The 144,179-nt window shown below is 37.2% G+C and overlaps 5 protein-coding genes and 1 long non-coding RNA gene across 7 annotated transcripts in view; 5 read left to right on the forward strand and 1 right to left on the reverse strand.

The window, feature by feature from the left end:
- The window catches only part of LOC135779741 (uncharacterized), a 4,209-nt gene extending 2,286 nt beyond the window's left edge, over nucleotides 1-1,923 (reverse strand). The window contains exons 1-3 of one of the 2 annotated variants that reach the window (XR_010544849.2): nucleotides 816-1,923; nucleotides 467-609; nucleotides 279-375 (exon numbers count right to left, since the gene is read on the reverse strand). This is a non-coding gene — a long non-coding RNA (uncharacterized lncRNA). Of the gene's footprint in view, nucleotides 1-278; nucleotides 376-466 lie in introns of both variants that reach the window. The other variant, XR_010544848.2, reaches the window with a different exon arrangement.
- A 22,236-nt stretch (nucleotides 1,924-24,159) lies between these two features.
- On the forward strand, nucleotides 24,160-86,576 carry fgf11b (fibroblast growth factor 11b). The gene is made up of 5 exons (XM_065290631.2): nucleotides 24,160-24,719; nucleotides 59,675-59,785; nucleotides 68,680-68,783; nucleotides 82,588-82,786; nucleotides 84,364-86,576. The coding sequence occupies exons 1-5, from the start codon at nucleotides 24,527-24,529 to the stop codon at nucleotides 84,495-84,497; spliced, it is 741 nt and encodes a 246-aa protein (XP_065146703.1). The 5' UTR covers nucleotides 24,160-24,526; the 3' UTR covers nucleotides 84,498-86,576.
- Nucleotides 86,577-99,598: 13,022 nt separating this feature from the next.
- Nucleotides 99,599-104,075, forward strand: cldn7b (claudin 7b). The gene is made up of 4 exons (XM_065290630.2): nucleotides 99,599-100,092; nucleotides 102,078-102,242; nucleotides 102,455-102,539; nucleotides 102,682-104,075. Exons 1-4 carry the CDS (start codon nucleotides 99,870-99,872, stop codon nucleotides 102,839-102,841), a joined length of 633 nt encoding a protein of 210 aa, XP_065146702.1. The 5' UTR covers nucleotides 99,599-99,869; the 3' UTR covers nucleotides 102,842-104,075.
- A 6,036-nt stretch (nucleotides 104,076-110,111) lies between these two features.
- Nucleotides 110,112-112,997, forward strand: ponzr2 (plac8 onzin related protein 2). Its single transcript, XM_065290629.2, has 5 exons — nucleotides 110,112-110,272; nucleotides 110,372-110,427; nucleotides 110,700-110,813; nucleotides 110,987-111,141; nucleotides 112,086-112,997. The coding sequence occupies exons 3-5, from the start codon at nucleotides 110,708-110,710 to the stop codon at nucleotides 112,206-112,208; spliced, it is 384 nt and encodes a 127-aa protein (XP_065146701.1). The 5' UTR covers nucleotides 110,112-110,272; nucleotides 110,372-110,427; nucleotides 110,700-110,707; the 3' UTR covers nucleotides 112,209-112,997.
- Nucleotides 112,998-115,588: 2,591 nt separating this feature from the next.
- On the forward strand, nucleotides 115,589-119,795 carry LOC135779737 (placenta-specific gene 8 protein-like). The gene is made up of 4 exons (XM_065290628.2): nucleotides 115,589-115,742; nucleotides 117,192-117,299; nucleotides 117,512-117,699; nucleotides 118,009-119,795. The coding sequence occupies exons 2-4, from the start codon at nucleotides 117,200-117,202 to the stop codon at nucleotides 118,234-118,236; spliced, it is 516 nt and encodes a 171-aa protein (XP_065146700.1). The 5' UTR covers nucleotides 115,589-115,742; nucleotides 117,192-117,199; the 3' UTR covers nucleotides 118,237-119,795.
- A 3,234-nt stretch (nucleotides 119,796-123,029) lies between these two features.
- Nucleotides 123,030-125,764, forward strand: LOC135779871 (cornifelin homolog). The gene is made up of 4 exons (XM_065290774.2): nucleotides 123,030-123,150; nucleotides 123,894-124,002; nucleotides 124,141-124,328; nucleotides 125,011-125,764. Exons 2-4 carry the CDS (start codon nucleotides 123,906-123,908, stop codon nucleotides 125,245-125,247), a joined length of 522 nt encoding a protein of 173 aa, XP_065146846.1. The 5' UTR covers nucleotides 123,030-123,150; nucleotides 123,894-123,905; the 3' UTR covers nucleotides 125,248-125,764.
- Nucleotides 125,765-144,179: the final 18,415 nt, after the last annotated feature.

Below are 144,179 nucleotides of genomic sequence, written 5' to 3' on the forward strand. Positions count from 1 at the left end.
TAAATGATTGTAAGCACACAGTTGACGGTACCCATTAAATTCCATCATATTTTTTTATTCCTACTATGGAAGTTAATGGTCACTATCTGCTGTGTGTTTACCATCATTTCTCAAAATATTTTTTTTGTGTTCATCAAAAAAAAAAAAAGAAATTCATACAGGTTTAGAACAACATGAGGATGAGTAAATGATGACAGATTTTTTATCTTAAGGTGAACTATCCCTTTAAGGCAAACATGGTTGGAGAAAATTTCAGTAGTTTGCATTGTCAACATTACCTGGTATTCTTTGATCAGACAGCTTGCATCTTCACATGAATAGTACATGAATCAGGCACTTCAGCAGGCTTTCTCTTCTGATTTCTACGTCCAGACTCTACAAAATGTTCAAGATGTATTGTTTATTTTAGACCAAAATACTACTAAATTAATTGCCACAAGCAATTTTGTTCGCATGCAACCAATACCTGATCCATAACTTTAATAGTGTCCTTAGTTTTTCATGGAGGACTCCACCTTTGCTCCTAATAACATGAGAGCTCTGTCTTTCCAAAGAGGCCATAAATCTTTATTTTCAAGGTAAGATCGTGATGCGCAATTCTGCATTAATCTGAAAGTAAGAGAAACAGAAAATACACTTCTGAAAAAATTATTTCTAGAACTAGTTGTAAAATAGATATACACACAAAACATTGAATGAATATATAATTAGAGCATCTAAGACATTTTCAAAAGCACTACATCCTATGGTAAAAACTATGGTTAATTCAGTACAAGTCACATTTTAACATTTTATAATAAAATAAATGCTTTTACCTCCTCTGGCAATCTTTCTTGCAGTTCTTGAACAGTAGGTTGGTTTTCCACAATCTCTTGTCTGCGTAAGGCAAACGTCTTTGTCATAATGTTTGCTGATGTCTCTCCAGGGATGGGATATGATTGGCTTGAACAAATAATAGATAATTGCTAGACATTTACATGTTCACTACATCTTGTGACATAAACAAAAGTTTTTATTTAAAAAAAAGAATACTGTGGAGATCATTTTGTTTGTATGGACCCTGTCAAGAACCGAAAGATTTTATGTTTGCTCGTCTCTCCACGTGTGCAGTTTTGAGTGCATAATATTACACAGAAACGGAGCGCGAATTTCAAACAGCGCTTCCGGAAGGAGATGCAGCATAAACAGTCGCATTGCTCTATTGGCCAAATGCATTTTAATCGACTACAGTATGAGGCAAAGTAGAAAAACTGTCGCTAAAGTTTACACATCAAGAGTTCTGATCTTTGAAGGGCATATAGACACTTTCATCCGCATGCGTATATAAACTGCCCACTTTAGCGCCTTTTTGCGGTGAAATTGTTTAAAATCACTTTGGTATTAACATCTGCAAGCCTTTAAAACACGTGCAAATGATTAAACGTTTCCTATTTTAATTTGCGCATTAATCCGCGAATCGCATGTGAGCCGAACCGTCATGCTCAATCAACTGCGATCCGACCGGTACACCACTAAGTAATACTAACCGTATGTAAAACAACAGTACAATCACACATGTATAATGTTAATAATACGCCAAAACGTATGTTTAAAATTACTTACCAATTTTCTTGAATCCCATTGTACGACGCGGAGTTCATCCATCGGTGCAGTGTATAACAAGATGGCGGAAAGCTGAACTTCAGCTGAACGTCCTCACGCACGACCAGGATGACGTTACGTAAGTCACGTGACAATGGAAACTAATATTTTTACTTTAATTTACAGAAATTTATTTACTTTACACCAACAGGACTTACTTTTAATTTAAATCAAACACATTTTTTACATAAAACTGATGGCTGGACAGAAAATGTATTTTTTTGAGTTAGATCAAATATAAAAACTTCTTTAGAGTAATGACATGCGTTGTGCACTTTTTTCAGTGTACCTGGTTGCCTTAAAATCTTGAGTTTATTCAACTTAAAAATATTTAAAAAATTGCGTCAACTAATATTTTTGTGTTAAATTAACTGGTAATTTAAAATTTCAAGGCAACCAGGTATAACTTACTTTTTAATTTGAACCAACTTTTTTACAGTGTACATATTTGTACCTGTGTGTACTTTTTGTAGGGTACTAGTGACAGCTTAATACTTTTTTTCTGAGAGTGTAGGAAGGTGTGGGTTTTATTTGAGAAATTTTGTTATCACCTTGAATTAAATTTTTTTAAATCCTGTAAACAACTGGGGGCAGTACAGAGCAGTTACCATAGCAACTGGCAATTTGTCCTCAGTGAACCACAGAGGACTGATGACCACGATTGACAAAACTTCAAATTCTCTTAGTTATTTGTTGTTTAGTTTCTACAATGTCACATCTTTATATCAGGTCTGTGATTGCTGTCCTCCGGCATTCTCATTAAAAGTAAAATGTGAGTGACATTGCATAGTTGTTGAGCTTTGATTATAGTCTAAAATATTCATCACACAGGGAGCAAAAGACTTTCTAAATGGCCTATACTCCTCCTCAAGTGTCACATGTCAAAAAAAAGGGCATTTTTACAGCATAATATCTCTATATAACCAGATGATGTTTTTACAACAATGAGGAAAAGACGTTTCTTTTATTACATAATCGGGTGAAAAAATAAGATGCAGCTTTGGATTGAATGAGTACACATTCAACTCAATGTGAGTTTGGACGGACAGAGGACTCTTTCAATGGGCAAGAGACTAAATGTTGTTTTATATCAAGGTTTCAATCAGTTGCTATTGGCTGTGGTCAGGAAAGACGGTGTAGAAGTAAACACAATATTTTCTTTTGGTGATTAATTATCACATTCAATTAGATTAGAGATAACTCCTTCTAGCGAATCTCATTTACATACAGACGCAACTTCGTAATAACAGTCGGTAAAACACACACCCACAAAAAAGAAATTCACATAATCTCCAGTTAGCCAACTCTTTTCCCATCATTTCCTGATTAGTGTCCCCAAGGCTCCCCATTCACTCCCACCTGAGTGACGGGTGCTTAAAGCGAGGAAATATAATGCACGGGAGAAATCACAGGTTTTCTAATTGCTGTACATCAGCGACGTCTTCCTGGATAACATACCAGATGCCTGCCGCACCTGCATCCTGCCAAATCAACCAATTCGGAATCCATAGGAGTCTCTGTCGGCCCCAGGAGCCATGCTGATTAATCATTAAATATGAATCATTTGATCGAATAGAGATGCGTTGAATCGTCCATGTCTCTGATTTACACAGCTGGTAAGCAGCTGTGGCGCTGTTGCCACCAGCAGAGGGAGGCAACAGCATGTCCCATTGCAGGGCGTCCCGTACGCCTGTCTCTGGTTTACTTCTCGCTTATTCTCTCTCTCCCACTGTCCTAATCCATTGGAAGCTCTGTTTGCAAGAGATAGTCACGCTTTGAGTAAAACTATCAGGAGAGTAGGGATGTGGAGGGGCGAGAGAGCGTGCAAGAGTGATTGTGGTTGGAGTTGCTCTCCTTAAGGACATGGCTGAGACGCTGTGGTCCTGCTGGCTCTAGATACTTTGATCTGGCTTTTCTATCCTGTCCTCTCTCTCTTTTTTCTAATGGATGGATGTGGGATGTTATTTCACACAGTCAGCACAAACCCAGAGCTTGCTCACTTCACCTAAGGGTCCGATGGATGACATTATGCACCTCCCGTCTTCAATTCCTCAGTATTTCCCCAACATTTCCTTTCACATGGACATTATCTGATTAGGCTCTGTATTCTTTGTGCAGATTTTTTCCTCAAAAATCTTATGAATTAATGTGATCATATCATTGACAACAACACTATCAACTGCCAAATGCAGGCAATTGCAAACTTTGCCTTTCACTTTTCTATTTATTTTCATTAATATTTTCGGGAAAAGGAGTGTTTACATGACGCATACATGAAGCAAAATATTCCTTGTGCATGTAAACAGTCGGAGATGATCTCTTTTTAGCAGCTCTGGAGGGGGCCAATGGCTTTGCAGCAGAGGGCACTAAACGCATTTCTGCATGAGACACAACTGGGGGTCAAATTTGAAAAACGATTAACAGCGCGGCTAAATGATCCATACAGAGCACACTGCAAACATTAAAGGTGTGAATCACAGGGAATAAGAGTGAGGAGTTTATAAAGTGATGGTCCACAAGTTGATATAGCTGGAGAGTGATTTACCATTAAGAAGATGAGAGAAATTATATTAGGGAAGATATTAAAACATGATTCACTCGAATACGCACGCGCGCACATACACACACATATAAGCACATGGCACCAATCTGCTAAGGATAAGCAGATTAAGTACAGTTTTTAGTTGATTGCGCATGGGAGTGGTCCCTACTGACATCCTAGATCCACCAGTCTGTCTTGCTTATGTAACCAGCCAATATTTATGTTACCCTGCTGTCAAAACACTGTCTCAAAAGTGTCACCATACTCCCAAAACACCAGCTGAGTCAGTCAGTCAGTTAAGATGAATTAATTACATGTTTAATGATTTTAATTTCACGGTTATTATGTTGCAATAACATGTATTAAGTATTAAAGTTCACATATTTCATCTCTAAAAAAACCTTTATTTTGTGTATTTGGTATAACACAATTTGTTTGCATGGTTTATGGTTAAAAAAACACATAATTTTCCACATACCGTACATTTTTGTAGCTCCAGATTTCACTCTCATCCTGATATGCACAGATTTGAAAAGCACTGTGTCCCTGATTGGCCAGCTAATATGTACATTGTGATTGGCCTGAATACCTCTCGACGTCAGCAGGAAATGTGACGCTCCTTACCAAGTTTGAAAAATTCGCTCACAATGCAATGCTAACAGGAGTTAACTTACAGGGTGTGAGTCCGAAGCGGGAGGAATTATGATAATGTTGGTCTTGTCTACATCACCAATCCTAGGAAGTAAACTGTTGCCTACAATCCGTGTGTTTGTTGTAGTCCAAGAAAAGAGATTTACGTTGGAGACGATAACTCGCGTCATCGTTTACTTTGGGGTTATACCTTTTGCAAATCGTTAACATGTACTAACACACACTTACACAAGAAATGTAAAATCGTGAATTCGACCTTATGTGCTCTTTAACATGTATATATATAAAAAGCTCAGATGCAAAAGACGCCACTTCCGTCAAAAAGGAGATAGTGATATTAACCGAATCCTCTCGCCATGTACAGAATTATAAATGATAAATTCCTCAAAGACTTCCGGTTATTTGCAATGTTGAATCTTTAGTGATTTTGTTTTCTGTCTTGTCCAAAGAAGTGGATATTTTTGTCAAAAAAGCACTGTACTTTTTGAAGCGAAAGACAGTCAAATTGCTCAACCTAACCTTTAGCGCCTGATATAAAAAAAAGTTAATTTACAGGAAAACATGTCAGATGCATGTTTTGCATCTAAACTTCATTCATCACTGACAGTGTTATTTAGCTTTAATAAGAAACTAAATTAAGTTGAATCAACAAACCTGCAAAACTCAAGCACAAATTTTCCGATTCACAATTTTACACATCGTTTGGTGTGTAAGTGTGTGTTAGTACAGTACATGTTAACAAAGGTACCAATCCCAATGTAAACGATGACGTGAGTTATCGTCTCCAACTTACAAATTGTAGGCAACAGTTTACTTCCTTGGCTTGTTGACGTGGACACGACGATCATTATTATAATTTCACCCGCTTCTGACTCACAGCCTGTAAGTAGTCTATGTTTTCATATTTAAAAAATTTACTTCTGCCTATTTAAAAACACGCACCGGCCCGGTGGCGGGGCTTAGGGAGCGTTTTTACGTGTTTTTGTACTTTGTTTAACATCAAATATTCAATCAACAATCATAAACTTTGCAATATTTGAAAGTTTAAACACTCAAAATTCATGTTCTGAGCTTATTTTTGCAATCAATACACTGGTGTGGAAAGGGTTAAATGAAATGCAGACGGTATTTAAACCATGACTCAAACACGAGTTTTGTCCTGTGCAGAGTAGCCCTCGTTGTTTCTACAAACACAAATGCAGACATGGTTTTATGTTTTAGTATCCTTACCTTACCAATCTGTTACCTCCTGATCAGCTTGGCCATCTGCATTTTCTGGATCAGATTCGGTTCCTATTGGAAAAGACAATATTAACTCCTGTCATTATTGCATTGTGAGCCAATCTTTGAAACATAGTAAAAAGTGTCAAATTTCTGGCTGACGTCAGAGTAGGGATGGGACGGTATGAAAATTTCATATCATGAATATAGTGACCAAAGTCATCACGGTTATCAATATTATCATGGTTTTGTTAAAATGAGATGTAAATGTTCGAAAAGAACTGATATACACACTGAAAACATTTGAAAAAGTTTTATTTTTGAATACAATACATTATCCCTTAAATGCCTTCTTGTGCAAAAAACTATGTTGCATGTGCGTGCAAAATCACGGTAATCAAACACAGTTGTAATTATAATTACATTTTAAACGATAATACTAACCGTCAGGACATTTAATCGTGGTTAACTGTGAAACCGGCAATCATCCCATCCCTACCTCAGAGGTATTCAGGCCAATCACAATGTACTTGTAAGCTGGCCAATCAGAGGCACAACACTTTTCAGAACGATGATCTTTGTACAAAATCAATGCATTTCAGGAAAGCAGGGCATAGAGGAGCAACAATAATTTACGCTATGTGGAAAACAATGTGTTTTTATGAACCATAAACGACGCAAACACATTGTATTATACCAAATACACACAAAAACATTGATTTTTAAGACCTGAAATAGGTGTCCTTTAATAACTTACTTTTAACATGCGATCGCTGCCTGGTGATCCTGGGGTCCATTGTGGGCAATTGCTTCAACCCCACTCTCTTTGAATTCACCCCATGATGTTCTCTCTTTAAAATAGCTTCTACATATTTGGTGTAGAGTGGAAAAGAACCTACAGAGGATTCATAACAGCCATCAATCCTACAAGACGGTAAGGAATAGACCCTCAAAACAGATAGTCTTTCAGAGCATCAAACCCACTTGATTTATGACTTGAATTTTTCTGACTTGTACAAATGTAATGCAAGGTAAGCTGCACTTTAGTTTATATATAAACCACTGCTTCTGTAGACAAAACACTAAAGTCAAGTTTTCATCACTAATACTGTTATAAACAGAGAATTATGTTGTAAAGAATTCAAATGTAAAATTATCATTTAGGTTTTGACAGAAAGCACATTTTATCATATTTTCTCTCCATGTAGCAGCTGCACGCAAGTATGACTCAGGTTCTCTTAGCAGGTGCGTGAAGGGAACGGTTAGGAGGGAGGACACCTTGCTGGAGGGAGGGGGGTGTTCGCAGCATGTTTATCAAGGTGCGCTGCACCGAGCCAGCCAGTGTTTCCCCTTCTGCCTCTAATGTAATCCATCCATCTTTCAGTTCGCCCTTGTTTTCCGCTCACCCTAATATGCCCCCCTCTCTCTCCTTCTCTTTTTGTGAGTGTCATGCTCTCTCTCTCAATTGTTAGTGCATTCGTCTTCATTAACAGAGTGAAAGTATTAATAGATTCAGAGGCAACACATAAAGGGCGTTGCAGTTACTGTAGGTTTTAGAGGGGAATTTACTGAGCAAATAAATCGTTATAATAGAATGGGGTACTCGCGCCTGTGTTGTTGTCTGTCCCTCAGCTAGTGCCTGATGTGTGGCCGTTTAATTTCCCTCCACCATGCTCTCGTTTCTCTAAAAGGGTTTGGCTTGAATTCAGAGACTTTAGCCCCTCTGTAATTGGCCTAAAAAAGTGAGCTCTTATAATACCGTGACTTAAAGCTGGGCAGAAGTGACTGCCGTTTATTCTCCTCCATACTATCATATAAGCAGATGAGAGTTGTTAATTAAAACGTCCTTAAATTATATATTTCTCTTACATCCGAAGAAAACTCTGGGATATGCAGTAATTGGCCAGCCATCTAAAGCTTTGAAGTGAAATTGCTTGGATGAAAAAGTGGATTAGGATTCGTCAGAATATTCCTTTTCTTTCCTTCTATTTTATCTTCCCTCCTAAAAACAGCACTTGTCCCTCAATAACCCTCTCTCTTTTCCTCTCTGTGCTTCCCAGCATGAGACACCACATCAAAATGTGCTACTCTTGCAGAAAAAAAGAAAAAAAAATCTATTTCCCGCTTGCTCCCGTTCACTGGTCTCACCTCTGCCCGGCTCTGAGGCGTTGAGTTTGGCATGATGTGTTCTCCTGCGAGGCTACACTTGCTGCTCTGGTGAGAGATTTCACACAGCTGTGCCGCTGGGTGTAGATAAACGTAGCCAGCAGAGTTCGAGTATACAGCACTCTGTGGAAAGATAACAAAAGCGTTCTCCATAACAACTGCTGAAGTGTGAAGTAGCTATATGTGGAAACATTATTGTGTATATAATGTATAAAGGAATAAGACATACAAATCATTAGATATTAAAATGCTTGCTGTCAGATCTATTTATATCTATGTGTCGTGAAGAAACAACAAGAAGTTACCGGCTACTCGTCATATTTTAATTTTACACCCTAATCTGTATAATGACCTCATAGTTTGTTTGTGGAAGCAGCTTATTATGACATACAGTTACGTGTTAGGGATATGCGCCCTCTAGCCAGCAGCTTAAAGTACTACAACCTGTAGTTACGTTTCAAGGTTGTTTGCCTTATGCGTCAGATAAGACTAATTGTAAAATTAGAAATGGTTTTATAAATATTTATGGTTTAAAAGATATTTTGGAGCCCTAGACTAAACCCAAGCACATAAAACACGACACGTAAGAAAAAGTACAGTCATGGGTATTTACTGCATAAATTGACCAATAAACAACAGTATAAAAGTATTATGGTGCGTTCACACCAGATGCGAATGAAGCGTTAAGCGAGAATGCTTTGTGTGCGATAGACATCCTGCGGCGCGAATGACGTGGCCTGAATTTGACGCGCGAAAGTTGAAAAATCTGAACTTTGGCGGATATTCGTGCCACGTTAACCAATAAGGAGCCTGCTCAAAAAGTGACGTGATTATGACGTAGTGAGCAGAGGCAGAAATCCGAAACATCAATACAGGACAAAATCATTGCTGTATGACACATCTTCGTACTTTTATAGAAACAGTAATAAAAAGGATCTTGCTTGAAAGAAAGTCGGATAATCTGGTAAGTTGTAAAAAACTAAATTTAAGCTATATATTTATACATATTGAGACTACAAGCTAGCTAAAGCCGGCAAATTGTGCATATTCATGTCTGAATTTTACGCGCGAATGATGCAAGTTAACTTAAAATGTTCAAGCATCTAACTACGCGCGAATAGCGTGATTTATTCGGTTCATTCGCATCTCCCATTGTAAATCTTGCGAACTGAAGCCATAAGATCACTTTATATGAAGAACTCAATGCACACAGTCAGATCTCATTCAAACATAAACCAGAACATTAGAGAATGACGCAATTGGTCACAGCCAATAGTGGTTCACATTCTTAGCTAACGTAATGATGCAATTGGTCACGAGACACATGGTATTTTACAATCAAACATATGGTATTGCTTCTTCTGCCACCAGTTTTTGAATAAGCGTACACACCCGATCTGAGATTTATAGCAGATAGTGAACGCTTTTGCGTCTTTTCCTCATATTAATCAATTGTTTGACCTTGGTACACTTGGAACATTGACAGTGTGTTATTTTATTATTATAAATACATGGGTACATTATTTGCTCAAAATGCCTGAATAGTGTGATGTATAATAAAAACACAATTAATCCTGGCAGTTTTAATTGTAAATCATATCCCAATACATGTCATCATTGCAAAATTATACCCCAATATATCATTTCATACCTCAATATATTAAATCTGACCTGCTGCCGGTAGAGCCGCTAATTTAGTAAACATGGGCCGTATTTGGAGAATAGACCAACAACCTAAACAATTCTGTGGGTTGGAGGATAGGTTGACCCCATTTAGATTATAACAAAGGCATTTTAATATAAAATGTAAAAAAGAAGTATAAAATTTTGTGTTCAGCTGAAGAAAGTAAGTCATAAATATCTGGGAAGGCATGGTGATGAGTAAATTGTGAGAGAATATTTGGGTGAGCTATTCCTGAAGGTATAATGTTGTCCAGTGATAATACCATAGTTGTTGGATAAATACTACAGTACTGAAACCACAAATAATACGTTTTACACACCGGCTATACAGTAGGCCAGGGGTAGGCAAAGTCGGTCCTGGAGTGCCGATGTCCTGCAGAGTTAAGCTCCAGCTCTAATCAAGCACACCTGAACAACTAATCAAGGTCTAAAGAGTCACCTGAAAACTACAGGTAGGCAAAGTTTCATCAGGGTTGGAGTTTAAATCTGCAGGACATCCAGAACCGTTGTGCCCTCCCTGCAGTACACTATGAGGCGATGATGGGTGTTCTGAGGACACAGACAACATTGTGTCCTCAGTACATGTCCACGTCTGGCTTCAGATGTGAAGTGATGTAATGATTTCTACACACTTTGGCTGGAGGTGAGTGGATGAGACAGAAATGTGTGTGGGTGCTGACAGCTTGATCACCTCATCATGTTTTTAAGGGCTTCATGCACAGGTAACAGGAAGTGGTTGAGACAGGAGGTGGATGGAGAATCATTCGATAAAAGCCCTTGAGAAAGTCTCGGTACCGCAGTGTGGCAGCTATCTCTCACCCACGCACTCTTGTGAAGCACAAAGCATCTGGGGACTTATTTGCATTTTTACAATCAAATCTGAATATTATTATCCAGTATTAGAATCTGTATTCACAGGGCCCGGTGGTTCGGCTGTTTAGCGATGGCTTTCCTGGTGTGACGGACGGTTGTGTGCACCTGTGTGTGTCCTTTCTTTAATGGAGAGTTAGGCAGGAGTGTCGCAGAGGAGGCTGGGATTTCTCTGACGGATCTGAAAGGTGATCAGATATCAGGCAGAACACATCAAGGGCAAAAGGAGCAGAACGCAGGGATTTCCACCTTCTTTTCATAATCCACATCCGTTGAGATGCAGGATTTTTACATATTTTTCCTACCACAAATTGGTTATGTCACACAAATATCCTGATTTCCATATTTCAAGTCACAAGACTGGCGTTGTTTGACTTTTAAAATGGGAATCTGAGGCGTGACCTACCGGAGTGCAAAGATGAGACTGTTGTGCAACGCAACAAGATTAATTTCTCAACTCAAAATCATTTAATAGCCTTTACGCTGGTAGAGTAAATGCCAGTATTAAATTGCAGAGTCTTGGCAGGCGTTTCCACGCTGGCTCTGTACTATCATGCCGACCTCACAGGAAACTCACTGTTCGGTTTTGTAACAAACTTGGACTCTGTTCATATTACATTTATGGCAGGTTATGTAATAACTTTTAACAAGGAGACGGAAGTGATATTGTTTAGAGAATGCAGAGCGTATTGCAAACGTTTAACCGACAGCTCTGATCCGAGCACATGCACGCAGATTACACTTACACGCTCGACGCAAGCCGCATGGTAGTCTGTCTGGAATTAATTTCACTTTAGGATCAAAGGTAAATTATTAAAACAGTTGAGCTCCATAATCCAGTCAACACGAGCAACAGAATCCCACCAAAGCTCAGAGGCATCATGGGATGTTGTATTCATCTTATGTGTGATTTGCATTCCACGCATTGGTTTTTAGTTTTAAGTTAACCAAGTGTGCCGCACAAGCCCTGAAAAGTGAAGCCAAAAGGTCTTGTTCGCCCCTCAGTGACTTGTCCCAGTATAGGTCATAAACCCCACCTCCCCCATGTTATTCAATGGGACTTGAGACCAACTACAAAATTGAATTACACTTCAATTATCTTTTTTCCGAAGCTGGTTTCTGTCATTTACTGTAGTGGGGTAAATTCCAGTGTTTGTTTTTAAAATAAGTTTGTTTTTAGTTAGTTATTTAATGCTATAAAAAGGGTGGGGCCTTGATTTCACAGCTTTACTTCCTGAAATCGCTCCTATGCAGACTCAAGACCCAAGATGTCAGCGCTTTATCAGGACACTGGCAGATTCACTTTACACCAATGGAAGAGAGCAATGGGCGTCTTCCATCTTTTTTTACAGTCTATGGTTTCAACAGAAAATTAGCCAAGAACACCCATGTAAGGGGTGTAATTTACTTAATGTAGTGATGCTACAAACTCAGCCACATTTTTAAAGTAGTTAAAAGTGACATTTTCAAAGGCATTATAGCAGCTGTGCAACTGCAAAACCCTTATTCTGCACAAATGCTAATTAGCAGTAATTGACCTTTTTCCCAACGTTCCCAACATTAAAACTGAAAACAAATGGCTCTTTTTAATGACTCTAAATTTTCCCTAATACATTTCCACTTCTTTCCAAAACACTTGAGAAAAGGTTGTCTATCATTTAGGAGTGTTGTATTTATTTTTCACCTTTGAGTTTCAGAGCGTCTGCATAGTGCTGCTGTGGGCGTCCAAGCATCATTGCGTGGGACGGCCAAGGAGAAGAAACCTGACGTTGAAGCTGTCACAGTTTAAACAGACGTTCAAGTGAAGAATTGTTCATCCTACGGTGACTCACAGATGACTGACACACTGGGACGAGATAAAGGGGGCGGGTACAACTGAATCACTCTATAGAAAGTGGTGCTAGAGAGTCAAGAGTTGTGGGTATGGAGGAAAAACTGCAGAGAAAAAACAGAGTGATAATTGAGATGCCAGGTGAATTTGCCCAGTCATTTTGAATTATTCATGCGTAAGCCAGGAGAGAAAGAGGCAGAGAGAGATAAAGAGAGACTGCAGAATTAAAAACAGAGCAAATAAATGAGTGCGGCTCTTTAACCTTACTCCAGTGATTCAGACCTGAGCCAACTGTGAATGTACAACCCACTTTCATGGCAACTCGTAACTATTTTATACTTTTTTATTTCATTTGTATGTTTTAGTACACTCTGCTTTCACTCCAGTGATGTTGGGTTTGGGGCGGGGTTAAGGATTGGGCTTCTTTCTTCTTTTATAATTTACAATTTACTTCATATCAATTCAAACAAATTAGCCACCTTGCAAAAAATACGAATTCCCATTACATCAGACTCAAATTTATACAGTGCTAGGCATTTACTCATAAAACAATTACTCATTACATCACTTTCCCCATATCTTGTTGTGTGGAAAAGGTTTTTGGCTAGGCAGTCATTGGGTGGCTCACCAATATATCAAAGTGCTTCTAAAGGAAGCAAGCAGGACCAAGTGCTTGTGGGGAAATCCTTTTTAATTAAGGTGGTTGTTTTAGCATGGTCTTTCATGAGTGATGTTGTTGTGCCAACCTTCTACAATCTTAACCAGACCTTATAGCTGGTCTTCAAATAATACTACTAGGATACTGAAACCTTAAGGCTCCTAAGTGGTGTCATTCTTCGCCAGAGGGCAAAACGACCTTCAAAACCAATAAGGTACACCCCCTTTATTTTTAGAGGTGGGGCTTAGATTGAGTATGTAAAACGAAAAAAGGTTGCCATGTCAAAAAAGGCGGAGCATCAAAAAACACCCCATGCAACAGCCACTAACCAATGGCAAATCAAGGTTGTTTACCAGCTAGACCGAACTTTTCCGTAAACTTTGATCTGCACAGCTGTAGCAGCAAACTTTGATTTGGTTTCATTTCAGCCAGATTTTATACAAAATGACGTCATAATGTTGCATTATTCTGTTTCGCTTGAAGCATTTTGATGCCATTACAATACACAGTTTATAAGGGTCATCCTGTGCATCAATCGTATTAGTATGGGCCATTTGGTTTACACCTTTACAGACATAAATGTTGATTACCTCAGTTGCAATGAAACTCATCTGACTACACCCAGGACATTTATAAACTTTCAAAGGCATATTTTTCTTTATTTAAATCGTATTCCCACAGAGTGTGATAACACAAAGCCTCTTTATTAGGAGATATCTAACAGACAACCCAAGTGCAGTGAGGCATGTTTCCAAGCACATGATCTCAAAACGCCCCATAAACGGCACACTTTAAACAAAGATGTGCAAAAAAGCAACTTCTTATCAGCTGACCTCTTAATCTCCAGACACTATTTTTGAAAGTCTGATCTTTCGAAGCTTGATATCCTTCGTCCTCATTCACTAAGATTAAATGAAAATGAGTGCTAAAAAGTTGAATTTGATAATCCACAAAAGAAAATGTAATACTGATGGTCAGAAGAGTAAATGATGTTAAATTAACTCCCTTGCAGCACATGTACAGTGCTCAGTGTCAAAGTTTTTAAAAGAATAATTTTTATGCTTTATCTCTATTAAAACTGCCTGTCAGACCTCACTTTATACGGCTCTTCTCTCACACATCATTTGCTTCTAAAGCATATCTCTTAAAATGGATTTGAGCCGTGTCAGCCAACCGCTAATGCCTTTACATAATGCCCTTCAAATATTTTTAATTAAACCAAAAATAAAGCATAAACTGGGGGTGGCTGACATTCAGCAAATGGCGGATAGTTTTAGACTGTTTGAGTACATCGTGAGTCTATTAATAGTGGACCGGCATGGCGATGTTTACAAGTGGCATTTAGTCATGCTTGTACTCGATTAGACAGATGTGAACTTCTCATCTAAACCCGCATTACCGCTAAAGCTCCACACAATCGCGACAAATTACATCCGCGCTTCCGTGAACGATCTAACTCGTTGTGCTATTGTGAGGATTAATCTCCCTTTGGTAATGCTGACCAGACATGCAACAGTCTGCCTTTCACACTCTTCAATCCTGCTTGTGTGTGCATGTCGTTAATGCCTCTAAACAAAGATCTGTCAGCGTTTTTATACTACAGTAAATGTCTTCTGGGTGTCTAACAAATATGTTTTGCTAAGTACCTATCTCCATTTCGGTTAATACATTCACTTTAATTGCAAGGAGAACCTGGTGACTCCAATTATGGATCCACTGACAGACCCACGAAGTTAAATCTAAATCAGCATTCATTGTGCTTTTGCTTCCGTCATTGTCCTGTCAGGGTTGCCAGATCAACGTAACAGTCGTAGCCTAATGGTTAGAAATCCGAAGGTCAACCGTTCGAGTCTCAAGGCCGGAAGGTTGTGACTGTGGTGCCCTTGAGCAAGGCACCATCGTCGCTTCTAAATGTTTAGGTTAGGGTGCCTTGAATTTAACAGTTAACAGTACCGATGAGCCATTACCAAGGTAAGTGCACCAGCTTAAATGAACGTGAAGAGTAAAGGAACGAGAAATGTGTCCATGAACACAAATTAATACATTATATTTCGTGATTACGACAAACTTTCATAAGACTGGGTTGTGTTAAAACACAGCATGTGCTGTACAGTACAGTAGAGGTTTAATTTATAAGCTTTTTCATTTTAATGATGTCTTTATATTAAATTTAAACCAACCAACTCATTCATCACAGCAGACTTTGAGTGAAAAGAAGAGTTAGGGCAGAAGAACGACTTTAAAACCTTAAGCTCAGCTATTTCTGCCTAGGGACGAAACTGATTTATTGGACGTTTGATTGAACGATTTTCACAGAGGAGCAATAAATGCATCATAAGTAACAGATGTGTCATAATGGCCAATATAGCAAGCGTCTGTTTTGTCATCTGATGCTCTTTGATGACAAAGTACAGATATTTTTCAAAGACACTTTGATTCTGATGATGAATTATGGCGGAGGAAGAGGGAAATGCAGCAAATTTGTTACTAGCTTTAACCGGTTTAAATTGGTCTGTGATTACTTCACCGGAGTGTCGACAGGTTATGTATTATATATAGGTTATATATATATATATATAAAAGCCAGTAAAAGTATCAAAATCAACTGAGGAACACATTCTGTCTTCTTTGTAATTAAATAAAATAAATCCTCAAATATGAAGATCTACGGTACAACACTAAGGACCAAACAAAAAATGCAAAAAGTGAAAATTTTTATTTTTTTTGTTAAAGTCCCAATAAAATCAAAACTGGCAATTATTGTGTTTATTATAAAAACATTATCTGTGTAAGTCTTTTGTTTATTCATGTGCCCTCATAAACTTCAATCAAAATCTGAAAATGTACTTCCGCCCTTTTGTGGCAATCATTCTCTGATGACATCAGCTAGACGGCTTGGGTGGGAGCATCAGTTAACTCCGCCCCCTCCAACAGTCTATAGAGACAGAGCACAGTTATGCAAATTTAAAAACTATGCCCACCGGGGGGAAAACAATCCAACCGTCTCCATTGATTTTGTATTGCGAGAGGCCGCCTCCTTGTCTTTTCTGGCTTATAACAAAAAACAGAATAATGCCTAAAAGCTGCTGTGTGACAATATGTACAGCCATCAAGCCAAAGAACCCAGAAATATGTTTTTATAAGCTGTCAAGCTGTAAAACCCAGCCTTTAAGGAGAAAAAGTGGATCGCCGACTACGTTTCCCCCTAGTGGGCGCAGTTCTACTAATAGGAGAACTATGAAAAGTTGCCTGTTTCCACTTTTGTGTCTTTAAACGCTAGTTTTTTTTTTTATTTTTTTTTTTGAGGTCGACAGCTTATAATAACTTATTTCTGGGTTTTTTGGCTTGTTAGCTGTATACCTTGTCACACAGCAGCTTAACAGTATTATTCTGTTTTTAAGTTTAATCTGTAAATAAGTTTTTATAAGCTGTCAACCCCAAAAAACGAGCGTTTAAAGACACAAAAGTGGAAACAGGCAACTTTTCATAGTACTCATATTAGTAGAACTGAGTCCACTAGGGGGAAACGTAGTCGGCGATCCACTTTTTTCTCCTTAAAGGCTGGGTTTTACGGCTCGACAGCTTATAAAAACTTATTTCTGGGTTCTTTGGCTTGTTGGCTGTACATATTGTCAGACAGCAGCTTTTAGGCATTATTCTGTTTTTTGTAATCAGCCAGAAATGACAAGGAGGCAGCCTCTCGCAATATAAAGTCAATGGAGACGGTTGGATTGTTTTCCCCCCGGTGGGCGTGGTTTTCAGGTTATGACGCGTTGCGCTCTGTCTCTATCTGCTAACAGTTCTAACAATCAAACCACAGTGGAAAACACAAGCCACGCCTACTTTTTTCCTCGCATGACATTCCGTTTCACACCACAGCACTAAATTTTGAGTTCATGGGTACTTTATTGAAGGATAAACTAATATTGTACGAAACTTAAAGCTCATAATATAAACCCAACTCATCCAGTCTTTCTTCATGGGGTGGTAGTTTGTTTTAGGGTGTACAGAATGGCTAATCCAACAGTTTTGTCTTTCAGTCTCACTTCATGGTTCTTAATTACTTTTTTTTCTCAGAGCTGCGTGATATCTCTTGATCAAAGTGTCTGCCTCAGATGTACTGCATTGGGTACCTTGAATACTAAAACATCACAGATGTGCAGGGGTACATAACAGACACCGACGTCTGCCCTTTCTCTCTTCCACACACACACAATCACGCACATTTCCGCCCACAGGGCTTAACTGGTTCTCTCGTCGATCTCCATCAGTTTTTTGCTGAGGCTGTTTGGAAGGAATAAAGACTTTTCTCTCCAGATTTACCCTGATAACAGAGACATCATACATGCTAAAGTAAGCAAAGGCCTAGAAGATTTAGATTCAAATTAATCTTTCATATTTGCACTGCTTTTGAATTCCTCATAGGACATTTAAATAGGAGAAAAGATGAGAAGGATTAGGATGTGCAGATACCAAACCCAGAGGTGTCATATTCTCACTAACATTACCTTGATGTCTGCCGTTTAATATCATTTTATCTGCTTTGAATCACAGTTATTACAGTAACACCATTGATATAGTAAATATGGATCTTTTTAACACTCCTAAGATGGTTTTTCATTAATAGTATTTTTGAAGGTGCTATGTTTATCATGGTAAATTATTGTAATGGACACTTTAAAAAAAAGCTAGTGTCGTGTTAGTGTGAATGCAATACAGTTTTGTCCATTAATCAACCTTTAGTGACAGAAATGTGAAGATTTCATCATCAGTCCTTCATCATTAGAGGCCTAGGTGACATTGGTGGAGCAACAGTATAGCTGCACTCATTTAAAGTGCACTTATTTCATTGATAAAAAGAACGCTGTAATGTTTTTGGGTGTGTCCTTAAAAATGAAAATGAGCTGATCTCTGCATTAAATAGCAGTGCCTTGTTTGAATAGTACAGATTAAGGGGCGGTATTATCCCCTTCTGACATCACAAGAGAGCCAAATTTCAATTACTTTTTTTTTCACATGCTTGCAGAGAATGGTTTACTAAAACTAAGTTACTGGGTTGATCTTTTACACATTTTCTAAGTTGACATAAGCGCTGGGGATCCAATTATAGGACTTAAACATGGAAAAGACAGATATCATTTTATGATATGTCCCCTTTTAAATTTTGGGCTCTGTCATACACCCGGCGCATTGATAATCTTCACGTTTAGCACCATGTTGTTTAAATAGCAAATGCATTTGCACCCAATGTTGCGCCGATGGGTATTCTGGTTTGAAAACGAGGTGTGTTCAGGCGCATTGTTGGCGCGTTGCTATTTTGAGGCAACTAAAATAGACTATGCCATTAACCAACAAAAACCTGCTCTAAAGTCTAAAGTCAATGGCGCAATATGTTTTTTTGTTATTTAAAGAGTGCATTATTATTTGCACTTCTATGACTGAAAAAAGGCTTTTAACTCTTTCCCCACCAGCGTTTTTAAAAAAGTTGCCAGCCAGCGCCAGCATTTTTCATGATTTTCACAAAAGTTTAATGCCTTTCAGAAAATGTTCTTCTTTAAATATATAAACAAACAATATATCAGATGAAAGAACAGACCCTCTGCTTTTAAAAAAAAAAAAACGTTTCATCCTACCTTCATTAGTTCTCTTGTAATCACCTCTCAAACATGGGTAGGTTTCTTCAAAAACACCCAATTTTGAGCAAAAAGCTGAGATAATTCCATTTTTGCGAAGGACTTTTGATAGAGATCAGATGCAGAGCGATCTTTAAAACGTACGGAGTACTTTCTCTTTCATGTGAGGCGCTACTTCCTGGTTGTATAAGTTGCGGAAACACGGAAAATCTCGTCATTGGCGGGGAAGCGTTTTCTCTTAATTGACGAGATATCTCGTCAATGACGGCAAAAGAGTTAAAGGTTTTATTACAAAAATTAAAGTTTCAATAAAAATGAAAACACCAAATTTTTTAACATTATTCTTAAACTGGGGCCTGGGGGTATTCTTCCTCTGCTTAGTTTTTCAGTTTACAAAGTGCGAAGACCGTGCGCAGTGCGCATTAGACAATGCGCTTAGATCATTAAAATAGGGCCCCTTGAGGGTTAATTTACCTTAAAAAATATTAGTTGACAACACATTTTTACAAATGTAATAATTATTTTTAGTTAATATTTTAATCAAAATTTAAGGCAGCATGAACACTTTAAGTTTTAATGTTTTATTTAACTAAAAAAATCATTTTTTAAAGTGAACACTAATCTGGTGGTGTCAGTGAATCACTGTTAATTAAAGCCTAATTAAAGGCTTGTCTTGGTACATAGTAGCAAATAAATCTCTAATAAGACGCTGACCAAAAGGTCGTCCAAATCATTTTCGAAACAAAAGTCGAAATATCATGCACACTTACATAATGGAGGGGATTACCGAAGAATACCTCCTGTCATCTGTTTGGCCAATGATGAATAGAGGAGAGAGAGAGAGAGAGAGAAAGAGAGAGAGAGAATAGATGAGTAAGACAGAAAGAGAGATATGAGACTGGGAGACAGAAAGACAGAACTGGGCCAGCTGGGTCAGGCTGATCTGTGCTTACAAATGGGGAAACAGAAGAGGAGGGTTGTCCCGTGTTTGTCAGAGAGGTCAGCGAGACCTTTAAGGAAAGTAATTGCTTGGGAAAGCAGAGGAAGGTTAAACCACTCATACGGTAAATGTGCAAAACAAACTATTCTGGACTAGTATGTCTAGGATAAAATTGTGAACTGCCAAAAACTGCAGAATATTCCTACACTTCTTATATCCACCGACAGACATAGAAAAGTGTTAAAAAGATGTTTTGTGAGAAGATTTTGCCCTCAAAATAAAATTTCAGAATACTTAGTTTTAGTAAATCAATTACAGTTTTACATTTATTCATTTAGCCGATGCTTTCATCCAAAGCGACTTACAAATGAGAGACCATTTAAAATTTTGTCAGCGAGCCTTAGCGTAGTCAACTAAAACAGTGTACTACAATCACATTTATTACTGTAAAAACATGATATTTACCAATATGGATATAATCAATCTGGAATATAGCTGATGCCAAGTTACCACAGTTTTCCTATACTGTAGTGTTTATACAGTAGCATATTTGGTGAAACGTTTGTCATGGCAAATGAAAATATCCTTAATTTTATATAATTTAAAATAATATCCTTAATTTTGAATAGCAAGTCATAGAGACAACAATGGCCCCTGAAAATAACTCCTTATTCCAACAGAAGAAAATGTTATGAGCGATTGTATAATGTATAAAATAATCAGTTGGCTTGTGGCCATTTTTGTCCAAGCAAGTGTAGGAATATGGTTGAAGTTTTCTGTCTTCCCCTTCTCTAAAAGTGTCGAGGTTGCATTTCCCTGCTCTGGATGGTGATGAGGTTACATCTCCAGTTATAGCTTTCTAGACAATACTTATTAAATTATTGCCGTTTTGTCCCTCTTTCTTAACGGCCAGTAACTTTAGCTGTCATCTGACAATCAGCATTTGATGGATTGTGACCTTGCTTGTTGAGGCAACGTCATTTCTAAACCCAAGCTAAATCAAGATGACACTTTCTTTGTGCTTTCACAGGAGGTCCCTGTTAGGGTGCCAAATAAAATTTAATTGAGTGACAGGCCCTTTGAATAGTTGATTTATCGAAAATGCACTGAATGTTTGATTTTTTTTTACGTCGTATAAGCATCTTGCTATCGCCACAAGGTGAACAGCCAAGACAGATTCAATTACACCAGGCGCTTTTAAACTTCTTAGCATTGCATATCCATATAATCAATGGCAATTGCAAAGCAATTTGGCTGAGAGGTAATGTTTGAGTCCCTAGAGATCTTTATAGTGTATTTTTTGGTATGGTGAATATTGGTGTCAACTTAATAACCGTCTTTGTGCCTACATGGCCACCATGATTTTGCCATGTAAGACTGAGATTACCATCCTGAGGCGATCATGGAACAACATTCCTATCAAAGAAATACGATCCTGACCCTATAAGCTTCCCAAATTCATATAAAAATGCACAGCCCTACAAAACCTATTTAGCACCAACACAGATGAAGATCCAGAAACATCTTACTTCGCAAAATCATCCATGTGTGCATGAATGACCATGTTTGCATGCGCTTGCATTTATTGCATTTTTCTGTATTTGAGTATACAGCCGCAAAGACGGCTTGTCATAGCCGGGAGCACGGCATAAAGGAGACACGTTACCTGTCTCTAACCGTCTTTGTCACTATTACAGAGAAACAGCCTCCCATCCTGTCGCACAAGCTCGGTGCCTGTCTGTCTCTTTAAGCGAACCGCCCCCTAAGGTCCCGTTCATTTCACATGCTGTATTTGCAGTGCCAAGAGACTGGAAAATACACACAGATAAAGAGAAACTGCAAGTGATGCCAGAAAGAAGAATGAGGAAGGGTGAATGGAGCAATAAAGTAAATGAGAAAAAAGACAGAAAAGGAGAAAAAGGGGAGTAAGGCTCTGTTCCACATTTTAGTGAGATGACAAAAACCCCATTCACACAGTCCTTTGGTCCCAGAAAATACCCATAAAATTGCCAGATAAGCTTCTGTGTGAACGCAAACACGTCCCGTAAGTCTTCTGGGATCATTGCTGGAAAGAGGACCTAGTAAGATACACGGAAAACCCTCTGTGTGAACAAGAAGCCGAAACAATGCCGTAATGGACGTGTCGTAGTGAAGACGCGCGCGTCATCACAACAAAAGTTATGGTTCAGCACTTTAAAACAAGAGATTTACATGCATATCAACATTCACGACGAGAAATGTCGCAAACTTGATTGAAGGAGTTCAGGAAATGATAAATGAGACGCATAAACAATGACGCGCGTGCTGTAGTGAGGACGCGCGTGTCATGGCAACATGAAGTTATTCAACTCTTTAATATGAGGGATTTACATCATTCACGATGAGAAATGTCAGCAAACTGGACTGAAGCAGATATCAGGTAAGTTAGCTCGTTACTTACTGCGTTGAAACAGAGATCATTCAGCAGCATAAAACAATATCGCGTCACGTGCTCATTTGAGCTATAATAAAGGAAAATACCCGCGCGTCATCCTAACAAGATATATCGTTCAGCTCCTCAAAACGTGGGTTTTAAATGCATATAAACAATCACGATGACAGATGTCTGAAACCTGGATCAAAGCAAAGAGTCGGGAGCTCGTCAAATATCCACTCTGAAGCTGAGATCATTCACCAGAATAGATCGGAGCATCACGTGATACTTTATAGTCTTATCATAAACAAAAATGCACGCAAGTGGTTTCAGGAGAGAGAAATAATAAATCACATGCAAACTTCAGACGCTGCGTAGAAGATAGTGCAGGACTTTAAACAGGTCACGTGTCTTTCCGGGACCTTGCAGATGTCGGCAAATCATTAGCAGTGTGAATGAACAAAAAAATCAAACGATCCCGGAAAAATCCAGGATGCATTTTCTGTATATTTTCTGGAATGTCTGTGTGAAAAGGGCTTTAATGTCTAGTGCATACATAGGGAGCTGCCTTCAAATGCAGCATCCTAAGTGACCATTTGAAATCTTCTACCTAGGCTACAATTATATAATTGCGTTAACTTATATTAGCTAGTTGCTAGGCTAACATCGCACTATAAATGTGTACGTATATTTGTAAAATAAACCTTTTTAATACATTTATATTCTACAGTTATTTGTCATTTTTCTTTTATTGAGCTAATTGCAGTGCATTCTGGGATTGCCTTATCAGCGATATATGCAAAGCTGTCCTTTATTTCAGCTGAAACGAAGTATCTTAGGAGGCAGTGTAATTAAGATGTTTATCTTTAAGAACAGCCTTCATATGGGAAAAGTCAATATTTAAAAATGTTCAGCTCACCGGGTAAAGCAAAAGTATCTGTCTGCGTTACTTTTATTCCCTTAGCAAATGAGAAACGCTCCCAGCGCAAGGACTGCATGGAACTAAACGCTAAACCAATAAAAGTGGTACAACCCTAATCCGGTAAAAGTGATTGTGTACACAAGGATGTGTGTAGACGGAGGATGAGTGCGTGCGTACTTGGCAGTGATAACCGGCTCCGAACGCATGACTGCGATGTTCTTCCGGTGACTGAAAACTGTCACCATTGGCAGCTCACACACTCTCTCTCTCTCTCGCTCGCTCTCTCTCTCCTCCACACTACTCATCAAGGACAGTCATGTCGGCAGAGTGAGGGAGGAAAAGAATAGCGTTAACTCTCTCTCTCCTGTCTTTCTTTTCCTTCATCTCTCTCTCACTCTTTTCTCTCCTCCCTTGTTCTCATTCATCATTCTTGTTTCACTCCCTCTCTCTTTTCCTCTCGATCGCTCTCTCTTTCTCCCTCCCTTACTTGTTCTCTCATGAATGTCACCTTTACTGGTGGTAGCCGCTGGATTTGCGCACACACTCGCTGGCTTTGGGGTGGAGGGGGGGTAATGTAGGGCTGTGGGTAGAGATAGCGTGTGCCAGAAGAGGCAGACGGGAAATTTCTCTGAGTCCATTCTTCTTTTTGCCAGCTCTCGTTGTACGACTCAAGGCTTTGTCTGTCCCAGCATCCGAAGCAGAAGTGCCTTTGGACGTCGGAGCGGTGGATTACCAGTCTAAATGATTATTTTTTCAACACGAGTAAAGTTAGCCACAGGGACTGTAGGCTGACCATCTGCCTGGATCTGTTACTGATCTGAATAATCCTTCTAGCGGTGAGGAAAGAACTTTCTGCTCAGGACCAGCAAGGAAGCTCTACGTTTTTCTCCGAAACAGCGTCCTAAACTTTAGCTTTGTCAATGTTGTCGTCTTCACGAGAAAAGACATAAGGGGAGGGGAAGTGAGTGAAGCAGAGGGGGGGCAAATATGTCGGCAATGTCGCAACGATGACTTCGTCAGCCTCTTTCCGTGTCTTTTTGGGGAAATGTGACGGGGTCGATTTGCGTTTTGCGGATTCGTTTCACTGTCGACATGCATTTTGCGAAACAAACATAATGAAGGACAAACCATGGACAGGTTGTGAGTGGACCAGAACTTAACATCTTCCCTTTTTGGATTGGGACACACAGAGACAAGTGAGGAACCTAAACTCATTCTCAGTCGCCGCTCAAGGTTTGACCCTTGGGTTTTTCTATCTTTGTGCTGCTGGTAAGAAAAGGTAAAAAGTACGTCAAGAGAGGGTCTCCTAAGCAGACAGCGACCCCCCTCCCAAAGGTGAGAGGGGGGGGGAGAAGATGGCAGCTCTTGCCAGTTCTCTCATCAGACAAAAACGGGCAGTCAAGGACGACCAGGCCAACCGACCGATAGCGAACAAACGCAAGCCGTGCCCCAAGAGCAACAAGTCTCTTTGCCAGAAACAAATTCTCGTTCTTATATCAAAAGTACGGCTATGTGGCGGTCACAGAGGAAGAACAGACAAAAGACCGGGTAGGTTCATTTTAAACTGTTTTATGATGGTAGTTATGATTGGTTAAACTAGTCACAAATGTTAAAAAAGTTTTGATCTAATGTTACAAACTGATGTCATCCTTCATGGTAACTCCATTGACACTACACACACTCAAGTTTACATTTGAATGCAAGCATGCAATGCTCTGTCTCTTTAAAATAATATTTTTTAGGTCACCTAATAAAGAGAAATACTGAGCTCATTAAGATTTATTTTGACTTTATAAGAGAAGAAGGATTTTGACAGAACAGAGCCAGAAGAGGTGAGCCCTTAAGGTGTGATTTATAAGCGTCCCAGATGCATTCTGGCACACACATCATCTCCACTATGTTCATGCACGAGCAAGCACATCAGCCTATTACTGCACTTATCTTACTTAATTTCAATTGTTTTGAAAGAAAAATTGTTGCTCAGCTGTGACATTAGAAGTTGGACTCCGGCCATGTTTAAGTGCCAGTAACCTTCCCACTGGTCAAACATAAAAAGACAGCACGCACTCAGATTACAGCACTGATATTGAGACAAAAGCCCTGTGATTGTTGTGCCAACCTACAGGGCAACAACGCAAACACCAGTGACCACAAGTCTGCCTAGCAGTTCATGATTTATTAAAATGAAAACATGTTGGGTGTTATTGGCTTGCTTTTGAATTTGTTGTGTCTTTGGGTGGAAATGGGGACCAAAGTGCTTATGTAAATATAGAGTTTGACGATGAAATTGACTCCGCAGTCTGAGCCTGATTTATTGCACAGTGGATAAAAGAACTGTCAACGCAAAAACAAAACTGAAGAGGGGGATAAGGAGATAAAGCAGTGAGTGAGTGAGTGTGTGCGAGCGAGCGAAAGAGAGTGGGTGTTTTGTACGTAAATGGAAATGATTATAGTCAGGGATATTAATCTGTTTTTATCCGTCGCTCTCACTATTGAACACGAAATGCACCACACTGCAATCATCATGAAAATAGGGGTAGAAACAGAAATGTAGGAGAGAAAACGAGAGAGAGAGACAGAATGAGGAAAAACTGAGAAAACAAGAAAGAGAGAGAAAGTATATTTGTATTTTTTATGGCTCTGCAAGCCCATCATGCTCCTGGGACTGTATTCTGTAATATTTACATTCCTTTGATATCTACCAAACACATTATCACATTACTCTAGCGCCGTAGGATAATGTGGTTAAAATGTATTTCCACACAAGCAAGCGTATACAAAAACAGGCTCGGGCGACTCCATATATTTGTGGCATTATTAGCGTAGGTGAAATTCCTGCCACGGCTCCATCCTCATCCAAGAACTTCTGAGCACCTCAAGCAGTGACCTTTCAGAGTCATGCTTCAAAATCTCAACACACACCGCTCTGGGTGAACCGAAGCGGCCAAAAATTGACAAATTGGTCGGCGTCGTTTGGGCACAGCGGTGGAGTATCATGGTATCACTGCTGCATTGTCAGGTCAGTGATCTGTATGCATCCATCATGACATTGCCAAGCCCATCTGTACCTTTCTCTGGACGGGTTTTCTAAGATGGCGGCATGGTCTCGTACCCTCTTGGGTCGGCGCTGACTCTACTGGTCTCTCGATCGATGCAGCTCATTCTGTATACTGATTAATCAATGATTACCCTCTCCATTTGCCCTGTGCCCAATTTCACACAAGCTGGAGATGTAAATGTTAACCACACACACACACACACACACACACACACACACACACACACACACACACATAATTCTCCTAATGGCATGGGCTGTTTTACACCTTTACATTTTATGAAGCAATTGGCTTCGTGTTTGGTTTAAATTCAATGACAAATCTTGTTACAGTGGAGAGAGAGAGGTGATTAATATCGGTGAAGGAGCAAGAAAAACCCATTCATGGGTTGCGTTCAAACAGTCAATGTTTGGGAAAGACAACCGTGTTTGCTCACAGGTGTGACCCTATAGTGTCAAGCTCTAAAACAGGAATGACAACTGTAAATGTATCATGTATCTGTAAAGGTCCAATCCTAAAATTGACTAACAAATAATCAGAAATTTTGAAGAGAGAGAGAGACGGGAGGTCTGCAGATGTGCGAGAACAAGAATAAAGCAGCTCACTGGATTCAGACTAAAGGAGTTGCTTGGGACATGAGGACGTGGCGCTGGAGGAGGACAGCATTAAGCTGACCGTTGAAGATGTGCTCTGTCTTGCTTACTCAACAACACCTGATCACACTGCACAGTGTTAGGTAGCCTCTCGTCTGAGTACTCCGAGTGCCAGGGGTCAGAAAGAAAGAGTGAAAGAGAGAGAGAGGAAGGAAGCGAGGAGGACGATAGTATAGTGTAAATATTGTAAAGTGTTACCAAAAATTGATGCCTGCTTTTGCCTCATAGGAGCCAATGGCTCCTTAGTTTATTTTTTTTTTGTCTGGAGCCCTGTAACCTCTACAATAAATGATATTTATTACCACATACAATATTTTGACATGTCCCTTATTAAATAAAAAAGCACAAAGATTGAGTGTACCATTGAGGTACTAATATGTACCCATTAGGGACTGTACAAAGGTGCACTTTTTGAAAGGGTACCACCTAATGACAGCTTTTGTAGTCTTTTTTAGCTAGTACGAACGATAACCCTAACTACTATATAAACATAACTATATTAGCATCCACACCAATGGAAAAAAACAATAACATTATGTAAATGTTATGCTTGTACACGACCTGCTGCTGCTTTCCCTTTCATGAAGAAACAAAAGGGAAAATAAAACTTTTGGGTACGTTAAACTTTTTGAAGATGATAGGAGTTGGGAGTAGCTGGGGCTGGTTTTAAGATATCCGTTTTCGTTCGGATGTAAACGAGTGTACACGATGTACAAAACGTTTTGAGCTCGACCACATTCAGAGGTAGAAAAAAACACTTTCGGATTGCTTTTGTAGTGTAAACGCGCACATGGTCGAATGTGTTTGAACAGCCACATGAGAATCTCCGCTTATTTATCTAATCTAAGATACGTAACACAATGTTTTACATCTTTTCGGACTTCTAGCACAAACACACAGCGTACAGCGCTATCCTTACTGTGGGTTTACACCAGAAACGAGTCCAACAATTTGCACGAGTAGATTACATACAAATTCAATGCAAAGACGCGATCAGACGCGTCCTCGCATGGGACGATGCGAATGACGCAATATGGGCGGCGCATTTGTGGAAAACAAATATTCAACTAGAGCGAAAAATATGCATGACACAAAGTTAAATCCCACAAGTAATCTAGAGCGAGTAACGCGATGCCCGCGTTTGGTGTGTACGTAGCATTAGGCTTTCATTGATAAAACTAAAGCAGATGATCTCCACATCTTTTATTAGTTTCATTTTGTGAGCGTGTGAAAGTTGCGCAATCTTAATTCATCAATTGCGTCGAAATAACAGAGAAAGTTCTTACATACACATGTACAAAACACTGTGCAGCATGTTAACTTACAACACAAGCAGCGGACTCTGACATAATTCACTCGATTTTAAGTCACATCAGAGGGACTCGCCCACAGTCTCACAGACCACCCCCTCTCAGTAATCAGGACAGACGCGGTCGAAAGTGGACAAAAGAGACGAATAAAATACCTGGTGTAAAAATTAAGGGCTCGTTATAGTTGAGCGTAGGTCCTACGGCGTAGCCGCGACGGCGTAGGTTCTGCGGCGGTTTTCATTTATACTTTTGCGTCGTCGTCCGCGTCGACGTGCAAAAACACGCGCAGACTGTGGTAGGCAGCATCCACGTGTGTAACCACAGTAGCAGCACGGCCGTCAAAGAAGAAGCAGCTTGGCAAGTTAACCCACAAACGAAGAAGAAACAGCAACTTGTTGTGTATGTTTTTAAAAGACCAGCAATGATGGTAGTAAATAAACAGCGACTTTTGTTGCAGTTTGAGTTAAATCACTCCTCAACTTGGCTCATCATTGTTTTCACCGTCGCAAACAGAAATACCTATGACGCAGTTTTTTTACCTGACGGGAGGGGCTCTGGTGGACCAATCACAATGCTTGCGGTCCGCGTAGATCTGACGCGCTGCTTGCGAGGTGCATGTCAGGCTATGCACAGGCTGCGTAGGCTATCCGTAGAGTGTGCGTAGCTCTGCGTAGCCTGACGTGCACCTCGCAAAATTCTACGGCGTAGAACTTACGACTATAAATCGTCCACTTGTTATCCGATCAACAAAAACACATCTTAATACCAAGTGTAAACAGCCCCTCTCTGTTGTTTTTCATAGTCTCAATTTTATTCATACTTCTGTGGGCATCTACAGAAGGAATCTATCAGTTTTCAAGCATTCTGAACATTGTAAAAGAGGACATCAGAAAGAGCTAAACAATATTCAGCAATCCGATCAGCACCAGGGACCATATGGCAGTATGTTATATCATTCATCAGCAGGAAATTTTCGCAGAAATTTACATTTATGCATTCGATGGACACTTTTATCTAAAACGACTTACTGTGCATTATGAGATATATATTTTTTTAAACATTTTATCGTAACATGTTATCGGTGTGAACTGCCCTTAATTCTCTTACTTTGTAAGACAACACACATTCATACTTTTGTTACATTACACACTTTAAGAAATTACTTTAGCTTTTTGTTTTAACACGAGGTAGTTTAAATATGCTGCACGTTTCTGCTCTTAAACATTTTAGTCCTTTGACTTTCACTGTCAGTATTTACTATAATGAAATTTTCTTCATTCTCCATTCATAGTGCTGTGACTACTATAAACAGTATTGATTATCCGACCGCCAGTACAGTCAAGCTAATAGTATTTTGTTTGTTCTCTCTGAGCTATCACACCGAGTCCAAGTAATTAACAGAGTTCATTCATTAGATTGTTAGTCCACAATTGGACTAAAGATTAACAGCTCTGCGGTCCCTCTGGATGATACTGGAGGCAGAAGTGGATGGAGATATTAGTTGAGAGGAGAAATACAAATGACAGAAATGAAAGAAATTGAGGCATCAGGTTACTGAGCGGTTAACACTATCGATCTGTGTGTCAGGGCCGGGTTGGACGATGCGTGATTGACCATCCAAAAGAGTTTAATAATGTGTCAGGGAAAAGAACCCAGATCTGACTAATGGCTCCTACTGCATACATTTTATCAGTGTTAACATTAACTCATTCTGGCATTAACTCTCTGAGCTAACCGCATTAATCTGAGCAATCCTTCGCAAGATGGCCTCCGAAATGAATCGAGAGGTTGGAGATACCTTAACTAACGCTATTAACTGAATAATTAGCTCGCTACTCATCTGACAGCGCTCCCATTCCCATTCAGCGCTCCGTGTTAAAATCTTAGTGATCTAAAATGTCTAAAATGTCTTCCATATCTGAAATAGTGGACGTTTCGAGGCCAGCAAATCTGAGATCATTCGGCAATCTCTGCTCACCACCATCTGTACGAAACGAATATCCGATTAGTTTTGCTTTCGCAGCTGCAGCCAAATGAGTTTCCCAGTCTCTTTTGTTGATTATGAGGACGCCAAACATACAAACACCAGCTTATGCTATTACACAACCAAAGATTAAGAAGGGTTCGATAATCTTTCAAAGATTTTGTATTTTAGATGGAAAAGATAATTAAAGCTGATGGGACTGATGATTTTGTTATGGTGGGTTATTTTTGTGCTATTTTTGGCGTGCATGCGGATGGAAGGAAAGTTTCATCAGTTCTGAAAAGATCAGATTAGGGCTAAATTTGGAGGATATGAGAAAATATGCACTTTTTATATAAATGCCACATGCCTTTGATTAGTACAGTCGACTAATGCTAGAGGAAAGACTCGCATGTATTCAATGATCTTTGACAAAAACATCTTATATGTGACAGAGCATAACATAATCACTATAGAAAGCAATGAGATACCAAAAATATAGGGAATGAAGTACAAATGCAATGATGGATTTGGTTATCGGGGCAAACACCTAAAATTAGTGGGGGAAGCAAAGCTTAGTAATTGCAGAATAAAGAATGCTTTATCTCTTTGGGTCTTTTTGGATATGCAAACGTAAATGCATGACCAGCACACACAGTATGTTTGTAGGGGCATTTATATAAATGTGCTTTAAAAGATCGACTGTATATTTAGGAGAAAGTCCTGGGTTATTCTTACAACCCATGGTTGGGTAACAACAAAGCAGCATTGTGTAATTCTTTACCCAACCAGGTGTCAAGAATTATATAATTTAGTCTGATTTCTACTTTGCATGGTGAAATATTGAATTATGTGTATGTATGATTAGGCTACATACATACATTTCACCATTCAATAAAAGTCATACAATAAGACAGATCAATTTAGAGCATTGGTTTTCAGACGTCATGGCTTCAACCCCCCCCCCCCCAAAAAAGTGATTACAATTTGAATTAAATTAAACATTAAATTATACAAAGTAGTGCTGTTGTAAAAAAAATGATAATGTAAAAAATGATTTTGTGGCTTAGTAAATTTAACTAAATAAAATGAGTAGTCTATTAAAAAAATCTTGTTTTTAACCAAATTTTAGTAAAAATAACACAAAAAGGTGAGTTAATTCTAAATGAACACATTACTTAGTAAATTCAACTAAATTTTATCATGTAAAATTTGTAAGAAGGAAATTAAATTAATAATTTTCGGTTAAAACTACATTAATTATTTAAGTAAATATAACTAGCAGTGGACAAAAAATAATAGGCTGTATTTACTTAAATATATAGTGCATCATTTTTGCATCAACTTTTTAAGTAAATTTTACATTAAATATTAAGCAATTGCTTAATTCCATGTTACATTTATTTAAAAAAAGTGCATGGATGCAAAAATTGTGCACTGTATTTTTTTTAGTAAATCCAGCATTTTTTTTTTTTTGTGCAGTTGTCACAGAATTTCTGATAAATTAATGTATTTTATAAAATGTCATAAAACTGGGGCCCACCTGGCACAATCTCGGACCCTAGTTTGAGAACCACTGATTTAGTCTTATATATTGAATTGCACATGGAAACTAATATAAAATGCACAGCCATCAAAGAAATTCAAAGAAAAGCAAGGGTTTATGGGAATCCTACTTAACAGGGTCTGAAGATAACCAAAGCTTAATGTAATCTCGTGGAAGTTCTACTGAGTTTTTGAAACTCCTTGTTGGATGTTTTCAAGCGCCAGAGTAATACTTTATGGACAGATAAACCATTGGTAAAATGTGAAATGAGAGTAATAGTTCATCCAAAAATAAAATATTTACTTAACCTCTTGTCATTTGTAACCAGTTTGCTGGTTTTTATATTTGTGGGGTACAAAAGTGGGAATTATTACTACAACAACAGTTTGTAGTGACCAGTTCCTGTTTAAAGGTATAGTTCACCCAAAAATGTTTGTTCAAAACCTGTATAAATTCTTCTTTGTTCTGACGAATACAAAGGAAGTAATGTTTGTAATCAAGTTGTTTTTGAGCACCATTGACTTGCGTAGTATGGAAAAAATACCATGGATGTCAATAGTGCTACAAAAACTTTATACAGGTTTGAAGCAACTTGAGGGTAGGTAAATAATGACAAAATGTTTATTTTTGGGGGGAACTATCCGTTTAAGCCTTAAAAAGCACATACAGAAAGTGCCACAAAAAGACCATTAAAAGTAAATTATACAATAAAATGTATGCCTTTTTTTAATTCTGTATGTTAACTTGAGCATAAGATGCATGTATGCCTGCATAATGAAAAACAGCATATAGGTTGGGAACAAAATATGAGTGACTATACCTTTAAGAGCTCTGTTGTTACTTTGCCATCAACAGTGTGCTTGTTAAAGCAGTTACAGATCACATCATGCAGACCAAGGAATGAATTCTGGCACATTTGGGGACTAACCGAGAGCACTAGAGCTTTATTCACCCCTAAACGATAAGTAAACGCATCAGAATGGGAAACACCTTCCTGCCCTCTTGTCTCGCTCCCTAATGACATTGCGAATGACAAAGAATGCCTTAATAGCCTCTCTCACACAGCGGTTGAAATTGAATTTGTGGATACTTTGATTAAAGCTGACAAGGACAGATTGAGTTTGACCTCTAACAAGATGGACACACAAAGGAGGAGTGTGTTGGTGAGGGCAGAGGATAAGGAGGAGCAGACCGAAAAGGTAGACGTTTACCTCAGTAATTTCTGAGCGCTTAAGTGCCCGGTGTTGACGTCATCAGCGCGCAAGGCTCCATTAATGGTGGGCCGCCATCCCAGAGACTCAGATTGCTTTATAGTTACACAGAACACGTCCTCCTTCCAAGTACCAAAACCTATCCGGCATGTTAAATCACCTTTCATTCAAATTCTGAACATTCAGCAGGGTGCCATACAGTATTTCAATGCTTGCTTGTCAGCATTTATCCAATCTCTCTCTGTCTCATTTTGTCAATTCAAAACAAAGGAAGGGACGCTGCTTTTGTCTCAGGGGACGGTCCATGAGGTCTCTAATTGACATTGACAAAGTCATGTCAAACACACAACCCAAGAATAACAGGTCTGATGGAGCATTGATCTCTTAAAGATTAATATTCATACACTAGAGGGGTATTATGGAAATGAAATGTTCCCTGATAGCATTGTTTATTTCATATGCTGTTTGTGTTGTTGTTGATACAAATCATTTAATGGCACAAACACATCCAATACTTTCTTTAAAATGCAGAAAGTGCACCTGAGAGCACCATCTGCATGGCATTATAATGCATTTTTTCATCCTTTGGAAAATTCAGCTGCCATTAATAGAAAATGTACCTTAAAATTTAAAAATATCTAAAATACCACCTGCTTATTTCATCTAATAGTTAGCTAAACTAGGCAAATATCACTATACTGTATTTTGCGAATCAGACACAATGTATAAAAGTCTGTAAACTTTTAAATACCCATGGCACAGGGCTATGTCAGTGTATTTAACATCTGGTTGTACTGGATTGGAGTTGCGGCTTGTGACTGCTTATTTGAGGGGCGCAAATTCAAAATAAGAGTTCGGAGTGTCATGTGTGTTGCTTCAAAATCTCTGTTTGTTACGTCATGTGAATCATGTGCATCATGTGTTTTGTCAAAATAAGTGCCTGCTGCATACGCGTCAAAACTATTTATGATCAAATAGACGCTCACGTTCACAAAATACACGCAAGACACTCCCTTAACAGTAAACTCTGATTATGCATGAGATTATCTGGCAAACACAAGCGTCTCATTTATCATAACCCCTTTAGACGCGTCTGCAGCAGGCACTTATTTTGACAAGACACGTGATGCACATAGGACCACTCGGCATGCAGAACCCATTTTGAAATTACAAACCACACACATGACGGGCTACATACATGTTGTGACGAACTTCGCATCGACCACCCTCGAAAAAAAGAAGTCACCGGCCGCCACTGCTGAATTGTGGATGGAAGTGTGCAAAAGCAATGCAATTTTAGTTAATTTTTCCCCTTAATCTTACTCAATAATATTCAACCAGCTGGTTGTTTTGATCAAAATAGGCTTTGAAAAACTTGAAAGACGCATGTATGCTACAGCAGTTCATGCGTGCCTGGTTAACTTATACATTATTCCTGCTATTTTCACTTTTGCCGATATTTCACACAGTGAACCTAACGCATTTAAAAAGTCTGCATGTGGGATGCGAAAAGAAAACGGAGGGAGGTAAAGAAATAGGTAATTTGGGCTGAAGAAGGGAAGAATATATGAAAGGTATAACGGTCAAGCAGGATGTGTTCCTGGACCAAAATTCTCTATTGGCAGTCCATGGATTGCTTATAATGTCACAGATGGTTGATTTTATTCATTGAATATCTCATGTGTATAATACAATGCGTATTCTCTCAATGTCATGACTTCTTTTTGATGGCCTGTCATTCAAGAGAATGTATATACAGTACACTCAAATGATCTTCCTTCAAATAAGTTTAAATTTGGCATCACCTACATAATGGTATGTTATGCAAATGATCAAGTAACTATTCTGTCTGGATTTTATAGCTCAGTGACAAACAGGGCAAAATTTGAAGTTTCTTTTTTTACTTTGAGTAGCAAATAGCACTGAAAAAAAAGAGGCTGTAGCTTTTCTATCGCTGGGGTGGTACCCTCAAAGGTAAATGTTTGTACCTTTAGAGGAATTCAACACATTAAAACGTTGTACCTTTTGGGGTACAGTGTTATCCTTAAGGTACAGTAATGTACCCAAAACATTACAACATTGTATTATGTTTTGTATACCTGTAAAGGTACAAAACGGGTACCACCCCGGTGACAGAAAAGGTACAGTTTTTCTTAGGGCTGCATGATTCATCGTATTTTTATCATGATAACGATATGTGAGCCCCACGATTAATTAATTAATTAATTAATGAAATTGACACAACTAATTTGTAAAGAAAGACAAAGCACAAAACAGACGTTTGTGTTTGTTTGTTATGGGCAGAGTCAAGGTATACGGAATGGATGACAGACAGCATCTGACGTGAAAGCGTCTAAATTGCAAGAACGGTCTGTGTTAGAAGTACGTTAGCAGCACAAGATGTACAGTCATTCACCTTGAACAAACATAATGCTAGAGCAACAAGAAGAAAGTGAAGAAATATGTACGTTAATTCCCAAAAAGAGGTCATACTCCATTGTTTGGATTTTTCGGATGCGAAGAAAGTGATGTTGATCAGGTAATTTATGAGTCTTGTGCAAACCGTGCTCCTGTTCAGTCCAAAAGTTCAATATCAAGAGTTTCAAAAGCTGAAGACACAAGCCACAGCCATAAAAATCCATGACTATTCACAACACAGACAACAATAACGGACTGCATATCATGTAAGTTAGCCAAGGATATGTGTCCAATAAGCAACGTGAGCAGCAAGGGGTTTGAAAAAATTATAGCCACATAAAGTCAATTTTTTATTCTAAAAATGTTTTGTTTTTATTTATAACTTTGATGCTCCTAATCTCATAATTCGATTCTAAGACTTTATTTTCAAAGCCAGGTTCACATATTTGTTTGTTAAAGAGTAACTAAACCCTAAACCAACTTTTTTAGTTAATGATCTGTAAGAATGATGCTTTATTAGTGCTGTTCATTGATTTTAGTAAGTTTTTTGACATTTGGATATAAAGTGTTTCAATACTAGAGCCCGACCGATATGCATTTTTTTGGGCCGATGCCGATACAGATATTACAGAGTAAAAAAAGACCGATAACGATATATCGGCCGATATTCATTATGTGCATATTATAGTACAGTAAACATATACTACAGTATATTATACTACAGCAGGCTACTGTACATATAATACACTATATACATTAACAGAATATACTATATATGAATACTTTTTGCAATGATCACTCTATGATCACACCACAAATGTGGTGATCAAACACTTAAAATGACGTGACAAAGATATGTAATATAGGCAGGTGTGTTTTACAAGTTAACAATAAACTTTATTATCCAAAATGATTCTGATATAAGTGCACAAAACAGTAAATTTGACTTATTATAAATAACTTTAAAACACAAACAAAACAAAATACATATAACTTAAACCATTGTCAGTTTTAACGAGAATAATGTTATATAGGGCTTATTTTAAAAAATGGAAACTTATAAAGTCATTGTTTATTAGCTTTAGAGTAAGTTATGGACTTCACAAATTAATTAAAAACTTACCGTTAAGACGACAATGCTTGAATTACTGACAACATACTGATGTAGGCTAATGTTTAATGTACTGCACAACTTTTTTATAACACGAACCCACAGTGTTCTGCCGGGACTTTAAACTTTCATAAAACTAAAGCGTCTGCTCTCCGCCTCTTTTATTTAAGAAAGGGTGTAAAGTTGCGCGAGCTTATTTAATCAATTGCTTTGAAATGAGCATGTAACAGCACAAGCAGCTGTACTCCCACAGACTGCGCGTCAGTTTAAGCGCGTCCTTTCTCCGCCTCGCGTCATTTCTTCCGCTTGCGTTTGAAACAACTCGCAAGTGGACAAAAAAGACTGATTAAAACCACCAAATGTAAACAGGAATGTGTCTCTCTCGTCCACTTATAATCCAATCGACCAAAGCGCGCCTTAATACCAGGTGTAAAATGTTTTGAAGAAACCGCGTGACTGCCGCGGCCGCCATCTGAACTGAGAGACTGACTAAAGTGAAGGGGGTGGGGGATTGGCTGATGTCACTACAGTGAGTGACCTGAGTCGCCATTAGCAACCAATAGGGCGCACTCTGCTGGACAAACAAGTACTTACATCTTTCAAAAGCATTTAATGTGTTCTGTAAGGAACGTTCATATCGGCTTCATATCTGCGGCTAATACGCCGATACAGATATATCTGCGACATGCTCATATCGGCCGATAAAATCGGCAAAACGATAAATCGGTCGGGCTCTATTCAATACTACAATATATGGTGTAAAAACGTCTGAGTGCTGCCCTCTTCAGGTTGAACGGTGGCTACTGCAGTTGAATTTTCCTATTGGATGTTGGGTCCAAAAAATGACTCGTGACGTAAGCAGGTTCAAGCTCACCACGCCCTTGTTACGATCTCACCACACACTTTGTTCGTCCCCTCTATCTCCGTTGGGGTCTGCCCACTTTCTTGCATTTTTTAAATATTGCCAGTGGGCGGAGTCAGGCTCTGACCAGGGGTTTAGTTACACTTTAAAAGATGCCGATCCAGGAACACTCAACTCAACTGGCAGAGCACTGAAGTAACAACCAGTGGCGGCCGCTGCCTCCTTTTTTCGAGGGCGCACGATGCGAAGTTCTTCACAACATGTATGTAGCCCGTCATGTGTGTGGTTCACAATTTCAATGTGTTTGGCGTGTCGAGTGATCCTGCATCACGTGTCTTGTCAAAACAAGTGCCTGATGCAGACGCATCTAAAGGGTTTATGATAAAATAGACACTCACGTTTTCTAGATACTCGCATAATCTCATGCGTAATCAGCGTGTACTGTTAAAGAAGTGTCTTGTGTGTATTTTGTGAACGTGAGCGTCTCTTTTATCATAAATGGTTTTGACGCGTGTGCAGCAGGCACTTATTTTGACAAAATACATGATGACCATGACGCAACAAACACATATTTTGAAAACTCAAGCAAAACACAAATATTTTGAATTTGCGCCCCTCGGATGAGCAGTCACGAGCCGCCACTGATAACAACGTAAAGATCAGGGGTTCGGTTCCATGGTAACTGATTAAATGTATAAACTGAATGAGCTGTAAGTCGCTTAGGATAAAAGCATCTGCCAAATGCATTAATGTAAAATGCTGGCAACAGCACTCACGATAGAAACATCAAAAGAATGACAAGCAGGGTATGAGAAAGGAGAGAAAGAGAAAAGAGTTGATGAAGAAGAGAAGAAAAACAAAGGGGAAGAAAGATAATGGCGAGAGTGGGGAGAGATAAGAAAGGGAAAACTGCTGAGAGGTGCAAAGAGCAAGAGGCAGCGGGGAGAAACAACCTGGTCGGGAGTCCTAATAAAGGTTGAGGGAAACCCTGGTAGTTTGGCCTTAGTCAGGGAGGGGAGTCACAGATGCCCTTGGCTGCTCGCTGGAGCAGCGCTTGTAATTACTCTGCTGCACTCTCTTATCATTATGGGGTAAGCCTGCATCTCACAGCCATTAAGCAGCAGGCCACACCGTACTAGACATCTTTACACTACGTTTCGAAAGCTTTCTTGTACACATCCACAGCTAAACCACACACACACAACCCTATTCCAGCTACTGTAAGTCTGTAGCATAGTTAATAGCTGGAGCAGTGGTGGACCAGCAACAAACCAGTTTGAAAGCTGGTTGACCGGAAAATATCAGCTTAGACCAACTCAATAAAGAAAGTTTACAGAAAATCATCCCTCAGCCTGTGACTTTTTTATGCAAATGGACTGTACGCATAAAGATTAAGGGGCCATATCAGTTCATACCAATATGGTATCCCCGCATAATCCATATACATTACCAAAACTCACAGCTTTAGTTTGTGACTGGCAGCTTCTGTAACCAAACAGCAACCAATATCTTCCAGACAAATCATAATTAAATAGCTAATACATTTTGGGGTGGATTAATCCTCATGCAGGCTTTTTCAATCAGCAAACGCTCACACAAAATGCATTCCATATAAGCACACACATACACATAAGGCCACTGCACAGTTAACCTCTATCGATCTATCAGTCTCCATGCACCAGCTGAAAAATTAGGGTGCAACTTTTGGCTCTGCTTCAGCGCGCTGATCAAACCACATACACATAATTGGACCCACACTGAGATTTCATCTTGGTTATTGCATTTGCTGTCTTACTTTAAGGAACAGCACAAGCAGTGGTGCATTTTAAATAAACAGTCGCCATTTTTTGATAATAAAAGAGCCGGCCCTCCTTCTCGTAAGAAAGTGCATATTGCAATGTGCACGCTGATTTTGTAAGTGGCCAAAAGATACAAATCAAATACAAAGGTTGGAAGCACCAGCGAGAAAAGATTGATTATCGTAACATGCATTTGTATCATTTTAGCTAGTGCAGTGAATCCCGAGCATCAGTAATTCTACAAAACCAGCATTACTCAATTCTGCACCCAGGGGAACACAGAGAAAAGCGTATGAGATTTTGTTGCATGTACCGTATGTACGTTAGCCGTTTAATTGCTTTACTAGGGGTGACAGAAGCGAGCAAGAGAAACACAATGAAATAGTATGAGAATTCCTCATCCAATCATATTAATTAAAAGTCAGTGATGCGTGAGATTAAATTAGACAAAGCCAGGGGTGAAAGGGGATCATTGTAAAGTTGGGGGAAAAAAGATGGGGAGGGCCATTTTTTCTGTAAGTAAAAATGGTCACAAACAATATGGAGGGTATGGTATCTGTAACAATGCAGAGTATACACAAAGCCTGTAGAGAGTACTACTGATAGAAAGATTGGGAAAACGAAAGCGGAAAAGCGAAGTGACTCATGATGTACTGAACTGGATATCCATTAAATTAGGTTCTTTGTGTTCCAAAGAAAGAAAGAAAGTCGTACAAGACTGGAATAAAATGAGGGCGAGTAAATGATACTAGAGTTTTCTTTTTAAGTTGTCTTATTACTTTAAAAACCCCTTTTGTCCGATTCACAATTTGACATTTTCTTTGGCGTGTAAGTGTGTATAAGTTCATGCTAACAATATGCAAAAGGTACAAACCGCAAAGTAAACGATGACCGGAGTTATTGTCTCCAATGTAAATCTCTTTTTTTGGACTACAACAAACACACGGATTGCAGGCAACAGTTTACTTCCTGGGATTGGTGACGTAGAGAAGACCAACATTATCATAATTCCTCCCGCTTCGGACTCAGCCTGTAAGTTAACTGCTGTAAGCATTGCATTGTGAGCTAATATTTTAAACATGAGCCGTTACTCAATATGCGTTCTTGTCTGTACTTGTGTTCTTGTGGACTTGTGAAACGTCATCAGTCGCGGCCCAAGTACTGTTCCAATTCAAAGTTCGCATCAAGCCCAAGTTCACATAAAATCCCCGGATGTGTTCTTGATCCGCCCATTTTATCGAGGATGCATCAGAGGAGACTTGTGTGGACTTATGACAGCGAAGTTTCCCAGAATGCATTTCGCGTCAGGAGTTCGTTCTTCCGAGTCTGAACTTGCAAGTTCGAACTACAAAGGATACAAGTCCGAGTTCGGCGTACTTTGTTTTGAGAAACGACTATGGTAAGGAGCGTCACACATTATAATATTCTGGCAAATCACAACGTAAATATAAGCTGGCCAATCAGAGACACAGAGCTTTTCATATCCGTGCGTGAGTAAAATCCGGAGCTACAAAAATCTATGGTATGTGGAAATTACGTTGTTTTTAGCAATTAAACAGGTGCACAGGATTTCCAGATCAATCTCAAATCAAAAGCTTTGAAATTTCTGGCAAAATTGTTACAAAACTCACTTTTATTCCTGTATATAAGGTGTGGTCAGACAGTGAACATCATCAAGGGACCACAGTGAGAACTGATGCAAGAACAGAGCAAAAACAGATGGCATATGTCCTCTGCTGAAAAAACGCTGTTTGCCAAACAGGCAAACAAACAGAGAAAGTTGAGCTGCCTAGTTTAATCAGTCAAAAAAGTTAAAAGTGAGCATTACTTCACATTAGCTATTCTTATGCAACCATTTACAGAAGGCATGCAATATTCATAAATCAAACAGTGAAAGACTGACCCATGTGATTTCAAGTAATTGTCCATTTCCAGTTCTTTTAATATTAATGATTAAACTATCATGTTTTTGTCTCTTTTATTTAAAACGAATGCCATTTTAACCTAAATGTCTGTTGCACGCTGACATGGTGATGATGACACATTAAACACCATGATATCATCCCATTATGTCATCCTTAATTGTTACGACTTTGGAACTCAGCATTTTTACAGTAAGTACTAAATATTGTTTCTTTATTTTCGTTTCTTTTCTGCAGAACTAAAAAAACATGTCTCTGTAACGTAACCATATTACTTAGCAAACGAACTAAACTTTACTTTCAATACATTAGCAAATCTGCATTCAACAGATTTGTTTACAAATCGCGAGGCCTTCATCACCTAAAAACACGTGAATTGGTTGACGTTATTGACAACACCATGACACGGGGTACGTTGTCCCAAACCTGATATAATGGCATACGTTTGATACTTCATGTATTTTTGTGTAGTTTTATCGTTTACTCTGTTGATTGGAAAATTGTACCTGTAATGAGTCGTTCACAGGCGTTGAACTTAAAAAGACATTCTTTTGTTTGAAAATAGATCAAATGATTGTAGATAAACACTCACTTCATCCAGTGTAGTTTGTATCCATTGCAGTTTGACGGAGTCCAAACGCGACAGTTTGTGGTTGTGTTATCCGTGGGAGTGAGTTGCGATTGCGAAACATACCATCATTAGGGTCCGTGTACCTTCGGATAATTCGTTTATTCGTTTCTGTCTTCAAAACGGAAAAACAAATAAACAGTTCATTTATTACATATTCCACTAGACTCGTGAACATAAAACACCAGTTTTGGGTTTGTTTTTGTCAGAATGTGATCTAATGCATTAAATAAATGTACAATAAAACCAAAACGAAAAATCAAGCATTTTATGATCAAAGTTCGTTTTTGCCACCGGTAGTTCACTAGTACCGAGCCCTTCTGATGACATGGTAAAACTTTTTTTTTAAATCGTGGCCACGAATTAGCAATTCGTTACCACGAATTATTAAATCGTGCGCACGTTTTAGTAATTCGTTCCCTTGTTTAAGCTAAATCGTGCGCACGATTTAGTAATTCGTTCCCTCGTTTAAGCTAAATCGTGCGCACGTTTTAGTAATTCATTCCCTCGTTTAAGCTAAATTGTGCCCACGTTTTATTAACTAGTTCCCTCGATTAAGTTAAATCGTGGCCACGTTTTATGAATTAGTGCCAAGAATTTAATTTAAACCATCTGGACATTAACACAACGCTAACAAGATCAAATTCACTCTAGCCATTATAAATGACGCATACTTAATGCAGTTTTATAAATTCCTGCCAAGAATTTCATTAAAATCATCGGAATAGTGACGCTTATTGCAGCTCAATGCATTAATACATTGCTATTAAGTATCAAATTCATACACCTTATGGCTCCTGTATATATACAGTTTATTAACTCCTTCACAGAATTTCATAAAATATATTGGGACATAACCTGAGCTAACGCATTGATACAGTGCTATATAAGGATCAAATTCATACATCTTGGGTCTTAAACCGTTTTATTCATTTCTGCCCGGAATAATAAAAAAACAATAATCGGGAAATTAACATGACCCTTAACGCATAAATACAGTGCTATTTAAAGATCAAGATTAATCTATATACCTTATTAATGAGCCATACTTCATATACAGTTTTATTAATTCCTGTGCAGAATAAAAAAAAACCTTAACATAACCTTTAGGACATTAACATGACGCTTAATGCATGCTAATGCATTAAATACAATGCTTTTAAGATCAAAATCACTTTATTAATAAGTCACATATTCCTGCACAGAATTAAAAAACATATTGGGACATTAACGTGACGCAGTAATTAATTTTGTCATATATTTTGGTTTGTCCAACTAAAAAATCACCCAAGTGACATAAAGAGATTTTATTAAGTTATTTTATTTTAGTGATATTTAAGCCCCTGAATTATTTAGTTTAATTAATTACTGCGTCACGGTAATGTCCCAATATGTTGGGACAATATATGGGCAGGAATACATAAAACAGAATATGTATATGACTTATTAATAGTGATTTTAATCTTTTACTGTATTTAATGCAATAGCATGCATTAGCATCGCTGGTCAAACTGTGCAGCCTCTTTGCTTAACATAAAAGTGCTCAACCTGTTCGGCAGGTCCAACCATAGGGATTTTTAAAAATATATGGGGATCATTGAACGGCTCCTCCCCAAATGGCATAGCCTTGATGAAAAGCCGCGCCGATGAATGCTTGTTTATTGCAGTACATATGCGGTCGGATTGATCCATCAAGCAGATAGACTATTTGATAGAAAGTGTGGATTAAGGATGTTTAAAATCTCTAGCTTGGTGGTCAGTACATGAATGGATCAAATCAGCACATTTGCAAAGGTTTGTCTCCATATGGCTATATAATAAATACAAATAAGAAGGGTAACTTTGCAGTATCACATTATATATTTTCTACTAAGTGATTTTCATATTATAAACGAGAGTATTCAACTGCAATATGGCAATATCCTCACAACATTATTATTTCTCAAAACTTTGACAAAAATTATTTTCAAAGGAACTGTATTATTACAGTTATTCAAAGATGCACACATTATTCCGCATATGATTTAAATATTAGTCGAGAGTATATAACGGCAATGAACGTCTTATATGGCAATAAATATCCACATAACTTCAAATAACAGCATAATGAAATTAATAAAAAGACAAGGAAGCAGGATTGGCATGTAAATTGTATTATTATTACCGGAAAAACAGCAAAATAACTGAAATAAACTCTGAGGTAAATGAACAATAACAGTGGAAAAAACTGTATAATAACAGTACTAATAAAGAAAAATCTATCAAAACTTTATATGACAAAAATTATATTTAAAGTTATTCAAAGATGCTAGGGGTGACCCCGAATAGTCGAAGATTCGATGCATCGATATGAGAAGCCTGATTCGACTACCAATCTCACAGTCCAATCGTCGCAGATGTGTTATGAAATGAGGATCATTCAATTTTAGCCGTATATGGGTTCACACATTATCTGATTTTACATATAACAGCTTTCTCACAATATATTAATATACAGCATATTATTATAATGCTGCAAATAATATGTGAAGTAACAGCTTTCAATAAATATTTTTAAAATGCGTTAATAAATCCAACATCCCCTGTGACTGGGCTACACGGAGGTTTCTTAGTTAATAAAACATTGCCTCTTTGTTTCTACATTTAAAAGACAAAGCTGGCAATTATATTATGGCTATAGATTTCTATTCTTTCAATAATTTATTTTATTTTATTTATAAATCACTCTGGGTTATCTGATTTGATTTAACTATTTGGCTTGTGTTTTGTTTCTGTGCACTTGAGGCATTTTGAATATTTGTTCTGCACCTTGTTACTTCTGATGACCTTATTTTATTTAAAAAATGTATCTATTATAAAACGTAAATTCTGATCTAATTTAAGTCTGTAAATTTTGGATAGCTTTTCGTTGTATCAATGTTGCGATACTGCGTGGTGGCCATGCTTGCGCATGTAATTTAGCCGAACAGGCTAGGTGCTCTGCCTCTCATATTTAGGAGTTCATCAAACTAAACATTAAAAAACGGATGTTTTTCGACGGGTATAAGTTTTTAAAATGTATTTATCATACATTTTGGTTATCTTGTCAAAAGTTAAACTACAAAACAGGTAAGCCGTTATTTAAAATTTCGGTGATGAAACGGAAACTATCTGCACCGAACCTATTTCTGCCTGACTTTTCTTGTGATTTAATATTATGGTTGGTGTTCACTTTTAAATGATAGCAAAGAGATTCCTGAAATAAATAATATCATCAGGTCTTTCTGTATCTAAAGTGAATACAGAGAGGATCAAAGTCAGAGCAAGCAAACAGGTATTTCTGTGCTAAATAATAACGCATAGTGTCTATAAAATCATTAATTTCAGTGTTTTTCATGTTATAAATTAACGTTTAATGAATTGTAAATAAAGATTAGTTTTTATCATTTACAGTCACAATCACAAATTATTTGTCATTTCTCATTTGTCGGGTTTTTTTTTTGGTCATGACTGCTTTGACGCGCTATATCTCCAAATTAAATAAAAACACTGAATTAGCCGAGGTTTCCATAACCTTTGTTATTTTTTTAGGTTTAGTTATCAAAATGTATTTTTGTGTGATGTTCTGTAGATCTTGGCTTTAAAATGTTATGAGGAATAAATAAACAAATGTTGCCTTATATATTTTACCTTAAAAAAAATAAATATATAAATGCATCGTCAGTTTTGTCTTCGTTCATCACTTGAAAGACAGTTTTGGTCACTTTAACAGAAAGTTGTTTATGTGTGCTGCTTGTGAAAGAAAATAAAAGTTAACAATTTGTACCTGGTCTGGCCCCCTCCCAACCCATGCAGACAAACATAGATATGATTCGACTATCGGTCGACTATGGAAAGATTCGACAATTCTGATTCAAATACGTAAATCCTTAGTCGAGGACACCCCTAATAAAATTCATACACCTTAGGCTCGTGTATATATACAGTTTTATTAACTCCTTCCCAGAATTTCATAAAAAATATTGGGACATAACGTGAGCTAACGCATCGATACAGTGCTATATAAGAATCAAATTCATACATCTTGGGTCTTAAACCGTTTTATTCATTCCTGCTCGGAATAATAAAAAATAAACCATCGGGGCATTAACATGACGCTTAACGCATAAATACAGTATGTAAAGATCAAGATTGATCTATATACCTTATTAATGAGCCAAACTTCATATACAGTTTTATTAATTCCTGTGCAGAATTAAAAAAAACTTAACACAACCGACATTAACATGACGCTTAATGCAAAATCACTTTATTAATAAGTCACATAGTTCGTTTTATTTATTCCTGCACAGAATTAAAAAACATATTGGGACATTAACTGGCTCATGATACAGTGCTATGTAAGGATCAAATTCATACACCTTGGGTCTTATACGGTTTTATTAATTTGTGCACAGTAGGCCATTAAAAAGTAGGGACATTAATGTGACGCCTAACGCATTAATACAGTCAGGGGCGGAGTGGGACCAAAAAATCTATCGGGAAATTCCGTATACCACCGGCCCTCCGTGGTAAAAAAAAAAAAGGTCTTGTATTTGAACTAGGGTATACAAATCGTAATCAATCTGCAAAAAAAAAAAAACATTTTCATAATAATAATAAAATCATTAAATCATGGATAATTTTCCTAAATGAGTAACTATACAAAATTATACCTGTTCGAAAGACGGAGTTGCGCACCTGTCAATCAGCTATTACATAACAGAGCCAGGCCAGAGATGAACGTGTTCATGAATAATGTGTGCATCTTTTAGGGGTGTCCTCGACTAAGGATTTACGTATTTGAATCAGAATTGTCGAATCTTTCCATAGTCGACCAATAGTCGAATCATATCTATGTTTGTCTGCATGGGTTGGGAGGGGGCCAGACCAGGTACAAATTGTTAACTTTTATTTTCTTTCACAAGCAGCACACATAAACAACTTTCTGTTAAAGTGACCAAAACTGTCTTTCAAGTGATGAACGAAGACAAAACTGACGATGCATTTATATATTTATTTTTTTTAAGGTAAAATATATAAGGCAACATTTGTTTATTTATTCCTCATAACATTTTAAAGCCAAGATCTACAGAACATCACACAAAAATACATTTTGATAACTAAACCTAAAAAAATAACAAAGGTTATGGAAACCTCGGCTAATTCAGTGTTTTTATTTAATTTGGAGATATAGCGCGTCAAAGCAGTCATGACCAAAAAAAAAAAACCCGACAAATGAGAAATGACAAATAATTTGTGATTGTGACTGTAAATGATAAAAACTAATCTTTATTTACAATTCATTAAACGTTAATTTATAACATGAAAAACACTGAAATTAATGATTTTATAGACACTATGCGTTATTATTTAGCACAGAAATACCTGTTTGCTTGCTCTGACTTTGATCCTCTCTGTATTCACTTTAGATACAGAAAGACCTGATGATATTATTTATTTCAGGAATCTCTTTGCTATCATTTAAAAGTGAACACCAACCATAATATTAAATCACAAGAAAAGTCAGGCAGAAATAGGTTCGGTGCAGATAGTTTCCGTTTCATCACCGAAATTTTAAATAACGGCTTACCTGTTTTGTAGTTTAACTTTTGACAAGATAACCAAAATGTATGATAAATACATTTTAAAAACTTATACCCGTCGAAAAACATCCGTTTTTTAATGTTTAGTTTGATGAACTCCTAAATATGAGAGGCAGAGCACCTAGCCTGTTCGGCTAAATTACATGCGCAAGCATGGCCACCACGCAGTATCGCAACATTGATACAACGAAAAGCTATCCAAAATTTACAGACTTAAATTAGATCAGAATTTACGTTTTATAATAGATACATTTTTTAAATAAAATAAGGTCATCAGAAGTAACAAGGTGCAGAACAAATATTCAAAATGCCTCAAGTGCACAGAAACAAAACACAAGCCAAATAGTTAAATCAAATCAGATAACCCAGAGTGATTTATAAATAAAATAAAATAAATTATTGAAAGAATAGAAATCTATAGCCATAATATAATTGCCAGCTTTGTCTTTTAAAAACAAAGAGGCAATGTTTTATTAACTAAGAAACCTCCGTGTAGCCCGGTCACAGGGGATGTTGGATTTATTAACGCATTTTAAAAATATTTATTGAAAGCTGTTACTTCACATATTATTTGCAGCATTATAATAATATGCTGTATATTAATATATTGTGAGAAAGCTGTTATATGTGAAATCAGATAATGTGTGAACCCATATACGGCTAAAATTGAATGATCCTCATTTCATAACACATCTGCGACGATTGGACTGTGAGATTGGTAGTCGAATCAGGCTTCTCCTATCGATGCATCGAATCTTCGACTATTCGGGGTCACCCCTAAATTTTATACTTAATAGCAATGTATTAATGCATTGAGCTGCGATAAGCGTCACTATTCCGATGGTTTAAATGAAATTCTGGGCACTTATTCATAAAACGTGGGCACGATTTAACTTAATCGAGGGAACGAGTTAATAAAATGTGGGCACGATTTAACCTAATCGAGGGAACAAATTACTAAAACGTGCACACGATTTAGCTTAAACGAGGGAACAAATTACTAAATCGTGCGCACGATTTAGCTTAAATGAGGGAACGAATTACTAAAACGTGCGCACGATTTACTAATTCGTGGTAACGAATTGCTAATTCGTGGCCACGATTTAAAAAAAAAGTTTTACCATGTCATACTTGTTCTGATGTATTATAAATATTAAATAGCATCTTAAGGGGAACACGTGGTCGCATCGCAGTACATCACTTTAGAAAGCGACGGACACATAAAGCTACCTGCTGTGCTGGAGCGTGAGGGTGTAGCAGCCAGTAGCATACACGCGTAAACAACATTATTATACTATAATAATAATATACTATATAATGGGCATATAATAATAAATAATACACAAGGTTGAAGACAAATTTATAGGCGTTAACTTGTAGAACAGCCCCTATAGGCTTCTTCACACTTAAATCAATTTAATACGTTAGCAGACATATGCCAATGAAATCATTTTAAAAAGGTTGTGCATATGACAGAGCAATCATGCTCTCCTGTAAGTCTTATTCGCTTATACAGTCCCACTTTTAAACTTTTTTCTGCTATTATTATTTATTCGGATATGGCATGCACGGTCATAAAAAATGTGTAGGCTATTGCCTAAAAAATAAATGCTGCCCAAACCTTTTCCACTACATGAGAAAAGATGTGGCTGCTTTGCGATTTCACGGTTTGCAGCATACCGTGTAAAATGACAATAAGGATTCTTGTGGTGTGGGATTAAATTTAAGAGTATAAATACGGTAGGGGTCGGAACTCTGGTCTTCCCTGACGGGAACGAGCGGTCTGGCCTGTGTTTCCCGATAAAATTGAACTTAGCACTTAAGAGCGCTTTCTACAAGCTTTAATGAACGTTAGTTATTCTTTCACGCGCATTCCCCAAAAATGCACTTAAACAAGATCGCACAGTGGCTATCCATTTGTCAAGAACTGAAATGTCGCCTGTAGATGACTCTTAATTGTAGCACAAACTTGTTAAAAGTTTAGCCTAATGATCTTCACCCAATGTGCATGTAATACATAGGTGTCATTTACACTGGGGACGCTGGGGACATGTCCCCACCACTTTTTGAAATGGCTGATTTTGTCCCCACCACTTTTTGAAAGCATTTGGTTAAAATATTTAGAAAAATCTAACAATACCTGTGCGACTTACACTGCAAAAATGACTTTCTTAGTATTTTTGTCATGTTTTCAGTACAAATATCTTAAGATTATTAAATTAAGATGCTTTTTCTTGATGAGCAAAATGACCTAAGAAAATACAATAAAACAAGCAAAATTCTGTGCCATTGGGGTGGGAAAAAAATCTAAAAATAAGATTTCTTTTTCTTAAACACTTAATTTAAGCAAAATTTTCTCACCCCCGTTGGCAGATGTTTTTACTTGTTTTAAGCACAAATTCACTTACATTGTACAGTTTTTGTCTAAAAACTAGACTTATTTTCTAACTATATTTTGCTCATCAAGAAAAAGCATCTTAATTTAAGAATGTTTAGATATTTCTACTGAAAACAAGCCAAAAATACTAAGAAAGTCAGATTTTCAAGAAAAAAAATCTTAGTATTTTTGTCTTGTTTTCGGTAAAAATATCTAAAAATTCTTAGATTAAGATGCTTTTTCTTGATGAGCAAGATGCCCAAAAAAATAAGACTAGTTTATGGACAAACAATATTTAAGTTAATGTTACATTTAAGTGATTTTGTGCATAAAACAAGCAAACAAATTTACCAATGGGGCAAGCAATTTTTTTCTTGAATTTTTCTTGAAATTAGTGTTTAAGAAAAAAGATTTTTTTTGCTTATCCCATTGGCAGATTTTTTGCTTGTTTTTATGCACAAAATCACTTACGTTTGGTATTTTTGGTCTAAAAACTAGACATATTTTCTTAGGTCATTTTGCACTGACTGGTTTTGTGGTCCAGGTTCACACATGTTGTGTTGTATGCTTATAGTGTGTTTTCTTTTATATATGTACAGAATTTCATTGTAATCATTGACTTAACGTGCTGCTGGTTTTTTACAGTATGGTGCTTTGGCACTGTTGGGTTGAGCTGGTGTTGCAGGGACTGTTACATGTGCAGTCGACATTGTTGAGGGTTTTATGCTGAATATTTTTGTGTTGTTGACCAGCCTACACTGCCATTTTTGATGCGCCGTTACTCAATATTTTTCCCGTCCTGCTGTAATGTTTTTTCATCTTATCTTTTGTCCCCACCACTTTTCAACACAAACTGACGCCCCTGATGTAATATATCATTGATATATTAATATCTTATGCCTTTCTATGTAATGTTTATTTTACATTTATTTTTTTTTACCAGCACGGATGTACACTGTTCTATCCATACTGTACACATTATATTAAGCACAACCTTTGGTCATTATTAACTTTACAATCAAAGAATGAATTATATGAGCTTATACAATGTCTCTGCAAATCGTTAGTCTCCTCAAGTATTGCCTTCTACATTTTAAAGAATAGATGAAAGGCGAAACATCATCATGGTAGAGCTGTGCTACATAAGTTACGATGCTTTTGGGAAATGCAGCCCTGACTGACAATAGCGCACTCCCGACATCCTTTGATAGCGTTAGCGTTGGCGAGTCCGCACTTCATTCTGATCACATGTACACCTGCAAGATTGTTTGGCAGAAAATAGGTTTATATGGTTTTTAGTGATATGTTTATATAGTGATATGCTTTGCCCTATTTAATGTCTGTTTCTCTGTTACATTTTGCGTTGACCATGAATGTTTTTTTTAAATATGCCCTTTAAACCTGGCAATATGTCTTTGCATCCCGATGATGCCACAAGGGCACCTTAAAAGACAGTCTATGAACATTCTTTATGAATGTCGGTTAAGCTAGTTCAGTTAAAAGTTATTTTTTACATAGCACTACCTACGTTTTCCCTTCATTCATATTTTGCTAATAATTAGTGACAAACGTCGCAGGGAAAAAAGTTAGGAAAAAAAGCATTCTAAGCGGTGATACACAGAGTGAATTTTGGTGCGGGACGAAAAAAATGCCGCGCAGACCTCTATTTTAGATGTGTATGTGTGTGCCTCGAATAAATAATAATAATAAAAGAAATAAAATTCAAAACTCGGACTGTAAGCGAATGAGATCTTAAATAGGAGCACAGTGCAATTCACGCCCTTATTATGGCTGTAATCTGTTACTACTTCAATAATTCTACGTCCAATAATTCATTGAAAAATATTAAACAATAGTATTAAAAATATTATTACATGCACATTGGGTGAAGATTATTAGGCTAAACTTTTAACAAGCTTGTGCTACAATTAAGAGTCATCTATAGGCGACATTTCAGTTCTTGACAAATGGATGGCCACTGTGCGATCTTGTTAAAGTGCATTTTTGGGGAATGCACGTGAAAGAATAACTAACGTTCATTAAAGCTCGTAGAAAGCGCTCTTAAGTGCTAAGTTCATTTTTTTCGGGAAACACAGGCCAGACCGCCCGTTCCCGTCAGGGAAGACCAGAGTTCCGACCCCTACAGTATTTATACTCTTAAATTTAATCCCACACCACAAGAATCCTTATTGTCATTTTACACGGTATGCTGCAAACAGTGAAATCGCAACGCAGCCACATCTATTGGGCAAAAGCATACACATTTTTTTTAATCACCGTGCCATATCCGAATAAATAATAATTGCAAGAAAAAAGTTTAAAAGTCGGACTGTATAAGCGAATAAGATTTACAGGAGAGCATTGCTCTGTCATATGCACAATCTTATTAAAATGATTTCATTGGCATATGTCTGCTAAGGTATTAAATTGATTTAAGTGTAAAGAAGCCTATGGGTCTGTTCAACTTAACGCCTATAAATTTGTCTTCAAGCTTGTGTATTATTTATTATTATAGTATATGCCTATTATATAGTATATTATTATTATTATAGTACAATAATGTTGATCGCTTGTACAGGTATGCGTCACCCTCCCGCCCCAGCACAGCAGGTAGCTTTATGTGTCCGTCTCTTCCTTAAGTGATGAAGTTGCTTTTTAATGTTAATATTTATAATGCTACTGTTCACAAGCGCTCAGAACAAGAGAACTTCGGGTGGACAAAAACGAACTTTGATCATAAAATGCTAGATTTTTCGTTTTGGTTTTATTGTAAATTTATTTGATGCATTAGATCACATTCTGACACAAACAAACCCAAAACTGGTGTTTTATGTTCACCAGTATAGTGGAATATGTAATAAATGAACTGTTTATTTGTTTTTCCGTTTTGAAGACAGAAACGAATAAACGAATTATCCGAAGGTACACGGACCCATTAGCCATGTTTCCATCACCATGATTTTTTTTCGCATTTTGAAGTATCAAGAACAAGTGATAGAAACGTCAGATTTGGAATAAAAATCCCAAAACAGTTTTTACACTCGTTTGAGGTGATATTTGGATTATACGAAAAAGAGTTAATGCGAATAATGGGAAATAGAAACGCATTTAACAAAAAATTCTGACGTAGCGAACATTAAACCCACGGGGCTGACCGTCTGTTTCCGCTGTTGTTGTCTTAACCATATATGGGGCTCGACGTCGTCTTAATGCCATTGCTGCTAGTAACTGCATCAAAAAAGCCGCATTCATTCTTCTGTGCAAAGCATTCATTTTGGCAGTTACAAGCTGCACTAGTAAATGTATAAATTGCCCCATTGTGACTACATGCAGGCCTGTCTCCATTTTTCACGCGTGCCTTGTTTGCTGTTGGTTACTAGGTTACCAATAGCGTCATTCGCTCCAACAATTGATGGAAACGCACCTTCGCATTTCTTTTTTTTTTTGCGAATTTAAAAAAGATTCTCATCACGTTTGGATGGAAACCCAGCTGATTCCACGACGTCTGGCTTATATATGAGAAATACAAAATTACAAGCGCTGCTGCCAATACTATGATAATGTTTTACAACAAGAAATAAGAAAGAACATTAAGAAAATGTATTTCGGGTTTTCTAGGTAATATATAGCTGGGTTTCTATCAAAACGTCAAGCGGATCTTTTCAAACCCCCCTAAAAAAGAGAGAAATGCGAATTAGGTTTGTTTCCATTAAGTTGTTAGAGCGAATGACGCTATTGGTAACCTAGTAACCAACAGTAAACAAAACAATGTACGTTGAAAATGGAAGGACTGCATGTAGTCACAGGGCAAGTTATTCATGTATTTGGCGTGCAGCTTGTAATTGCCAAACTGAATGATGTGCACAGAATAAATGCAAAAAATTTTATGAAGGCAACGACATTGCGACGACGTCAAGCCCACATATGGTAAAGACAATTCCCGCAGAAACAGCTAGACGGTCAGTCCCGTGGGTTTAATTTTCGCTCTAAGTGAAGGAAAAAAGTTTTAAAGAGTAACTAAACCCTAAACCAACTTTTTTTAGTTAATGATCTGTAAGAATGGGGCTTTATTAGTGCTGTTCATTGATTTTAGTAAGTTTTTTGACATTTGGATGCAAAGTGTTTCAATACTACAATATATGGTTTAAAAACGTCTGAGTGCTGCCCTCTTCAGGTTGAACGGTGGCTACTGCAGTTGAATTTTCCTATTGGATGGTGGGTCCAAAAAATGACTCGTGACGTAAGCAGGTTCAAAATCACCACGCCCATGTTACGATCTCACCACACACTTAGTTCGTCCCCTCTATCTCCTTGGGATCTGCCCACTTTTCTTGCATTTTTCAAATATTGCCAGTAGGTGGAGTCAGGCTCTGACCAGGGGTTTAGTTACACTTTAAGCTCGCTTGGGGTGTTTTTTCATTTATGCGATAAAGAGTAAATGCGAATGGGAGATGGAAACCCATTTGCCGAATTATTTCTGACGTAGCGAACATTAAACCCACGTGACTGACCGTCTAACTGTTTCCGTTGAAGTTGTCTTAACCATATATGGGGCTCGACGTCATCGCAATGTCGTTGCTGCTAGTGCCTTCATAAAAATTTTTTTGCATTTATTCTGTGCACAGCATTCAGTTTGGCAAGCTGCATGGCTAATAAATTAACTTGTGACAATTTTGACTACATGCATTTCTGTCCCCATTTTCCACACGTTCCTTGTTTTGTTTACTGGTTACTAAGTTACCAATACCACCGTCATTCACTCAAACAAATTGATGGAAACGCATCTAATTCGCATTTTTTTTCTTTTTTTTTTGCGCATTTTGAAAAGATTAGCTTCACGTTTGGATGAAAACCCAGCTAATGGTAGATGGAAACGCATTTGCCCAATTAATTCTGATGTAGCGAACTGACCGTCTAGCGCTGTTTCCGCTGGAGTTGTCTTTACCATATATGGGTACTATCGACACCGTCGCAATACTGCTAGTGCCTTCATCAAAAATGTTGCATTCCTTCGTCTGTGCACAGCATTCAGATCCGCAATTACAAGCTGCACGGCTAAACAAATTAATAACTTGCCCCATTGTGACTACATGAAGTTCTGTCTCCATTTTCCACGCGTTCCTTGTTTTGTTTACTGTTGGTTACTAGGTTACCAATACCACCGTCATTCACTCAAACAAATTGATGGAAACGCATCTAATTCGCATTTTTTTTCTTTTTTTTCAGAATTTTGAAAAGATTAGCTTCACGTTTGGATGAAAACCCAGCTAATGGTAGATGGAAACGCATTTGCCCAATTAATTCTGACGTAGCGAACATTAAACCCACGTGACTGGCCGTCTAGCGCTGTTTCCGCTGAAGTTGTCTTTACCATATATGGGTACTATCGACATCGTCGCAATACTGATAGTGCCTTCATCAAAAATTTTGCATTTCTTCTGCGCACAGCATTCAGTTTGGCAATTACAAGCTGCACGGCTAACAAATTAATAACTTGCCCCATTGTGACTACATGAATTTCTGTCTCAATTTTCCACGCGTTACTTGTTTTGTTTACTGTTGGTTACTAGTAGGTTACCCAATACCTAGTTATTCCGTTCACGTTTGGATGGAAACCCAGCTGTCATCAGACAAGGATTTATCAGTATCATTGACCTAGGCTAGCACACGAGTGAGGCACGAGTCAGGTTTAAAGTACTTACATTTTAGAATCAATTAATTGACGTGTTATTTGACTGGACTGCCCAATGTTGAGACATTATAAACATGAATGGTAACTAAAATTGCTTATATAAATATATCCAATAAATTTATGTCACGTGATAACCAGGTAGCGTTTTCTTTCTTAAACACTTTAAATATTATCTAAGTTAACTACCAGTTTTCTGTGTGTAAACTTAAAGCTTTTGGTGATTAAAATTCACAAAGAAACATCTTGATTTTAGGATGTACTTGCTCCTCAATGCCCCACACAGAAATCTGATAAAATACACACATTGATATAATATGACATCATATTCTGTATGTGGCATGGTGAGTAACTGGGGATATAATACTTGTTAACATTTTATGCATTTGCCTTCAATTTTGTCAAATTGGTAAACTTTAACAGTACATGAAAAGAGAGAATAGTGTATGCATGCATTTCTCATAATTTATTTGGAAAATCTGTTAAATATCTTACGTACCTGGTGTAAGTGCCCCAGCACCAATAGTTTACCCCATAAATTTTTAAATGATCCATACAAGCAGGAAAAAAGCAATAATTTGTGTGATAATGTGGTGGCAGTCAATATTTGATTGGTCTGTAATGTTTTTACAGTGGGGCTTAGAGAATGGGTCAGTTGAACTGAAGTGTAAAAGCTGTGCTATCTATAGCATATTTTCCAGATCAATAAAAAGAGAGTGTGTTCTGTTGATGAGCACATGCACTGTAATGCAATAGATTAATACAATGCATTATTTACAATAAATTAAACTAATAATATGAAATATAAATCTAAAACTGCTATTTCGAGTTGAAGTCCAAGCAAACAGTATTTGATCCATTGCCTCTGAGAGAGAGAGATAATTTAAGCTAGCGACTGGTCCTGCACAGCACACCAGCCGTCACTTGCTGTATCTTCAGCGTTGGCAGCAGCTCAGTGATTTCTGACAAAATTACCATCTGTAACAGACTGGAATTGGACTCAGTAGGCCTACACTATTTCTCTCTCCACACACCTCACCCAGGGGGAGCCAAGAGCGGTCACCCTCTCTTTCTCTTCACTTGCTTTATCTCTCTCTCTCTTCACTTGCTTTATCTCTCTCTCTCTCTCTCTCTCTCTCTCTCTCTCTCTCTGTCTCTCAAAATATTTTACAGAGATCTTTCATTTCTCTGCACCTTTTATCCCTTTTTCTGTAATAAATAATAATAATTTCTCTTCTTCTCTGTTTCTTCTTTTCTTTTATCCTGTTTTGTTCAAAGTTATTTGAAATATATATTGTGGAAAAACGCAAACAATTTGTGTATGTATATCTGTTGACAAAGCAGGTTCATCACAAAATCAATAGGTATACAATTCTGGCATATTTTTGTCAGTCATACCTTAACATGCCATCTAACTACTCTTAAGCCAAAAATGATGTCCTGCTGAATGTCTGAATCCATCCCAAAATCATGCATTGTACCAAATTCCTTCATATTACATTTTTTTAAATATTGAAATATATTTTAAAATTTTAAATATAACATTCAACCTATTAGATACTAAAAATGCATTTAAGTCAAAACCAGACGGTTACACTAATAACCTAAAGCAGATGATCAGCTTCACCGCTTCATTGCCAGACAGTTGAGAATCTCATTAACCCTGTCACTTAAACTGCTTATTAAATGAAGGTGTAAGTGTTCATTATTTCTATCCAACACATTTTGGGACGGTTTCCCAGAGAGGGCTTATCCTAGTCCCAGACTAAAGTGCATATTTGTGATCCACTTAATTTAAAATCACCTTGTAATGACATATCAGTGTCATTGTTTGTCTCTGGTATTGTTTTTTGTAAGGTTTGTTAGTAAAAACTACGTCTAAACCCTGTCCCAGAAACGGTCCCATAGAGTTACATTCACTAATAAAAGGAGGGTGTAAGTGCTGTTTCCCCCACCTTTCCTTTCAAATGGTCATTCATTTTCTCTTTTTTGTGGGTAATACATTAAATGTGTTACATGGGTAATTATTAGAAAGTGCGAAAAATAATTTCCTGTTGCAAATGTTGTCCCTTCAAGAGACAGAACAACAGCTAACTAACTAGCAACTTCTTTATGTGGTTAGAAGATTTATCAGGATTTGTGAGGTGAGATTTATATAAGCTTTCAAAGGTCCTGGGAAAAGTTCAGCAGATTCCATAGTCTTCTGCACCACTAAAGGTGTCGTGATAGCAAAGAGGAAAAAAGCCGCACACACACACACACACACACACACACACACAAATGTCTTTACACGATATTTGTACGAGTCATTTAGTAATAATTATCATTAACACTTTATGTTACAGTTTCTGTGTTACAAGATACATGTAATTACTTTAGTAATAACCATAAATTATGCTTAACTACACTCTTAAAAAAGATGGATTATTTTCATCCCAGCGTTGGGTCAAAAAGGGACGAGACCAGCCATTGGGTATTGTAATTTAACCCAAAATGCTGGGTTGTTTTAACCCATTGTTGAGTCAAATATAAAAATGTTCTGGGTTAATTTAACCCAATGGCTGGGCTTGACCCTTTTTGACCCAACGCTGGGTTAAAAACAACCCAGCATTTTATTTGGAGTGAACATACACCTAAACCTAAACCAATACCTAACCTTATAGTAAATACATGTTGTTAATTATTAATATACATGAATAATTTTACTGTAACAAGGCCTAAAATAAAGTGTAACCAAATCAGAGGTGAATTTAATATCCGCAAGTTAAAGTAAAACCAGTGTGTGTTTAAACAGTTCTTACAAATATACAACACAAACATTTACCTGATATTTCACAGTGAAAACTCATAATAAGCCATCCACCGCCCCAAATAAGCACTTTAAGCCCTGTCCCTAAGATATTAAACAGATTTTCACCTTTTCCACAAGAGGTTTGTTTGTGTACCTCAGGAGGTCAAACTAAATATAAAAATTTGTAGATGTTTGCAATATTTGCATCCCTGTTAAAAAACTTCGGAACCTCTGAATACAGTTTCAAACCCTGAATTTTTTGTTCTGTTTTTTATTACCAATAAATATGAATTGTTCACATAAGCGTATTAATTAAATCCTAAAACAGGTTGAAGGTTAAAATAAAAAATACACCAGAGTGGGTATCAAATAAAACAGATATATTAAAAACCAGTGCAGCCCACGTTTCAACTGAGCTTACAATTATACGATACAATTTACACAGCGGAAACTCATAAGAAGTCAACCCACCCCTCTAGATAATCGTTTTTAAATTACCCCTCTAGTCTGAGAGTTTATTTCATTCTTAACGGTAAGGGAACATTTGGGCTGATTGTAAGGAAACAGCACCTACCTAAACATCAACAACAACAGCAGAAACAATTTTTTTTTTTTAACAATGGTGTGTTGACACAGAAATGTAATGACACACTTTTGGGTGACGGGGCGTAACTTATTTCAAAACCTGAGCACTGACAGAACGCAACAAGCTACTTTCTTGGTTGTTTTTCAAATGAACACAAAGTAGGCCAGAGGGATTGTGCTAATAAAACATTCAGCCTCTGTTCTTCTCCAGTCTCATAAATAAATGTGCAATGCAAATAAATCTTTCATGAAGTAGGATGCACATTCTTGTACTTTCGTCAGTGACCAAAGTTTCTCTAAAACGAAATACTATGTCAATATTGTGCTCCTATAGCTCAATTACTATAGTACAGCATGTTAGTAATTCAGAGATCATGGGTTCAATTTCAAGGGAACACACATATTGATAAAACACATTTTTGGATAAAAGCATCTGCCAAATGCATAAATGCAGTGCTTTATATTGAAAGAATGAGAATGCAAATCTTGTCTTGAAGCAGTTATACATGTATAAGTTTAGATATTAAGCATAGCAAATGTTTATAACTAACATCATTTGTAAAGCCTGTAATAGTTGGCCTAGTCCAAGTGACCCATCAGGTCTATGATCTTTAGAGATCTCGAAGTGCAGAAGAAACAGCTGTGTTCTGGATAGTGATTCTAAATTAGTCAATACCTCGAAAAGATCTAGTCAATGAGGACAACTGAAACTTGACCTGTTTATAACCATTTTTGTTCCAATTCGCTCTTTTCTATTTCATTTTTGACATGGCCTTACTCAGTCAATGTTCTTTACATTATGTAGGATAATTTTAAGTAGAAAACAGTGAATCATCTCATTCAAAAATGTGCACAACATGACATCTGTGTAAACTTTACCAGTATCACGCATGTAAACCAGAAGGCGTGATGTTATCTCCCCAGGCTAACAGCGTGACATGTTTTTACTCTGCAGAGCCGCAGCTGAAAGGCATCGTCACCCGTCTGTACAGTCAGCACGGGTATTACCTGCAGATGCTGCCGGATGGCACCATGGACGGCATAAGGGACGAGAACAGCTGCTTCTGTAAGTGTGTGTGTGTGCACATGTTTTTTCCCGCTAGTTATTCACACCTGACATGCCTGACGTGACCCCTGATTGGTCAGTTGCTGAAAACCTTATCGAGTCGTTTCTGCGTGTGGCTGTGACCGCTAGATGGACGTATAATAAACTTCTGCTGTCCGCATCACTCATTTTCCCTGTCTTTGAGTCTCCTCACGCACGTTTTCTATCTGTCCATTGTAATTAATTTGAGAGCTCGATGTTGGCACGTGTCCGGTGTGTAAGGACTAAGGCCAGGTGTATAACACTTAGCCTGCGGTCACTGGTGCCAGCCTGAGGATTCACACTGAGTAATGTGATTGAAGATCACACTGAGTGTGCTTTCCTCATTGAAATGACAACGTTGGATGGTTTAATGCTTGGTTAGTGAGGATTTAGTCATTTACCAGATGTTTTATGCAAAATGATGTACACATAATACTGTATTTTCCAAGTTATTTGGCACGCCAATGTGAGTGCCAAGATTTGGAAATAAACTTTATTCATAGTTAGTTTGTAGGAAATGCATTTGATTACTTTTGTCATTCAAGTGTGGACCAGCACATCTGGAGATGTAGGAAAAGAAGAACATGTTTTTAATTGGCACAACCTACACAATATCACCACAAGTTTGTGAACACCTTATGACCACATCCAGATGTGTGTCAAACATTAAAGGTGCTCTAAGCGAATTCACGCGGTTTAGACCATAAAACATTTTTTGTTACATACAGCAAACATCTCCTCACTATCTGCATGCTGCCTGTCCGCTGATCAAACTGTAAAAAAACGCAATCTCTGTAGACAGCCCAGGCTCTACAAACTTCAATATAAACACAGTGGCCAAACCTAGCACCACGAAACAAAACAAAGTGTTCCAGCCAATAAACGACAAGAAGGATTTGGGGTTGGGGGTTGGGCGCGTTCATGAAAGCACGGAAGGGAGGGGGAGGGGTTAGCTGCCCGTTTGTTTGAAAACAGTTCAAACATCAACAAAAAGTGACGTCTCGCAGATTCGCTTAGAGCGCCTTTAAAGGGATAGTTCACCCCCAAATCATTATTTACTCAGCCCTAATTTCCTTTGATCCCCCAGTGTCTTTTGTTGTTCTTCCATGGGCGTCAGAACCATTATTATTACTTTTTAAAGGAAAACACCACCATTTTCAATATTTTACTATGTTCTTACCTGAACTTAAACAAATTAATACATACCTATCTTTTTCAATGAGTGCACTTAATCTTTGTACAGCGCGTAGTGAATGTGTTAGCATTTAGCCTAGCCCCATTCATTCCTTAGGATCCAAACAGGGATGAATTTAGAAGCCACCAAACACTTCCATGTTTGTTACATGAGTAGTTACACAAGTAAGTATGGTGCCACAAAATAAAATGTGTTGATTTTTTAAGCGGATAACAATGAGAACCATATTGTATGGCGGAAGATCACTAAGTTTGCAACACTTCGACCTCGGCACGCAGTAACATCATAACTCCTTACTACCTCCTCTCGCTCAAACTTCCCTCAATATTACTGCGACCAAAGTCGAGTGCTACAAACTAAGTGCTCTTCTGCCATATAATATAGTTCTAATTTTTATCTGCTTAAAAATCGCCACGTTTTAATTTGTGCCACCTTACTTGTGTAACTACTAGGGGTGTCACGATTCTCCAAATCCTCGATTTGATTACATTTTTTATTCTAAGGTCACGATTCGATCCGATTCTCGATTTTTACTTTTTTTGAAGACAAAAATGATACGCCATTATTTATTATTATTATAGTTTAACATTAACATGCGCATTGCACAACTTGCATGGGGGTTTGTGGGCTTCACTTAACGCAAGAGCTTGTAGAGAGAGGATTCCTTCTTGCACGCACATGGACTTAATGCACATGGACTTAATGGGCGTGTCTTGGACTCATAGCATCTGAAATAAATCCAGCATCATAAGCAGCTGCGCTTCTCTCTGTCTCACATGCACGTGCACGCGCTCTCGCATCTGTCCGAAGTGTAAACATATGTTATGTCATATATATGTGTATGTCATATATTTTATTTTAAAAGACATTTAATCCTCTACTTTCTTACACTTTTTAATTGCATTTGGGTTCTAAAGAACAAAGTCACTGGGGGTTCAAGTGACATAATAGTGAGTAAATAATGACAACATTTCCATTTTTGGGTGAACTAATCCTTTAATATCAGAACCATGGGCATTATTGGTCCTCAATTTGCTGCTTTAACATTTGCCTCGATTCTGCAAAGTTTTTCCCCTAGATGGGAGATGTCTAAAGGGATTTGTTGCCATTCAGATGTAAAAGCATCAGAATGTCACAAACTGGTGATGGGCGATGGGTTTCTGTCAGCATTCCGAATCATCCCAAAACTGGGATTTAGATCTGGGCTTTGTGCAGGCCTTTGTGTCCAGTACGTAACATTCACGCCAGATTCAGTAAATTATTTGGACTTCAATTTGTCCACAGATACATTGACCGAGTCCCTCACATAACCATTGGCACAAAGTTGGAGGCACACGGCTCTCTAAAATGTCACTGTAAAATGGTTAGACTAAGATTTACTGTTACTGAATAAAGGGGTCCAGCCAATCCCATTTAATTAGATGGGGATGTCCACATATTTTGGCTGTGCTGTGTATTTTAAAATAATTCACTTATTGGTGGATATTTAACATAAAAGTTTAAAGTAGAAATAAAAAAGGATTTACAACCTGATACCCTAAGAGAAAATTTAAAAGTTACACAATAAATCTTTTATATTTGGGTTTTTGGAAGTCTTGTTTATGCCAATGTCTTATCTTTAAGTGCAATTTCAGGTCTCTGTCTTTGACTAGTTCAATAATGGTTATCATGTTTTTATGTTGAGTCACCAAAAAGTGCAAACAGACCAATGAAAGCAGACATGGGATCTGTCTTTCGTTCTGCTTGTGCTTTTTGTGTGTGCATGTAACAGTTTAGGAATTGTATTGGGTTGGCAGTTGTCACTAAAGTGTAGCACATTCCTGCTGGGTCGTCAAGGACTAGCTTACATGTCACGACTGTCTGTTGCAATGACTGTCGCACATGTTAAATAATCCCACAACTGCAGAGTCCTGTGAACATTGTGACAGGGCCTCTGACATGCGTCCAAAACACTTCATGCCCAATGGGGTGAATAATGGTGCTAAATTCTGTCCGACACCAATTTGGTGCTGTCACATATCTGTCTGGCTCTCTGACAACCAATTGTAAAAATATTTATCTACTCTTTCTCAGCTTCTCAGATTCATTTCCCATTATTCTCTCTCTCTCTCTCTCTTACGCAACATTGGGCGTCTTTCGTAAAGTCAAATGTCCCAATATCCCTCATTTAGTAATTCTCACCCATGTTACATCACCTCTACGCCCTAATAATCCCATTGACAACTTAATCATCCGCTGTGAAAAGTATTCTGTGTAATACACGGACATCGAATGGGTGTGTGCATCTTATTTTTTAAATGGTTACAAAGTAAGGACTGAATAGTAATATGTTACACTAAATGAAGTTATATGAGTCTGGAGCATGAGAGTAAGTAAATGTTGGCAGAATTGCAATTGTTGTGTGAACTGTCTCTTTAAATGTGCGATATGGTTGCTTGATAAATATCATAGAGGATACATATCAAACAGAGTCCATTTTTTATCAAGGACAAAAGACAGCAAATAGAGGGTTTTACCTGGATCATCCTCCCTCACAACACACTCATCCTGTCATTATCTTTGGCATCTCTGTCAGTACTCCATCCTCTTTGATCCCTTTTCATCCTGTGTCATGTTGCAGAGTCGCTCCTTACTGCAGCTCATTCACTTGGACAGGAGGAGGTCATCTGATTGACATGTAAAACAACCAACCACAGTTTGTTTTGCTTATTATACATGCTTTTAAGGGGTGCGCAGTGGTGTAGTCTACGTGATACGCAGGTATACGCCGTATACCCACTAGAAATGGTCAAGGATTTCCGTATACCCACTAAAAATAGCGCGAGGATGCGTAACAGCATGGTTTTGTGACATATTTTTAAACTTTTAGTCATAATATAGATGTGAAGCACTGATCATTAGCATGCTACACTTGCCACTTTAGCGGGTTGAAATACATATTAGGCTATATACTTCCTGCCGAACTGCGCGATCCGATCGGCGTAGTAATTTCTATGAAATCAAATTACTATAGTGACGCGAAAGTGACTGGGGAGCAGACTGGTGTGACGCCACAGGGAAGTGACAGCAAAGCACCGCGAGAGCGACTCCAGTTATCACATGGAGAAATCTGCTTTGAATCGCTCTCGCGGTACTTTGACATCACCAAGAGGTCTGCTTAGCGCCAAATGAAGTCGAACCTGCAGTGTAGCTGCTCACGCGACACTGAGAAGTGAACGAGTGAAGCAGTGCTGCAACATAAAATCCATAGAGCTTACAACGCACATGTGAGTACAACATTTAAATCATCAGTCCAGTTTATTACTTTATCTGGAGGTAAGGCTCCAAATGCAATAAAATAAGCCGTGATTATATCCTGATGGTTTTTAGCTGCCTTCAGTTCCTCTGCATGTTTGCTTGTGCTTCACAGTGTTAAACTTTCCTTCTCTGTGTTCATTTATATATCTGCGTTCAAGATCATCTTGACAAGATGTATATGATCTTAAACTTCTGTGAGGAAATTCATGTCTGCGTTGATGTTCAGTTTAGACTTGCAAATTTTAGGCTACAGGAGGGTCTTGTAATAATAATTAAGTATAAGCCTATTTTCATTTTTAGACAATGCTTATATTATATGCAAAAAAAATAAGCTTTAATATCAATGACTATGCAAATTATAGTTAATTCATGGTCATCTTAAATGTGTATTAATTAAAAACATATAGTTGTCAGATAATATCTATTGAAAGAGTGAATATTTTTTTCTCCTTCAATGCATGTGTTTGCCACGGATTGAAGATTGTAAACAGTTTATTTAATTTTAATTAACAGTTAAGTAACTTTTGTTCCTGAGTTAGATGTTGATTAACACTAAACCAGTCTAAAAATCAGTCCAGTTTCCCCAGCTGTAAACCCATTGGCTCTAAAGTCTTTTTTTTTCTTATAATAAACTGACATGTTGATAACACATTCAGTTTATGTGTTTATGAGTACACTTTCAGAATGCTCTAAGTTACATGAATATCTTTACTGTATGCATCTGTGAGTGTGGTGGTCCTTATGAGGTGTCGCGCTAGGACGAGTGAGCATAAGGGTGAGAGGGAAAAATCACAGTATACTCACTACAAAAATCTAGACTACACCACTGGGGGTGCGGTTATCTGAATTACATTAATTGGCATAACAATTGACTTTGAAGGGAATAGTTTACCCAAATATGAAAATTCTCTCATAATTTACTAGGGCTGGGTATAGATTAAGATGTTCCAGGGGTGCGTTTCCCAAACAACGACCATAGTACGATGCATCGTTGGAGAAACAAACTACCTTGTCACGACTGTTTCCCGAAAGCATAGTAACTTTGTCGCACATTCTTCGTTTGAACCATGTTGGTATAACAACAAAGTTGATGATGTCACGTGGGAGGTTAAGTACTAATTAATCTGTGCAAATCGATTTAATGTCAGTTTATTGCTGTAAATAACATATATTGCATATATATTGATTTTTGTTATCGTGATTTAGTTATCTGTTGTATATTTTAAAGATATTTAATTCACGTGCAAGTTCCCTCTTACGTCACTCCTCCCAGGGATTCCCCAGGGTCTTAAAGCTCGTAGTGCTCGCACATGCGCAGTTTTCAAATGCAGCTCTTTCATTCTGTTTACAAATTTAAAGGCCTAAAATACAATTTTAATATATTTCGAATGATGGATATAGACTGTACTACATGTTTTTTGCTTATTTTGTTCAAAAGCATGATCAACGTAAGTCTACATATGATAATAACAAGGAACAATGCTTTTAACAACCGGTGAACCAATGACACAAGTTAGCAATGCAATTTACGAGTGTTCGTTTGAACGATGGTTTCGGGAAACACCAAATCATTGAACGATGTTAGCATAGGTGTCATTTACACTGGGGACGCTGGGGACATGTCCCCACCACTTTTTGAAATGGCTGATTTTGTCCCCACCACTTTTTGAAAGCATTTGGTTTAAATGTTATGAAAAATCAAACAATACCTGTGCGACTTACATTGCAAAATAACTTTCTTACTTAGTATTCTTTTCTTGTTTTCAGTAGAAATCTCTAAAAATTCTTAAATCAAGATGATTTTTCTTGATGAGCAAAATGACCTAAGAAAATAAGCCTAGTTTTAGACAATATACAATTTAAGTGATTTTGTAATTAAAACAAGCAAAAATATCTGCCAATGGGGTGAGCAAAAAAAATCTAAAAATAGATTTCTTTTTTCTTAAACACTTAATTTAAGCAAAAATTTCTCACCCCTTTGGCAGATATTTTTTCTTGTTTTTGAGCACAAATTCACTTAAATTGTATAGTTTTTGTCTCAAAACTAGACTTATTTTCTTATATCATTTTGCTATTCAAGAAAATACATCTTGATTTAAGAATTTTTTGATATTTCTACTGAAAACAAGACAAAACTACTAAGTAAGAAAGTCAGATTTTCAAGAAAGAAATTCTTAGTATTTTTGTCCTGTTTACATTAAAAATATCTAAAAATTATTAAATTAATATGATTTTTCTTGATCTAGTTTTTAGATCAAAAATATCAAATTTAAGTGACTTTGTTCATAAAACAAGCAAAAAAATCTGCCAATGGGGTAAGCAATTTTATTTTGAATTTGATGTTCAAGAAAAAAATTTAAGATTTCTTGCTTACCCCATTAGCAGATTTTTTTGCTTGTTTTATGCACAAAATCACTTAAATTTAAGATTTTTGCTCTAAAAACTAGACTTATTTTCTTAGGTCATTTTGCTCATCAAGAAAAAGCATCTTAATTTAAGAATTTTTTGATATTTTTACTGAAAACAAGACAAAAATACTAAGAACATTTTTTCTTGAAAATCATTTTTTGCAGTGTACGACTGGTTTTGTGGTCCAGGATCACATATGTTGCATTGTATGCTTATGGTGTGTTTTCTTTTACATATATAATGAATTTCATTAATCATTGACTTAACGTGCTGCTGTTTTCTACAGTATGGTGCTTTGGCACTGTTCGGTTGATCTGGTGTTGTAGGGACTGTTACATGTGCAGTCGACTTTGTTGGGTTTATGCTGAGTATTTTTGTGTTGTTGACCAGCCTACACTATGCCCATTTTTGATGCACCATTATTCAATATTATTCCCGTCCTTCTGTAATGTTTTTTCATCTGTTATTTTGTCCCCACCACTTTTCAACACAAACTGACGCCCCTGGATGTTAGTAACAATGGAACTTACGATGTTCATTGGCTAACAATGCTTTTGGGAAACGCACCCCTGATTGATTCGATTTCGATTCATAAGCTACCAAATCGATTCGATTCTCGATTCAATTTACGATTCCGGTTCTCTTGTCGGTTTTTAAACTCGATTATCGATTCAACTCAATGAATATAGATTTAATACAAATACTATATTAATAAAAAGAACAATGAACAGCAGTTTACAAGTGGGTAATAAATAAAAAGAAATTAAAAGCCACAATACTATCGTCGTCGTCTTGCTTGCAAAATCTAAAATGCTTCCATACCTCTGACTTTTTATGTGAAGGTGGCATCGACGTCAATGAAGCACCTGAAACCATTTTAAGCACTGAATGAATGACAGGCTCGCCTTGGTAACATCGCACAAGGCAAAAAAGAGGGTGACATCTAGTGAAGTAGACTAGTAATTAGATTAACGTTAATCTTACGTTCAATGTTTGCGGAAATAAATATGAAAAAAAAATCGATTCTGCTCTTGGAGAATCGCTTTTGAATCGACCACGTAAAGAAAAAAGATTAATTGAAATATATATTTTTTTTGCCACGCCCTATAATTTACCCACCATGGTGCCATCCTAGATGTATATGACTTAATTTCTTCAACTGAACACATAAAAATGTTTTATATTAAAATGCCATCAAGTTATCTGCTTGTATGTGATCAACATGGCGTAGTTCATAAATCCATCGTTAAAATGAATCAAACGACTCTACTGGGTTAATATCTTCTGAAGCAAAATAATATGTTTGGTAAAGACAATTATTAATATTTTGAGATTATTTAACCTCACAAATTTATACCTATAGTCACATTAATTTTTGATTCTTTTACGTGACACTGTCACGTTTTTCCACATTTTTACGTGACCATGTCACACATTTCTGTTTCCGTGTCATTGTCACGTGTTGTTTACTCAACAGCTTTTTCCTATTTTCAAAACATTGTCGCTTCGGTCTAGGGTTAGATTTGGTGTTTGCGTTAGGATGTCACTTTAAGTATTGGTTTATAAAAAAAATTTTCTGATTTATTTTTTGATATTTTCAGATTTTTAAACAATTGTCGCATGGCGTTAGGGTTAGAGTTGGGTTTGGGTAAGGATGTAATTTTATGTAAACCTAAACCGAAGCAACAACAGTAAGAGAATAGGACAAAACAGTTGAGTAACCAATACGTGACAATGACACTAAAACAGAAATGTGCGATACGGTCACGGAAAAACGTGACAGTGTCACGGAGAAGATAAAAAAAATTACGTGACTATAAGTACATAATTTGGTGATACTGTGTATATATATAGCACTATTGAGAATGACTGATGCTGAAAGTCGGCACATTGATGATATACACATATATATTGTTCATCCAGTGTTTATATAGTTTCCTGAGCCCAGATCTCTCTTGATTGCCCCCCACAGCACAGTTCAACTTGATTCCTGTGGGTCTCCGGATAGTGGCGATCCAGGGAGCGAAGACTGGCTTCTACCTCGGTATGAACAGCGAGGGGTACCTCTACACCTCCGTAAGTGGCTGAATGCTCTTTTGAAGACTGCGATGATTATGATAATGGAATAATTATAATGGTGCCCCCCCGTGTGTCTCCACAATAATGATTCACAGATAATTGAAAATGTGCAGCTCTTTGAGAGGTAAACAATAATGCAGAGAGTGCAATTACTCTTCTCATATTAAAGAGTTTGGGCAAACGAAAACGAATGTTGGGTAATAAAGACAATGTGGTTACTGTCCATGGTGCTGAAATCCTCAGGCTTTGTCCATGGTGCTGAATTTATTGAGATCTCTACCCAATTCTCTTCAGGTCCTGTCCTTGGTGTCATTTTTTTTCAGGTTGTTACACTCCTCAGCCTCATTGATCTTTAATGTTCTCTCTATGATCTTGGGTTTTTTAAAGATTCAAATCCGTAAAATTTCCTGTAATTAAAAGCAAACCAAAATGGTGTAGAAGCAATTCTTATGCTATAAAATATGTTTTAATAGACCAACTCTCTCTCTCCCTCTCTCTCTCTCTCTCTCTCTCTCTCTCTCTCTCTCGCTCGCTCTCTGAAAAGCTAATTACAAATCTCTTGTGGCTCTGTGACCATTCTAAACGTTATGTACAAGAAACCCTATTGCTCTACTGCTGTATTAAATGTTTGTTGTTACCACTCCCAAAGGTCAAGCTTTCCCATATAAATAAATACACAATAACAAAGGATAAGCCAGTGCCGTGTGACCAATTACCCAAATTGTGTTTGATGTGGAGTAGAGTGGAAAGCAGGAGCATTAACAAGCAAGGTGGAGCAGATATTTAGGCTGTGTCACGTCTAAAGCAGGATAAAAGGAAAAGGAATGTGATGAGACAGCTCACAGAGTGAGAGAGAGATTGAATGTGTGTTTGTTAAGCTGCGGTTATATGTGTGCGAGTGTGCATCTCAGCGCTGGCGATTAGAACACGGGGATGAGAGAGCTTTTGTCTACCGCCTCTCTGTGAACTAAGAAATGAGGGGATTTTCTTCTGAGAAGTGGTTCAAAGGGAACTGATTCTAAATCAGACCTTGGGTTGCTTACTGATGCACTGCGTTTGGGACATCCTGTCCTGTTGTGGTTATCCTAAAACCGTCCCTTTTGCCACGCCGTCCTCTTTAATATCTTGGTTTGGTAACTTCCTGTCCTGCCTGTGTCATTTTTAGTATTCACTTTTCTTGTTTAGTTACATAACTGTCTTCTGTAATTTGTACTCACTGTTTGTGACTTTGGCTTTGGGACAAACAGGCTTTTTGCTTTGCGGTGGTATCAGAGAAAAGGGAGTCGGATATTAAATTGAATTCTGGGTAATATCTGGGTGTGTGACGGGCAGGTTTATTTTGATCAATGTCAGAAGGGTTATATAAGCAGATTAACTTGCGAACGATATCTTTGTTTAGAGTGTCGCTTATCTGACATCTGGGCGCAGTAAATCATTGAAATCATTTCTGGGCTTTGTTATATCACCAGGGTGACTGTTACCCGCATGCGCCTGCTGGCATGTGTTAGCATACGAACCCGCGTAAATGTGTTCAATAATGATCAGCTTAGTATCTCTAGAGTGTGTGTGTGTGTGTGTGTGTGTGTGTGTGTGTGTGTGTAGCTGAACAAACAAACGTGAGAGAGGGGACACAGCCAATGGGAAAACACCCCACTCCCCAGAGAATCGTGCTTCTCCCCTCCCCTCTTCTCCTCACTGCAGTTAAAGAGAAGGTCATTCATAATATGCCACTATATTGTCAAGCCCTGTGAGTATCTCATTGTAATAAGCTCATGTAAATTAGAGGAGCTGCCTCAGGGATTGTGCTCTTCTGCCACATAATGGATTTCATACGTCCCCTCGGAGCAGACGTCTCTCGCGTCTTCATCTGCTGTTTGGTGCAAAGCCTATAATGACCATTAGGGTTTTAAATGTCCCGTCAAATCCGAAAGGGGCAATTCAGCAGCATTGATTAAAAAGGTTAAAATCCACTAAATTTCCAATTATGTCGATATCCCATTGCTATTCCATTTAGAAAGCGGCACATCTGTGAAAGAATAACATTGTTGTGGGCTCCTTTTGCCGTTTAGCGTGTGACGGTAAGCTGTCAGCTTCACACTTAATAATGCTGGGCTTTCAACCCAATGTTGGGTCACAAAGGGACAAGCCAACCAACTATTGTTGAGTCAAATATAAAAAATTTCTGGGTTCATTTAACCAAGTTGCTGGGTTTGTCCGTTTTTGACCCAACACTGGGTTGAGAATAACCCAACGTTTTTTGGAGTGGAATCCGAAATAAGATATTTTATAAAATCTCAGAGCTGCTCTTCTACATTCATTTAAAGTGGGTGATTTTACAGACATGCTCCAAAAAGCTCAAATTGTAGTTTGAAGTTGAAAAGACTAAACATAGTGCATATTAAAACAGCTTTTTGCAATACTTTTAAACCTATGTTGGTACTTTTAGAGATAGGCAATATAAATCACCGTCCACTTTCATCATACAGAAATCAGCTCTGAGTTTCAGTAAAATATTTATGTAACAATGTAACATGTTAAAGGAAAACACCACTGTTTTTCAATATTTTACTATTTTCTTACCTTAACTTAGATGAATTAATACATACCTATCTTTTTTCAATGTGTACACTTAATCTTTGTACAGCGCTTCGTGAATGTGTTAGCATTTAGCCTAGCCCCATTTATTCCTTAGGATCCAAACAGAGATGAATTTAGAAGCCACCAAACACTTCCATGTTTTCCCTATTTAAAGTTACATGAGAAGTTACATGAGTAAGTACACTCTCAGAAAAATAGTTACAAAAGCTGTCACTGGGACAGTACCCTTTCAAAAAGGTACACCTTTGTACCCAAAGAGTGCATATTAGTACTTCAAAGGTACATATTGGTAGTTCAAAGATACGTATTGGTACCTAAAAGGCACATATTTGTACCTAAATGGTACCTATTAGAACCGTTTTTTAAAGAGTACTGCCCCAGTGACAGCTTTTGTGCTTTTATTTTTGACCTAGATTAATGGCACAAAATAAAACGTGGCAATTTTTAAAGCAGATAAAAATTGAGAACTATTTTGTATGGCGTAAGAGCCCTTAGTTTGCAGTACTTCAACCTCGGGCACAGTAATATTGACAGAAGTTTGAGCGAGAGGGGGATTACGAGGGTGATGATGTTACTGCGTGCCGAGGACGAAGTGTTGCCAACTAAGTGCTTTTCCGCCATACAATATAGTTCTCATTTTTTATCCTCTTTAGAAATCACCACGTTTTATTTTGTGCCACCATACTTACTCGTGTAACTACTCATGTAACAGTCTTTAAATAGGGAAAACATGGAAGTGTTTGGTGGCTTCTAAATTCATCCCTGTTTGGATCCTAAGGAATGAATGCGGCTAGGCTAAATGCTAACACATTTACGATGCGCTGTACAAAGACTAAGTGCATGCACTGAAAAAAGATAGGTACGTATTAATTTGTCTAAGTTGAGGTAAGAACTTAGTAAAATATTGAAAAACTGTGGTGTTTTCCTTTAATAAAGAAAAAATAAGTACAATGGAACAACGAGAGTAAATGATGATTTTAAGTTCAAACTGTAAAGAGATCAGAGCTTCACCGCCGAGCTGAAACTATTGCTCTACTTGTTTGACTATCCAGGCGTCAAATTATCATGTGTTCATCGGTGCTGTAGCCCTCGAGAGCGATGGAGGATGGACTGCTAAAGGGAACCACCGAGTTATTGGACTGCGTTCGGGGAGTTGTGTGGGCATCAGGCTTTGTGTGAGACCTGTTGTGGGGTTATGAAAATGGTTTTTGGTTATAAATAGAGCCCGGTCCCGTCCTGACCCATTTTGTAGACAGTGTGCTCTGGAAAAACCCTCCCGGGCTGAACACGAGAGGGTGAGAAAGAGAGCACGAGGAGAAAATGCAGAATGGGAGGCGTTGACACAGTTGTAAGATTCTTGACAGAAATACTGATCAGCCATTATTACGATGTTAAAGCCTTAGATGTAGGACAGCTTGCTCGAAACAAAGTTTCGAACTTGATGATTGTGCACTCAGTACGTGCGTGCGTGTGCGTGCGTGCATAGCGTGTTTGTTGTGGTGCCTTTATCTCAGGTTTGATAAATGGTTTCTATAGACTGCTCTCTGCACCACGCTTGATATTGAGATTCAGAAAGCTCCCATCATTGAGATGCAATCACACACTGCAGAACCTCGGAGTGATGTTGTTTGTAAAGGTAAATGAAAAGCGTAGTGATAACAATCCAAATTAAAACACAAACACAACTCATTCCCAGAATTCCCTCACAAACAGAGGAAGAAAAAGGGCGAGAGAGAGAAACACACACACACATACACAGCATTAGAGATTTACTGCAGATTGTAGCTGTTCTTCCCCATATACCCTTTGCGGATTTTAAGCTGCGTCCATTTCCCGTAAGCCCGGTCATGAACCCTGGTGTCCTTCATTTGAGATACTTGTTATTTCCAGATGCTCTGTCTGTGCCATATGTGTATTAGTGATGGGTTGAGGAGGGATCTGCAGGTCACTAAAGTTTAAAGGACCCAGTAAAACACTCCTCCTGATATACCACCCCTTATGGAAAAACATGCATGCGCTCTATTTTTTCCCGTAAGGCTTAAAATGCAAGTAATTTGAATAAATGGTAACCAGGTCAGTGCTCAGTTGGTGGTAAAGCATTGTGTAAGCAGTGCAAAAGGTCGCTGGTTTGATCTTAGCTAAAATGGATTCCTTCTAATGCACTGTCACTTTGGATAAAGGCATCTGCCAAATGCATACTGTAAAATGCAAAGGCTGAGTAATTGAAATAAATGTAAATGATATCAAAAGCTTGATTAAATAAATGCATTTCATTTAAAAATCTATAAAATGAAATCAGGAGGACCTAATCACAGGCCTCTTTTTATCACAGGTCACCGAACATTCCATAACATGAATCTTATTGGCAGTGACTCTCCATGCATCACCCGAAACAAAGATGAATGAGATTAGTGATCAGCAATAACCCCACCCACGCTCACCAGCTCTGGCGGCACAACATAAATAGATTATGATTCTGCCTGCATTTGTTTCATCTATCCATTGATGTATCCTACTGTAGCCTTGCATTATAGACTTATATAATTTAGCTTGTCAATGATATATTAGCAATCTGTACTAAACTATACAACTATATCAGCGATTGTGTCTTTCTGGTTATAGTCCTACACATACAATAAGTGGCAAGGCACATTACTCGTATTTCCACGTATGTACGTACAGTATGCCAAAGGAACACACGCACACACACATGCTTAAAGAGCTTTATGCTAAGATATGATCATGGAGAAGATTGGACTTACTTTGATTTAGATCATATCAGATCTGCTGCACAAACCAAGGTCAAGGTTTTAGTTTGTTAGTGTGGTCCAGTTAGCCCTTGCTGACAGAAACTGTACTTAGAGTTGAAAGCTCCTTTCTTTCAGCTTCAGTCTACATCTTTTTGAAATGACATCACTATTGTGTAGGTCTATGTGGTGTTAAGACATGCCATGGGCAAATTCATCATTTAACACTATTGCTGAGTATTTTCTCCATAAAGTTAGAGACAGTATAATTCCAGTGGTTTAAAATCTCCTTGGTTTCCATCGTCACAAACATGTAACCAATCATACCAACATAGCTGAACGTGTAGATCAGTAGTTCGAGTCATAGATATTATGTTTGGATACCTTATAGATCCCGGCACTGAAATGATCGCATCACAGCTGCTTCAGCTCTACTTCTGTGCTGCTCATATGTGCAGGGTGAGTGCTGTAACTTGTTAACATCAGGGCTTAAAGATTAGTGCTGCAAACGTGCAGTTCACGTATGCATTGTGTAAAACAGGAATTAGCAATTATGTGTCTGAAACTAAAGAATGTAGCATCTATTTACAAATATATTTTGGTCCGAGGTGATACGAAAGAGTAGAGGCGGGGACTAACATAAATCTCATATACTAAATGACGCAAGGGTGTAGAGTTACATTCAAACTATTTAAAAGCATGAAGAAGTTACTGTGAAACTTTAATATATGCTATTATGATGCTCAAAGATGAGTTTTAAATAATAAAGGGAGACTTTAAATAGGTGTATGCTGTAAGAAGAAGGGTGGGGAGTGGGCGAAAAAGAGGGGACGAGCAACTGAAATATGTCAGTCGTGTCCCTTAATAACAACATGAAATGAATAGTAAGATTTACTGAGAATCACGACCGTGCAGAGACTTTTGGATGGGCAGGTGTTCAAACTATAAAAAGGGCACATACCTCGCTGACACGCACGCACACCATTGAAACAAATAATAAAGCAAAACTGAATAGAAAAGACCATTTCTAATATCTAGTCTAATAAGTCTAATATTTTTCTTTGTTTTCCTTGCAAATAGAGTGAGACAATTTATATAGACAGAGTTTTATATATTTATATTTATGCATTTGGCAGACACTTTCATCAAAAGCGACTTACAGTGCATTACAATGTATAATTTTTTGTGTGTCAACAGGACGCAGTTTTGATATTATATAATATTATATATCGCATTGTGACATTAAGATATTATTAGGTTTACAGGCTTGTGGTTTTTAGTCAATTATAATTCTATTTTAATCCTGTTCTGATTTTTTTCTTTTTAATTATTTAAATAATAATAAAAACAGCATTTATGGAGCATAAATCAGAGAATTATAAAATCAGTATGAGCCTGTTTACCAGTGATGTGAAAACTATTTTTATGGCACTCTACATTTTTTTTATAAAAATTGTTTAGTAATTTGAAGTATGAATAGTTTTAAGTCAAAAAACAAGACCCCTCGAAGCCCATGAATCTTTTCTCCCCCATACAAAAACCCAGAAGTGAGTGTATCATGTCTGCTTCATTGTTTATATCTGCAGCTATCTGCTGTAGCTAACTTAACTTGCATCTAACGTGCTAGAGAGGTTAAGAGCTGTGCAAGCTGTCTTCACGTTGTTCTTGTAAAATAATAATAAGTAACAAGCATACCACTTCGGTCAGTGCCGACTCGAAGGGGATCCTACTGTACTGTGCACTGTGTCTTAGAAAACGCATGTCAGTGCGCTCGCGCTACGTGACCGAGGGATCGCCCCAAACGTCATATGAAAGGTCATTAGGTCATCATGTGACTCATTTTATTTACGGCTAAATAATTTTTCATGACTTTTAGCTTGGGCAGGCCTTTACAAAAGATAATTTCATTACAAAAACATTCCTTGACAAAAAGGGCACTTTGGTCATCCAGGGGTAAAGGGGCAGCTGCTCGGGCACCCCCCCCCCCTGCTAAGAATAGGAACAGCTGTATTTGATTAAATTATAATTGAATTAAATTTAAAGTAAAGTAAAACTGATAGTTGAAATGTGACAGTACCCTTTTTGAAGAGTTCCATCTAAAGAGTTCCCTCCATAAGTCACTAAGCATATTTAAATAAATCAAAATTCTGTTGTATTTTAACAACTTCAACGTACAACACGCCCCTACCCCAATAGAATCTGGACCTTCTTTTGATAGACCCGCCCCACACATACGCAATCCAGGCAACGATGTAGGTTAGTAGACACACCCCTTACTGCTGATTAGCTACAAGTGTGTTTTAGTACTCGGCCCGACTGCCTTTTTCAAAGCGTATTTTTTTTATTCTTGCACCCCGCCTTTGAAGATGCTAAAATATTTAATTATATTAACCCTAAATTTGTATATAAAAAGTGTTATATAAAAGTTTTAAACATGACATAATTATGCAAGTAAGTTTAAAGTTATATTTCCCATGAAATCCAACCTGACCAAGCAAATTATAAATCATTATTAAAAGCTTAATATGGGGACAAGGACATTTTTTTATGAATGTACATTTAGGTAACAACAGATCTTTGCTTATTTTTAACCCGATTGCAGCTTTAAATTGGTTTGCATTGACACAATACAAGAGCTCAGTTGTAGTATGATTTGGGTCATCTTGTTTGTTTATACCAAACCTCACTTCTATAAGTATTTATCTGAGCTGCTTTTGCTGGTGAGAGCCTCTCTCAGTCCTCTTCCCAGCATGCATTGCTTTACCTAGCTGCTGGCTATCAGCTTCCTCTTTTTCAATTTTCTTTCTCCGGTCTCTGCAAATTAGTGCCATAGGCCACAGCTCCATTCACAGGAAGCGTGGCACCCGCTTATATCCTGAATTGTAGTGTCAGAATCCCAGTTTTATTTGGTACGTTTCACATGATCATACGATGAAGGGCACATTTTTCTGTCTAGTTCCTGTCTCAGTATAAAATAATTGTGGAATTGAGAGTAATACAGCGTTTCACTGAATAATACATGTGTCTTTGAAATAGCATAATTGATATCAATTATTCAACCGTGTCTTTAGCATTGTGTTACATTCCAGAACAAGGAATAGAGGTCATGTTTGGTTCGTACCGATAAAAAAATTCCTCCAAAAAATTTCAAAGTGGCTATGTTGCAGAACTTCAGTGAACTTAATCTTCTGTAACAAGCTCCAGGCTGTGTCTCATTATATGGTCTCTTGTGGACATTATAGAGGGTTAAAAAAATGCTGAATTGTGCGCTTTTCTTGTCTTAAGGATTGTAGCCAGCTTAACGTTGCCGTAAATCTTCCTTACTGTTTTTGTTATCGTCATGATGAGCGTTAAAGGTGCGACAGGCTTTATGAAACATTGCAGATTGTTCGTCACTTCACTGGTTGCCGTAAACTCCCCCTACCCCCCCCGCCCCAAGTAAAATGTTTCTGAGTTTGCCATGTGGCAGTTACAAGGTCATTAACTCCATTTCAACGAGGGATAGAAACAGAGCAGCATTCGGATCTCACACCCTCCGTCTGTCAATTTCATGGTCTCTGAGCCAAAAGCTATAGGAAAAATTTTGCAAACTGTCCTAACGTTTGTGACGTCATAGGTCACACACCCTTAAGCCGGGAGTATAGTCAGTTTTTTATGTGTACACGAGTGTGCGCGCACATTCGAAAACACAGTTGCAAAGCGTAGTTTATTCAACCCAGTCTCATGGACTTGCATATAAATAGCACGAAGTGTGAAAATCATGCAATACATTGACATTTGGCGTGCATATGATACGCCAGTCCTCCCCATTCACTTAAACAGCGCATCTATTTTTGGCTGTTTTATTTATTGGTTTCTCAATGTATTGCTATTATTTTACCATTGTCGCTTGGGTTTAGGGTTAGAACAACTTTTTGTTACATAAAAATGACATCCTAACCCAAACCCCAATACTAACCCCAACTCCAAGCGACCATGGCTTAAAAATAGACAAAAACATGGAGAAACCTGTATATATAATAACCCCCTTAAGCAAATCTCAAATCTCTAACCCAAGCGAAAATGGTTTAAAAAACTGAAAAAAAATTGAGAAACCAATAAATAAAACGACACAAAAGATGCGCCATTTAAGTGAATGGGGAGGACTGGCGTATCATATGCATGCTAAATTGGAAATTGGCGTATTTATTGGACGATTTTTACACTTCGTGCTATTTATACGCATCTACATGAGACTGGTAGGTTTATTTGACTTGTACGTGTACACAGACATGTGCATTGCAAAAGTCAATATTTCTCTTGGCCTACATACTACTGTACGCGCATGCACGACCTACACGTACAAAGTATGCACCATAACAAAAATCCACGTGCGCGTACAGAATACGAATTAGCCAACTCGTAAAACGTACGAATTCTCGTGAGATCAGGCTGGAGCCTAATGTATACGGGTAAAAACTGAACCATACTTCAGGCTTTAATGCAGTTTTGTTTAGCAGACGCGAAGTTACTTTTTAATGTAGCCTTAGATGTTGTTCTAAGTAGTTTTGAAAGCAAGTTTTTTTAAAAAAGGACAACTTTTGGCGTTAAACAATTTCATATCCAAGAATGATGTTTGGATATGGCAAGACATGATAGCCACAGAGTTTTATAGAACCAACATACTAGGCATCTTCATCGACGAAGTACAATTAACTTATAAATGGTAAGTGGTATTTATTAATATAATTTTGTCATTATTCATATACTGTGGTTGACACAGTGCCACTAAGTTGTGATGCTTTTCAATATCAATATACAGCTACCGGTTTAGTTGCTTAGCTTTCAGCTGTGTGCACACGTACCGATAAAAGTTGTTTATGTTTGAATTTATGTCACTCTACATACTTCATCTGGTATAATTGAATCATTTGGCTATGAGCTAAGTACAGACGTATTTGATAAACATTCGTAGCACCCAATAAACGGCTCTGGGCATTCGTAAACCACTCCTCAAATACGGAAAACTAGCATGTGGTTCCCAGACCACGTCTCATTCTCTATGTGAGACTGGTCTGGTGTTAGCCAGGCTAATGAAATGCTATGAGACCTATGTGGTACTTTTAAACAGCTTTTTATTAAGACATTTATTATAAAAAGGTGTTTTGGCAACCAAGAAAAAACAATAATATCTGTGAAGGACATCAGAAGGTTAAAATGTTTTTTTGTAATGTTTTTCTATTGCAAAATAGATATGGATGGTGTTGATGTACCATCCTGTGTTTTAAAACTGTAAATGTAAAACAGTTAAAGTAGACTTTATGAGTGTGATACATTACCTTAAGATATATTATGACCATTCAGATTTTGTAAAAGATTAATGTCACACTATTTAAAGGTTTAGCCTAAAGGAAAGTAAAAATGCAACAACAGGATTGTACCAGAAAAATTGGGCTCAAAAAGCTTAGACATTTTTCCTAGCCAAAAGTGGATATAAACTTTATTATTATTTATAATTAAAGCTCACGTAACACACGCTGTTTTTGCATTTCTGATGTTAATCTGAATCAAATTTATAAAAGAAAGATTAGCTTTACTGATCTTTCCGATAACGTACGAAAAAATGAAGAAGGAGGAGTTATACCGCGGGAGGAGCGAGTACGAGTCATGCAACACTATAAAACACTGTTTAACTTATGATTCACTACATGTTCGTGTCATTTATATAATATGCATGCGCCTATTTCCAACATAAGACAGAAGTCTTACTTACCGCATGCAACTCATGACCCGGTTGGGAAAATCCAGCGCAACAGCCACACACACGCAAAACTCCGCTGCTACCCCGGATAATAAACTATATCCATTGTTTCCATAAGGCTGGCTTTCTTCTCCTTACATTAAAAAACACACTTCATCTTTCGTGCCATTGTTAAGTTTTGAAATTAAACAAAGCTGTGTCGCGTGATATGATGTTTGCTAGCGTCTCCTGCTGATTAACGGTTGGGCGGGGTTTTCAGGGGGATGTGCCCATATAAAGAAGTGATACGTATAGAAAACCCCTGAAACGTCAGCTGGACCTGTAATCGAAAAAAAACTTTTCGAAACTTGTACGAACCCTGGCAAGGTGCATTCGGCACAGAAATACTCTGTAACACGCCCAACTGCTTTTTTGACACTTTGCCTACGTTTAGCATGAGTAAACAACTCTATAACTGTGTTAATAAGTCAGAATGCTTGATATACCATTGAACCACCCCTTTAATAGATACCTGCGTTATTTGCATAATGTATCCTGTGCATAGACTGTAAAAAAGATAGACGTAATGTTCGTGATGTCACCCATAGGTTTCTGAAGATCGTTTTTGAAGCCAATAGTAGGCGGTGCCTGCCGTTGCCATTTTGGCCGCACGTCATCGCACATTACTAACAGATATCTGAAAATGGGTAAAGAGGCGCGGCGTGGGTGAAGCTGAGGTGGCTGATTGCTGAAACCACGCCCACATAGCTTGACTCTATAGTGACAGCAGTGGCTGTTCAACCGTCACTCAAGTGGCCATGCCCTTAATTATGCAGAACTTTAATGTTTAATATAATTTAAACGGATGAGTTACAATATAATTCACCCCCTCACAGTTGAAGGGCAAAATTAGCTATACAGACCATGACATGAAGGAGTTTTGGAGAGTTAGCTGATTTTTTCTTAGGTGTTACTAGAGGTTCATAAAGGGGCGTGTTTTATTATGACCAGGTGAAATCGGACATCATGCCCATGAATGGAGGAAAATAAAGGGAGGGATGGAGAGGGTGGAGAAGAGGAGGAGAGGGGGTGGAGCAAGGGAAAGTACAGAGATCTGCTCTGCATTATAAAGAGGCTGGTGTGACGGTCGGAATTCTTGTCACGCAGGCCGGATATTACCTCTTTCTTGACATGTCATTCCAGATCATTTCTCAACGACGCGCAAGCTAAACGAGGCTGTCAAACTTCCTCATAAGGATTAGCTTTATATTTTAACCCCTATAATCAAGATATTACTCATTGTGGCCTATTATAATGCACAGATATGAGCTGGACATCTAGAATGGCTGAAATCACATGCAATCTCCATTAGCCATGGAGTCAAAGTCCAACTCAAGCCTGAAAATAACAAGAGATCAAGTTTGTCTATGCTTTTTTTAGATTTGATATGAAAACAATGCCTGTTCACACCATTTATTTTGATGCACATAAAACAGCATTGTTTGAATTCTAAACTCCAAGGGTGCATACAAAGGTTCAAGATTGGAGTATCAAATGTAGAGGTATATCATGCTTAGGTGCTAAATATCAGGGTTATATCTTAATGTCTGAAGTGGTTACTGTCCTTTTAAAACCTACAATCACAGAAACTGGGGTGGGGGGGTCTTACCCTTTAAAAAAGTACATCTTTGTACATAGATGGGAATATTAGTACCTCAAAGACACATATTGGTACTTCAAAGATACATATTGGTATCTCAAAGGTACATATCTGTACTCATATGGAAGAACCTTTTGAAAGGTTACCATCCCAGTAACAGCTTCTGTACCTTATTTCTGACAAACTATGACATTTACTTTGCAGTACATCTGACTGAATCCAGATGATTAAACAGTTCATTACTGCACATTTGGGTTTTCGATTGTATTCTGGGCAGCCGAATTATAATTTGGCAGCATTCGCTGGTTTTCTCTCAAACTGAGCTGCTTAAAACTGAGAAAGAAAACACTCCTAACCCTTCTGCACTTCTCCGCATGTCTCCCGTCTGTCCTTCGCTATCTGCATTCGATTCCCTCAATCTCCGTTTGGGTTGCGAAAGACCCCAGTCAGCCATTTCTGCTTGGTTACCCTCTGTAAATCAATCCTGCTGATTGGGTCTGCTCTTTGACAGGGCAAGGACCCTGACGAAGACTAAGAGAGATGTATACATGTCGCTCTTGGTTACACTCATCCAGATACAGTCGCTCGAATTGGTGGAAATGGCTATAAGCGGCGGCGGGGAGATGAATGGCAAGCGCAAGGTTATCTTCAGAACCGACCAAATTAAAGTTTTAGCTTGAAAGTGGAGTGGATTTTTCTTCATCTCAAGCTGTGACGTTTCGAGTATCTGGCAGATTTGTGGGTAGCACTTCGAGTTTATGTTTACATTTGCATTCCGCCGTGTGAGTACGTAGCAATCTTAGCTCTCAGTGTACCTTTGGGAAGAGTATTAAATTCATCAGTCATGCAAATGAATGTACAGTTTCAGTATAATGTGGAGTATATTGTTTTCAAAGAAACGCCATCAAGAGATCCCGGATTACTCTCTACAGATACATCCCAAATGTTCAACATCATGTTATTTCATGCTAAGTTTATCTTTTATCTCTCACGTGTTTATGCACATGAATGTGCATGCAATTTAGATGAAAGCTCTCAGTGCTTATTAGCATATTTGTGTCTTTCATTCTTTGACAGGAGAACTTCAACCCCGAGTGTAAATTCAAAGAGAGCGTGTTTGAGAATTACTACGTGACGTACTCCTCCATGCTGTACCGCCAAAGCCAGTCGGGACGGTCGTGGTATATTGGCATCAACCGGGATGGCCAAGTGATGAAGGGCAACCGCGTGAAGAAGACCAAAGCGGCCGCACACTTCCTACCTAAAGTAATCGAAGGTCAGTTGAGATGGGCTTTAATTAAACTTTAAAACATTCAGCTTTAGATTTTTCAGTTTTAAATTAACATTGTTGTATATTATATTGTTTATAGCCTTTGTTGGGGAAAGTTACTTTTAAAAGTAATGCATTACAATATGAAGTTACTCCCCCAAAAAGTAACTAATTGTGTTACTTAGTTACTTTTCATGGAAATTAATACTTACTTACGTTATTTTTTATTTACTTTTGCGTTACTTGTTCTTTCTTGGCTGAGGCTTGATCTCTTTTAGGCCTTGCAGGTGTTTTTTATGACTGAGATTTTCTACATTCAGAAATTGCATATTTCTATCCCAAAAATGTCAAGCTCTGGCCTACCATCTCCGTTTCGGACTTAATCTGTTCCCACTCAGGCGCGCATGCATATAGTGTGTGATTTGACGTGACTACGTTAAGTTCGATTCCAGTGGCGGCCGGTGACTTGACATTGCTTGACTTTTTTTTGAGGGTGCTTGATGCGAAGTTCGTCACAACATGTATCTAGCCCGTCATGTGTGTGGTTCCTTTTTTTTAAAATAAATGCCTGCTGCATTTCGCATAATCTCATGCGTAATCAAAGTTAACTGTTAAGAGATTGTCTTGCATGCATTTTGTGAACGTGAGCGTCTCTTTTATCATAAACTGTTTTGGCGCGTGTGCAGCAGGCACTTATTTTGACAAAACATGTGATGCACATGGTTCAAATGACGCACCAAACACATATTTTGAAAACGCAAGCAACACACATGACACTCCGAACACTTATTTTGAATTTGCGTATACATTTCTGTACCTAAATGGTACATATTAGGAACTTTTTAAGGGGTAGTGCCCTAGTGACAACTTGAGACCATTTTGGACCATTTTTAAGGGGGAAACATTTCTCCTAATATTTAGATTAATGGTCAACCAATATTGTTTATTCGATGTCTAATCATTTGGTAAAGGTACACCCCCATAATAGATCACCCAAAAAAAATGAATAAATAAATTCTGCAAACTTTTTTCACCCTCATGGCAAAACCACCAGACTTACTTTCTTCTACCATTTTTTATTTTTATAGACCATTAATTTTCAATTACTTTTGTTAATGTAATAAAATTGAAAAGAGACTAAAGCTGTAAATATATATAGCTTTATGTAACAAAAAGACAATAATTCCTTATTTACTAAATTTGTTTTTAGATCCACTGTCATTTTCAAATCAAAATGGCTCTATTAGATCTGCCGCATCAGGTTTAATGACATTTGGTTATGATGAATAAAATTTTATGGTGGATTTTTCTCATTTTGAAGCTAGACAGATTTACTTTTTTTTTTAAACACAAAAGAAAGTTATACAGCTTTGAAACAACAGCAGGGTGAGTATATGATTTCAGAAGTTACCGTTTTGTGCCAATCATTCCATTGAGTTTAACGTTCGGACAATCTTGAACATTTGGTTACATTTGCATTTGGATTTGAATGGTTGCACTATTTATGAGACAGTAATTAATCTGAGTTCCTCTGTTTCTCAAAATAACATCAATCTCTCTTTGTTCTCCTTCATTTCCTTCAGTGGCCATGTACAAGGAACCTTCACTGCATGAGCTTGTTGCCGAGCAGAGTCCTCCGCGCAAAACCGTAAAGACTTCAGACTCCCCCTCCCACCAGAACGGCAGGAAAGACGCCCCCAGAGCCGATGCTTCATAGCACGGGGGCCACATACAGGGAGGGTGATGGACTACAGTGATATTGATAACTCTACTTCCCATGATGCAACGGGGCAGGAAGAGTTGTATGAGTGGGGCAAGATCAGCTCTCTACAGGGCGAGGGGACACCTATCTTTCTTTGGCGAACCAGACACCTGTTACTCCCCTGCAAAATCATGTTCCACTAACAGGCCCTTTATGAAACCCAGCGGTGTCACTCTGCCTATAGCTGTAAAGGCAAATACAAGAATTATCCATCCTGGGTTTCCACTAAATATTGACTTTCTTTCCCTGTGGTTTCCTTTGTTTAGATGAAGTGTTTGGTGAGACTGAGCATGAAAGCGAGAGAGAGAAAGATTCTTTTTTTAACATCGTAATTTTGATTCGACATATGAGACCCTTGCTGGTTCATTTTTCCCATGCCATTAGGTTACGAACAACTGTGCCAGTCGGAGCCTTAAACAAAAGGAGGGAAATATTTGTATTTATTGCACCCTTCAAGTAGGATCCATTTTTTATTGGCCAGCAGGTGTAGATATCATTTTACATAACATTTGTGCACTTGGCAGCGCATTTTGCATTCAAATTAAACATTTAATCAGAACACTGTCAGTAAAGGTGGTATATATACCCTAGCTCTCACTGGGGCAGTACCCTTTTAAAACGTACACCTTTGTACCTAACGATTTCATATTAGTACCTCAGAGGTACATATTGCCACCAAAAGTAGACATATTTGTACCTAATTGTACATATTAGGTACTGCCCAATTGACAGCTGGGGTTCATGTTTTGGACCGTATGTGTGATCCTGCTATCGAACCCATGACCTCTGCGTTGCTAATAAATCCGGACAGAACAGAACAAATATTTCACTTTAATCCAATCTTACTCTATAAACAAAAACAGCCATTACATGAAACCAAATGCAGTAGATTTACTTTTTCTCATTCTAAACAAAACCAGACTTAATGATGATGACAGCGATAATGAGTTAAGAGTGAATTCACAACCCCAAGCATCTGTCTTTGGCTTGAACACAGCATTCACCTGCAGGCAAAAAAAGTCTCTTGTGACAACTCTATTCATGTTTAATGGCCAATGGGATTCAGCCGTATCATTGGCAGTCGAGCTGTTTGATGGATCTTTGATGGAATTCTTACAGGAATCCAGCCATGATTGCTTGAATTATTTACTCCTGTTCCCGCGAACATTCGGCTCGTTCAACCAGCGCGGACAAGAGATTTTAATGTGCACATTTAAATTGAGGAGAGCAGATCAAGTGTTTGAAAGCTTTAGTATGTGTCTTGGAGTGTGAAAAGGACAGAATGACGTGAAATTAACATATGCCTCTGTTATTTATTTGTGTGTGTGTGTGTGTGTGGTGTGGGCACACGTGTGTAAACACTTGGCTCGCACCCACAGTTGATCATTTTAATGGTTTAGTCAAGTCGGGGCATTTTAATCTGCTCTTTGTGATTCCACAGGCATCTTTCTTGCTGCAAAAAACAGCATCGGCTTCCATTTTATCCATTTATGCTAGTTAAAAACACACCTTATTCTGTTTTTTTTCAGTAAGGGTGACTATTTGTACCTGGCTCACACACACACCCATGCCTAAATCGTTTAATGGTTGTTTGTCCATCTTTTGAGCTCTTCTGTCCCTAATAAGGAGGTAAGGACTCTTGTCCTGCTTTGGTATTGCAGCAAGCACTGTGGCTGCAGATGGTGCGATCTGATTGGCTGCAGCTATTGTCAGTCAAGTTAAATTGCAAGACAACAGCGCAGAGACATAGAGGGTGTGTGAGCTTCATGTGTACGTGTTTGTGTGGCATAGTCACCTTGTTGTCCTTGAGCTATGGCCTGATTATCTGTTCTGGACACCCAGACAGCAAAAAAAAAGAAGAAAAAAAGGATATATTTAGGGATGTGCAACAGAAAATCGGAAGAATGTTAATGGGGGTCAGTGCATGTTGCAGAATGTTTTCAGTATGTAGAGAAACGGTGTGCGTATGTCGCCAATTGTCTCAATAAGGTGTTCATAGAAATATAAAAGGGAATGTGTGTAGCAGACGTAACCGGATTAAAATGTTGTTGTGATGAATTGGCATGTGGGCCAATGAATGTCTCCATGAAAGTTGTAAGTAGAAAGTTGAAGGGAAGAGTATGTAGCGAAAGTAACTGGATAAAGACGTTTTTGAATAAATGTTCTTTAGGAATTTTTGAGGGTTAATCCTCAGGGGAAAATCTGTGATTGAACTTAATGAGAAGAGTATGTAGTAAGACTTTTTAGAAAATGTTCGGAACGTTGGAGAATGTCTCAATGAAAGTCGTAAGCAGAAATGCAAAGGTACCGTAAGAGAATGCGGCGAGAGTAACAGGATAAAGACTTTCCGGAATAAACTCTGGTAAATGTTCAGCTACGCGAGATTGGTTTTGGGATGTAGATGATTGTCTGCGTTCACGCTGCAGGAGTTTCTGAACGTCCTGAGGGTAAATCCGTGATTGAAGTTAGCTGTTGGAGAAGCTGACAGATTTAGAGGCGTTAGACTATGAGGAGAAAACCGAAAGATCATTAAGTTGGATTCATGGAGTTGTTTTATGAATTAGAAACTGAGCAAATTTGTTGCTGGTTGAGCATACGAGGGTCCTTCGAGGTCGGGGCGAGGGCATTTGCGTGTGTTTGTGCGTGTGCTATCTACCTGGTCGACGGAGATGTTGAGAACACAAGGACGAATGTGGCGCTCATGTGTGCTCCAAAGTCACGCTCCATTTCCTGAGCAATCTCCCCAAACCCTATCCTGTGTGTCCTGTGGCTATTAACCTTCGCTTTAGCTCTCTCTCTCTCGCAGTGTGTGTGTGTGTGTGTGTGAAAGAGAGAGAGATAGAGCAAAGTAACGATCGATTGACTCAATAAAAGCCAAACTGGAGAGCAATAGCCCAGCGATGTGAGCAATAATTTTCCTGTGCAAGTGAGGAAACCGAGGACATTAGCAGACTATGAACCAGGAGTTTTTTCTGGGATTTATGTGGCTGGAAGAAGAAAGTACACTAAGTCAATTCAGATCTTAAGACCAACTTCAAATACTGTAGGACTGTCTGTCTCTCTCTTTCTCTCTCTCTCTCTCTCTCTCACCAGACCTGGTTTTGCTGTGAAGTTAGTAGTATTATGGTCTTAGATCTCTCCTGACTCTCGCTTTCTCTTCAAAATCAGGTCAAGTTTTCAAGGACACAGAGTGTTTTCTGTTTCATTTGTCCTCAATTCGAGCATGCATAGAGAGTCATGCGACCGATGGACACTTATAAAATTGTAATGCCATATTTTTGTGATGAAATGAAATTAATCTCAGAGTAAAAGATACAAATATATGTTATATATATATAAAGAAGGATTAATGAGTCATATTAAATGCAATCATACAAAATTGTGAAAGTACTGTATGTGGCTGCTTTTGAGGGCAAAATGTTGGTCTTGCCAAACCTGCTATGAGCCATAAGGACTGTGGATATATAAAATTTTTGTTTTGTTTTCGTATTTATTTTTTAAATTGTTAATATTCTTTTTATTAAATTGTGAAATTAATTGCAACCGAAGGTCATTTTACCCACAGTAATATCCAGGGAGTCACAAAAAATCATTTTAAAGAACCGATGGGTGCTTACTTGATCCGATAATTTATGAATAGATCGTTTTTATATACCGCAATATGAAGCTTATGTTTCTTTGATTGTTTTTCGTCTCCTGCAATATTTTTCTCAAATGTATTTCCCTTGTGGCAACTTGGTTTTATATTCATTTCTCGTGATGAACGAACTAAAGGTTTGATTTCTCGATACCTATACGGAACGAACAATTAAACTTGTGGGTGATTTCCAAAAACCTGCCCGACCTGAAGCCAATGCACCTCTCTTGATCAGGAATTATTGCAGGTGTCTTCCGAATAAAATGAAAAAAGCCAATCTTCCCTATCATCTCGTCTTCCAAAAAGCAAGAAGTCTTCCACAAGCCAGGACTTGCCTGAGTGTGGCAATAACTGCCAAGTGAAACGTGGCTTCCTGCCTAAGCCCCGCCCCCGGTCTTACAAGTGAATGCAGGTACGAGCTGATTTGCTCTTCAGACAGCCACTGAATGTGGAGCTGAATCCACCTGCCTTTACGAAACAGCGTGGGGACCTATAATGACACTCAAAGGACATACAAACTCTGACTATAGACTAACCAGCCAACTCGCAGGATCAACATGCACTCCTAACCAGCATGGCAGCGAGATGTGTCGCTCTGAATCCTGTGCGCCGACTCACCTGCGAGAGTAGACTCTTGTACTGCATGCATCCCTCATTGGACGTACTAGGAGAGGACACATCATTACAGAGCACAGGTTGCACCCTCTCCTGGCCTCCAAACTTGCCAACCTGTCTACATTTCTAGAGCAATTATACATCTGTGGGCTGGGAGAAGGGTGGGTGGGCGTGTCTTATTATTATTATTATATCATATTATTAAATAAAACAATTATATTTGTATGATTGTAAGAGGTCTGTGATTTACTGTATTGGAAGTTTGCATGTGAGAGCGTTGTGCACAAAACAGATGGCACGGACAGCTGCAGATACTCACAGGTGAGCAAAGCGAGAGACGGGTGACAGACCACCTCTGCTCTCGTCACTTAGCATTGGCATGCTGCACATGAACGGCGCATCCCCTTTATTAAACGGCCGTATTTCATGTCACTAGAACTTGACTGATCCTTTCATTGGCCACCTATGAACAGCTGCATTATGTCACTGCATTACAGGAAGTCTCTCTAATCAGATGAGCGAGAGAATTTATACTGCAGGGTGGAATATAAACTAGCCCACAGAATGCCTAATACACAGCATGCGACTCATCATCATACATTATATTCCGGACCCTTCAATCTCTTGCAGAGGTATAATGTGTAATTGCTTTAATACAAGCTGCTTCTGTGTTTAAGGATTAACTGCCAGACTGGAGCTCTTTATGCATTTGGCAGATGTATCGGCATTCAGGATATACATTTTATCATTTCTGTTCCATGGGAGTCGAGCCCATACACTTGCAATGCTCTACAAATTGAGCTACTGTATAGAAAGTTATGTCTTTCTCTGGGTCAGTTGGAAGGGCATTGCATTAATAGCGCAAAGGTTATGGGTTTGATCCCCATGGTACATACATACTAAAAAAAGGTATACTGTAATGTAGGTTGAATGCACATAAGTCACTTTGCTTAAAGGCATGTGCCATATGCATGCATGTGAATGTGATAGACAAAAATACAGTTTTACTGAATTTCAGAGTGGGGGAGCATAATTCAAATCTCACTGCTGTTAACCAATAGTAATCATAAAAGCTAATTCTGTAACAGGACTCCTGCTATGAGAACTGTTCTACAAATCAAATATTGACAGTATGTGGGAACGTGAAAGAAAATGACAACAAATGCGAGGCATAAATCATCAAAGTTTGCAGTGTTGTAATTATTTCTCGCCAAACAAAAGCTTTCTGAAAGTTTTACACTCTTGAAACTAAAGGTGCGACAAAAAGTTTGTCCCAGCGATGTCATAGAAGAACCATTTTTGGTTCCCCAAGGAACCATTCAATCAAAGGTTCACTATGTAGCTTTTAGAAGGATCAATTGGCAGAAATGCAATATAATATATATAACTATATTCGTGACCTATAATGAACTGTGTTGTTTTATTACCGTAAAATGAGCCGCTTTTATCTACATACACCACAAGTCTCCTTATATGGACCATTTCATGCCCCCATGTTTCTAGAGTAGCTGAAAAGCAGGGGTGCCCAAGCTTGGTTCTGGAGGGCCAGTGTCCTGCAGAGATTAGCTCAGAGTTTATGATGAAAGACGAAACTATAACCGCAGTCATGGCACAACAGGCACAGTCCAAGGTGAGATGGAGATTTTCAATATGGCAAAAATATATTTTCAATTATAATTTTAAATATATGTCAAAATATACGAAAATGGCCAAAACATATATTTGTGGAAATATGTTTACAAAAATTTATTTTTCACCAGTATATTATTTGGCCATTTTTTACAGTTTGAAAAATATTACTCGTTTTGAAAACAAACCCTTCGTATAAATATTATATACATTGAAATTTGTAAGAAACACTTTGTTTACGTTATAAACCTATAAACATAATGTGTTTCAAAATTTTAAAATTAAGTATATTTTAACTGCAAAAATGTATTTGATAAAATTTTTGATTTCGTACATACTTATCAAACATTTATATTTTGCCCAAGAAAAATACATCTTTTAACGTGTGGGTTGTAAAATAAGGAATGTATTTGTTGCCCCTGAAATACATTTTGAAATATATGTTAGTAGTTATATGATGGTTAAAACTAAATAGTTTCAAATTTCAAAAATATATTTAATTAAGCTTTAATTTCAACAAAATGTACTTAGCATATACTTAAAATTTTGCCCAGGGAAATATATGGGCAAAGATGTAAAAAGCAGTCTACAATATTAAAGGGCACCTATGGTCCGATTTACGATTTTACATTTCCTTTGGTGTGTAATGCTGCATTTACACCAGCCACGGTAAAGGCATCAAGCGCGAGTGATTTCAATGTTAAGTCAATGTGAAGACGCCTTGACGTGCATCTGGAAGTCTCGCGGCGCGAATGAGGCATTTAACGCGGTAAACGCGATTCCGCCTCATTCGTGCGTTTAGTTTGCGCGAATTGAGCGTCTGGCGCGGTATGCGCGAATGGTGCTTTTTGTGCAATTTGCGGCTGACACCCGAGTTAAATAGTTTGAACTTTGGCGGATTTTCGTGCCGCGTTAACCAATCAGGAGCCTGCTTGCTGCTGTGGCGGCAGCCCCGCCCAGAGTCACTCATTCAACGTGAAGGAACACTTGATATTGTCTGTGAGCAGTCAGCCGGAGCTATACGACACAAGTTCTTATTTCTATTGAGACGGGAATAAAAATGACCTCGCTTGGAAGAATGTCATTGAGGACATTGGGCAACCTGGTAAGTTGTAAATACACATTTCACTTTTGAGTCACGTGACGTTTATCGACCCGCGGCATTCCCGCCGTTTTTTAAACTATTTTCCCCCTATAGTAAGGTGACCAAATACAAACTGGTCACTCTCTTGATAAATGCACAATCAACATCAGCCACCTTGCAAACAGACAACCACATAGCACTTGCCCCTCCCACAAAAGGCGGATTTCGCCTCTAGACGCCCAAATGCATTCAAACTGTTCAAGCAGCAAACTATGTGCTGTAGAGGCAATATACATGTAGTCCGGCTACAAGTAAACCACTTCTAGCCAAAATAAACTTGAATGGGTACCTTTTTTACCAAAATAACTTTTGAGATGTATGATATTCCAGCATGTAAGCAAAGTCAACAGTGATTACAAGGTGTTTGGTTTTATTTATTTATAAATTTGGCCTTGTTTTAGTGTAGATGTCTGGCAGTTAGACATCATTAAAATGCAAAATACTTGCTGGGGACAGCCAAAAAATGTTTGTTGGATCATGTAGCACCTTTAGTTTAAGAGTGTGATACATATTGCAAGCCAAGAGATTTTACAAATTTGACTATACGTGTGCATTTTACGAGCCCAGTAGCTTCATAGCACCAAAACCGGTTCTAAGTCCACAGGCTAAATGTGAAAGCATCAGAGAAGCTACGAGTCAGTGTTATATTAAACTCTCACCTGCGGCAACTCTTGATAAAGGTGAAGCACAACAGCAATGCACACATCTGTCATGGGTGATAAATGCTCAGTGGTTTTTGTTCTCATGGTTAAATTCTAACGGTAAGACTTCCAACTGACCACATAAAAGCAGATTGCTGGGTAGCCACTGCAATCACTCATAAGCTCTAGAGGAAATACAGCGAAATGTTAGAAGTAATAATTCATCCATGCATTATTCATAGATGTGTCCCCGGGGAGGAAGGGGAGAGAGAGGCGAGGGTGGCAGGGTCAGAAAAGCACCTCTGCATGCTGCTCCTCATTACATTTGCCATCTGGGCTGAGCCTACAAACCGGGGCTTCCCTTGGTAATCTTAGTCCACACAAATATATATACACACACACACAGGCTACAAGTATAACACACAGAGAAACTGGGTTGTACATGCACACATTCACACATTAGTAAGCTCAGACGCACACTTGTGTTTCCTATAAGCCTCTCTGATCTCTCAGATGATGATTTTGATCCAACATGGCACCTTCTCAAATCTATTTGCCCTGTATGCTGTGTGCATCTAAATCTGACATACAACACAGCATTTGAACTCTTCCCTGAGGCCTTTAGCTCTGCCCCGAAGCTTCTGGAGCGTATCTTACTTCTCGCAACTGAGCTTAAAGACTGTAACACTTAAACTAGCCGTCAGGGGCTTCAACTCAAAGCACACAAAAAAATTTAAGACTTGTTTTACACTGCCATCCAGGGGATGTATGAGACACTGCTTCAACTATGCAAATATAACCTTAGAGTCAGCAGATTCCTGTCGAAGGGGTCATACAGTGACACAAAAAGGCCTACGCTGTCAGAAAAAAAAGTTTCCAAAAATTTACAAAACTGCACCTTTTCTGCCACCGGGGTGGTAACCTCAAAGGTTCATTTTTGTATCTTTATGGGTATACAACATGTTGAAATTTGTTAGCTTTTGGGGTAAAATATAACCCTAATTGATCTATTGTGAGAACAATTTTGTACCAATGACATTTTGGAGGTACAAAACCATTTAAAGGTACACAATAGATAAAGGTACAGTAATGTTCCCCAAAAGGTACACCATTTTGTTAGCATACCTATAAAGGTACAAAGCAACATGATCTCATGAAAAGTTGTGTTATAGTCATGCAAAATTTGATAAATTAATTTGTGTCCATGGCACGAAATTCTGCTTTTTCACGTGCCTTGAGCACGAATGTCTGTTTTGTGAGACACAAATTTCTATAAATAGTTTTTTGTGTCCGTGGCACGACTTTCTTCTTCATTTCATTGTATGTATTGTTGTCTCCTTTTTTCCCCTATTTGTAAATCATTGTCGCTCAGGGTTGGGGCTTGAGTTAGGATGTACTTTTATGTATTGGTTTCTGCATGTTTTCATTCCAGTTTTAAACTATTCTTGCCTGGAGTTGGGGTTAGAGTTGGGGTTTGGATGTCTAAAAATGTAACAGAAAGTGATTCTAACCCCAACCCCAAGCGACAATGGTAAGAAAATACGAAAAAACAATTAGAAAACAATACATAAAATGACACGAAAAAGTTGTGCAATGCACACAAAAAAACTATGTATAGAAATTTGTGCCAGTATCACGAAAAAGACATTTGTGCTCAAGGCACGGAAAAAAGCTGAATTTCGTGCCATGGACACAAATAAATTGATCAAATTTAGCGGGACTATAACACGACTTTCCATGACATTAGTCTGTACAAAACCAACCGTACTGTTCCACCCCAGTGCCAGTTTTGTACCTTTTATCCTGATAGTGTATTTTTTAGGTGCCCAAAAGTTGGCCCGCAATGACCTTTAATTTGGCCCATCATGCCATAAGGAAAAAGGATAAACGTCATTGACGCAGATGTTGATGTTTCTAATTAAACTTTTTCTAAAATAAATTTTTTTGTTTTATTTGTAAATTACAAAAAATGTAATTATATGTAAAATTAAATGATTAAATGCAAGGAATTTAAGTGAATACATTTTTAATGTACATTCATACTTAAAGGTGTATAGCATGCTTCACGAAACTCAATGAACTTGGCAATGGCGGCCGGTGACTTCTTTTTTCGAGGGCGCTCGATGCGAAGTTCTTTACAACATGTATGTAACCTAAAGTATGTGGTTCATTATTTTAAACTATGTGTTCTGCGAGTGATCCTATGTGCATAACATGTCTTGTCAAAATAACTGCCTGCTGCAGACGCGTCTAAAGGGTTTATGATAAAAGAGACGCTCGGGTTTGCCAGATACTCGCATAATCTCATGCGTAATCAGAGTTTACTGTTCAGGGAGTGTCTTGCATGTATTTTGTGAACGTGACGGTAAACGGTTTTGACGCATGTGCAGCAGGCACTTATTTTGACAGAACACGTGTTGCACATGGTTCACATTATGCAACAAACACATATTTTGAAAACACAAGCAACACGACACACCGAACACATATGAGTCACAACTGCTCATCTGAACTCGGGTACTATAGGCTAATAAGGAGAGGTCACGGCAGTGGCACACAGACAAAAAAAACAAAAACAAAAAACAATGATTGGCAAAATGACAACAGTTACCTTTGAAATAAAACGGCATTATATGTAATGTTAGCTTTTTTATATTAGAAAATTATAAATTAGTAGAATCAGGGCAACTTTAATTTTAATATATAACAGCAACATTTACTTTCGGCCACGGCCCTCTATCAGGTTTGATTTTTGGCCCTTGGGAGGACAAAATTTGGGCACCCCGGTTTAAAAAATACAATCAGAATATATAGAATAGAATTTATATTATATAAGAATTTAGACTTATATTGTCATTGCACAACTTTATCACAAACTTTTTAGCTCTCTTTTCAGTAGTACACACATAAGAACACATACACAACAGATATGGATAAGTTTTATAATCTGATCCTAACTTGATGCTTTAAATATTCTTGATTTTTGGGGATCCAGAGAGATCTAAAGGCACAAAACAGAAATCATAACATCACCATTTTAAAATGTGCACGCCTAACCCTACTATAACAACAGAGGATTAAACCTTTACTAACATTCTACTGGGTTATGACAATGGAGTTATTATGTAAAAAATAAAAAAATGACTATCTAAAATGGGATCAATATGTTTGTTCAGAATTAGGATTTATTTCACATATTTGTTTACACGGTCAATAAATATAAAAAAGTGCACATAAAAAGTTAATATAGCACCTCAGAGTACATATTGGTACCAAAGAGTGAATATTAGTACTCAAAGATATATATTGGTGCCAAATGCATTGGGGCAGTAACCTTTAAAAAGGTCCAAGTGACAGACCATTTTTTTCTGACAGTGTATAAAAGAGGGTCATTACTCGAAAACATTAAAGGAATCCATTTGTAAGTTAGTGAACTGAGCATTGCTGCGGTGTTAAACAATAACGTGTGTAATTGATTTTTAGTGATGTACTTAAATTTGTGCAAACCCTTTCACACGTCTCCAACACACATATATTTATCTTGAAGGTCCTCCATTATCCTGCTGTGAGGCTCTGAAAACATCAACATTGATTTCACTTTTATCTCATTTCCACACACATGCTCCTCTGCCCTTTATTCACAAATTCTGTCCGTTTCACCTAACTCTCATTAGGACGGACAGTAAATGAACATTATTGTTATCGGAAGTGAAAAAGGAGAAGAACAAAGGGAGTGACTAACAGAAAGTGAGAGAGAGTCATTTAGACATTTCAGGGATGTTCAACATTCATTATACTGATAAGGGAGAGAAGAACAAAACAAATGTCAAGTAGAGTCGACGGTCTCTGTCAATTCCAACAGGGGGCAGTACTAGCTAGAAACTGTGGTGTGTTTCGTTTTTGTGTGAGACAGAGAGCAAGAGTTTCCATGAAACTTTGTCGTCATAGGAACCGTGAACAAGATTAAATGATAACAATGCCACCGGCTACAAATTAGATATGTACGCAGACACCATAGAGCTAATTAATTGATATTACAAAAAAGATGATTGATGGAAACAAAACTTTAACCACTGGATTTATAAGATCCTCAACTGATACTTGTCCCGTTCGCTTCCAGCTATGAGTCACCATCAGATGACAGTTTGAATTACATTACTTGGAACCGTAAACAATTATAGGGGTGTGTCTAATAAGACCCTGCTATATCCCTCTCCCCCTCCCACCAAAACATAGAGGTGACACTCCAATCACTTCACAAAATAACACAGAGAGAATTAAAAAAATATTGTACTGCCATGATGAAGATATTTATAGGAAGTTTGCATTTGCAAACAACTTCAAAAATAACTTGTATCTTTCAGGACTGATGATGTGTGTGAAATGTCTCACTAGAGCATAGAGTGAGTACGAGACAATTTGTGTGATACAGATTGGTAGCTTGTAGATGAAAATAAAACCTCTTTCTCTCTATGTGTGTTTGTGTGTGTGTGTGTGTGTGTGTGTGTGTGTGTGTGTGTGTTTGTGTGTGGTTTGGATTACAGGAAATTCTCAGGGTTGGTGCTGCATTATGGTATAACCTGTTTGGCCGCTACCGGTACACTAAACCCCTCCCCCACGAGGACTAGGACATATAATGCTTTTACTAAAGTTTCACATACTTCCATGTTGTTTAGTTTTAAATATACCCACTGAACCGCTAGTATAAATCCATGTCATGTGTTCTCACACACACACACACACACGTGTAGGTGTATGAATCATGCCCAATACCTTTCTATCTGACTGATACCTGTGACATCATGACTTGTAAGACACAACACTCCCTTTTCGAATGTTTGTTTTCAGGTGGCTTTAAAAATAGCTGTGAATCCCTTAATTAAAAGTGAAACAAAAAATATGAGTGGGCATACATGTCAGAAAGCTTTGAATAAAGAGATGAAACAATAATACAATTGAATTCATTAAAATTGAAACGCACTGTGAATTGCTTGGATAAAAGTGTCTGCCAATCTGTAAATATAAATATTTTATTTGTACAAGTTACTAATATGTTCTTATAATTAAAGGATTAGTCCGTTTTCTTAAAAAAATATCTAGATAATACTCACCACCATGTCATCCAAAATGTCGATGTCTTTCTTTGTTCAGTCGAGAAGAAATTATGTTTTTTGAGGAAAACATTCCAGGATTTTTCTCATTTTAATGGACTTTAATGGACCCCAACACGTAACGGTTTTAATGTAGTTTAAAATTGGACTCTAAACGATCTCAAACGAGGCATAAGGGTCTTATTTAGCGAAACTAGTGTCATTTTTGACAAGAAAAAAAATTGCACTTTTAAACCACAACTTCTCGTCCATATCTGGTCATGTGACGCGCCAGCGCGACCTCACGCAATACGTCATCACGCCAAGAGGTCACGGAGGACGTATGCAAAACTACGCCCCAATGTTTATAAGTGTGGAGAAAGAGGACCGTTCCAACGTTGTTGTATGTGGAATGATACTAATTAATGTCTTTGTGTCAGTTTATTGTTTAAAATGGTCCGCAAATGTGCGTTTCATATATGTAACACGTGACCTTTTCACGGCAACTCGCAATTACGTGAGGTCACGCTCGCGCGTCACAGGACCGGAGATAGATGAGAAGTTGTGGTTTAAAAGTGCATATTTTTTATTTTTCTTGTCAAAAATGCTAGATAAGACCCTTATGCCTCATTTGGGATCGTTTAGAGTCCTTTGAAACTGCCATTTTAAACTGCATTAAAACTGTTACATGTTGGTGTCCATTAAAGTCCATTAAAATGAGAAAAATCCTGGAATGTTTTCCTCAAAAAACATAATTTCTTCTCGACTGAACAAAGAAAGACATCAACATTTTGGATGACATGGTGGTGAGTAAATTATCTGGATTTTTTTTAAGAAAATGGATTAATCCTTTAACACACAAAATAAAATGCCGTAAAGGTGAGGTTTGTTTGTTTAAAGAGATGAACATACAATGTGTGAGCTTCATTTCACATTAATGCTTTTCATAGTAGGACAAAAAATTACTATGGTAAGACAATGGGCCCCATCTTTAAAGTGGACTACTCCTTTATTTCCAGCCTGATTTCACAAGAATTTGTACATATTTTGCGAGTTGGCTAATTCGTATAAATTCGTACGACGTTAATCATTGCCATCAGAATAGCATTGCCAATTCACAACACAAAATTTTCCTGTCTCACTTTTTGTATCTTAACGTAATATACCATGACTAAGGTCTAAATATTTTTTCCTGAGATTACCTTGTTGTACTTAATGTGTTTCATTTTTCAAAACATATGGCTCAGTTACTTTGTGATGTACTCACACTGAATTTTAAATGTGTTTTGTGTTTATGTGTTAGGTATATGTACGTATTAAATTGTTCTCAATATCCTGTGCTTTTATTAAATTAGTAGTTTGTAGCATGTTTTGCTTAAATGATTGATGCTGAAGACATTGTCAATTGTTAAAATGTTTCTAAATTCCATTATGTAAATGTGTACAGTGAAACAGGAAGTCGATTTGGGTGTAATGTTGCTGTTCCTCACTTCACTTGTCATGTTTGTTTGTTCATTTGCAGATGATAGATGGGCTGGGCCACTTTGGGTGATATTAAATAGCATTGAAGTTCTCTGAAGTTATGTAAAAAAAACAGTATTTGCTTTATTTGGCTGTGAGTTCCTGTGTGCAGACACAATAGTGCCTTTATTTATTTTACAGAATCCCAGGAATAGCAGTGGGAAGCACATGAAACAATCAGAAACAATTCACTACTGTTGTTTTATTATGTAACAGACTTAATTTAAGATTTGAAAATGATTACTATTATTAGTATAGTGTTAATGCTTCTTTAAACAGCATGTGCTTTCCTTAAAAATACAAATGAGATAATTACAAGATTTTCCCTAAATTGCTCTAGTACAACAACAACAACAACAACAACAACAACAATTTTTTAAATACATTTGGGTTATATGGTTAATTCACAAAAGGCACACTGCATTACACATTTTGAGGGAGGTGTGCAGAAGGCATCTTAAAATATAAATGTGACCTGTGAAATTCAGATTTAAATCTCTTAATCTGATTATGAGATTAGGACCATCAAAGTTTGATTTCAATCATCGATTTCACGGTCTATTCAGTCGATATTAAATATATCAAGGTTGTTTACACACACTGTTCTTTTCATTAAAATGTTATTATGTAAAAAGATAACGTTACTCATACTACGAAACAATGTCGTCACGATACCCCCTCACTACACCGGCAAATTGAAGTGTATCGACAAGGACGAAACCGAAATTGTCTCCGCCCATAAAGAGGACGAAACTCTTAAAGCTCAAATCAGCAGCTCATTTCATATTCTAGGTGCGCCGTCTCGCAACAGGTGTCCGATTTAACGCTTCCGCGACGCTTTTAATCGGATTTCTTTTTAGTTTTTAAACAATTCTTGACTTTTTAAATAACTTTTAGCAATATTAAGTCAAGTTTTTGGAATACATTTTGTGAAATTCACCTCTTAAAAGTCGGTGGATTACTGAAACGTTTCTTCGGTTAATTGTTTTGTTTGCACATCAAACAGATATCGTGCTATAGTCGCTAGGTTTTAAAGAAGATTCCGAGAAGATGGCAAATAAAGGACTTCAGATGTTCGGGTTTATCCTGGCGATTCTTGGTATAATTGGGCTCATTGCTGGCACAATCTTGCCTCAATGGAAGATGTCTGCTTATGTTGGAGATAACATAATCACAGCTATCGCCATGTATTCAGGCTTATGGATGTCGTGCGCTTTTCAGAGCACGGGGCAAATACAGTGCAAGGTGTATGACTCCATTCTTCAACTCGACAGTAAGTGCGAAATGGCTAAAAAGTTTTGCAAACTGTAGTCTGTTACTAGCAATACGGCTGATTGTGCTTCTAAAACTTGGTTATTACGTTTTTAAAAACAAGTAGTGGCAACTTGATGAACAAGTTAAAGCGGTTGCTTAGTAAAGCGGTGTATTGGGAGCGCACAGCCGCGCATGCGCATACGATTCTCTGCGGTTAATAGTCATTTCTTCACACAGTGCTGATAATGATACGAGAAGTCCAGCTTCGTTCGTTGCCAGGCTACCGATATAATTTATTATTGCTGGGTTGTACACTTTTGTTGCCGAGTAAATATTTGTAAACCTAAATCTGTAACTGTTGTTTTATCCAGAAATAATTTAGAATTTTGGAATATAACATTTTGAAAGAAATACAAAATATATATTTTAGTCAAATTTTGGCGGTGAACTATTAAGGTGAATACATGTTTCAAACTAAGCCAACACACACATTGTTGTTCCTTGCCACGCCCTATACTCACTCCACTTGTATCAGGTTACTTGGATTAAGGACGCGCACCTGTATTTCAACCATTTTAGTGGAGAAAGTTTTTTGTCTTTCTTTTGTGATAAAGAAAGAGGCTATAAATGAGCTCCTTTTAAAATCAAATAGAGGTGTTTGTTGTCAAAATATAATTCAAGCAGAGCCCGGGGTTGTAAAAGGATTTCTTTTGTTCCGGGGTCAAAAGAAGCTCAAACAGGTGCGAAGGAGAGCAGCTCTTTAAATAAATGTTTTCAAAGACACCTGCATGATTATATATATTTGTAGTCTTAAACGGGTTATTTTTTTAACATTGGTGTAAACTTTGCAACAGGGATTAATGTTAAATGCTGAGTTTTTGGTGATACGCTTGGGTTAACCTCAAAGTAATAATTAAACGAGCGTGACTCCCACCCTTCCTCCACGCGCGCAAACTCGATGCTTTGTACCCGGGGGTCGATCAATGTCTTTGAATAACTCAAGTGTTTTGCCAACACCCTGTTGAAACACAAACAGAAGAGCTCTCTTGAAACAGAGGCTTTCATTGTTTGTTTGGAAAAGCAGGTGAATGGAGATATTGGAAATGTGTAAAACAAACACACTATATGTTATCATAACGGGGAAAATCACTTATAGGTTGTGTTTATGGATATGTGCCATAAAAATAAAGTAATTCAATCACCTACCATATCAGTGTTTTTGATAAGACTTGTGTAAAACCAGACCTTATCAGTAAGTTTATTAGCTACTTCATAGACGATTTTGATATTTAATAATATTTAGCTGTAGTATTGTTAATGAGGATGCCATGGCACAGAGCGATCACCCAAGTATGGTGACGTGATGACTCGCAGCCATTTTGTAGATTTGTTTGGTATGTAATTAACCTCAATTGTAAAGCTATCTTCCAGTAGATTTGCCAATTTATGGACTACCTAAACAATTGAGTTGTTTTGACTGACACTATAAAGAGTGGTTTTAGAAACGAAGCCGTGTCAAGACAGCCCACAGGCGAAATTTTAAAAAAGTTCCGAGGTTGTTACACTGAAACCGAAGTTGAACACTCCTCTCGTGGCTGGTCAAACCGGTTTCTTTTTTCTATACAGCTAAAGGGCGAACTGCTGCCCACATGTGTACAATCTTCCCCGCTCTCAAAGGAGGCTTCCGGTTCAAACCGGTCTCATGCACCTGACTGCAGGTGTAGAGGGGGAAGGGCTTTGTGAATCACAGAGCAAAACAACAAAAGCCTGTAGAGAATTGGGCCATTTCTAAGCCCTTTATTCTGTCCTCAAACTTTGACCGCAAACACTGTTAAAGCCCAATTTTTTTTGTGCAAAACTGACTTTATCATGATACACCAGATTGAGTGCTGGTGTTATACATTTTCCACAATTATCATGTTTTTTATTTTTTTAAACGAGTAGTTGCAAAGTTATCATGATTATTTACCACCCTTTTCTTCTCTCCTCTCCCCCACATTTCAGGTGCTCTGCAGGCAACTCGTGCTTTAATGGTGCTCGCGATCATTCTCAGTGTGATGGGACTGGGTGTGGCCAGCATGGGCATGAAATGCACAAACTGTGGTGGCGACGACAAGGCTAAAAAGGCGCGCATTGCCATGATCGGCGGTATAATCCTGGTAGTTGGAGGTATGCTTGCTTATATATTTCTGTCTTACTTTGTTTCAGAGTTTTGCATTCTCTAAACACGATTTAAGTTTCCAAGGCATGCTGAGATCTTTAAAAATGTACCATTGAAATATTTTGCATGCTTTCCATCCCCAAACTACATACTGTAGGCCAGTTTTGTAGCAAGCAGACGTTTCTCAGAAATTAACTTCTTTATTTCTGTTGTTCCTCAGCTCTCTGTAGCATGGTTGCCTGTGGCTGGTTTACAAATCAGATTGTCAGAGACTTCTACAACCCTTTCACACCCGTCAATACAAAGTAAGTTCATATATTACCGCAAAGCACAAACGTAGTGTTTAATCATTGTCCTTCTCTTTATGTAGTTCTCTTCCTCGTATTGATTTAACAATGCAGAGAAGTCAATGCCATTGCTTTCCACTAAATTATAATATCTGTACAGGTACGAGTTCGGATCGGCCATTTTCATCGCCTGGGCAGGTGCCTTCCTGGATGTAGTGGGTGGAGGCATGTTGGCAGCATCCTGCCCAAGGGGTAAACCATCTCCCAATTACCCAGTTAAGTCCTCCAGAGCCCCAAGCAGCAGCAAGGAGTATGTTTGAGTCCAATGAGTCATTCACAAGCTGGAGAAGACCTTAAAGATTTGAAGAGTGCTGGTGGAAGTTTTCCTGGTCCGCTGATCTGAGAACTGTTTGTTTCTTTTAATTGTAATTGAAAGTAGGCTTAGCACAGAACAAACGGGTCCGTTCACTGTTCTGGGGCAACTTTTATTGATGCTCTAATACAGCAGCCCACCTTAGATAAAGAGGTCACTACTGTTTTTATTTTATTTTGATAAGCACCATTTTAGTTAGTTTTATCTATTATATTTTCTGTTACTGTTGAGTTTGGAAGAAGGGTTCTTCTCCAATGTGTTCCTTGTTTCATAAACTGCCCCGTTTCGTGATCTTGAACAAGGAAGACGCGCTCAGGGAAAAAACATCACGTATGCCCCTTAGTTACACAACATCTCTAAAGCCATGCACCGATCCCCTCAGTTCACTTTTTGGGGTGTTTATTTGTGCCAGACACTGAGGTGGTCAAGTTATTTGAGATAATTACATTTATATTCGTATTTTTATCTGGTTCCCTAACCATTAATATGTCAGTTCAAACTTTGCCCCTTATAAACAAATTAATATCGTCCAAGGGAAGCTCGGCTTATGATACCATTGATAACATGACTGAGAACTTTTTTTGTTTTAAGTAATATTATAACATCATGAAGAAATAGCGAATTATAATGGAAAGGCAACTGAACTTCTATTTAAATATTTTTTACAGACATGCCAGTTTCTGTTACTGAGCAACTTGATCAACACTTATCTCTGAACTGTTTAAATGAAAGCAATGGCTCTTATGTTTAAAAGCTGAAACTTTTTGCCTCATTTGACCTTGAGCTCTTCGATTTCGTTCCTGTTACACGTGAAGAATACAAGTTACATTCATACTGGTCAGGAGAAATAAAGCTGTAAATACTTGCTTTTAGTCACAGCTAGTTACAAACCAGGAGTCATGTACACGACTTTTGTTTCTTTCCCCTCACACCTGTACATTCAATTCTGTAGGCCAATATGAAAGGAAAAAGCAAACCTGTATGATCCTGGTGCTTTCTTTTTTTTTTTTTAAGTAAAACATTTTCTTTGGTCTTTATGTTTGGACCACTTGAGGTGGGTTGCTGTCACTGTACTTAGAATAGTTAACTGTTATATTTGTGATGTGCTCATGCGAATATTTAACTTGTTTTTGTCAAAGTTTGCAAATTAACATTTTATGTAAATAAACAATTTTTTTAAACGAGACTTTGTGGCTTTGTGTCTTCACTTTCTGTGAAATTATTGCAAGTTTCGTCATGTCATTGATTTGCAAATACCTCAGCCACTAGAATGATCTCGTCGCCTTCCTGTTCCCGCTTAATTTGCATGTTCTGGTCATTTCTACAAACATCAACCGACGTAAAAAAAACTATGTCGACAAAAGACTGTAAGTGAAGAGAAAATGGAAGTTATTGTTCATGCGGAGTCTTTTGTGACTTTGGGTGTGGTGTGATTATATGTAGGTTAAATAAGCGTACGTTGAGGGCATGCTACACATTCGGAGCCACCTACCTTTTTGCAGGAATATGTTGGGTTTTTCCATGGGATTAATTTAGTTTAAAAGTCGTGAAACACTTTAGGTAGTTGTGTAAATTAACAAAACGTTCGGTAACCTTACTTTTCCGCAAATGCTGGTTCTGCGAGTGTGTTTGGCTCTCTGCTGCCATCCACTGGTCGTTTGCTGCTAGCGTATCTTCGCTGCAGTCAATCTTTAGTAGTAGTAGGATTCATTCTTTTTTTTAGACAAGTTAAGAGTCGTAAAAATTTATTTTAGATTGCAAGTACGTAAATCTAATGCCAATGATATGTTTTAATAAAATAAACCTTTAAACTAGGGCACCAAAAGTTTTTTTTAACCTGGACCACAAAACCAGTCATAGCTACAGAAAGTATCATGGGAATATTTGAAGCAATAACCAAAATTACATTGTATGGGTCAAAATGATAGATTTTCTATACCAAAATGAAGAGATTTTTTAAAATATAGTAGTCAGCAGCATTTGAAGTGGTTTTCCTAAGACAAGAACAGGTTTTGGGTATTGTTTTTAAGACAACTTGATTTTGATCCATGCACTTCAAGTATATAAATCTAGCCTTTATGTATTTATCATTAGTAATATGTGTGTTAAAGGAAAACACCACAGTTTTTCAATATTTTACCATGTTCCTCAACTGAGACAAATTAATACATGCATATCTTTTTTCAGTGCGTGCACTTAATTTTTGTACAGTGTGTTGTGAATGTGTTAGCATTTAGCCTAGCCCCATTTATTCCTTAGGATCCAAACAGGGATCAATTTAGAAGCCACCAAACATTTCCATTTTTTCCCTATTTAAAGACATGAGTAGTTACACGAGTAAGTTTGGTTCCACAAAATAAAACGTGGCGATTTTTTTAAGCAGATAAAAAATGAAATATATATTATACGGCGGAAGAGCACTTCGACCTTGCCGCACAGTAACATCATCACTCGTGACTACTCCCCATCTCACTCAATCTTGTGTCAATATTACTGCGCCCGAGGTCGAAGTGTCAAACCGTTTTAATTTGTCTTTTTACTTCATTCTGTTCAAAAACACTCAAGATGTGTTTAGTGCCAAGAGAGGTCACACTAAACACCGACGATGCCTAAAGACGACATTTAGTCCTGAAAATTTAACTTTTTTATTTTTTGTACATATTTCGTGTATTTTCTGTTTGTATCTTAATAAAATAGATTGAAAAATAAATATGGATAAACATTAAAACCTCTAAAACAAGTCTGGTGGTGGGGCCTAAGACTTTTCCACTGTATGTCAAGGAATCATTAGCATACACCCCTCTGAATGAAAACGCTTTATGATAAAATAATGTTTTATTTATTTTTCCGAGAGACCATAGCAATATCATGCATGTGCATAGCAATTCTAATGATAACCACATAATTCTACATGCAATCTGTCATAAGGCAAAAGCGTGTAAACCCTCCACAGCTAGATTTGAGTTATGTCTTTAACTCAGAGACATGCAACACTGTATCCCTTACCTAAAACGTGAAAGAAAGCACTCATAATAGCATATCACCTGACTATACAGAGTTGTCTACAGTTACTGGTCTTTGCCTTTGGTCAGAAATGAATCAGCCTACATATCCACATTATTTCTCCCCCTGTGAGGGACAAATATAAAAGGCAGCTCTGATCTACCAAGAAGCTACAGTGCAACAAATCACTTGTGTGGCCTGTTGTAAGGCTGGCAGCTGCTGCCATGCACAGGGACTACAGTAAACTACAGCTGAAACGCATGCGGTATCTCGTGTGCATCTGATACCCGAGGGGTGTCTTTCTTCTCTCCTGCTTGAAAGTGTCCCGACTGACCCGTGGCAGATATCAAGAATGGCTGGTCCAAAATTTAAAGACTATGCGGAGGCTCAGGATGGTGCATTGCTGAGTGGCACAGGTAGCGCCCCGTTGTTGTTCAGGACGTTGTCCAAGTCTTCATCCTCTATAACCACTAAAAAGTAAAGTTCACAACTTACTTTATCAAGACATACATAAAAATACTGTACATTAAAGTGTCCTGTATTAATAATAGTAGTATTCTGTACTATAGTATTTTAATATACTGTGGTAAATACTAAACTATTTCTATATATTATTTCTGTAGTAAATACTATGCATACTCATGTGGGGAGTTATAGTAATTACATCACAAAGTACACTTATGAACAAAATTGCTACTTTATTGGTTAATTATAGTAACAGATAATGTTTAACACATACCGACAAAATCTGACAAAATAACACCACACACCTCGTTTAGACCGTCCGATCTGTCCGAGTTTGGGGGCCCTCTGGCCTAACCTTCTCTGGGGGGAATCGTGGCTCAACTGGACCTTGTTGAACTCTTCCTGCAGATCCTCCACATCACACACTGACCCACGGGAGCTCTGTTCATGCTTTCCGGAGGGAGGCAGTAACTCGGGCATGTCCGCCGTCTCAAACATGCCTGCGGCCGGTGTGTCGTTCTCCGCTACCCCGCTGCTCATCAACGCCTCCTCCGCGCCCGCGTGCTCCTTCTCCCCCTTCTCTCTGCTACCGCAACAGTACAGCATCCAGAAGAAGTGCTGGATCACGATGAAAGCCACGAATATAACTGGTGTTTGCTGTCTGTATGTGACTAGTTCGCAGAATGCATTTTTGCAGAGTAAAAAAAAACATATAACGCGTTTAAAAAGCATCCCTCGGTAACAATGACCATCGTCGTGTCCTGTATCTTCCAGTTAAAGGATGCGGTGTAGCGGCGGGTGGCGTAAGCTTTGCTTTGAATCTGTACATCAGTCGTTCATACACGCGGCTAAATGACAATGTTAGTGATCTTTATAACGTCTCTCTTAGGAAAGAGCATATCGTGATAACTTAGGGATATCCCAGCTATTTCCCATTACGTCATGACACCAACTTCAATCCACATTAATAATCCGCAAAATTGTAGCCCCCTTCTCATCTTCAAACACATCTGTCTCTAAACTGAAAGAGACATAGCGCATCCGATTTAGTTAAAGGGGACATTTCACCAGATTTTTTGTGAACATGTTAAATAAATCTTTGGTATCCCCAGAGTACATATGTGAAGTTTAGCTCAAAATATCATATAGATAATTTATTATAGCATGTTAAAATTGACACTTTGTAGGCGAGAGCAAAAATGTGCCGTTTTGGGTGTGTCCTTTAAAATGCAAATGAGCTGATCTCTGCACCCAATGTCAGTGCTTTGGTTGGATAGTGCAGATTAAGGGGTGGCGTTATCCCCTTCTGACATCACAGGGGGAGCCAAATTATAATAACATATTTTTTACATGTTAAATTTAGTTACTGGGTTGATCTTTTTTACATTTTCTAGGTTAATAGATGCACTGTGGACCCGATTATAGCACTTAAACACGGAAAAAGACAGATTTTCATGATATGTGCCCTTTAATGCTTTTTTGTAAATACATAATTCAAAACCACAGTTCAAAACTGTCATGGGTAAGTACGGTGTGTCAGAATTAGATGATGAAAAAGCTGTATTTAAAGAGTGTGACGTGGTTATAAACAAGAGACTTAAGTATTTATAATGATGTTGACACTGATAATTATAGGCTATTGATAAATAGTGGCTATTCAATTGTTTGAAAGTGATTGTTTCAAGTGCTTCAAAATTCTTGGTATTTCCCTGGTAACTTTCTAGTCAGGATTTGCACTAGGATATGGTCCTTTACAGCCTACATTGTTTAACATTTATAAATACATGAAAGGGACAGTTCACCACAAAGTAAACATTTTCACCCTTGTTTTAAAACGTGTATTGGACTGTTTCTTGTGTATACAAATGTGCCCATACAAAATCAATGGTGGCCAGTGCTGTACGGTTAGCAGCGTTCTTCAAAATACCTTCATACAGGTTTGGAATGACATGAAGGTGAGTAAATGAGGAAAGAATTTTTGGGTGAACTCTTCCTTTGAAGGAAGTTACAGTGAGTGCTATACAAGTTAAAATGACTTGACGCACTTGGTCTGTCATTAATATATTACACGTGCCATGAGTAAGAGGCACTTAGGTGAAATGTTTAATGGGTGCTGCCGCTAACAGGATTCCTCACCATGGCAGAGATCCATCAAGAATATTTTTTTAATTGATTGAAGAGTCTGTGTGCTTTAAAGAAGACATATAAAGAAAATCTGACTTTTTCCATGTTTAAGTGCTATAATTGGGCAGTGCTTCTATACATAGTGCACTGTAAAAAAAAATCTGTATAAAAAATGGTAAAATTCCAGCAGCTGGGGTGCCGAAAAAATAACGTAAACTAACGGGCACAAAAAATTACAGATTCCCCCCCATAATTTTACATTAAAACATGAAAAAGAACAACCCACTAACTTAGTTTTGGTAAACCATTCTCTGCAAGAATGTGAAAAAATATGTCATAGAAATTTGGCTCCCCTTGTGATGTCAGAAGAGGATCTTATTATAATCTTAACTATCCAACCACGGCATTGCCATTTAGTGCAGAGCGAAAGAGAGAAAAAAGAATTGACAGCACAATTGAGCTTTAATTTTAACAAACCACCATTATTGGGATCAGTTTTGGCATTTCAACAGCTCATTTGCATTTTAAAGGATACACCCAAAACGGCACATTCAAAGTGCCAATTTTAACATGTTATTATAAATTATCTATAGGGTATTTTGAGCTAAAACTTCACATATGTACTCCGGGGACACCAAAGATTTATTTGACATCTTAAAAAAGTCTTGTGAAATGTCTCCTTTAATAAAAGCTCTGATGCTAAAGTCAGGTACAATCGACGTTATATAAGATAAGGAACCAGAATCATGTAGATAATAATGCTTTCAAATTGATACTGTACAGAAATTGGATGGTGTGTTGTGAATGCTATTTTTTATGATATATTATTATGTTTTATTTTTTATTGTATTTATACTATTTGGTGAGACTTGCTGCTGTGCATGCTAAATTTCCCTTTGGGATTAATAAAGTTTATCAAATCAAATGTTTGAATTTGAATGAAAGTAAACTTCATTGAGAATGGTTTCTTTTCATTAAGCATATGAAAGTGAAGTATAAAGATGCTAGCTCTGTTTGTGATTTTCTTTAGTTGGGTCTTTTTTCTTCAAAAGTCTAAGGTTGCTACTAAATTCACATGATTTTGTAATGAAGTCTTGTTTAATTTTTTAATCTCAAATGATATTATTAGAAAAGGCAATTAATTTGAAATTTGGTTTGCTTTTTTGTTTTGATTTAATGACAGCATGGACTGGTTTGCATAAGGTTTGCAGATTGCATAAGTTTGTGCAAAATCTTATGATCCATGTTATCCTGATTTGAAATATTTCCAAAGCACATCTGCTTCAGTTGAAGGAAGTTACTTGCTTACATAAACAGTGCACAATCTTCTATATATCTACATTTTACCTTCTGCTTACTTTTAAAAGCAAAATATCCAAATGCGGTTTCAAACATTAAGGCACTGTTCCTGTTTTTACTTGCTCAAAACGTTTCCTTTATTGTAATCTTGTCATAGATTTTCAATCCTGCTCCTGGTGACCCACTGTCCTTCAGAGTTTAGCTCCAACCCTAATCAATCACACCTGAACCATCAAGTTCTTCAAGATCACTTGAAAATTACATGCAGGTGTGTTGAAGCAGGGTTGGGACAAAAGTTTAGAGGACAGTGCATGGGTCCCCAGGAGGAGGGTTGAAGACCTTTGTCACAGCATATGCATTGAAATTCTTTAGGATATTTAGTAGTCCTTTCTAGGGTTCTTCGAAAGTTATGTAATCTCGGTCCACACCTCACTGGGAATGTTTGTACGTGATGCTTGAAGGACGCTGCTTTGTTCAAGTCTAACAGGTTAAAGAGGTTTCGAGTTTTTTTGTGTTGAAAGGAAGATCATTTGTTTTTTTTTGTCATCATCCGCCACTCAGTATAAAAGCAAGATTGTGATCACAGGTTTACACACGGCTGATCCTTTACAGAGTTAAAACGTCTAGCTCAACAGCACACAGGTGAGTGCACATCTCCACAGATATTTGAGATCAAAAGATCTAAACTCTTGTTATTATCCTCATCTGTTATTTTAGGACAATAGTGACCGCTTGTTTAATTATGTGTGATGTTCACAGTGTTACTGTGATTTTTATTTTATTTTTTTATTTCCCTTTAAATTATACTGTATATCCACAGAAATATAATTTCATTTTGCAATATGTGAGTTTTTGTCTTAAGTTGAACAGATGTGTTAAGTGTAGTGACATCTTTCTTTGTTTAACTTTTTCAGCTGCAAACATGTCGAATTCAATGATAGTCACACAGCCACAACCTCTTATGATCTCCAGAGAATCGGATCAATGGGGATCAGGCGTTTGTGATTGCTGTGATGATGTGCCTGAATGTAAGTTAGTTAACAAGTTAGTTAATATTGCATGACAGCTATACAGTATTAACACACCACTTTTAAAGCACGTGTGTGATTTGTGCCTCAGTGGTCTTGTAAAATATTTATAAATAACTATGGACCTAGGTAATAATTATTGTAATTGTAACGATAGCACTCTCTGTTAACAGGCTGCTTTGGCTTCTGGTGTTACTGGTGTTTTACCTGTGCGTCAACCAAACGCTATGGCGAGTGTTTATGTCTCCCCCTGCTGGATATGTGTGGGATTGTTCCACCCATAACGCTGTCCATGAGAGTCTTAATGCGCAATCGTTACGGGATTAAGGTTTGAATTATCACTCTTCCAATGCGGATACACAGTCAATTAAATCTTCATAAGATTTTTAAATATTATAAATTACTTGTAAATAGCCCTGTGATGGTCACAAATTACATTTAAGCTGAATATAGGGCAAATTTGCCATGCTTTGTCAGTCAAATATCAAATGCTGGTTTTCTGCAGAAGTGGATTTCATGTTATGGCAATTTCCAAAATTTTTAAAAAATAAATAAATAAATATTTATAAATGAATTCCAGAATCAAAACCCACATGAGAATATTGTAGCTACTATAGTAAACTGTAAGACAATTCCTATACTATATTGTTTTTGAACCTGACTATAGTAAATATTAAAGTATACAGTATTTATTTATTTGCCAGTTAATACAACACAATATTATAGTAAACAGTTATATTATATTGATTAGTGTACTACAATTTACTGCAGTTTATATTAACTTTTACAAAAATGTTTCTGACTTGAAAAATACTTTTGGTAAAAGTTTTGACCAATATTTATATTTTGTTAAAAGATTTTTTAAATCTCATACAGAGATTATCACTTATATAGATTGAAATTTTTATTTTATCTGGCTAAACATTGTGACATTACTTCTGAAGAGTATCTACATTGTGACAACTTGCACTATATGACAGCACTGTGTGTGTGGTTCATGTAAAACATGTTTGGGGACCAAGTGTCCCAACAAAGATAGTAATACCATTATTTTCATCCCAGCATTGGATCAAAAAGGGATGAGGCCAGCGTTTTAAAGTGCAGTAATTTTAGACCTTGTGGGGACATTTTTTGGTCCCCCTTAGGATTTTTTTAAATGTAGAAATGCGGGAAGTTTTCTTTTGAGTAAGTTTAAAGGTTTTTAGTTTAGTAAAAGTCATTGTCTATGCCAAGTCCCCCATAAACACAACATGTGTGTGTGTTTTGTTGCAGGGCACCGTTTGTAATGACTGTCTGATGGCCACATTCTGCAGAGCCTGCGTTTGGTGTCAGATGTCACGTGAGATGAAGGATCGGTCTATCCAGATCACACTTGTTGGTGCCAAAAATCTTTAATCTTTAATAAAGAGTCTATATCAAGACTCAGAAAGACTTTTATAATCAAATCTGAACGATGTTGTACTTTGTAAAACTTTTTTTGCATTTAATTTTTTTAAGTATAATCAATGTGCAAGTCATTTCAACTTGGTTTTTTAAAATCTTGACTAGTTGAATTAGCTTAAAGGGATAGTTCACCCAAAAGTGAAAATTCTTTAATTTATTCATCCTCATGTAGTTCTAAACCTGTATAGATTTCTTTTTTCTGATGAACACAAAAGAAGATATTTAGAGAAATGATGGTGCGCATATGGTGTCCATTGACTTTCATAGTAGGAAAAAATCTTTTGGAAGTATTGTGGTATATGATGAAGAAAATATTTTGATAAATGATGGAAAGCACACAGTTGACAGTACCAATTAAATTTCATCACATTTTTTTATTCCTACTATGGAAGTTAATGGTCACTATCTGCTGTGTATTTACCATCATTTCTCAAAATGTCTTGTGTTCATCAGAAAAAATAAATTTATACAGGTTTAAAACATGAGGATTTTTGGATGAACTATCCCTTTTACTTATTTCAACTTAAGTTACACCATGCAAGTCAAGATAAAACAATTCAAGTTGATTGTATTACTTAATTTAAGTGCAAAAAATTGTGTTGTAAAATACTTATTTGATATCAATTATCTGTAAATTACTTGTGATATAATTTGAGAGACCCGTGAATGTTATTTTCTACTGATGCTTTGTCTGTGTTTTAATTATATTGTTCTAAAATAAATCAATGTACAGTGTTGTTATGCAGTGTAAAAGTTTTGTATTTCCAACAGCATTACATCAGTTAAGAGTTCGTGTAGCTGTTTGATAAAGCTCATCAAACCTATCTGAAATAATTTGTATACACTCTTAAATAAAGCTGCTTAAAAGGTTATAAACAGCGATGCCATAGAAGAACCATTCACTCAAAAGTACTTGGAAGAATAATTAATTTCATACCTTTAATTTAAAGAACCTTTATCTTATAACTTAAAGGATCTTTATCGAACCATTCAGCCGAAAAGGTTCTCTGGCATTGGAAAGTACCTGCATGTTTTAAGGGTGTAATTGATGCTTGAGAGTCTCAATAGTCTCAAGTTGGGAGGTTGCTTATGTCAACATTAATTAAAATAAAACTTCCCTGGCCTTCAAATACTTTTTGTGCTGGAATGAAGGAAAACTGGTTTCTCTCAGGTGCCCAGAAGAGTCGGCCCCACACATTCTATGCATTCTTTAAATTTCCCTCATGCTTTAAGGATTTGTATGTCTGTCTAGGATTTGTTGTCTGCTTATGTTTTAGTTTTTTTTCTGACAAAATGATAAAACATAAGATGGATTTTGAAAAAATATCAGAAAATTCCTTTGTGTTTGTCTCTGAGCTTGCTATGCATGTTGCCATTGTGCCATTTAGCAACTATCATACTACAGTATCACTAAGATCATTGGCAACTAAATAGCTCTTAAGAGGCACACCTGTAGTGTTTTTTTGTAAGGTATGTTCTAAGGTAAACTTCTTGAAATTACCAAATATAAATAAGGCCTAGCCCAGAATTAATTTAAACCCTGTCCGGGACTAGGCCTTATTTATTTTTTTACTTCACCTTTATGGCGTTTTTCATCTTTTCTGCTCTGGACGGATAGCTTTAAATCCTATTCATATATCAAGTTGCATGTCGATAGGCACGTCAACTGCATTGGGGAGCTGCACAGACCGACTGACAACTGGAATGAAAGTATTGTGACATCAGACTGCTTTCCAAAGGTTTTAATGATGTCACTCGCACTTTAATGTGTGCAGTGCTGCATGAAGCTAAGAGCAAGGGCGCCCCCTAATGGTCCAGGGCAGGAAGGCATCAAGGCATGTCCGAATCCAATGTTAGGTTTACTTCCTGACTCCTGAGATACCTCCATTGTCCTGTCCCACAATTCTTTGCGTGTGCGCATGGGGAATGTGGTCAAGCCTGGTCGAGTTTGAAAAAATAAAATGGCGGCCAATAAAGCGTTGGAGCACAAATTTAGTGTAAATAAGTGTATACTTTCACTTTTTACACTTAGGTGACCAGACGTCCCCGTTTTCCGGGGACAGTCCCGTTTTTTGGTGTTCTGTCCCCGACTAAAGCTGTCCCCGGAAATGTCCCCGTTTTACAGCATGTCCAAAACAACCAGCAAATACACTGAAAACCCGATCAACATAGCGTTTGTAGTACCAGACCGGAGCAATCATGTAATGATTATTTTCACCAGCAGAGGGGGCCGCGAGCTACTTATTACTTGCGCACGCCACTGATTTCGCGATGAAGAATTTACTACGAGACACACGAGAAAGCGTCATTATCATCAATTAAGTTATGATAAGATATGAAAACTCATATGAAAAATGATCACAGTATGTTACGGAGCATTTGTTTTATGTAGGCTAAATATGTTTACATTTTGAATGATTCCTTCTGTTCTTCACGTTTACAATGTTATGAAATCAGCTGATGTAGTACCTTAGAAGTCATTTTTTGATGATAGGGTATGTCTCTTGTAAAAAACGGAAAAAATAGATTTTTAGGATACAAAAATTGTTCAATTAATTGAATTAGAAACACTGCAAAAAATAACTTTCTTATTAGTATTTTCTCTTGTTTTCAGTAGGCTACAAATATAAAAAAATTCTTAAGTCGAGATTCATTTTCTTGATGGGCAAAATGACTTAAGAATATAAGTCTAATTTTTAGACCAAAATATCAAATTTGTGCTTAAAACAAGCAAAAAAAAAGAATCTACCACAACTTAATTCAAGTTCACAACTTTTTTTGCATGTTTTAAGCAGAAATTCACTTAAATTTTTTTCTTAAAGCTAGATTTTTCTTAGGGGATTTTGCTTATCAAGAAAACGCATCTTGATGTAAGATTTTTTTGATATTTGAACTGAAAATACGACAAAAATACTATTAAGTAAGAAGTAAGTCATTTTTGCAGTGAACCCACAACAATAAAAAGAAGTAAACTTTCAAAAAACATTTTGTCCCCATTTTGTAATTCATAGATAACAACAAATGAGATTTTAATGATATTTTGACCATTTAACTAGGAAATGTCCCCGGTTTTCATTTTAAAAATCTGGTCACCTTATTTTACACCTTTTAATTGCACTTCTAGCGAGAAATTAGTATTGTAGTTTTCAAATATGTGATTAGTTATCACAAAGGCGCTATCTGTTTATATTTCAACCACGCGTCGCTGCCTATGAAGTGTGTCCGAATTTTTTTCTCTGAGCTGCCTTCATGCCTCCGAAGTCATTGCAGCGAGGCAACAAGTCAGCTGACTAAGTTTTCGGACACAGCCTATATGTACAGGGAGGATCGGCTCTGAACCTACCAGACGTGTTTTGTCGTTTAGCAGCATATTTTCATTGATGACGTACAAATACATGTACAAAGGATCTCCGTCAATTCTGAAAAAATGTTTATTCTAACTTTCACTTTTACAGAAACAGTAGTGGTTGTACTCTAGCAAAGAAAGTAAGTTATTTTTTTTCTTCACCATTTACACTTGAACGCAAATTTTAAGTGAATTTTATTTAGTAGGATAAATGTTTAACTTGTTAGCTTTGTTTGCAAACTAGACTTCTGATATATAATCAACTACTGACTAGCTCTCAGTTTTTTTTATTGCTAACATGCTAAATCATTTAAAGTGATAAAAAACAATTCTATGCTGTTATTGTACATTTATGGACTATACATAGATACATTTCAATGTTTTGATATTAACTCAATGAGGTTGAATGCACACTAAATTTTAATTACTTTACAATTTACAAAAAAGAAAGCATATTATAAAACAGAAAAAATTAATTTATATTGCTTAGTTTGTGCAACATGATCTCTTGTAAACTGTACGTGTAACTTTCCTGAATATCAGACACAAACTTGAAATGTGTGAACAGGAGCAATGAACTAGTAAAAGTTCAGTACTGTTGATCATGGTTTTAATTAACCAACAATGTTACCATACCGGTTTACCTTCCTTAGATCAGTGGTTCCGAAACTTTTTCAGCGTGCGGCCCCTCTTGTGTACAGTGCATTTTTTTGTGGCCCCCCGAAAGAAAATTTATGACAAAAACAGTTTTAAAATGTAATATTTTAATTAAACAAAACATATAAAATTATACCTAGTAGTGCTGTTGGTTAGTTGGCTTATTATTTTTTAGGTTTAATTACACAGAATTCATGATAAATGAATGTATTTTAAAAAATGGCATAAAACTGGGGCCCCCTGGCACCATCTCGCGGCCCCCAGTTTGACCTTAGATAATAATAAAATATTTTGTTAGCTAATGAACAATGGAGTTTTACACTGGTAAATATAAGTAAGAAGTGTTGATGACTTTAGGAATTACATTTTGTTATCCAGAAAGTATTGAATATTGCATGAGGTTACGTATATACCCTACTGAAAAATCCAGCTAAGCTGGTGAGCTGGTCTCCCAGCTTGGTTTTAGCTGGTTTTGCTGGTGTAAGAAGCTGGTTTTGCTGGTGTAGCAAGCAAGCTGGTCTAGTCGTGTTTTGGTCACTTTTTAAGCTGGTCTAGCTGGATTTAGCTGGTCAGGCTGGTAAGAACAACTGGCCCACCAGCATGACCAGTTTTGCCAGGCTGGGAGGACCAACTTAAGTGCCACCTTAAACCAGCTAAAACCAGCTGCCAGCTAATGTTGGTCTTATCTGGATATTTTAGTAGGGTATCAAAAGTTGCAGTGATAACCTTTATGCATTTTACGCATCAGACTTGTAGTATACAAGCTGTACTTTTTATCAGGATGTGTGTTCCTTGGGAATCGAACACACAATTTTTTAACTGAGCTGATTTACAGTTATTGTATACAACTGTGAAAAACAATTTTTATGTGGGAAGCTCAAAATAACACAATGTGTCAGTATCTGACAGAAGGCATTTATATTTCTTGTCAGATCAAATAATGGCAGCTACAGTGTTTGTCCAGCAGCCTTATATAGTGGCAAATCGATATTCATCATGGAGTTCAGGGCTGTGCGACTGTGGCCAGGACATGAACTCTTGTAAGTACCCTTTACATTTTACTTAAAATGTACTTGTCCATTTCTGCGCTTCATTAGAATATGCAGTACATGCATTTATTGGGAAGTGAACCCATGACTTTGAGTTGCTCAAACACTTAAAATCTCACTCACAAGTCAGGAGAATAAGAATTAAAGACCACAACTAAAGGCATTATGTGTAAAAAAATAATCTCATCTTGTTTTGCTCTTAGGCTGCTATGCATTTTGGTGCTGCCCTTGCTTTGCTTGTTCCACCACTGGGGAGTTTGGGGAGAGCACCTGTCTGCCTCTGTTAGACATGTTAGGCCCGGGTTTCATGGCTGCTTTTGGGGCGCCAGTATGTGTGCCACCGGTGACTTTGGGGATGCGGGTGGCAATTCGCCACAAATATGAAATCCAGGTGAGTTGTACCGCCAAGGTAACATTTTGACATGCAACTTTTTACAGTATATATACATTTGTCAGGATTAACATGTGATGCTACACAGTCAGAAAATGGCTCTGAGCTGTCACTGGGGTGGTACCCTTTCAAAAAGTACATCTGATAATAGTACCTCAGATTGGTACCAAATGTATACATATCTGTACCTAAGTAGTGGATATTAGGGACCATTTTGACAATTTTTTTCTGAGTACTTCTTAAATGTTGCAGAGAGGGTATAGCGAAAACAACGTCAGTTTGTGCATATGTGTGTGTGTGTTGTAACAGGGCAGTATCTGCGAGGATATCATGGTGTCCTGTTGTTGTATTTGGTGTTCCTGGTGTCAGATGAGCAGAGAAATCAAGGACCGTAAAAAACCCATCACCATAATTACCACACAGCCCGTGGTACAGAGTGTTCCCAACATATCCACCACCACCACCACACATGTTGTGAAAGAGTCATATATGTCACCACCCCAGATGGGTTCGACTTATATCATGACTTCTCCATAGAGGGAAGCCCCAGCTGCCATTCATCCTAAATAGATTTCACTTACATAATGTTTTAAAGATTCAATACATATTGATGGTTCCTAATTTGCCATGTTTATCTATACACTATACCGTGGTTTCCTGGACAGGGCTTATCCCAGTCCCAGAATAAGATGCATGTTTAAGCTCAATATTGTATGTCTTGCACTGACATATTTTAACATATATCTTTACATTGTTGTGTCTCAAGATTTGTAATAACTACTATGAGGCAGTTTCCCAGACAGGGTTTAGATGAATCCAGGACAAGGGCTTAGTTATATTAAGACATTTAAGAAGTTTTTACAAACAAACCTCACAAAAACAATACTGGTGTGCATTTTGGGCACTGATCTGTTAACATGTCAGACAGTTCAAACATGCATTTTTGTCTAGGGGTGGTTTCCCGGACAGGGATTCGACTAGTCCTAGACTAAAATGAATGTAAGAGCTGTCCAAACTGAAAACACCTTGCACTGACATATCTTAAAATACATCAGTGCCCTTTGTTTTACCTCAGAATGCAAACCAGTAATGTTTTTAGTAAGGCATGTTTGTTAAAACTAGTTATATTTCTTAATTGCCTAGTCCTGGCTTAAAATAATCCCTGTCTGAGAAACCACCCCTAAATGTCCTAGGCCTAGTCCTGGATTAATTAAAACCATGCCCCTATATTATTTATGGAGTATAGTATAGATAAAATTGGTTTATATGAGAATACTAGACTGATCTCATGAAAAGTCGTGTTATAGTCACGCAAAATTGTATCAATTTATTTGTGTCCATGCCACGAAATTCAGCTTTATTCGTGCCTTGAGCATGAATATCTATAAATAGTTTTTCGTGTGTGTCGCACGACTTTCTTTTTTGTCTTATTTTATGTATAGTTTTTTCCTATTTTCTTACCATTGTCGCTTGGGGTTGTGGTTAGAATGACTTTCTGTTACATTTTTAGACATCCTAACCCAAACTCCAACTCTAAGACAATGATTTAAAAATAGGGAAAATGAGAAAACATAAAACACAAAACACACATAAAATGACACGAAAAAATGAAAGTCGTGCACGGACACGAGAAACTATTTATAGAAAAAAAGATATTCGTGCTCAAGGCATGTGAAAAAGCTAAATTTCGTGACATGGACACGAATAAATGTATAAAATTTTTGGTGAATATTACATGACTTTCCATGAAATCATGTTGGAGAATACGCAGTGACCTGTGATCAATATGCTGGGTAACTTGCCTGATTCATATTTTATTTTGGGGTTTGGGTTGGGTAACCATTATTGTAGAGATATTCTCACATTCAGTTTTAAACTATATTGTGTATGAAAGCGTAAAACATATATACACACACAATATTATTTTCAGTTTAGTTAAGCATTTTAGACAGCCTGAAAAAACTTTTTTTTCTTAATGTGTTTGCATTCTTTGTAACTGTAAATGTCTAAGATGTGAAGAGACACAATAAAATATACAAATACACTTTGGAATTAGAATTGTATTTGTTAACTGAAAAGACTTAAAGTGACTTATAAAACTTACATTTATTTGATAATGTAATAATGCTGAAAGATTTTTTTGTGTGGGTAAGGGCTTGGGTTAGGTGATTACAATATATATAGTTTGTAGAATATAAAAGTACTATGTAAAGTGTTTGTGTGTGTTCACTACAAGCTTGGCTTCATTCATATTTATTAACATTTGATCCAAATGCTTAATTGTTTTTCCGGCAAATACAAATTTTGCTTATGTTTTTTATATAAAAAAGTAATTATGCGTCGGGTGGTTCTTCACCTCTACGTCGTGCATTAAAACCTTAAAACATTAAAACTTCAATGCATGGCTAGCCGTGGATTATCTCTTACATGACACCTGCACGCTGGGCCATGTATTTCTGTATACATGTCCATGTATTCCTACTACTGTATGTAGTTTCAGTGGTGATATTCAGGCATCAGCAGACTGTAGGGGTTGTCTACAAAAACAAAAAATACAGACAAACAAAGCAGCAAAAGACAGCAACAATAAAGTATTAAGGGAAAACAGGAAGATTGTGAAAGAGACCATTAATATTCTGAAGGAGAGCAATATCGAAAGAAAGCAATAAAATTCAAAACAAAGAGCGAGAAAAAAATTCTGTGAATAGGAATCTGGAAAATGTGTTTTCTGAATCTCCTCTTGTTAACTATTCAGGGCCTGGGGATCCTTTTTATATCCTTATACAATCCAGTGTGGAAGAACTTGACTGGTCTGCACAAAGCCCAGACCTGATCCCAGCCTAAAAGTCTCTTACAAGAGGTTGCAACAAAGATGAAAAAAAGCTTTAAAAAGTTATAGCAAAAAGATTTGTTGACTAGAATTAATGAATGAACATACAATTAACTTTTTCATTAACACCATTCCATCATCTTTGGTTAAATGCATGGTTAGAGAATTGGTTGATCTAAGTTAATCCACACAGGTTGATTTATAAACACACAATAAGGGAAGGAAAATTTGACATCTCCAATTCTCCTATTTCACCTAACTTGAATGTTTTTGGACTGTGGGATGATAGCCTACCAGAGTAAACCCACGTGACACAGGGAAAACTACTGTAGTGATGGCCGCTTTTTTAAAGCCCTGCTTCATGAAGCTTCAAAACATTTATTAATCATTTGTTTCAAATCAATGTTTTGGAGCATGTTTCAAACTGGCCAAATCATGTGATTTTAGCAAACGAGGCTTCCTTACATCACAACTGTTTTGAAATTCGGATGGTTCACCACTAGGTGGAGGAGTTGATCACAAAGTAAACTTATGAGCCAGTGTCTACTATGGTTTTAACTGACCTAAGCTCAGTATTATTATTTAAGTTTATAAACTGATCCATGGTCAGAGCTCACCTGGATGTTTAGTTGTTTAATTGCCAAATGATTTAAATGCAAAATTATATAGAATTTTAGCGTACTACCAAAAAATAGAAGAACTTTATTTTCACATTGGCGCAGTCTCCATTCCTACATAATCAAAAAAGCTAATGTCAGATGTTATGGGTTATTGAGTCAAAATGAGAAACAGAGTAATCTAAAATGAGTGCAACAAAGACTAAAGTTTCTTGTATGGAGCCATTCTGAGATTTTTGAGAATAACCTGTGAGGTGTATATTGTATAAAATCATCAAATCAGTTACTGATTTTAGAAGACCTGTGATCCAAACAGTATTTACATTACATAACTATAAATATACACTTACAGTTAAAAACGGAGGCACTGTAATAATAAACACATTAAGACACTCTCAAAAATGCATTTACTGTGGAGAGATTCAGCATATTTATTTGCCTTCAACTCGCATCTCTCATGCGTTTTCACCGGAGTGGGGGACCGGAGAGTTTAAAGCTGAATGCCGCCACCTGGCGTACTGGATGAATTCATTTTACAGATCTGAAAAGATTTGGGGCTTTTAACAAAACATTCGGGGCTTGAAATGCATTCTTGAAATTCCACTTATTCTTTAAGGATTTGTATGTCTCTCTAGGATGTCTGCTCATGTATTGATTTTCTTTTCTGAAAAAAAAAAAAGATAAAAAATTCACATGTTTTCAAAATCTATCAGAAAATGTATTTTCCTTGCTATGTATGTTACCATTGAGACATGTAGCAATTATCATACAATCACAACAAAATAGCTTAATCTGTAGATATGCTTATTTGTTAGCAAGATTATGTTATTTTCTATTAATTATTGACATCTGTAACAATCTCTTTATAGTTTTTCTTTTATGATGCAGTTTGGCAATATAGGCCAGTGCCATTTTAACTCTATGTCCATCAGTTTGTATTGTATGATAATATAAGACTCCTCTAGTTTTTAAAACACAGTCATGGCCTGGCTGGGACTCAATTACACTCTTCACCCCCTCAAAATACATCACATTTCATTTGAACATCATCGGAGCTTCCCGTGTGTACTATATGTCTATTGTCATCTGACGTACAGCCAGCAGGGGGCAACACAACGTAGCGCGACCGATCTGCAAAGAAAATTAAATACAATATTTTCCTCACTTTATGATTTTGTCCACATAAACAGAATACACGTGCAAATCTGGCTCAAGGGACCCAAGACTTCTATGCGTAAAGTACTGTTGAAACAGCTGGTGACTATGGGCATGGCGCAGGTGAACATTACATGTCTGAATCCACTTTTGCTATAGTTTGAAGAGGAAAAACGGTCGTCGCGCGGGCGCACGGTCCAAAAGGTTTGAACTTATTAAGTCATGGGTTTGGGTGCAACGTGCAATCAGAGTCTCATCTTACATTTCCTCTTCAAAGCCATTTTTTTGCACCATTGTCCTTAACACATCTCTTTGTTATTTTTGGAACACACTTTGTGTTGTTTTAACACATCTTGTGTTTTCCCTTTTATTTGAACACAAAATCAACATGAAATGACACATAATTTGTTAAAATAACACGTGTTAAAGAGGTTAACACAAAACAATGTGTTTAAATTAACACATCCTTTCTTAGAGTGTACACAATAATAATCTTTTACATTGTAATCCTTTCATTTTTACTATTAGGCACATTTGTGTGTGCTGCGCGTTTAAGCGAGTGTTCGCACGTTGATACCAGCAGTTTACGGACGCGCCTATTAAAAAAAATAAAAATACTACCCTATTGACATTAGACCAGGTTAAGTTGGTGCAGTTTTTTCCAGTTGCCTCAAAACAAAAGCAACGCTTTATAGACCAGCACGCCAATGGACGAACATTCTGGACGTAAGATGATAACTGCGTCAGACGTAATTACATTTACAAAGGACACCTCAGTCAATTCTGAAACAAGTTTATTCTAACTTTCACTTTTACAGAAACAGTAGTGGTTGTACTCTAGCAAAGAAAGTAAGTTATTTTTTCTTCACCATACACTTAATGCATAATTTAAGGGAATTTTATTTAGTAGGCAAAATGTATAACTTGTTATCTTTGTTTGCAAAATAGACTATTAATATATAATTAATTACTAATTAGTTTTTGTATTGCTAACATGCTGAATTATTTAAAGCAGTAAAACAATTCTATGCGGTTATTGTACAGTTATGGAATATACATAGATACATTTAAATGTTTTGATATTATCTCAATAAGGTTAAATGCACACTAAATGTTAATTGTTTTACAAAAAACATAAAGCATATTATAAAACAGAAAGAAATTAATTTATACGTGTAACTTTCCTGAATAACAGACACAAACATCTGAAACATGTGAACAGGAGCCGCAAACTATAGTTAAAGTTTGTGGTTTTAATTAACCAGTAATGTTACCATACCAGTTTACCTTTCTTAGAAAATAATGAATTATTAATTATAAACTGGTAAATATGACTGGTAAATATGAGTAAGAAGTGTTGATTACTTTAGGAATTACATTTTGTTATCCAGAAAGTATTGAATATTGCATGAGGTTATGTATATATCAAAAGTTGCAGTGATAACCTTAAGTATTTTGCAGATGCTTTTATCCAAAGCGACTTACAGTACACATGTTGTACTTTTCATCAGGATGTGTGTTCCTTGGGAATCAAATCCACAATGTTTTAACTCAGTTGAATTTATATTTATTTATATTTCTTGTTACATCAGTCAGATCAAATAATGGCAACTACAGTGGTTGTCCAGCAGCCCTATATAGTGTCACATAGAAATCCCTGGAGTTCAGGGCTGTGCGACTGTTGCGAGGACATGAACTCTTGTAACTCTTTACATTTTACTTAAAATTCACCTGTCAATTTCTGTGGTTCATTAGAATATTTAGTACATGCATTTATTGGGAAGTGAACCCATGACCTTGAGTTGCTCAAACAGTTATCATCATGTTTTACTCTTATAGGCTGCTATGCATTTTGGTGCTGCCCTTGCTTTGCTTGTTCCACCACTGGGGAGCTTGGGGAGAGCCCCTGTCTGCCCCTGTTAGACTTGTTTGGCCCGGGTTTCTTGGCTGCTTTAGGGTTCCCAGTATGTGTGCCACCGGTAACTCTGGGAATGCGGGTGGCAGTTCGTCATAAATATGAAATCGTGGTGAGTCCCAGGTAACATTTTGACATGTTAACCTTTTTTTACACTACCCATTTGTCAGAATTAACATATGAAGCTACACAGTCAGAAAATGGTCCTGAACTGTCACTGGGGTGGTACCCTTTTAAAAAGTCTTTGCAAAAGTTCATATTAGTACCTTAAATGTACATAACGGTACCACATGTATACATATCTATACGTACATGTTACATAATGTAATGATATTCCACTGAGAGGCGAGCGAGTTGAGAACCCAAGTGCAATTTATTAAACATAAAATAACTCTAAACTTTAAGCAAACATGAACAAAACAAAGCATGGCGTGGCATGAAAACAAGACAGAACTCAGCAAACACAATGACATTACAGTTGACAAAGCAAAGACAAGGTAATACAAGAGGGCTTAGTTACAAGTAGGGAACCAATCAGGATCAAGAAAATAGGGAAACAACCAAGACAATGAACTTTCTAAATAAAAGACATGAAAAGTGAAACCAGAATTTGGAAATAAAAGACATGGACCAGACAAGACAAAACCCTATAAGGACCTTTTCAAAGGATACTGTTCAAATGACAATTTGGGACCATTTTGACATTTTTTCCCCCTGAAAGAGTACCTCTAAAATGTTGAGAAGAGAGTAGAGATAACAATAACATGTTTGTGCATATGTGTGTGTTGTAACAGGGCAGTATCTGCGAGGATATCATGGTCTCCTGTTGTTGTATTTGGTGTTCCTGGTGTCAGATGAGCAGAGAAATCAAGGAGCATAAAAAACCCATCACCATAATGACCACACAACCCATGGTACAGGTTGTTCCCAACATATCCACCACCACCACCACACATGTTGTGAGAGGGCAGCCATTTGGAATTATGTCACCAGTCCAGATGGGTTCACCTCTTATCCTGACTTCTCCATAGAGGGAAGCCCCAGCTGCCATTCGTCCTAAATAGATTTCACTTACATAATGTTTTAAAAGCTGTTAAAACTATTCAATATACTGTGGCTGTTCCTAATTTGCCATGTTTTTAGCTATACACACTATGGGGTTACACAATTATTTACTGGCAACAGTTTGTTCAAAGATAAATGAACATTACACATCAACAAGATTTTATCTTTACAGGAAAAAAATAAAAGTACAGCATTATGCAAAGCGTTTCTGCGAACCAAAATAATAAAAAAAAAAACTACTTCTGACATCACCATATCGTTTGGTGTTTTATTTTGGGGTTTGGGCAACCATTATTATAGAGTTATTCTCTCATTCAGTTTTAAACTATGTTTTGTATTAAAAGCGTAAAACATATAAACATACAATATAATTTTCAGTTCAGTTCAATAATAATAGCATTTTAGATAGCATGAAAAATAGCTGAAATGACTTTTTTTCCTTAACATGTTTGCAATCTTTGTAACTGTAAATGTCTAAGATGTGAACAGGGACAATAAAATATTCAAATACACTTCGGAATGAGAATGGTATTTGTTAACTGAAAGCACTTAAATTTTAAAATAAAAATTGACTTATAAAACAGTTTATACTAAATGACATTTATTTGATAATGTAATAATGCTGAAAGATTTTTATGTGGATGGGCTTGGGTTAGGGGATTAAAATATACAGTTTGTAGAGTATAAAAGTACTATGTAAAGTGTTTGTGTGTGTTCAATAAAAGCTTGTCTACATTAATATTTGTTAATAACTTTGTTCTATTTGTTAAATTTTTTTTGTTATTGTTAATTTCTATATAAAAGTTTAATTCTTGACAGACATAACTTAAAGAGGGCCTATTTAGTTTAAAACAGAATGTTTAAAGGTCTTGTTGAATTTCTACAAATTAGGCCATAAAACATACTAAAAATAGAACCAAAACCATTCAAAAAATAACATTTCCCTGCTCTTTTTTAAAAGACGGCTTTAATGACAAACAAATGCATGGTTTAAAGAAGTGTTCATTGTGTTAATGATCTGTTAACCCTGAATAAAGCTTAAACACAGAATACACTTTTTTTTACTTTTACTACAGCCTAAGGCTTCAGTCACACCAAAAGCGCTTTAAACGCTTGCAAACGCAAGGCGCGACGCACTGCCTTTTTTTAAAAAAGAGCAGTGCGACGCGGCTTTTCATATTGCTAAGCAACCACCGAGTCAGCTGTCTTGTCAATCAAATATTGAAGCGTGAGCGCTCTTTTGCTGTTAACTGTCATATCAGCAGAAACTTTAAAAAGAGGACGCTTGCTCTGACCTTGTTTGAGGGTGAGAGGTGCACAAACACACAGGAGAGAGTGAGCGAGTGGTGTCCGGTTCTTCAAAGCAACTGTAACTTCCCTCACCACAACGTAAGGCCCGCCTCTCCCCTCATTCGATTGGACAATGGAAAGACACGAATGACGTCGGGCGCTTCTCCGCTCTCAGCGCTCCTTCAAAAACGCGTGCGCAGCAGGCGGCAAAAAACCGCAAGGCGCTCGGCGCGCATAAACAGCACGCAAACGCGCCCTGCCCATAGAATATCATTCAAAAAAGGCGCCTGCAACTGCCATAAACGCTATTGGTGTGACTGGCCCCTAATGCTTTATCATTTATTTAGAAAAAACCTTTGCAGTTGTTTTGTAAAATATGTGCAAAATGTTTAGACTGAATTTTTTTTTACCAGCAGGTGTCACCACCATTGAGTGTTCTGAACACTTAAAAAAAGTGAATCATTTTGTGAAGCAATTGGTTCAATTGATTTGAAGCTTCAGAAGCTTAGCTTCTTTCATCACTTACTATAAGTGCAGGCGTGCCCAAACTCATTCTTGGAGGGCCAGTGTCCTGCAGAGTTTAGCTCTAACTTGCCTCAGCACACCTGCCTAGAAGTTTCTAGTATACTTAGTAAGACCTTAATTGGCTTCAAGTGTGTTTGATTATGGTTGAAGCTAAACTCTGCAGGACACCGGCCCTCCAGTACTGAGCTTGGGCATCACTGTATAATCCGCTCATTTGTTGAACATAAGGTTCTAGTGCTTAATGTCCATCGCTAGCCAGGTTCTGCAGTGCCAGTGAAAGTTCTGTAAGTAAGCAGTAGTGACTTATACCTGATAATGATACCTTTGTGGGCTCATGAGAGATGAGCTGAGCTGCGCATTCTGAACCAATTGGAGTGGTTTGATTGACCGTACAAGAAGGCCAGCAAGGAGAGCATTGCAGTAGTCCAGCCTAAAAATTACAAGGGCCTGGATCGGTATGATCGTATCTTCATGATACTGTATAACCCAAATCAGCATGACCGCACTGTCTTTGCCATATAATCAGTGAAGGACAGCTAATTATCAAAGACTACAATGAGGTTTCTAGCAGTTTTAGATGGAATAATGGTTTCGTTGCCATGTTGAATAGAGAGGTCGTGCTGTATCTTGGAGGTTGATTTTCATCTAAGCCAAGATGCCTATTAAGCAGGCTGTCATGCGTGTTACTACATTTGGGTGAAATGAGAAGTAGATCTGGGTTTCACCAGCGTAGCAGTGGTAGAAGAAGCTATGTGCCTGTATGATAGGTCCTAAGGATGTTGTCTAGATGGAGAAAAGGAGTGGACCAAGTACTGATCCCTGAGGGACCCCATTGCAAATCTGGTATATTGTGGACAGTGCACCCATCCATGACACCCTGAAAGATCTATTGGAGAGGTAGATTTGAACAATTGGAGTACCTGTGATCCCTAGCGATGATAGGGTGGCTAGTAGGATCTTATGGTTGACTGAAAGGCTGCCGACAAGTCTAGCAGAATCAGGGCTGAGGATTTGGATCACGCCTTAGCTAGCCGCAATTCTTTTATTTGACGGGTCTGTAACTGTTAGTGAGAGAAGGGTTCAATGTGGAATTTTTAGTGCAGAGGCGAAGTAAGAGGAGAAAAAAAAGGAGAAATGGATGTCGGATGTGAGAGTAGTTTGTTCTGAGGTTTTAGGGCTAACAATTAGTTCCTGATAAATTATGTTTTGCTAATGAAAAAGTTTGCGAAGTCATCAGCTCACAATGAGAAAGTGGGTGAAGGGGGACAGAGTTGAAAGTTTTGAACAGGTGCTTGACAACTGTGTTGGGTGCATTACTTACCTTTGTGGTAATGTATGATGTTTAGCCTTGTTTTTTGGCTAACTTACAATAAATTATAAATACAACTTCTAACATAGTATTTCAATATAAATTCCACCTAACATTTTGCAAAAGATACATTATGAAAGCATTATGTGGTTTAAAGTTGTACAATACCACAAAAATGCTGGTCAACACTATGCAAAGAAAACCTGAAAGGCAACATAGTTTAAAAGGATCCAAGTCCAACATAAATACTGCCTAATACATTGGAAAAAATACCTGAAATGCAACATAGTTTTAAATTAGTCAAGTCCAATAAAAATACTGACTAATATAGTGCAAAGAATACCTGAAAAGCAGCATAATTTAAAGGAACAAATGCACTGCTCAACACGGTGCAAAAATGAAAGGCAACAGCTAGTTTTAGGGGCCGATCACACAAAATGCGTTTATGGCGATGGTAGGCGCCTTTTTTGAATGATTTTCGATGGGTAGTGAGCATTATGCGCGCTGTTTATCCACGCCAAACGCCTCGGGTTCTGCCAGCCTCCCGCTGCTTACTTTTTTTTTCTATTTTCAAATCGAACCTGGGGAGAGGAGGGCCTTTCGTGGTAGTGACAGAAGTTTACAGTTGCTTAAAACAACCGGAAACTGCACTCACTTACTGTCCCCTGTGTGTTTGTGCACCTCTCACCATTATTTAAGGTCAGAGCAAGCCAAGGAACCAAGTCCAACAACAATACTGGCCAATACAGTGCAAAGATTATCTGAAGGCATCTTGTAGTTTTAAGAAGTCCAACATAAATACTGCAGAACATAAAGGGGTGGTTTCCTAGACAGGGTTTATGCTAGTCCCAGACTAAATGGATGTTTGAGCTGCCTTAATTCAAAAACAGCTTGTACTGACATATCTTATTGTATATCAGTGCCATTGTTTTGTCTCAAGATGCTCACCAGTATTGTTTTTGTAAGGTCTGATTGTAAAAACGACTTAAATGTCCTAATATAACTAAGACATATGCCTGGATTAATCTAAACCCTGTCCAGTGGAGGAACGTTGGTATATCTACATGCTTGCAATTTCATTTAGTCACAGTGTTGCCAGCAACTGAGAAAAGTCGTTCAGATAAGTAACACTTTGCCAGCATGGCCAAGATATGAAACCTCTCTTAATTTTCTTCCTTTGGAATAGCCTGTACATTCTCATCTCATCTTGATATTGATAATTTGACTGTAACTGGAATATATTTTGGTAAACAGCTAAAATAACACAAAATGTGCTTCTGTCCCAATATTTATGGACCTAACTGTACATAGCTGCTATTTCTGCTCAACATGACCCCTTAGATGGCAGGTCAGTGGGACAGCACGACCTGGTCATAAGGTTTTTCAGAGGGGCGAGGAGATTAAATCCGCCTCGCCCTGCCTATATCCCCCATGGAACCTGTCCATGGTGCTGAAAGCTCTCCATGATGCTCTCTTTGAGCATTTGCAGTCAGTAGGTATGAAGTTTCTCTCAATGAAAACTCTAATCCTGGTTGCACTGGCCTCAGTAAAAAGGGTAGAAGACCTACACGCATTTTCGGTCGATGATTCATGCCTACAGTTTGGACCCGCTGACTCCAGTATAACACTGAGACGCTGGCTACGTGCCTAAGGTTCCTACCACTCCATCCAAGGATCAGGTGGTGAGCCTGCAAGCGCTGCCCCAGCAGGCAGACTCAGCCCTGGCTTTGTTGTGTCCCATACGCGCACTGCGGTTGTACCTAGACTGAACTCGAAGCTTTAGGACCTTTGTCTGTTACCGAGGACAGCAGAAAGGGAAAGCTGCCTTCAAGCAGAGGATGTCTTACTGGATAGAAGACACCATCTCCCTTGCTTATCACATCCAGAGCATGCCATGCCGTTTAACCTAAGAGAAGAAGTGGATCTCATGAACCAATCTTTCTGTTTATGTTTGTCATCAAAGGGCTATTGAATGCAATTAGAGACCATTTTTACGCAGTGCGAGCATTTTTATAACCAGTTGCTCATGAGCGACAAGCAAATTTGGATTTCTCTCTTTGCTTTTACAGAGATATGTGTATTTTCGGTCCTAACAGCACGAGGCATCTTCAAATCACATGCAAATACTGCATGCCAATGTTCATTTGCCCCTTTGTAAATTTCTAAAAGCAGATTGGTCCCGCGAAGCGCATTCCCAATACGTCGATCACGATGTGACGTCTCCGTTCCCTTCCTTCAGGGAACGTGGGTTACACAAGTGACCGAGACATTTTGCATTGTAACATAAAAAGAAGCAGATTTTGCAAAAACAAATTAACAACAGTAAAGTAGTATAGTTTGAAATATCTTTATAAATGCTAAGATCAATAAGAAATTCGCGAAAGAGAGACTACATAGCAGACATTTTCAGGTAAACTACCACCACAGTTGAGCATTCGCCAAATGCCTCTGGTGAGGGAAGCAGCATTGAAGCCAAGTGTCCTTACTTTAGTTTTGTTTTTAGTCTGGTAAAACAAGAATAACAAAAAAACTTGCTTGTATTTTTTGTATTTGTCCCAACTCACAGGGTCGAAAGTAAGTTTTGTTGTGGAACTTTTATTCAAAGTGACATGAAGTTATTCTACATTTGTACAAAATACCACCTGGTATTGATAGACCACAGATGTGAGTTATTAGCCACAGCAAAAATATATCTTGGTCTAAAACATTATTCTTAAAAAATTCAATTTTTTTTACTTTTTGCTCCTGCTCTCCAGGATAAGTTGGAATAAGACTAGAGATAAAACAGCTGTTAAAGAATGTGACAACTGTGATCATGAAACAAGAGAGTGAAGTTTTTATGTAATTATGTTGACATTCATAATAATACTGATGATTAATGGCTATTGCATTTTTTTACTTTGGCTTATTTCCAGTGCTGCAAACTTCTACAATCATGTAATAAGTGAGTGAAGTTTTTATATATATATGTTGACACTGCTAATTATAGTAATTCTTCAGAATATATTTTGTACTCTGTAAGAAAGAAAGTTATGCAGGTTTGACATGAAGGTGAGTAAATGCCAAAATAATTTTCAGTTTTGGGGAACTCGCCCTTTAAAGGAAGTTTCAGTGAGTACTACTATACAAATAAAATAATAAAAATAGACAAAAAAGGCCATTAAGGGATGTGTTAACATTTGATACCAATACGTACCTTTGTGGTACTAATATTTACAGTTGAGGTACTATATATGCACTCTTTTGGCGCTTTTTCATAGTATGGCTCAGTACAGCTCAAGGCGGCTCAACTCACTTTGCTTTGGCTCAGTTTGCTTTTGCAAGTCAATTCAACCTACACTGTAAAACATACTTTGCTGCCTTAACATTTTTTGTTAAATCAACTTAGATTTACAAGTCATGTCAACAGAGATGAGTTGTCACAACTTATAAAATATAGTTGAGAAAAGTCAACTTAATTTTATACGTTATAACAACTCACCTGTAGTTATAACAACTCATCTCTAGTCAAGATAAATAATAGTAAGTTGAAATGAGTTGTAAATCCAAGTTGATTCAACAAAAAAATTTAAGTTTTGACTTGATAAGTTGACATAACTTATAGAAACAAGTTGAAAATGTTTAACTTAACTTGTTGAGTTTAATTAACATAAAAATATATGTTTTACTGTGCACTGCAGTAAGTACCGCTTCAAAATTTCAAGATTATAGATTTAACCTTAAAGGTTGTGCTGCCTCTTCTGCCATGACATCATCATACACTACAAAAAATAACTTTCTTACTTAGTATTTTTGTCTTGTTTTCAGTAGAAATATCTAAAAATTCTTCAATCAAAATATATTTTCTTGAAGAGCAAAATTACCTAAGAAAATAAGTCTACACTGTCAGAAAAAAAGGTACAAAGTTGTTCCTTTTTCTGTCGCTGGGATGGTACCCTAAAAGGTACCTTTTTGTACCTTTATGGGTATAAAACACATTGAAATGTTGTACCTTATGGGGTACAATATTATACTCTAGGGACCAATTGTGTACCTTAAGGAACTATTTTGTATCAGTTAAATTTTAGGGTTACAAAACAGTTCACTGTACATTTAAAGGTACACAATAGATCCTTAAGAAACAGTAATGTACCTCAAAAGGTACAACATTGTATTATGTATTATATACCTGTAAAGGTACAAAACGGAACCTTGGGGTACCACCTCAGTTTTGTACCTTTTTTTCTGACAGTGTAGTTTTTAGATGAAACATATACAATTTAAGTACATTTGTGCTTAAAACAAGCAAACAAAGCTGCCAATGGGTGAGAAAATTTTGTTTGAATTAAGTGTTTAAGAAAAAAGAAAACTTATTTCAAGAATTTTTTAAGCACAAATTCACTTAAATTGTATATTTTTTCTTTAAAAACTAGACTTGTTTTCTTAGGTAATTCTGCTCATCAAGAAAAAAGCATCTTAAAGGTGGAGTGCACAATTTTTGAAAGCCAATGTTGACATTTGAAATCACCAAAACAAACACGCCCCCTACCCCAATAGAATCTGTACCTTCTTTTGATAGACCCACCTTACACATACACAACCCCGGCAAGGATGTGCACTCCACCTTTAATTTAAGAATGTTTAAATATTTCTTCTGAAAACAAGACAAAAATCCGTAGTAAGAAAGTCATTTTTTTCAGTGTTAATGCGATACAAACAAACGCACAACACAGAAGCAATGGAGCAGATGGAATGGGAAGAAGATGTGAAGAAGAGAACAGATAAATAGAGACCGTGCATTACTTTACATCTTTAACATCACATTAAGCAGATGAATGAATGTTTTTTTCTTGCAGTTACAGCGAAGGCGATAAAACACGCAAACAGGCAAATATTGTGTAATAAACGCATGAAGGCAGATAAATGCAGACTCTATTGTCATTAGCTTTTGTATCTTTACCTCAGACAGACTATTTGAACTATTTGTTGCTGCTTTCCTCTCTGGCCAACTTTAAAAGGGTGGCGCCCCAGCGCCCCCATTGACCAGCCGCCACTGGTGACAATTCTGTTTGACCAACCAGTACAGGGATCTACAGTGTTTATACATCATGTGTTAGTTACTTTATGGCTCGTTTGGAACCTTAACCGAGCTGGTGCTACCGTACCGTACACAAAGGAAAACCCTGAAAAGTGAGCTGTACTGTGCCGTAACGAGCTGTACTATGCAAATGGAAAAGCTTAATTTGGTACCAGTATGCACCTCTGAGGTAGTGGTACTATTATTAACTCTTTAGGTACAAAGTTGTACGTTTTGAAAGGTTACTATTCCAATGACTGCTAGGGACCATTTTTGACCTTTTTTCTGACATAGATTTAAAAGTCTGAGGTCGATACTAAAAGTGCTTATATTTTACATTCTTTAATAATGTAGGCTATGTATCACTATATCAATATGAATTTGGCATTCTAGTTTTTGCTTTAATAACAGCATGCAATTAGGCTGGCAGAGATTGCATAGACTCGAACTCAAAAAGGGATAAACCGAGCCAGTTGGGTTAGATTACCCCAATAAATGTTTATATTTGACCCAACAATGGGTTGAAACAGCCCAGCATTTTGAGTAGAAACAATAGGTTAAATGACAACCTAATGGGCTGGGTCCGTCCCTTTTAAAAAAAAAACCAAGCATTTCTTAGAATGTACAAAGAAAGCAAAATGTTTAATGCGGTCTCAAAGATCATTTGATGTATTTTGCCATCATCTGCCAATCTCAGTATAAAAGCAAGATTGTGATCGCAAATTTACAAACGCCTGCTAATTTACAGAGTTATAACATCTGAACAAAATACGGGTGAGTGGAGATCTACACAGATATTCAAGATATAATGATCTAAACTCTTTTGTTATTACCCTCATCTGTTATTTTAGAGCAATAATTACCTTTTGTTTTAGGATATAAATGATGTTCACAGTGTTTCTTCACTGAATAAAGTTAAATCAACTTAAAATTACAATTAACTTTTGAGATTATTTGCTACAAATTATAAAAATAAAGTTGAAATAACTTAATTTAATTCAACATTATTTTGTTTTACAATTTATAGTAACTTCTAGTCAAGAAAGTTTAAATTAATTGTAATTTCAAGTTAATTTAACTTAAAAATTTAATTGCAACAGTGTTTTTTTAAAGTGTGTTCTTTTTCTCTCTTTAAATTATTCATATAATAATTTCAGATCTTGGTGCCCAATACTTTTAAATATCTTTAAAAGCATCTACATATATTCTTTAATATAATTTATGGAGAAAAATGTGTCAATTAAAATTCAGAAAGACTTTTATCTATTTATGATTATTAACCATTAAATCTAAATTATGTTGTGTTTTTGTAAATGCTTATTTGAATGTTATCTGTAAATCACTTTTGATAATTTGATAGGATACACAAGGATTTTTTCTGCTATGCACTGTAAAAAGTGAAAGTTGGATCTACTTAAAAAAATACTTTAATCGGTAACACATCCAAAAATTAAGTTTTATCAACCTTTAAATTTAAGGTGAAAAAATTTACAAAATTACTTTAACTGGTAATAACTAAAAAATGTAAGCTTTATCATCCTAACTTTTTCACTTAAAGTGAGAAAATTTAAGTTACATTTTTTTTAGGGCTTTTTTTACACTAATCAAACTTTTAATTTTTACAGCTGTAATGCTTCATCTGCGCATTAGTCATGTTTGTTTAGTCATATTGCTCTAAAATAAACACACTGTGCCCACTGTTAATGCACTGTAAAACTTTTGTATTTCCAACTACATTACATCAGTTACAGCAATGTTTTTTTTAAATTCAATTTATTATTTAATTGTATTATTTAAGTATTATTTTTCATCAAGTCGCGAACCCCTTGCAATTCCCACCAGTTTTGGGAAACCCTAAGTTGCATTATGAGTAAGGTTGTTTGATAAAGCTGACCAAATCCATCAGTAATAGTTTTATTTTTGATAACTAGAAGACTCAGTGGCTTTAAACTTGGAGGTTCACATTCTTTAAATTTCACTTATTCATTAATGATTTGTATGCCTCTCTAGGGTTTGTATGTTTGCATATTTTTTGCATGTTTATTTTTTGAAGTTAAATGCATTCACCGTTGTCACCTAGCATGGCAAACATTCCTTACATGTGTTTTTAAGTGCTATCAGAGAGGATGTTCATATTTCCCTTCTGTATTGTAATGTGTCTCTGTGCTTGCCATGCATGTTGCCACTATGGCATTGTACTGTAACGGAGATCATATTGGCTCCTGCAAAAAAAATTGTAGATATACATTTCTTTTTAAGATTAGCTTATTGATTATTGACATCTGTGACAATATTTTCCAGCATTTTTAATCCAGCAGTGTGTTCTGTCCAAAATTCACCCAGCATGGGTGTTTGAAGTTCACTAATCTTGTTGTGTTTTACAGTTTTAAAATGGTTAATGACATAAAGGAGTGAGAAATGTTGATTTATTTTAAAGTTAAATATACTGTCTAAAAACTGCTGGGTTATTTTCGTGAAACGAAAGGAGCACGTTGGGTCTATGCTGAATGGATTGCTTAAACCCATTATTGGGTCAAATGTAAATATTTCCTGGGTTCATTTTAACCCAAGGACCTGGTTCGTCCCTTTTTGACCCAACGCTAGGTTGAAAATAACCCAGCATTTTATAGAGTGTAGTTGTTTTTAATACAAAATAACCTGTCAGTATATGGCCTTTAAATGTATTTTCATGTCAGATCAAATAATGGCAACTAAAGCGGTTGTCCAGCAGCCTCAAAATACAAATTCTTGGAGTTCAGAGCTGTTGGGCTGTTGCGAAGACGTAAACTCTTGTAAGTCCAGTACATTACAAATACACTTTACATGTCCATTACGACAGTGGTTCTCAAACTTTTTCCGGGTGCGGCCCCCCTTGTGTATGGTGCATTCCTTCACGGCCCCCCAAAAGAAAATTTATGGCAAAAAACTGTTCTAAAATTTTACATTTTAATTAAACAAAAAATATTAAGTTATACAAAGTAGTGCTGTTGGTTAGTAGCCTTATATTTTTTTTAGGTTTAATTACACAGAATTCATGATAAATTAATATATTTTATAAAATGTCATAAAATTGGGGCCCCCCTGGCACCATCTCGCGTCCCCCCTGGGGGCCCCGGACCCCAGTTTGAGAACCACTGCATTACGATGTTCATTACAATATTCAGTATGCATTTATTGGGATTTAAACCCTTAACCTTGAGTTGCCAAGTGCCATGCTCAAACCATCCAAAGTTAAGAAGATAAGAAACAAAGATCACAACTAAGCCATTGTGTGTAGTAAAAATAATCTCATTATGTTTTCCTCTTAGGCCTCTATGGATTATTTTGCTGCCCCTGCATGGCCTGTTCCACCACTGGGGATTTTGGGGAGAAATCATATCTGCCTCTGATAGACATTTGTGGTCCAGGTTTAATGTCTAGTTGCAACACAGTCTCACACCCATGGCGTCAATATTTGACGACACTTGACCATGCGTCAATATGTTGACGCGGAGGGTATCCCTTTCGCGTCACTTTTTGACGAACTGGGGACTTCAATACTATTAGGAACGCGAAATTAAACAGTTGTCAACTGACATTGGGGTTAGGGATAGGTTTGGGTAGGGATGTCATTATGTAAATCTAACCCTAAACCGACGCGAAAATGGTAGAAAATGGTAAGAAAATAGGAAAGAGAATTTCGCGTACCTGATAGTATTGAAGTCCCCAGTTCGTCAAAAAGTGACGCGAAAGGTATACCCTCCGCGTCAACATATTGACGCATGGTCAAGGGATTCCAATGTGTGTGCCACCGGTATCTCTAGGAATACGGCTGAAAATGCGACAGAAATTTGCAATTGAGGTAAGTTGTACCTTACACTCTGCCAAAAATAAAAAAAATAAAGTTTTGGGTCCCTTACTACACTGGAGGAAACAGGCATAATTCCTGCAAAATGTTCCTGTTCATTAAGTTATTCGGTAGGGATTGGGACTATACCTGTACCCAACCTGGTCTTACGAGAAAGATATCTATTTTACCTGAAAGTCTTTTTTTTTTTTTTTAAATATGCTTTTCTGAAAGAAAAGCAAGAATTTAACTTCACCCCTAACCTGTCAATGGGAGGAAACAGATATACTAAACATACTTAACGTACAAATAACATTGTATAAATTCATGCAAATTAGCCACCATGTAAAATATGTATGTGTTACTTTTATTATATTATAACAGGGCACTCTTTTGAATGATATCTTGGTGTCCTGTTGCTGTATTTGGTGTTCCTGGTGTCAGATGAACAGAGAAATGAAATCACGCAAAACATCACCACAGTGACCACACAACCCCTTGCGCAGACTGTTCCCAACACATCCACCAACACACATGTTGTGAAAGTTTGATTTTTATATGTAAGAGTTGTTCCTAATTTACCAAGTTTAACATAACTATTTTTTATTGTTTAATCAGTGTGTTTTATTTTTGGGAATGGGTTGTTCAGTGTTTTAATTCGGGGTTTGGGTTGTTAAGTGTTTTATTTTGGGGTTTGGTTTAATGTTTTATTTTGGGGTGTCTGTTGTTTAGTGGTTTATTTTAAAGTGTGGTTTCTTTAGTATCTTATTCGGGGTGTGGGTTAGGCAACCAAAGTTTTATAGAGTTAGTTTTATGATTTTTATTTTTTATTTTTGCAGAGGTGTAAATTGTAATTATTTTCTTTTACTTTACTACATTCTAAAGCAGAATACTAGGGGAGAGTGGGGAGAAATGCAATACTTTTTGTATTTCCTTCAATTTCTCAGATCCTTTTTCTAATACAACGTCCAATTTTTTTATTGCATTAAACCTTCATCTGTTACACCAACCCACACTGCTGTAGCATGTTTAAATATTTTAATATACATACAATTTATAGTTCAATATACAAAGTCAAATTTTGCAACTGACCCCAATGAGGAAAGAGTTGCAACATTCTGTAAAATGTAATAAAAATAATTAATTTCATATACATATTTTATTTCTGTAGAAACAGGGTCAAGTTAAGCTGGCTGTGTAAAGACAAAAACTCTTTGTCTCATGTGAACTTGTATCTTGTTCGGGCCTGACTGACTGAGTATAGATAAATATTAAAACTTTGCTAAAACAACAAAGCTGGTGATGGACTAAGACTTTCACACATAGGCTGAACCTCATGTTTGAGCAATGGCTGGTAATATACATGTATGCAGATCCTGACCTCCTTGCAATGCTATGAAGCCATCTATCATGCGGTGCTTCTTCTACAGTATGGATACCTTTACTATCTGACCAGCTGGACAATATTATGCATCTTCAGGCTAGATGTGCTGCCCAAATTATAGATGCATGTGCACCATAAACACCTGGAGGCTTTAAAGGAGATCTTAGAAACTGTAACGTCTAACATGCAGAGGCTCCCTGGCCTACATGGGGACCAAAATGCATGCTCCAGACAAAGCAATATTCTCGATTAAATTTGTCCTGTGCAATAAAAGCACATGCCACCTGCACACTGAGCCCTACAATGCTGAGCCTATATGTCCATGTATTCCGACTACTGTATAGATGTAGTGCAGTGGTGATATTCATGCATCTGCTGACACTGGGGGTTGTCTACGGGGTCTGGACACAAAAACAAAAAATACAGACATACAAAGCAGCGAAAGACAGCAACAATAAAGCTCTAAGGGAAAGCAGGAAGATCGTGAAAGAGACCATTAATATTCCGAAGGGGAGCAATATGGTTTTGAAAGAAAGCAATAAAATCCCAATTCCAAAACTAAGCGCAGGGAGAAAAATTCTGTGAATAGGCGGGGAATTTGGAAAATATATATATTCTATCTCTCCTCTTTTTCTATATTTTTTATTGTTACTTTTTTGTTTCAGCTTTACTTTTGACCTATTCTTTCTTTCTTTTTTTTTCTTTGAGCTCTTGGTATTTTCTGAGAGGACTAAACTGTATGCTGATTAGGAACAGATTGCTTCCTGGAATACTTAAAGTTTCTTATAATCATCCATTTTTGCATAATAATCCATTTAAGGGCATTTGCAGAAAAAAAGAGCTGAGGCACCAGTGAGTAACAGCTGCAGTTCAGTTTTCTGGCTTGTCCAGCATGATGTAACTCACTGCAAGATTTAAAAGTTTAAGTTGGTTTAAATAAACTAGTTAGCTTATTCAAGATGTGATATACAGTTCTATTTAGCAGACTCACATATATAAAAAAAATTAAATAATCACATAAACTTTCAGAAATGGAACAATTAATCATAACCATTCACTTTGATATTGTTGAACATTGTTAATAAAGATTGTAATGTCTTGTACACATTTTTTTTCACAGCAAAGGCTCAAAAAGTGAATGCTATCCATAATCTTTGCCTTTATTTCCCCATATTAGTTTTAAATATTAAATAATTATTTTTTTCTTTTTTGCAAAGAAAACATGACTGCATTAAATTACAAAAAGCTTCCTTTTCAAGTTGAAATACAACAATTAATAAAATAAAAACACAATAATAAATAAAACATTTAAATTAATTAGTTATGCATACAGAGAAAGTGAACTTTAATTAATAAGAAAAAATAATATCATATTCCTTAAGAAATTTGTTATACTTTGGACAGTTAAAATTTAGTTTAGAAATATATTCTTGCAATGTAATACAAAATTACGTGCGTTACGTCAACTGACGTCACGCATGTCACTACCTGCAAAGATCGCAAACGGCAGCTCAACTTATTATAATTTTAATGTTGTGAATCAGAGTAAGTTTTCAACACTGATTGTTAAAGTACTTGTTTAATAACCGATGTGTTCATTTTAATACAAATAAAGACAAAATTGAAGTTGCAAAGTGTCAAAAGATGCCCAGCAGATGGCGCTAAAGATTTTCCACACTGAGCTCCGGCGGTCCAAAATCAAACGTCTCATTTTATAGCAATTATATTGCTTTTCATAACGCATTACACAGCATGCCTCAAACTATTTTTTATTGAAGGAAAATTAACAACACGTTTGGTGACCCGTCCAAAACTCCGCTTGACACCGTGCCAAGTGAAGATTTTGCCAGCTTTAGAGGACAATCATTTCTTCAGATATGAGAGTAGCAGCGATAGCTCGAAGCACAGGCAGGGACAAAATGATAAAAACAAGAGAGAAAGAGGGGACATTAGCTTGAGCTGTAATCGCTAATGTATGCTTCTAATGACTCGTTATCTCATTATCAATCTTCTTTTCGCTCTTCTCTCTCTCTCTCTTTCCCCATCCTCTATCGCCTCCCAATCGACCAGCAATGATGGGAATAGCAATTAGGATGCTATCCTGCCAAATGGCTATTTTAATTAGCCTTTCTTAGCAAAGAGAGAGAGATGGGGGAGTAAGAAAGAGAGAAAGAGAGAGAGAGAGAGATAGTGAGCGAGAGAGAGAGACTAATGTTCTTCATAAATGCTACAGATTAGAAGGTCATTAGGCTTTTGCTTAAATTAATGATTAGAAATTCCTGCAGGTCATAGAAACTTATTACACAAGCCCACTTAACATTAATAGAACCATCCTATTTGTGTTAAACACAAAGAAATTAAAACTAAAAACCAATTACAGAGTGATGATATTGCCGAATCCCCGTCTACCGTGGTCACCCATGTAAAGCAGCTCGTTGGACAGTATACTAGTCGTGGAAAGACAAGTGATAACCGTTAGAGTGTCTCTCCCGTTTCATTCCTGACCAATTTTGACTCCATGGTCATTCGGTGCTTTCTCTCTTTTCCCTTGTGCTTTTCATATCTGCAGGTTGTTCTGTCATCGTGCAGTAATAACCCTTGCACGCCTTTCTCATTGAGAGATGTAATTTTCTTCAAAAGCACAAAGCAACATTCTTGTGTGTTATTTGTTCATTTGTAGCTTGTTTGGTACACAGACTGGTCTGGCAAAATCTCTTCAGAGTCACTTTCAGCCCAAAAGAGATAGACGTCTCATTTTAGCTGGCTTTCCATGAAAACAGGCCACAGACACACACAGATACCTACACGCACACACACATACAAGTTCATACAAATAAACAGAACAAATCCATGTAGATAATTCACCAAAAATGATATACTGGGGAGACAAGGACTAGCTATCAGACTTTTACCCCAACACACTTTCAAAAATAAAGGTACAAAGCTGTCACTGGGACAAAAAAGGGTCCTAATATGTACCATTTAGGTACAAATATGTATCTTTGAACTGCCAATATGTACCTTTGAAGTACTAATATACACCTTTTGGGTACAAAGGTGTACTTTTTTACTGTCCCAGTGACAACATTTGTACCTTTATTTCTGAGAGTGTAATATTTCTCAGTGTTTATTTTTTTAAAGAAATTTCTGTACAGGCACATACCTTAAGATTTTGTTACACTTGAAACGCTAACACTTTATTTGAAGGGGTGTTCATAAGACTGACATGACACCTTTATAATCATGACATGACATGTGCCAGGAGATTTTATGCACGTTTATGACAACTGTCATTAAGTGTCATTCGTTCAATTAACTCATTTTTAATGCAAATATGACATTGTTTGAGATTTCTTTGTTATGACAACTTGACATAAACCAATACATCATAACTTGTCATGATAACTTAAAATTACCAAGACAACATAACGGACCGCTTTTTACCAGTGATACAAATTTTATTTGTCATAAAATGTAATTAAGTGTTAATACTCTGTAATATAGTTTTATAACAGCGTCATGGATATTTTTCTTGACCTCAACTGCAGTGGTACAAATATCATTTGTCATTAAAATGTCATTTAGTGTTAATCAATGTCAAATAGTTTTATAACAACATCATGAATATTCTTCGGTTTATAATGTTTTTTAAGTTTTCTCCATGTGTTAACGAAATAAAATCAATCATCCAATAATAATAATAATAACACTAATAATAATAATTATTATTATTATTAAAATTGATCAAATTATATTTTATTGCATTTGGCTATCGATTCACCTAAAATTAAATGAAAACAGTACAATAGTGAGTAAAGCCATGCGGAGTTGGGTCCATATCCCTGCAAAGTTAATTCCATAAAATTAAATTGATTAAATGTTTTGTTAGTTTTTTCTTCTATGTCAGAAAATTTCAGAACCCTTGTGTGAGGAACAAACAAGTTCTGTTAGTTGTCAATGTTTTTTTATGTACTGTCCACTTAAATAAAGTTAAGTATAATCTTTTGACTTTTCTGTTGCATTTTGTTAAGGTATTTAAAATTATTTGACATATGACATTTTAATGCAATGTTAGCTAGGGTAGTTTCTTAAGTGTGATAATTATTCTGCATTTTTATGACAAGTTATGATGTATTTGTTTATGTCAAGATGTCATAAAGTAAAACAATGTCATCTTTGCATAAAAAAATGAGATAATTGAACAAATGATACGTAATGGCAGTTGTCATAAACGTGCATGTTTATGGCACATGTCATGTCATGATTATGAAGGTGTCATGTCAGTCTTATGAACACCCCTTCAAGTAAAGTGTTACAGAAGAGACTAATCTTTTGCCGACCTTTAATGACAATGTGCCCCAATAGTACACTAACAACTGTAACATACAGAAATATTGTATGCATGTATACACTTTCTTGTGTAGCTATATATAGTCTAGTGTCCTAAACTCTCTCTCTCTCTCCCTCTCATTGTCTCTCTTTTCTTTATCATGAAGTACCCTGAGGTTATGATTGTTATGATTTATATCAGACTGTTTTGAGATCTCTCTCTCCCTCTGTTACTCTCTCTGCCGCTTTTGTTTTCTTATTCCTCCTCTACTCTCTTCATCCCTCTTTCTAATCGGTTCTCCTTGCATCCCCCCAGGTCGATTTTGGGAGTAATAATGAAAGATATTTAACCCTTAAATGTTCAACCGCTTTGACCCTGAACACCTTCCCTCTATTGTGTTTCTCCTCTCTGCACACACATGCATTGACCGTCTTATAAACACACATTATTTGGGTGGAGATCAAAGCAAATGAAACTAATGGAGAAACTTATTGCACTGGAAAACATTAAGGTCAATATAACACACAGGGATATTTCTGTTAGAAAGGTTTACGGCAAAAAATATTATTCCCGCAGCTGGAGCATTGCATTAGCAATGTAAATGTTATGGGTTTGATTCCCAGGGAACACATTTACTGATGAATTAAAAGTATACCTTGAATGCACTATAAGTCTTTGGATAAAAGCATGTGCATAAATGTAAAAATTGTTACACGACTTGATCAATACACGTTCATATGCTTTATGCTTTCCATGTTCACACAAGCTCACTTTTCAAAATGTTTTTGGATGCAGTGTGATTTTCCAAGGATTCATAACTATTTTATGAGTTGTCTAATATATATGAATTCATACAATCTCATTTGTACGCCTTTGTAAAATAGGCTGTTAGGTTTGGAGGTGGGGCTTCAATATTGCTTTTTTCTAATAATCGTACTCTTTTGTACAGTTTACATCATAGTGACAAATTTATACCTTCTCAGAAAATAGTTACGAATTCCTGTGAGATCACCTTGAATTTCCAGTCTCTCTCTCTCTCGGTCTGTTTTTAATGCTCTTATTGCAAAGTATTTTTATATCTGTGTCTGTGATTCTGCCCATCTGTCTGTCTGTGCATTTAAACCCTGGATGACGTCATGCATAAACAGGATATCTTCCCACCTAATTATGCGCTGTTA

Source organism: Paramisgurnus dabryanus, chromosome 10 (assembly GCF_030506205.2).
Source record: "Paramisgurnus dabryanus chromosome 10, PD_genome_1.1, whole genome shotgun sequence".
In the NCBI taxonomy this organism is placed as follows: domain Eukaryota; kingdom Metazoa; phylum Chordata; class Actinopteri; order Cypriniformes; family Cobitidae; genus Paramisgurnus; species Paramisgurnus dabryanus.

What these genes read in the sequence shown, in the direction of transcription:
- fgf11b (XM_065290631.2), top strand. Translation starts at nt 24,527, where the DNA reads ATGGCAGCTCTTGCCAGTTCTCTCATCAGACAAAAACGGGCAGTCAAG. An exon ending in AAGAACAGACAAAAGACCGG is followed by an intron (nt 24,720 to 59,674) that starts GTAGGTTCATTT and finishes TTTACTCTGCAG; the next exon opens with AGCCGCAGCTGAAAGGCATC. An exon ending in CCTACCTAAAGTAATCGAAG is followed by an intron (nt 82,787 to 84,363) that starts GTCAGTTGAGAT and finishes CATTTCCTTCAG; the next exon opens with TGGCCATGTACAAGGAACCT.
- cldn7b (XM_065290630.2), top strand. Translation starts at nt 99,870, where the DNA reads ATGGCAAATAAAGGACTTCAGATGTTCGGGTTTATCCTGGCGATTCTT. An exon ending in CTCCATTCTTCAACTCGACA is followed by an intron (nt 100,093 to 102,077) that starts GTAAGTGCGAAA and finishes CCCACATTTCAG; the next exon opens with GTGCTCTGCAGGCAACTCGT. An exon ending in TATAATCCTGGTAGTTGGAG is followed by an intron (nt 102,243 to 102,454) that starts GTATGCTTGCTT and finishes GTTGTTCCTCAG; the next exon opens with CTCTCTGTAGCATGGTTGCC.
- ponzr2 (XM_065290629.2), top strand. Translation starts at nt 110,708, where the DNA reads ATGTCGAATTCAATGATAGTCACACAGCCACAACCTCTTATGATCTCC. An exon ending in CTGTGATGATGTGCCTGAAT is followed by an intron (nt 110,814 to 110,986) that starts GTAAGTTAGTTA and finishes CTCTGTTAACAG; the next exon opens with GCTGCTTTGGCTTCTGGTGT. An exon ending in GCAATCGTTACGGGATTAAG is followed by an intron (nt 111,142 to 112,085) that starts GTTTGAATTATC and finishes GTTTTGTTGCAG; the next exon opens with GGCACCGTTTGTAATGACTG.
- LOC135779737 (XM_065290628.2), top strand. Translation starts at nt 117,200, where the DNA reads ATGGCAGCTACAGTGTTTGTCCAGCAGCCTTATATAGTGGCAAATCGA. An exon ending in TGGCCAGGACATGAACTCTT is followed by an intron (nt 117,300 to 117,511) that starts GTAAGTACCCTT and finishes TTTTGCTCTTAG; the next exon opens with GCTGCTATGCATTTTGGTGC. An exon ending in GCCACAAATATGAAATCCAG is followed by an intron (nt 117,700 to 118,008) that starts GTGAGTTGTACC and finishes GTGTTGTAACAG; the next exon opens with GGCAGTATCTGCGAGGATAT.
- LOC135779871 (XM_065290774.2), top strand. Translation starts at nt 123,906, where the DNA reads ATGGCAACTACAGTGGTTGTCCAGCAGCCCTATATAGTGTCACATAGA. An exon ending in TTGCGAGGACATGAACTCTT is followed by an intron (nt 124,003 to 124,140) that starts GTAACTCTTTAC and finishes TTACTCTTATAG; the next exon opens with GCTGCTATGCATTTTGGTGC. An exon ending in GTCATAAATATGAAATCGTG is followed by an intron (nt 124,329 to 125,010) that starts GTGAGTCCCAGG and finishes GTGTTGTAACAG; the next exon opens with GGCAGTATCTGCGAGGATAT.